A 144,179-nucleotide genomic window follows, 5' to 3' on the forward strand; every position below is an offset into this window, starting at 1 on the left:
AAATTGATGCTACCAATTTGGATCTCAGGTTCAAAACACTTTTCAAAACTCTTGGATGAATCGGGCTTATTGGATTGGTAGATGAGCCAAAGTTGGAAGCAAATAGCTAATATTCTGGTTGACAGAATTGGCATCCAAAATATTCTGATAGGTTAAATGAATAGATCAAAACTAAGAAAACCAAATTTAAAACAGATAAATATCAAGCTCTACATTTAGGCTCCAAAATTCACTGCACGATGTGGAGTCAATTAATAAACATTTCTTTATAACCTCCTATGTGCAGCTAGATGGAGTCTGAAGGCAGGAAGACATAAATTCAGTCTGGTTTCAAACACTTATTAGCTGTGTGATCCTGGGCTATGTGATTCTGGGCAAGTCATTTCACCCTATTTTCTTCAGTTTCCTCTTCTGCAGAATGAATATCTCTAGTATATCTACCAAGAAAACCCCAAATGGGGTCATAAGACTCAGTTACAAATGAAACAACTCAACAACAACAACAAAAATAGTCCAGGCACTGTCCTAGGAACTGAATATACAAAAACAAGAATTGAACAATTTCTTCCCTGAAGGACAGAGTGGATTAGAGAAAGGCAGAATCATTTGGCACTTGACTTGTCATCTGGGCTTTTTGCCCTTGACTGCCCTCTATGGGTTAAGAAGGGGAAATCCCAACATAATCCATAGAGAAAGGAACTGATTAATATGGCAAGTTCAAAACTAAAGGGAAATCCATTTTATTAAAAGATGTCATACTGATTTATTTTGCTAGAAGGTTAAAATGCTTTTTCAGTGATTTTCTATGAGTGACTTTGCCCTAGGAGAGTTTCTGGAAATGATTTTATGCAGGAATAGAGCAATGAGGACCAGAAGGAGAACAGCTAGCAGAGAAGCAGTTTGGCCCATATGATGTTCTCCAAAGAGATTAAGCTCATCAAGGCCTGCAATGCAAGGTCATGGATTGGCCTAGGAACATGAGTTTTTCTACTTATTTTTGTGTCTCAGGGATAGATTTCTTTAAGTGTATACCCCTCTCTCCAACACTGTATATGCATTGGTGGGAAAGTTTGATTCAGATATATGGCTGGATGGTGATGTACTAATTATTAATTATTACTGTTCTTGCTTTCTGTTGAAAAAATGATTGCATTTGGCTTCTCATTTAGTAAGTGTTTCAAAATCGAAGATAATCAATGATGACATTATGACTGTGAATAAATGAGAAGTATAAGGGGGCAGCTAGGTGGCACAGTGGATAGAGCACTGGCCTTGGAGTCAGGAGTACCTGTCAAATCCAGTCTCAGACACTTAATAATTACCTAGCCATGTGGCCTTGGGCAAGCCACTTAACCCCATTTCCTTGAAAAATCTAAAATAAATAAAATAAAATAAAATAAATGAGAAGTATATTGGAGATAGCTCAGGAACTACAGGGGTGGGTTGTAGAAGTGTATGCCCATATCAGGATTCCCTCTAGGACTCTTGAGACTTTGAATCACATCAGTTTGGCTGCCCTTAGCCATGGTAAGGGAAGATTAGCGAGCAAGTCCAGAGAGAAAGATGAGTAGTATTTGAAGAATTATCTAGGCTTGTTGCCACAGTGGACACTACTCTGGAGTTACATATATATATTTTTTGATTGGGAGGGAATCTAGAACTGTGTTTTCATCAGTACGAAGAACTCTGAATATGACCACTCCCTTCACCAAATCTGAGAGCTATAACCATATTGAGCACCAATTAGATTTGTATAGATCCACATGTGTCATGTTATGTCATTATGTCATGCCATCTTCCTGTCTCCAAAGTCAACTCTCTATCTATATGCTGCTCCTTAAGAATATCCATCAGCTGCTCCTTAAGAATATCCATCAGCTGAGCATCTGGCAAGGGCTCCCATGAAGATATCAAGTGAAATTAAACTGAATTAAACTCAACAAACATTTCTTAGGGACCTTCACTCCATCTTCTACCTCCACATCTTTGTACTGACTGTCCTAATGCCTGGAATGTTCTCTCTCCTCACCTCTGTTGCTTAGAATCACAAGCTTCCTCTAAGACTTAGTTCAAATGCCAGTGTATATACAAGGGGTCTTTTCAACCTTCTCAGGTTGCTTTGTGTCGGGTCATCTTTATCTTACAGTGATCTTTTCATGGAGATGCTCTCTCCTCATTGCCACCAGATAACATTTCAGTTTCTTCTTTGTACATTCAGTGATTCGCAGTGGTCAGAACAGAATAATTTAATAAATGTTGATTGATTGATTGATGAAATCCACTAGGAGAATTAATAAAAAAAATAATAATAGCTAGTATTTATATAATGTTGTATGGTTTACAAAGGCCTTCACAGATATCTTGTCACAAAAAGAAATCATAGGATGGTGTCTATTATTGCTCCATTTTACTGAGGAGGAAACTGAGGCAGACAGGTGAAGTGTCTGAGCAGATTTGATGCAAACTTTCAGACCAAAGCTTTATCCACAGCACCACCTAGCTGCATCTATGTGTAAAAAGATAAGAGAATGAAGGGAATGAAGGAGAGATTCAAAATGCTCTAAGAAAATTTGAGAATGGAAGAAACACTTTCAGTCAGGTAATGGTGGGAAGCATAAGTATGGTCAAGACAGAGCTAAACTAAATTCAGTGCAACTGATATGTTCACTCCAACTTTCCTCCTCTGGCTTCTTCTGCCATCCCTAGGGCAATGGGTGTTTAAACCTGCAGCCCTAATTGCCCAGGATCTACAATTTCAAGGCTTTTACTGCAAGGGAAGTCCTTTCTCATCCCATACTTCAGGCAGGTGGATGCTGAGAAAGTCATCCCCTTGCCTAGTCTGTTGAGTGAAATGTGTGGTTCTCTGAGAGTAAGTCAACTGAATTTGGCAGGAGGAAATGATTAACTAACAATTTCCATTTCTATAACATTAGAAAATGTGGGATTTATAGAGAATTCTGCAGATCATCCTTGGGAGAAAAGCAATGACTATACTATTATTCCTATTTTACAAATGAGGAAACTAAGGTAGGGATGGTGTTGGAGCTTAGAATCTGGAAAATCTAATTTTGAATCTTTCCTCATATTCTTACTGATCTGGTGATACTGATCAAGCCACTTAATTTCTCTCAGTCTTAGTTTCTTCACAAGTAAAATGAGGAAAATATTGCCTGTAGTGCTTACTCAGCAGGGTTGTTGTGAGGACCATAAGATAACACATGTAAAGTACTTTTCTAAGCATAAAGTGATATATAAGTGTCAATCGTTATTCAGAGTGGGTGATTTAACCAAGGTAACCAAAGTAATCAGCAGAAAAGTCAGGGGTTGAAGGATGGAGCTCCTGCCTCTTAGGTGTTATGCTTACTGTATATTGTACTGCCCTTTGGTGAACATCATATCTAGTCTTTGAATTAGCTCCATTCAATAACCTATAAGCATTTCCTCAGGTTAGTCTAGCTAGCCCTGTCCTGACACCCTCAGAGAAAACAGAAGGAATTTTCTACCCTTAAGAAGCCTCCTCTCTAAATAGGGATTTGAGACTCACACAGAGCAGAGTAGCAGCCTTTTCTCCTTGCTCTGGAACCTCATGAAGCACTTTGCACCACTCTGATGGGTTATTTCACATTTTAATTTTCCCTTTGCATTTCTTCCCACTATTAAGCTGTAAGTTCAAGACTATGTCTAACCTAAACTTTTTCATCTGTTTCAGAGCCTGAACATTGCATGTTGTCAATAAGTATATGCTGAATTTGGATTCTCCATTGGGTTGAACATAGGGTTCTGTTTTCAGCTGGAAGGAGGGAGAGAGGAAGGGAGGAAGGGAGGGAGGGAGAGCAGGAGGGAAGACAAGAGGAGGAAAGAAGATAGGGAAGAAGGAAGGAAAGAAAGGAGGGAGAAGGGAGGAAGAGAGAGGAAGGGAGGGAAAGTGGGGAGGGAGGGAAGGAAAGAAAAAGAAAGAAGAGAGGAAAGGAGGGAAGGAAGAAGACAGGAAGAGAGCAAAGGGGGAGAGAAAGAAGAAGGGAGGAAGAGAGAAAGGAAGAAAGGAAAAAAGGGAGGGAAAGTGAAGAAGGGAAGGAGTGAAGGAGAAAGGAAGGAATGAACAAACAAATGAAGGAAGAAAGGGAGGGAGGAGGGGAGAGAGAAAAGGGGGAAAGGAAGAAGAGAAAGAGGTATTGAGAAAGTAAAGAAAGAAGGAAGGAAGGAAAGAGGAAGAAGGAAGGAAGGTGGGAAGGAAAGGACAGGAGGGAGAGAAGGAGGAATGAAGGGAGAGAGGAAGGGAGGAAAGGAGTAAGGGATGAAGGAAGGAAAGGGAGGGAGAGGAGGAAGGAGTAAAGAAAGGGACAGGAGGGAGAGAAGGAAGAATGAAGGGAGAGAGGGAGGAAAGAAAGTAGGGAGAGAAAAGTGAAGAAGGGAAGGAGTGAAGGAGAAAGGAAGGAATGAACAAACAAATGAAGGAAGAAAGAGAGGGAGGAGGAGAGGGAGGGAAAAGGGAGAGAAAAGGAAGAAGAGAAAGCAGTATGAAGAAAAGAAAGAAAGAAGGAAGGAAGGAAGAGGGAATGAAAGGACGGGAGGGAGAGAAGGAGGAATAAAGGGAGGGAGGAAAGGAGTAAGGGATGAAGGAAGGAAGGAAGGAAGGAACAAACAAAGAAAGAAAGGGAGGGAGGAGGGGAGGGAGAAAAAGGAAGGGAAAAGGAAGAAGAGAAAGAGGTATGGAGAAAGGAAATAAAGAAGGAAGGAAGGAGAGAAGGAAAGGGAGGGAGAGAAGGAAGGAGGAAGGAAAGGACAGGAGGGAGAGAAGGAGGAATGAAGGGAGAGAGGGAGGAAAGAAAGGAGGGAGGGAAAAGTAAAGAAGGGAAGGAGTGAGGGAGAAAGCAAGGAATGAACAAACAAAAGAAGAAAGGGAGGAAGGAGGGGAGGGAGGAAAAAGGGAGGGAAAAGGAAGAAGAGAAAGAGGTATGGAGAAAGGAAAGAAGGAAGAAGGAAGAAGGAAAGGGAGGGAGAAGGAAGGAGAAAGGAAAGGACAGGAGGAGAGAAGGAGGAATGAAGGGAGAGAAGGAGGGAGGAAAGGAGTAAGGAATGAAGGAAAGAAGGGAAGAAGGAGGGAGGGAGAAAGGAAAGAAATAGAAAGATAGGGAAGAAGATTTAAGGACTTTGAAGGATGATATGTTAGAGACTAAGGATATAATGATAGCTAACAACACAGAATCTCCTCTCAAGTAAATCCTCAGTATAGGACACTGGTCAGACGCAGCCAAATTCTAGGGACCAGAACTTCATTATTGTGGGTTTTCTTTCTACTCATAGATCACTGTCCCCTATAAACCTTAATAGGTAAATCTGAAGGTTTTTATGACCACTCCAATCATGCTCTACTGGGCCACCCTCTGGTGATAAGTTTCTCTGCTTTTAGTCCATTACAAGTAATACGCTTAAGATCTTTTCAGTTTTTATCACCTATGTATCTTAGACATCCTGGTTCCCTTCAAGGCTCAGCTCAAGCACCATCTGAAATCTTTCTTGATCCTTCCTTTGCTACTACTTCCTTCCCATCACAATCAAAATCTATTTTATTTGGACCTGGATGTGCCCATGTCTCCTTGGTGGAAGGAACTAGTCTGCTTTTGTCATTGTATGACCAGAATTTAGCATAACTAATTGCTTGTTAATTGTTAGTTGACTGGATCTGCTAGACCTTGAGCTCCACTAACATAACCTGTAAGAGCACAAGAAGAAATTAAAGGAGAATAGTAGAAAATTAGACATGCCCAGAGAAAATAGGAAGTCATAAATTGGTAAGACTACAATGTTGAAGGAGATAAGAAAGCTAATTCCCATTTTTCTATCTCTTAAAGATTTCTAATGCATTTCCTTCACAACCTTGGGAAGTAAAACCACAGTTGTCCCCATTTTCCAGATAAGGAATGGAGATTTGAAAAATACCAAAGAAGACCCAGGAAATGCCAAAGGTAGTAGATGAACCCTGATCTTCCAACTTTCCATCTTGTACTCATTCCACTATGCCAGGAACAATTTCTTAATGCAGTAATCAGGAAAAGCATCACAAAGGAGGTGGCCCATGGTTGAACTGGTTTGATCTAGAGAATCGACTCTATTATAGGAATAGTCAAAGATCTCTCAAGCCATACTCAGAGACAGAGTATAAATGAAGTTCTGAAGGACCTTCTGATGAGACTCCCCCCACCCACCCAAAACTGAGCTCTACCCACCTACATGAGCAGAAAATCCTTCTCTCCTCCCCAAATATGTAGGGCCACTCTAGCAAATGTGATTCCCTTTCCTCACTTGCTTTTGGCAGACCCTTTTGGTCATTCCTCCTAGGTAAGGTATTTACCTATGCTAGGCCTTCCAGACTTAGAGCTAGCAAGAAGGAATTGAGACAGAAAGATTTATTTGGAGATGAATAGGAGCCACGGAAGGATTTAGAGCTTAGAACCTTAGAACTTAGAAACCAACTCCATTGTTGAACACGTGTGGAAAGTAGGTCTTCAAGAGAGAATAAGACACAGATAGCAGAGACAGGATTTGAACTCAGGTCCCCTGACTCAATCAATCCAGAGTTCTGTATTTTCATTATAACGCACCACTCTAAAGCCCAAACATCCAGGTCTCCCCATGCTAAGCTCCAAGTTTCAGGATTCTGGCACTGAACAGGGGAAAGTGGATAGCTAAACACTTCTTTCTCTTATCTCTCCCTTAAGCCTTCCTTGGCTCAGATCCCATTGGAGACCCTAACTCGGATCCTTCCCCATAAAGAATGGGACTTCTAGGCTGAAACAGATCATTTCAGCTGCAAAACGAACTCCTCCAGTTTCCATTCTCCACCCTCTCCCTCCCCTCCCCACAAAGCCTGGGGTTCCTTCCAGTAATGCTATAATTGGGTGGGATTTTCAGAGAGACAGAGGGAAAGTCCACAGGATGAGCATTCTGGCTCCTCCTCCCCCTCCTCTCCATGGGGTGGGGGCAGAGGTGACTCAAATGCAAAATAATAGCTTAATGAAGGAGGTTGTTTGCGGCAATGGAAAACATTAGACTAAAAAGTAGAAGACCTGGGTTTGGACCCTGACTCTGAGCCTACAAAGTATGTAAGTTAGGCATCAATAACTCCCAATTCTGCAACATTCCAAGATCGTCATACCACTTTTCTCATGACTAAAGTGCAAAAGGGAAGTTTCCTTGTTCAAGGTCATATACACTGGCCATAGTGGAGTCAAAATCCATACCCAGCCTCCCAATTCCAAGACTATGCTTTCTCTGAGCCTCAGTTCCCCCCTTTGTAAAATAAAAGCCAAACTAGATGATCTCCTATGACTCTGCCAGTTATGTTCTGTGTTCTAAATTCCTATGTTCTATGTTCCCTTCTTGTGACTCAGTTAATTCTATTGTCTCTATAGTATTAGGAAGGAGACACTACTGATTTAAATAGGAGAGGACAGGATACCCTTATTAGCCAAGTTCAGGACAGGATGTGAGGGAGAGTCATAAACACTTCCTGAATGATCAGTTCACTGACAGGCATACAGAATGTAGGAAGGAAGGAAGATCTGAAAGATCTTGGATATGAAGTCTAATCCAAACTCTCTCATTTTATAAAGGAGAAAATGGAAGATGAAACAGGGCAAGTGACTTACTCAAGGTCATATCATGTAAAGGAATAAGGACTGTTTAGGTATCCATCCCATGGCTGTATCAGAAGAAATTGGCTAAAGTTAAACTCCACTTTCCTCCTCATTTCCTGTTACTCTCCCCCCCAAAAAAAGAAATCAACAAAACCACTCACTATTGTCCTCTCTCCCTTCCCCAACAGGGCTTTAGTGTCCTTGCAGAGGGAAAGTGGAGGGGAGGAAAGAGTTAGCAACGAACATGTGATCAAGTCCCTATCTGGGAAGTGGAATTTAATGGCTTATTTTGCTGGGGGCCTTAAGGACCTCAGGGACAATACTTTCCAAATTGCAATGTTATCTTCTCTCTTTCTCTCTCTCTCTCTCTCTCTCTCTCTCTCTCTCTCTCTCTCTCTCTCTCTCTCTCTCTCTCTTTCTCCCTCTCCTCTCTCTCCTTTCTCCCCTCTACCCCCTATAACTCTGGAAGTAAAAGGCACTTAGTAACAGTGAAAAAAAAATCCTGTATTGGAAGTCAGGAGGCCTAGTTCTTACTCCTTTTCTCTGCTACATGACTTTGGACAAGTCCTTTTCCTTCTCTGACCCTATGGGGGGGGGGGGAGGGAAGAAGAAGGTTGGAGTTAGATGTTCTCTAGCATGTTTTCCAGCTGCAATATAAAAACAAACACAGTGACTGACGGGCAAGGAGCTGAACTGGAGATGTGATCCAGAGTGAATCCTTGGGGCTGTTGTCTCAGGAGGAAGGATGGGGAGAGGGAGGGAGGAACCAGTTGAATCCAGTACTAGACTTCTCCAAGGTCAACACTCAGGTAGGGAGGGCTAGGCTTGAGTTGACCTGACAATTCCGGAAGAACTTCAATGAGTTTCATCAGTTAGAACCAGGCAGAACCCAATTTACAGGTGATGAAACTAAGGCCAGAGAGGAGATGCAACTTTCCAAGGATACCAGTATTCTAGCCCAACTGCAAAGCTAGCACTCTGGATTCTGACTTTTCCCCATTCTTAGCCACACATACCCACTCAGTCTCTAAACCCATTTGGGGAGTGTCTTTTTTCTCTTCAACATTGTAAGTTTCTTTCTGCATTGGAAAAAAGCAGTGGAGTTGAGGAAAGATAGACATAGAGCAAGTCTTTCCACACCCACAGACCATGAAGAGATAACAGTTGTAAAATAACTCAAATAAGAAAGACCAAAAGAAATGACCATCCCCAATTACTCCCCAACTCATCAGTTCCCTCCACAAACCCTACAGACTGCATCCCCAACCAACCCATGTTTACAGGGTTTTCTCCGTCTTTCTGTCTATCTCTTTGTGTCTGTCTCTTTTTGTCTCTGTGTCTCTCTCTTGGTTTGTCTAGGTCTGTCTCTGTCTTTATCTCTCCGTCTTTGTCTATCTGTCTCTGCTCTGTGTGTGTGTGTGTGTGTGTGTGTCTCTCTCTCTCTCTGTCTGTCTCTGTCTCTTTCTGTCTCTCTCTGTCTCTCTCTGTCTCTGTCTCTCTCTGTCTGTCTCTGTCTGTCTCTCTGTCTGTCTGTCTGTCTCTGTCTCTGTCTCTCTCTGTCTCTCTGTCTCTCTCTGTCTCTCTCTGTCTCTCTCTCTCTGTCTCTCTGTCTCTCTGTCTCTCTCTCTCTCTCTCTCTCTCTCTCTCTCTCTCTCTCTCTCTCTCTCTCTCTCCTCTCTCTCCCCCTCTTTTTTGCATTTTAGCAGCTTCGACCCCGGGAGTGAAATCCGGGGAGGTTGTTATAGCTACCCAGATCCGCAGGGGTTCCGTCTGTCTATTTAAAGCCCCTTAAATCTTCCTCCCCCTTTAAACACCATCTTCCCCGGGACTCGCGGGCCAACTTGTCTTTAATGAGTATTAAAACCCTATCTCCGCGCAATTAGCTCATTCCAGCCCGGGCGGCTCTGACTGACAGAGACGAGGGAAGCATCCGCGTTTTCCCTGTGGCGATCAGTGCTGATTGGAGCCTTCAAAGGGAGCTTCTGCTACCTTTTTTGTTTTTGTTTTTTTTTTCTCCTTCTTCTTAAATATTTGCCTCTCCGGCTCTTCCCTGTCTTGGCTGGGGCGCAAAGAGTCCCCCCCCCTCCCTCTCTCCCTCTCTCTCTCCCACTTGCTCTCTCCTTCTCCACCCCCCCTCCCCGCCCGCTCCCGAAGGCGCCCGAGGAAAGCGAGTTGGCTCCCTCTTACCTGCTCCAGCCTCTCTCCTCCGAGAGTTTAGCTTGGGGAGGGAGGGGGGGAGAGGCGGGGAGAGGAGCCGATCGCACACCTCGCAGCCAGGAGGGGGCCGCACCGGAGCCAGGAGGGGGCTCCAGGGGAGGGGGGAGGGGGGCGCCTCTCCTCTTTTCCCCCCTTTCTCTTCTTTTCAACTTTTCCCCGTGTCTGGGGTGAGAGGTCCCGGAGAGCCTCGAATTTTTCTCCTAACAAAAATCTGGTTGGGGGGGAGGGGGGCTTGGTGCTGTTTTTCCTGCTCCCGTGGCGATGGCCCCGTTTGGATATTTCTTTTTTCTCTGCGGGCTGAAGCAGGCGATGGGCAGCTACCCGATCTGGTGGTGAGTGTGGCTTCCCCAACTTCCCCTCTCCCCTTCTGCCCCCCCTTCCCACTCCCCCTCCCTCTCCCCTCCCCGAACACATGCCCCAGCCGTCGCTCCCGAGTTTCGATCCCGTGTTGGCATTCACCGGGCCGGACCCCTTGAGGGCCGGAGGAGGGGGGAAATAGCTATATGTACCTTTATTCTGCCCCCCTTCACCGGCTCTCCCCACTTTGGGGTGGCAGCGGAGTGGCGTTGGACGCAGTGGTTGTTTCTTTTGATTGCTTCCCTTTGACCCGTGTGCGTCGGTCCCACGGCCCCCCCCCCACCCCGGCCCAATCCACACCACTGTCCCGGGTGGGACGGGTCGTGAAGGCAGCTTCCGGGGGCTTGGGGCCAGCCGAGCCTGAGACCGCCGCCGAATTAAAGAGCTAACGATCCCAGGTGACACGGGCGCTTCCAGGTGATCGGGCTCGCTGAGACCGGGAGGAAGAGCTGGGAGGAGAGAGGAGGGAGAAGATGGACGGGACGGACAGTCGAGGCTGGAGAGGGGAGAAGGGAAGGGGGGAGAAAAGGAGACACAGCGGGGGCCAGAAGACAGAAGAAGAAGAAGGGAGAGGAGGGGGGCTAGGGACAGAAAGATGACACGATGGAGAAGAGCAGCCAAAGGCACGGGAGAAGGTACTAGACTGCTTGCGGGAGAGCCTTCTCTTCTCGTCTCGTGCACAGCCACAGCCATCCATTACACACAGAAACTTAGAAAAAAGTCGGTGAGACAAGACCGAACACTTCCGAGGAGAAAAGTTACGTAAAAAGAGAAAGAAAAAAAACCAGGAAAGGGGACCAGAGTGGGTGAGCTGGGGCAGGACCCAGGCTTGTGCAATCCTCTCTGGGCCCATCTCTTAGGGCCCGAGATGGGAGCGTTAAGCCTCCCTCGCCTGGGAACTAGAGGCTCAGAGCCGGCCCTGCGGGCGCGGCTCCTGCCTCCCCCCACCCTGGGGGCCTGGTCCGCGGTGCCGATGAGGAGGGTCTTTTGGCAGGCCGAGATTGCGTCCCTGGGCCGTGAGAGGAGGTAGTGGGAAAGCGATCGGGAAAGAAGAGGATTCTCAACCTTGGGAGGGGAAGAGGTGGAGGGGGAGAGCCCTGCTCTCCAGCAACTGCCCTAGCTCCCCAAGAATTAAAGGTTGTTTGTTTTGGTGGTTTCTGTGAGGCGACGGAGTGAAGTGACTCGCTCCAAGATCACACAGCTAGGGAATATGAAGTGTCTGAGGTCGGACTTGAACTCAGGTCCTCCTGACTCCAGGGTCGGTGATCTCCCCACTGTGCCATTACCTGTCCCCAAAAGAATTGGGAAATTAGAGCGAAACCCTCTAAGCGTTCAAGCCGAAACAGAAGACTGTGTCTTAGAAGGAACGCCTCTTTAGGACCCCCCCCCCCGAGGCCACTTGAGGCAGGGAAAGGGGGTGACGATTTCTTAAAGAGGGAAGGGGCTCGAAGTTCCTGAAGTTGGCCTGGATGGGCCCTGGGCGCCGATCCGGCGCTGTAGACTTACAACTGCGCCCAAGGGCGGGCCAGACTCGGGAGGGGAAACTCTGGGGTCTTCCCTTGCAAGAGGTCCGGGCTGGGTGGTGGGAATTAGGGGAATGTCGAGATCCAGGGTAGAGAAAGGCTACAGATTCCCCACCCCCCCCGCACCTCCGACCTGCTTGTGCCTAAGACTTAGAATAATGATGGGGGGGGGGGGGGCGGAGGGAGGAGGCATAGAGAAGAGAGACAGCCCAAGTACATTTAATCCGATAATAATTTTTCTTTCTTTCTGGCTTTTTTTCCCCCCTAAGATGGTCCGCGGGAGGGGGCGGGGCGGAGCGGGGGGGGGTGATATAGTTGTTGTGGGTGACTCGGATTCCGTCTGCTCCCTCCGACCTGTCAGGCGGTAGCGAGGTCCCGAAATCGGCCGGAGGGCCGGGGGGTGCGAGTGACGAATGGGACCAGGTCCTGGGCGGGGAGGGGTGGGGGTGGGAGAGTCCGGAGCGGAGGGAGGGGCTGAATATGACGAATGGGACCAGATCCTGGGAGGGGAGGGAGGGAGGAAGGGGGCGACTGGGACCAGACAGAGGGCCGCGGGTCCTCTCGGGGGTCGCGTCGGGGGGATCTGGGAGAAGCTCTCCCGGACGTAGACGAAAGTTAAAGGGAAGGTGGGGGGGCGGCTTCCCCGCTCTGGGAGGCTGGGCTGGCTCAGGTGAAGTCTGGAGCTTCGCTCCGGGAGCCCTGAGGAGTGGAGGGAGAAGAGGGGGGGCAACGCTCCCTGAGAGCTCCGCGTCGGGGTGCGGAGGGCGGTGGGCGCTACCGGGGCGCCCTCTCAGGGAGGCTGCGGAGCCGCCCCGGGAGCAGCCCCTGCTCAGAAGCCGCCGGCCTCGGGAAGAAGGGGACCTAGACGGGGAGGAAGGGGCCGGCCTCCGCCCCCCAGACCTGACCGGGTCGCCGGGGGCCCCTGGGGACGCCCAGGGGCGCTGCCGCGGAGATTCGGGAGCACCGGGATGCCCCGCAGAGCCGACGCGCAGGACACCCCCCAACACACACCTTGGGGCACAGCCAGACACACACCGGGAACACACACACATCCATACCCCCTCCACCTTGGGGCACAAACAGACAACTATCGGGAGCTTACACACAGCTCCCTCCATCTTGGGGCGCACACACACTTCGGGAGCACACTCAGACACTCACACACATGCACATGCACAACACACACTCACACTCACACACACATGCACAACACACACTCACACGCACATGCACAACACACACACACACACGCACGCGCGCGCGCACTCTCCCCCGTCCAACGCGCGGCCCGGGTCGGGGCTCCCACTGTCACAGCCGCCCAGACGCCCAGTGACCCGAACATCCACACGGCGCCCCCCCGCCCCGTGCAGAGCCCTACGTGCAGAGACACGCAGGCCCGGGGCTCTGCAGCACCTGTGGCTTCAGCCGGCCCGGGCTCCTGTTCTCCCCCCCCAGGAATGTGAGTGGCGGGGCGCAGGGTGTGGAAGCGTGTGTGGCTCCCGGAGCGGCCAGGCTCTCAGGCCCAGGGCCAAGCGGACAGACCTCCGGACCCGAGCAGGTGTCTCCCCGCTCGGTCTCCCTCCCTCCCTCGGGCTGGAGCGGGGAGCAGAGGCAGAACTGAGAGCTGGGGAGCAGGGGGGGGGGGCGAGGTGTCTGTGGAGGAATCTAGGTGAGATGAGGAATCTGGCCGGTGTGCGCAGAGGAGAGCAAAGGCGGTGGAGTCGGGGTCATTGTCGGGGTGGGGGCGGAGGCGGGACGGGGAGCAGAGGACACCTGCAAGTGGCTGGCCGGGGGGGCGAGGGGGAGAAGGGGAGGGCCGCCGATGTTTGTGACTCGGAGCCAGATCCCTGCTCCATAGCCCTAATTAGAAACCCCGGGGCAGCCGCATTCCTGGGGCGAGAAGGAAGCACGTTCCGCCCCCGAACTACTGATATAAATATCCCTCCTGTCACTGGGGAGCTTGGTCCCCACCCCCCACCCCGCTCTCTGGCCCGGCCTCCCCAAGGACACCTCCTCCTCTTCCTTCCTCCTCTTGGCCAGCCTGGTTGATGGGAGCAGGCGTCTTCTGCCTAGGACTCCTGGGCCTCCTTTCACCATCACAAGCTCCCTTCTCTTCTCGCGATGTCATTTAGAGATAACCTTAGGATCCCTGGGGCGCGTGGGGTCTCCCTGCCTAGTCACTCCAACCTGAGAAGTCTGGCAAGTCGAAGAGCCAATGTCAATCCCCTCTTCTGAGGAATCTTGGAGCTCAGCTTGGGATTTCCTAGAGATCATGGTGGCCAAGCCCCACATTTGACAGATAAGGAAACTGAGGCCCAGTTCTTCCAGAGATCACACAGAACCACGGGTAGATAAGCTCTCAGAACCTCTAATGCCAAACAGGATGGCATTACCTCCACCTCACTAGCCGATGAGCCGCTACCTCTTTCTGCTCTCCCATAACCAGCCATACTTCTGTTTTCTTTCCTTCCCCGCTTCTTCCTCTCCACCCCTCCTCTATCTCCTGCAGCTCAGTAGAGTGAAAAAAACAAATAGGTATTAAATGCCTACTGGGTACCAGGCACTGAGATAGGAACTGGATTTGTGATTTTATTACTGTGAGGAATTTCCTCTAGTAATGTGGGTCAGCATAATCTCTGCAACTGTGTGTTGGAGGGGTGCATACAGCATTGAAAGGATAAGTGACTTACCCAGGGTCTTATAGCCAGAATGAATGGGACGTGGATACCAAGTATTCCTGATTATCCATTAAACCTCTCTGGAGATACAAAGATGTTTCCTGATCTCATATAATTTATGTTCTGCTGGGAAGAGACAGCAAACATAGAGAAGTAAATATAATAGAGAAGAACATAGAGCAGTAAGTATAAAACATAAAAGACAATTTTAAAACTCTGAATTGGGAGAGGAAAGGCCAGGGTTCAAGGCTACCTCAGATAAAAGATCAATCATATTTCTGATCCTCAGTTTCTTAATCTGTGAAAATTGTAAATAATAGTTACATTTAAGTTTTTCCTTCCCATTCTTCTTCAGACTTGCAATATACTCTTCTAAACATTTACCATGTATGTGATGTATTATATATGACTGTAAAGCCCCCTCATCACAGACTTTTCTCTAGATCTTTCCCAGCATCTATCTATACAACAGACACTTAACAAATGCTTGCTATTTATTGAAAGGAAAAGGGGGAAAGGGAAGGAGTTTGATCAATCTTGAAATGATTTAGGAAATATCACTATTTTCTAAATACTCTAATACAATATTGTAAGAGGGGAAGATTCTTTTAAAAAAACTAAATCAAATGATTTTTGATTTCTCATCCAGTCTAGAATTTTCCTTTTGTCTTTATTTACAAGACTCACATGACTTAGAGTATCCCAGTCCTAGGATCTAAAACTGAGTCAGGAGATATCTTTGAATTGATGAATCTAATCTATGTCCTTCCTTACCTTTCCTGAGAGAAGATACTGTAGTCCTCTAAGAAAGAAATGAAGGACAGGCAGGGAACCTGAGTGGGTAGGGGAGAAGATGGAAGATGTCTTCCTTCCCTCAGTTACTCTTTTTTTCCCTCCCTCTCTTTAAGCGTAGACTCCCAAACATATTTATATGATCAAAAACTCAGAATTGGCCAATCCCAGAGAAGGTCCAGGCAGTTACACAAAACAACTAAAATCAACCCCAAGTCCCAGGATTGGATTTGGACTCAGAGGAACTGGATTCAAAATTCCAACTTTGTGGCTTGTTATCTGGTTGACCTTGGACAAATCGTTTTACCTTTAGGGGCCTCAGTTTTCTCATCTGTGAGAAAGAAATATTTGAGGAGAATTGAACTAGATTTCCTCCAAAATTTCCTCCAGTTCTAAATTCCTTGATTTGGAAAGGACAATAGAACTCATCTAGTCTAGTCACCCCCATTTTACAGAAGAGGATACTGAAAGCCTAGGGCTATGAAGTGACATACCTAAGGTCACACAAAGAGTAAGAGCATCCTCTCCTTAGTGTGAAATCCACACCTAGCTTTTCTGACTTCTCTGGAAAGGGTATTGTTTCTAGCCTTTTAAATTCTCAACCCTCCTTTAACCCTGATTTTTACTCTCTGGCTTCCTAATTATTCTTTTGTTTCATGCCTTCTGCAAATCCCCCCACTACCAAAAAAAAATTATGACACCTCTGGGCCATCACTTCCTCTCAAAATGCTCTCCCAAACTGGGAAGAGGACTGATAACTGGGACATTGTGGTAACAGCCATTGCATATAAAAGTGAAACTGACCGGGGAACCTCCTTACCTGAGAAACAAAACAAGGAAACAACCCAAATCAGGGGCAATTAGTCTTTTGATGTTGGTTAGTCCTGGGAGGGGGGGGGGGTGCCGAGAGGGAGGTGTTGGCAACACACTGAGGGACTTTGAAAGACTGCCCCATCCCCCAGAACCTGATCTGGACTTTCTGGCAACAAAGCTGGGAAAAACTGAGTGTTCCCTCCATCAGACTCCTGGATACAAGTCAGTCTTGGGATCCTGAGAAGAGCTCTCTGCATTTTGAATCATAAGACCTCTTCAGATTCTTAATCCAACACTCATAGACAAGTTAAGTCAGCTATCAGGCTCTCCTCAATCTTCATCAGTAAAATAAGGATAATAATACTTCCACCTGGAAGGAATTCTGGGAGGGAACATATAAAAATGGGAGATAGGTTGTCTGGCTCCGGAGTCTGGGCAGGACAAGGAAAGAGAGGCAACTAAAATTAGAAAGGCCCAGGAATATGAAGTTAGCAAACCAAATTGTCAGATCACAAAATCAAAAATCACTGGGGTAATCATGAAAAGTGAGAGGAGTTCAAGTAGAGAATCCTAGAATCCACAGGCTGCAAGCAGCATCCCAAAGTCTTTCAATCCAGCCTCCTGAATCAGAGACAATTAAGGATAGGAGAACTGAAAGGGTCTGAACACGTAGAATGGCAGACATGACCTTAGAACAAAAAAAGATCAGAGCCTGAAGGAGACTTACAACCTAAAATGTTACATCTAAAAGATACAAATAAAAAAATTTCGAATTAGAAGAGACCTTAGACTATGGAGTTCAACTCCCACATTATTTATTACATGTGAGCAAATTAAGACTCAGGGAGGGTGGTTTAGCAAAGTCAAACAGCTGCTGTTAGCCATAGACTTGGGACTCAAACCCAGGTTTTCTGACTTGGAATCCAGGATTTTCCATTATCCCAAGAAGCCTTCTAGAATAGTGCAAGCGTGTCTGGGCTTTCTCTTAATTTTCTCTGGCCACCCTCCAGTTCCTCCTTGCTACTGTAAACTGCAGTGACCCAAAGTAGTCATAGCCCTCTAATGAAGGTATGAGTAACAAGGTATACTGGCCTTTACATGTCACACACCTTCAAAGTCCTGATTGCTAATGTCCTGATTGCTCTTTGTATAGCTGTAGTTTCATAGCTAGTATTAGAATCATAGATTTTTTAGTGGAAAGGGAACATGGAAGTCATTGAGTCCAATCCCCTTGTTTTACAGATAAAGAAACTTAAGTTTCTTCAGAGAAGGTTAAGTGGCGTCCCAGGCCATATAGGTAGTAATTAAGTAAGTCTGGATATACATCCAGATGCTCTGATTCCAGATCTGTATGAAGATGGGATAAATGGACAGAATTCAGATTAGAGTTAGAACTGCCTCTCCTCCTTACTGGTTCAAATTATAGAACCTCTCTAAATCTCAGTTCCATTTTCTAGAAAATAAGACTTGACCCAACTACCTATAGGCTAAAACCATAAAAAAGAATAATTTAATTCATGGCATCTGTATCTCCATTGGCCTAGTGTCATGGGATATTCAAACTGAAAGACAGTTTAAGAGACCAGTTCATTCATCTCCATCGTATTCTAGATTACCAAACCATTAAATAAATCCTTTGAATTACTCTGAAATAACCCCCTTTAATGGAAGGACTTTGAACATTGTTTCTGTCATAGACCCCTTTGGCAATCTACTGAAGCCCAATAGCACTGTGGTCTGTTGCCTAACATACAACTGAAGAAAATATTAAATATTTATTAAAAGCTAATTAGAATCGACATGTAATTTTCCCCCATCCAAATTAATAGAATCCTTGAAATCTGTTCATGGACAGTTCCTTCCAAGCCCAGAACTTTTCCAATTTCTCTCTTTCTGTTGGGATACCACCATCCTTCCAAGTACCATTTCTTTAACCACATCTAATCAGTTATGTTGATTCTACCTCCAAGTCATTTGTCTCATCCTTTCCTTAGTCTCTACTTAAATAACAAATAAGTTCACTTGTGGTTTAAATGTGCTGTCTCCTCTCATTTTCTACTGGTACAAACTTTCATTATGACCCCATTAACTATTGCAATAGAATCTTACCAGACCTTCCTATAGATACTTTGTTCTTATTCAATGCAACGTGTTCATATTGCCAGAATAATCTTTCTTTCATACTGACATGGCTATATCACTGTTCCAAAAAAAAAGTTAATTCAACCAAACTCAACCCAAGAATTATTGAATAAATGCTTGTTGTATACTTTGCATACTCTGGGAATCAAAAGACAGGAATGAAAGGTCCTACCTTCAAGGAACTTCCATTCAGCTGGGAGAGAGGGAGAATGAGCTATATACAAAAGTAAGCAAATACTAAGTGTATTGAAAGTAATACATGGGGGTGGCTAGGTGGAGCAGTGGATAGAGAAACTACCCTGGAGTCAGGAGGACCTGAGCTAAAATCTGACCTCAGATACTTAATAATTACCTAGCTGTGTGGCCTTGGGCAAGCCACTTAGCCCCATTGCCTTGCAAAAACCAGAAAGAAAGAAAGAAAGAAAGAAAGAAAGAAAGAAAGAAAGAAAGAAAGAAAGAAAGAAAGAAAGAAAGAAAGAAAGGAAGGAAGGAAGGAAGGAAGGAAGGAAGGAAGGAAGGAAGGAAGAAAGAAAGGAAGAAAGAAAGAAAGAAAGAAAGAAAGAAAGAAAGAAAGAAAGAAAGAAAGAAAGAAAGACATGTTCAAGAGGGAAAGAGTTCTAAAAACTAAGGGATACAGGAAAGGCTTCACATGGGGAAGCAACGGGGAGTCATTTAAGGTTTTTGAGCGGGAGAGTAATGCCATCAGAGTTGTGTATTAGGAATATCATTTTGCCAGCAGTGTGGAGGTTGGAATGGAAGAGATACTGGAAGCAGGGAGAAAATAGGAGGTTATTGAAATAGTCTTGGCCAAAGGCAATGAGGTTCTGAACTAAGAGAGGTTATGTAAGTAGAGACTAAGGAAAGGATGAGACAAATGACTTGGAGGTAGGAGCAACATAACTGATTAGATGTGGTTGAAGAAATGGTACTTGGAAGGATGGTGGTATCCCAATAGAAAGAGAGAAATTTAGAAAAGTTTTGGGCTTGAAAGGAAATGTGAGTTCCATTTTGGACTAAAGTCTTCAATGGTTCCCTTTTATCTATCAAGTGCAAGGTCCAGCACAATCTAGCCCCACCACCCTACCTTTCTAGTCTTATCTTTGCTCCTACCCAGACACTGTGGGCTCCAACCAAGTTGGATCATTGTAGGATGAAGTGGTCAGGAAAGGATTCCAGGAGAAGATGGAACTCAAGCTGGAATTTAAAGGATGGATGGGCTTTTGTTAGGTAGAAAGAATGGGGAAGGCCATCCCAGGTTGGAAACAAGAGCAATTAACAACTAAGTTCAACAAGCATCTAGAAAGTTCCTACTATGTGTTGAGCATATGCTAAGCAGTACTGTTACAAAGATGAAAACAAAACAGTCCTTGACCTCAAAGAACTTACATCCTATGATGAAAAATGAAATATGCATATAACTAAATATACATATAAACATATATTTATATGATAAATATAAAATGATTGTTGGAGCATTGGCAGTGAGTGCTCTCTTAGACAGTGGCGGGTGAACTGTGCCCTGAAGGGAGGTAAGATTTCCAAGAGACAGTAGTGAGGAAGAAGATCATTCTGTGCGTGAAGAGGAGGTAGCCTGTACAAAGGCATGGAGATGGGAGATGGAATGTTGTATATAGGAAACAGCTAGTAGGCCAGTTTGGCTGGAATGTAGAGTGCCTGAGGGGGAGCAGTGTTTAATCTGCCTGAAAGGAGAGACTGGAGCCAGACTGTGAAAGTCTTGAAATGCCAAACAGAGAAGTTGGGGGTTGATCTTAAAGGCAATAGGGAAGCAATGAAGCTTCATGAGCATGAGGGGAACATGGCCAGACCTGTGCCTTAGCAATATCAGTTTGGCAGCTCTGTGGAGGATGGATTGGAGAGGGAAGATCAGAGTCATTGCCAGCAATTTTTATATCTGGGACAAGTTGGGAGGTGAAAAGAGAGGGAATGTCAGCTGGAGATCCACCACCTGAAGGAGGCAATACATGCCAGAGTGGCTTGAGCTTTCTAAGTTGCTTAAGGGAGAGGAAATATCCTGGTTCCAGGTTACCACTAGAGTGTTGTTGGGCAGGGGAGGAAGGGACCATAGGTTAAAGCTACACTATAGGGGAAGAGCTTGGTGCTTTCACTATCAGTACTCGCTTAACTTCTCGCTTTGGGGCAAAACCCCATGACCCTACCCTTGTTTAAACCCTAGAGGAGCTTCTTAATGAAGAGGCATCAATTAGGAAGATATTGCAATAGTCCTTGCAAGTGATAAGGAGGGCTTGAATTAGGCTGACTGTAGTATGAATGAAATGAAGCGAATGAATGTGTAAAAAGACCAAAAATCATGTCATCTGAAGATCAGTTGAGTATCTAGACTTGGGGGGAGGGGTGTTAAATGCATGCTGTGTACAAATATCTGAAGGGATAGCATCCAGAATTGTTGTTGAGTCATGTCTGAATCTTCATGGCCCCATTTCAGGTTTGCTTGGCAAAGATACTGGGTATTGGTTTGCCATTTCCTTCTCTGGCTCATTTTACAGATGTGAGAACAGAGGCAAACAAGGTTAAGTGACTTATCCAGGGTCATACATAGTTAATAAGTATCTGAGGTCATATCTGAATTCAGGAAGAGGAGGAATCTTCCTGAATCCAGGTCCAGCAAGAGGAATCAGATTTTTTCGATATGGTTTCAGAGAGAACTAAAACTACTGACTGGACAGTAGAAGGGAAGGGAGAGGGGAAATAAATACAAGTTACACAAATTCAATTTTATCATATAAGAAAAAAGTTTCTCAACAATTAGATGGGCAAAAGTATAATGGGCTACTCATTGAGTAGTGAACTATTTATTACTAAAGTTTTTCAAACAGAATGGGTAACTACAATGATAGTATGATTAAATAAAATAAAATAAATAACATTTATATTTATAAGTTTTATTTAAATAAAATACATTAAAATGATAAATTAAATAAAAGACAGAACTGGTTGACTTAAGGTTCCTTTTTATTTCTCATTATGCAACAGATTTTATTCTAGATCACCTAGTACAAGTTATTTCTTTTTTTCCCCCCCAGGACCACTGCCTCCAACCCAAATTCTTAATACATTACCTTGATTAATTAATTCAATAGTTTTCTGACATCTTTTCCTTCATCCATTTTTCATATTCATTCTCCCCTATACACCTTGTTCACAGATTAATGTCCCTAAAATACTACTTTCCTCCTGTCATCCACCTGTTCAAGAATTTATTATGACTCCCATTACCTCAATGATATAATCCAAACTCTTTTGCTTGGCACCCTCTTCCATTACTCACCTACACAAATACAGGTGAGTCTCCTCTTTGTTTCTTCCACGCATCATACAAATGATAGTGGACACTTAAAAAAATGTTTTGAATGAAGTAATTATCAACTCATCTTTGTTCCTCTGCCCAATTGTAATGCACTCCTTCATCTCCACTTCAAATCATCAACTTAGATCTCCATTTGAAACAAGAGAGTTAGGGCCATATGAGACCCCAAAGAATCAACTTATCCATTACCTTCATTTTAAAGATAAAGAAACTGAGACTCATAGAGGGAACCTGACTCATTCAAAGCCCCACAGAGAATTAGTAGCAGAACTTGGAATAAAATTTGAATCATCTTCCTTCTAGTCCCATATTCTTTCCCTTACACCATGATTCCCTGCTTCCTGATCACCTCAAGACACACAAATTCTTTCCTCTTTGGAACATCATTCCAACTTGTCTCTAACTTGGCACTTATTGATGATTGGTATTATTAATAATCTTTTCCTATTGAGAATCTTGCCTCCTCCACTAGATTCCAAACTCCTTCCATGCTTTATTTACCTTGGTATCTCTCATGAGGCCTTGTAATTTGATTCAATTACATTCATCAGATATTTTTGAAGCTTCTTATGGCAAAAACACCCTGGGGCTACAGAGATGAAACACCCTCAGGGAGTATACAGCCTAGAAGAGGTAGACAAATGGCATATACACACACACAAAAACAATTACAAAAACAAGTGGCAATATACTACATACTTGAGAACTGTCCAAAGGGATAAGAAAAAAGAAGTCACTTTTGTCAGTGAATGCAAGGTCACAAAGATAGGAATAAGACCAAAGACTAGTTGATAGTCTGAGATAGCTAGAGGTATAGCAGGTGTCATAAGGAATGTAACTAGAGTGGTGGTGCTGAGAATATTGTTTGTTCTTTGTTCTCAAAGAAAACCATGACATCAGAAAGGTGGTGCCATGACATGCAAGTGAATTGAATTTAAGTGAGGGAGGGCTGTGCTAAGGCTCCAACATCCATCTGGGTCCAGTGGACAGACATAAATTGAGATGAGTGGAGATAGTTCTGGATGCAGTAGGAGACCTTGGGTGCAGAGAATAGCAAAGAGGAGATAGATGAAAAGATAAGGAGAAATCCCTGGTTCTTCTAAAACAGGAATTATAACCAGGGGTGCACAGACCAAGATTTCAGGAGATCCATGAACTTGGATAACTATTTCAATGAAATTCATTTCCTTTGTAATCCTACATATTTATTTTTTCCTTTTAAAAACATTCTGAGAAAAGGTTCATGGGCCTCACCAGACTATCAAAAGGGTATATGTATAACATGAGAAAGTTAAGAATCCCTGCTTTGTGACCATTTTCAGAAGCTTTAAGGAAGGTACTCTTCTTAATGGACTGGAAGTTCATGCTATGGGCATTCACTTTCTTGATACTAGTGGGAGAGAAGCTGTAGCCTCCAATTCACATACAGAAAGAAACATAGAGTTGCAAGGCTTGGTTCTCTTGAACCTAAATCAAACAGAAGCAGAAAACTATCAGCATCAGATCTTTTCCAACTTCCCTCTCATGCCTTATCTTTCCTTCTTTTCTATGGTAAGATAGCAAGAAACAAGCATGGTCTCATACTTGCTCCCACCACAAATCATGACATTCCTTCCCTGCTCTTTGATTCATGCTATTTACATGCCCCATCCTTTTCAAAGAATGCTTTCTCTTCAAAGTATAATTGATTTAGGTAAGACAATTTAATACAATCCCTCATTTTATAGATGAAGAAACTGAGATCCAAAGTTGGGAAATGATTTGCTCAAAGTCACACAGGTTGTAAATGAAGAGTATGGATTTGAAGCCAGGACTTAAGACAAGTTATTTGACATTTTATCCAGTCTCTCTCTTTAATTTCATTTAATTTGTTTCATTTAATTTAATAGTCTGTTCAGAGCTTGGAAAGGACCCTAAATGTCATACAATTTGAATTGTTTTCCATCCTGCTTTCCCATAATACAAGAATTCCTTCTAGGATATACTTGGATCATACAACAAGCCTCTGCTGAAAATACTTTGAGTGATAGAAAACTCATATCTTGCCAAGATAGTCTATTTCATTGCTGGACAGCTCTCGTTCTTAGAAAATCTTTGTTCTACCCCCCTGCAATTTTCCTGGGGTTAATTTTACCCTCCATTGCACCCAGTTCTACCATCAGGGCTAAGGAGAACAAGTATAATCTCTGTTTCCCAGGACAGGCCCTCAAATACTTGAAAACAGTAATAATGCCCTTTGTCCCCTAAGTCTTCTCTTCTTCAGACTGAATATCTCCAGTTTCTTCAGCTGATGCCCCTATAGCCTGGTTGTCAGTCCCTTCCTCATCCTCATCTTCTTCTTCTGAATGTGTTAACAGGTTGTTGATATTCTTCCTAAAATGATGTGTTCAGAAATGAATAAACTTTGAGATTTTGATTTTCCTTATTCCGACACTATTCTGCTGATTCCATCTAGAATCATATTTGCTTCTAGTTTCATTTTCTTCTAAACAAAAATGGATTACAGTTGGTTTGATCATAACTTCAGATCAACTAAGACCCCTGTGTCTTCTTCACATAAACTACTATTGTCAGATTCCTGCTTGACCTAAAATGGATTTTTAAAATTTACATTTATCTCTGCCTAAGCTTAATTATGAGACAACTGGAAATCATGAAGAATACTGGAGGGAAATGTGATGTTTAGCCCTATGGTAAAATAGACAAGGGGAAATGGCAGCTGTTTTCAGGTATCAGAAGGGTTGTCATGTAGGAAGATTAATCAAACAAAATTTTTGTGATTTGAGGTTCAAACTGGAAGCAAAGAGTGGAAGTCAGTGAGTCAATCAATAAATATTTTAGAAGTACCCAATAAGTACCAAACCCTACTATTCAAAGCACAAGGAATACAGAGGCCAAAGTCAGTCCCTGCCCTCAAGAAATTCCCAATCTAATTGGGGTGGCAACACACAAAAACAAACTACATACAAGATAAATAGGAGGGGCGGCTAGGTGGTGAAGTGGATAGAGCAACTACCCTGGAGTCAGGAGTACCTGAGATCAAATCCAGCCTCAGACACTTAATTGCCTAACTGTGTGACCTTGGGCAAGTCACTTAACCCCCATTGCCTTAAATAAACAAAAAAAAATTTCATTACAAAAAGATAAATAGGAAATAATTAAGAGAGGGAATGCATTAAAATTGAGAAGTTGGCAATGCCTTCTAGAAAATGGGGTTTTAGTTGGGATTTAAAGGATGTCAGAGAAACCAATAGTTGGAGATGAAGAGAAAGAGAATTTAAGAGAAAATGCTCAGAAGCCAGAGATGGAATATCTTTTTTCAGGAAGGCAGATTTGGCTCGGTAAGCACAAGGGCTTTCTAATGATGAAGCCTACAGTGAAATGGGAAGCCTAAGTAGTGGATAGTAAGTTTCCTGTTTCTGAAAGTAATCCAGCAGAGACTTTGAATATCTCAGAGTTATTATAGAAGGGATTCATGTGTTTCTAAGGAGTTTGAACTAGATCTCTACTCTATGGTTTCTGTGGTTTGGAAAAGGAAATTTCAGCAGCCATCCCCATCTACTATTACCCATTGCACATTTTATAGTCAGTCTTGCTTTAAATTTAACTTACAGAAACTAAAGGGACCAGTAGTTGGAGCAGAAATTGTGGAAGCAGGAGGATATTTCTGAATTTTAATCCTGCTCAAATATTTACTCTCCTACTTGCTATTTGTAAATCACTAAACCACTTGGTTTCTTCATCTGTAAAAGGGGCTCATAAAAAGCATCTACCTCCCAGGGGTATTTTAAGAATAAAATGAATTAACATATGCTAACTGATTTGCAAATCTTGAAGCCCTATAAAAATGTTGACTGTTCTTATTACTTTTATTCATTTTCTCAGATTGCATTTCAAGCGACTTTCATTCAACATTTCTATAAGGAGTCCCCTGTGATAGGTGAGGTGAGGAATACAAAAAACTTTTAAGACATGGTTCCTGTCTTCCAGGACTCTATGGTCTAGTTGTGGAAAAACACACACACACACACACACACACACACACACACACACACACAAATAATAGTATAAGAGGTTCATGGACTTAATGATATCATGGAATTTACATTCAGAAGGTTCCTCTGACCTTGCTCACAGTGAATGTAAGGAAGAAGTGGGCAATATTATTGATTTTGTAACTAAACAATCCACACATTTTCTAAATGATACAATGGAAAGAGCAGCATATTTGAACTCTTATTTAAATCCTGTTCCTGTCATTTGGACAAGGGGCAACACTTGATCTCTTTGGGCCTCAATTTCCTCATCTGTAAAAAGAGAAAGTTGCCCTGGATGGATGAATTCTAAGGATTCTTCCAGGTCTAAATCTATGAGCTTGTTCATCTTTTCCCACTAATCATCATTAAACTGATGAAAGTTGACGTCCCTATCCTCATTTGCAGTATGATGGGAGGAGAAGTCAGGAAATAGGACCCCACCCTTGAGAAGCCTCTTCAGTTTAGAGGAAGGGAAGAGGTTGGTCTTGCTCTGAAATTTATGAAGTGAGTTGCCTAAGATCATACAGTAAAGAGGCAGAGCTGGTGCCAGAATCAGAATTTCCTCATGTCTAAATCCAGTGGCTCCTTGTATTATACTCCAAGACAACAGGACATGGAGAGAAACTCCCAAACTTTGAACATTTTCCAAATAACAAACCAAAGACAGAAGTGCTAAGAAGAGAGGAAAGAGAGGAGAGATTTTAGCCAGATGAGTTAGATGAATACATTTACTGTTGTTGTCGTTGTTGTTGTTGTTGTTGTGTCATTTCAGTCCTATTCAACTCTCCATAATCCCATTTGGCATTTTCTTGGCAAAGATAAAAGTGGTTTGCCATTTCCTGCCCTTCCTATTATCACATACTATTACATAAAAAACAACACATAGTATGTGATGAAAGGAGAAACAGTATTGGATAGTGGGTAGAGACTGAGTCTCAGAGCAAGGATGACGAGTTCAAAATCTGTCCCTCACACAAACTAGCTGTGTGACCCTAGTTAAGTCATTTAACCTTTCTACAATTTCAGAGAATTGGTAAAAAGAGTTCTTTGAACCAATGAAATCATAGGAGATCCTATATGATCATAATAATAAGAATTATAGCATATTTCTCTAGTGTTTTAATGTTAACAAATACTTTCCTAGCAGTAACACTGTGAAATAGTTAGTATAAATATCATTATCCTTATTTTGCAGATGAGAAAACTGAACCTCAGAGAGATATATTGACTTATAGTAAATGGCAGCTAGGTGGTGCAGTGGATAGAGTCCTGGGCTTAGAATCAAGAAGACATCTTCATGAGTTCAAATCTAGCCTCAGATACTTCGTTGTATGACCCTGGGCAAGTCAACCCTGTTTGCTTCAATTCCTAATGAATATCATAGGGAAAGGAAATGGCAAGTCCCTTCCCTATCTTTGACAAGAAAGCCCAAATGGGCTTACAAAGAACTGGATATGACTGAAGTCCATGAAGACATGAACAGCAATAAAAATGATGGTGCCAAAATTTCACCCCAACTCAGCCATGGTTAACAACCCCAATACAGAATAAATACATTCCCATAAGGGTGCAAGAAGTTTATCAGAAAAGGTGAAGGGAATATTTAGTAAATAACTATATTATCCTATAAAAATACTCCAACTTGAGAAAAATCTTTATTTTACTTCTTAGGTACACATGCTTGATAAATTCTAGAATTCACTTTCTTTCATATTAAGGTTTATGAGGTTTCTTTTGGGGGGGCTCTGTTTTCTTTGATAACACAACTATTATGGAAGTGTTTTATATTGAATGGTTGGGGAAGAAGATTTACTAAAAAGCCAAAGGAATACAGGGTTAAAATGTCTGTACTAAACTGTTTTGTCCAGAAGAAGGAATGGTCCCTGACCCTAGGACCTGGGTTGATGAGGAAGGCTTTGTGGAAGATGGATATCATTTGAATAAGAACATAAGGAATGAGTCATCCTGGATAAAGAAATGTGGAAAGAAGTTCTTTTTTTAATTTATTAGTGTGTGGTCATAAAAATCACTTCCATAATAGTCATGTTGTAAATAGACTCCTCCTTTCCCCCCCCAAAAAAGAAACTTCATATAGAGTCATTGATGGGTCTTGAACACAGCACATTACAAAGCTCAAAGGAACTGGATATCTCTATTTTTGCCTCAAGAGGGTGTTGGGTGGCTTGGGAAGTTCTGAGTTCAAGTTCTCATTACCACTAGGGCCTGATCATTAATTAGTAAAAGTAAAGAGGGAGTTGAAATTAGAGCAAGAAGAAATTGAGGCAGGGGCATGGGGCAGATCCAAGGTAATTCTAGACTTTCCTCTAGGCTCCATTTAAAAACATGTGAGCATTTTTTTCTGAGCCTAAGAGAGTTGAAGTCATCTTGAGATCCTCCTCATGGGGACAGTAACCCTGTGGAACACAGTATTGTTATCCTTCTATCACAAATGAGGAAACTAACCCCCTTGGAGTCACTTTTTTTCAGAATGGAGGGAGGTAAGGAAGAAGAGAGGAAAAGAAAGCTAGCCTAATTTATGTTTAGGTATGGGGGTGGACTCCATAACTTCCAAGGTTCCTTGCAAATCTTTGGGAGGATCTATCTGTTTGCATCCTAGGAAGACACCTTCCATGTGACAGATTGGGAGGAGAGGATAAGATGCCACACGGTGTGCAAGAGACTTGGGGTCAGAGTAGGCTTCTCCCTATTTATTTGTCTGACCTTGGGCAAGTCATTTCCTCTCTGTAAAATGAGATAATTAGACTCTAAGCTAAACTCTAAGGTCCCTTCCAACTCTAACTAGATGGTGCTAGGATTCTCCAGAGAAGAAAATTCTTTCCTTGAATGGTTTGAGGATTGGAGAAGAGGAATGGGTGATTCAATTTAGCATTTCCAAGTAAGGATAGACACCCTGCATCTTTCTTAATCCTAATCCCTCTGCTTCCTTTTCTTCCTCCTGATCTGCCCCTGGGCCCAGAGGTCAGCATCTGGTTGGCCACCCACAGTGGGTTGGGGTAGGGGCAAGGGGTTGCCACAGTCAAAAGCCATTGCTCTCCTTTTCCCTGACTCGTCTTTCTCCTTCCCTCTCCTCCCCATCTCCTCCCTCCTCCCCTCCCTCCCTTCTTCCTCAGCGTCCTGGGTGAAATCGCTGGAGGTGTAGTGCCTTCACATTCTTTACCAAGCGAAACGTGCCACCGATGGAAGCGGGTGAATGTGTGGCCCCGGGCTGAGTGGAGCGTCTCGGCCTGCCTGCTGGGACTTGCTAGAAGTATGTGTCAGTAATCCCAGCAGCAGGCCCTGGCTCGGGATGAAGAGGCAAGGACTCTGGCTGAGAGGAGAGAGAAGCTGAGGAAGGAAGGGGGACCCTGGCAGCTGCCCACCAGTCCCTTTGGCCCAGGTTCCAAGGGGGCTCCAGGGCAATCCCCACCAGTGCTACTGGAATAGCAGTGGATTTGGAGTCAGACAACCTGGGCTTCAATCCCACCTTTGCCACTGACTTCCTGTGGAATCTTCAGAAAGTCTCTTAACCCCTCTGGGTCTCTGTTTCATAGGGTTATGGACTTAAGGCTGGAGGACACCTTACAGATCATTTAGTTCAATTCTCTAATCTTGAAGAAAGGGCAGCTGAGGCTCAGAGAGGGAAAGCTGTCTTGCCCAGGGTCACAAAGGAAGTAAACAGCAGAGCTGTCATCTGGAAAATCAATTTGCTCAATTATCTGCTCTCTAAGGTCCCTAAAAAATTTTAAATCCTAGGATCCCATCATCCTCTGGAGTCCTAGGACCTAGGCTCTGATCCCATCCCTGTTGTTCACAATCCTCTCTGACTTTGACAAGTGACTTTCTTTCTGGATCTCAGTTGCCAGATTTGTAAAATGGGGAAGGAGAAAGGAGAGTTGGATTAGACCATCCCTAAAGTCCCTGTCAGCTCTGGTGCTGACATTCCCCAAGAATGGAGAAAAAGAGGGATTACATAACACAAGTGAGCTGGTGGAAGAGTGGCTGAGAGATTAAGGAAGACGGTAGAAACTCCAGGTGCTGCTATGATTATTTCAGGTCTAACACTCTTCTCAGAGCCCAAAATAGAGGAGCAGACAGTGAACAAGTCAGAAGGCAGGGCAGGGAAGTGCAGGAATGTTAGATCTGGAATCTGATTTGGGTTGAAATCCAAGCTGGGGTATACAATCCTTGTGTGACCTTAAATAGGTCACACACAAACACACACATGCACATACTCACACACATATACATACACTTATATACACAAGATACACACACACACACACACACACACAGAGGTATACACTTTCTGCTTCCTTTCCCCCAGAACAATTCCCTTCCCTTTTTATACCTCAGTTTCCTTCCCTGTAAAACAAAGGGATTGGATTTGATATCCCTAAAGTTCTTTCCAGTTCTGATTCCTAGAATACCTAGAGCAAAATAACTCAGAATTTTCTATATGTGACCCAACCACCTCTATTGACCAGATCACCCAAGTCAGTAGGTTAGAAACACTCCACCTACAGTCTCTCTCTCTCTCTCTCTCTCTCTCTCTTACCTCAGAACTCACCCAGCACTTTGTCCCCTCTCTGATGTACTTGCCATATAATATATGTGTTTGTGCCACATTTCTCTATTCAACTGTGAACTTCCTTCAGAACCAGGCCAGGCAATGGATTTTATAATTATATCTCTCTCTCACTATCCTGAGGGAGGACTTTGCATACAGTAAGCACCTAATAGATGATTATTGAGTTGAACCTTACAAAGCAGGTGTCTTCCCTACAAAAGAATTCACAGGGCAGAATTTCCCTTAAGGAGTAGTCAAGGCAGTGTGAGAGCCTTAGATATGGGCTTGTATCCTGTTTCTCTTCATTATTAGTTATGTGATCCTAGCTGTAATTTTAATTCTATGAGCCTTCCTCTCTTCCTCTTTAAAAGAAGCTAGTTGCATCCCATAATCCCTGAGATTCCTTCCAGATCTGACATTCAGTGATTCTGTCTTTGATTTAGTTTCTCTGTTCTTCTTATCACTTATCTAGCCAAATTTCAAAGAACAGCCTTTAAAAACAAAGTATCGCTCCCTCTCTAAAAAACAAATCCTTGAATCATCAATTGGGAAGTTCAAATGCTGGGCAAGGGATTTTCAATTTTCCAATTTGTGCAATTAGACCTAAAATTTTTGCAGAAGTTGGGGAGAAGGGGCAGGGAAAGTGAGAGGGAAAAAAGGGGTGATACCATTTGTACTCCTAGTTGATGTAGAGTTATAAACGCCGGGGATGGAAAGGTTCAACAGTCGCTTTTAGGAATTTGGTTATGCCCATGTTCCCTTCTGGCTGTTATTTTTGACACTTCTCCTTGGCACCAGTGTAAATAACCAGCCCCCATTCCTGTTGTAGCCCAAGGTAAGGGAAATGCAGCTGTCACTCAGACAGGTCCAGGCCAACTGTTGACTACTTAAGATAACTGTGGTAGATGTAACTAACTTGGCTGGGCAACTCCATCCCATGCCTGAAAAAACCTAACTCGCCCCCTCATCCCTTTTGGGTGATATCCAGGACCCTATTTTAAATCACATTTATATAGGGCTCCTCAGTTTTATCTTATTTGATTTCTACAATAAGCCTTTAAGTAGGGAGCCCAAGTGTCTATATTCCAGAAAAGGAAAATGAGATTTAAAGAAAGGAAGAGATTTGCCCAATGTCAAACAAGACAAATGTCAGAATCAAGGGGCTAATTTGAGTTTCCTGACATCATGCCCAATACAATTCTTATCACATCACAGGCTCTCTTAGCTGTAGTCCAAGAGATTCCATCAAGGGAAGGGGGGAAGAAAAGAAATGCCTATTAGAGGATCCTTTTTTTTCTGATGATGCCTAGGGGACAAGATGAAAAGGTGAGGGTTTGGGAGCAGAATGAGTAGACTAGCACTAGGGGCTAGGGCCATTGTGGGCATGAGTGGTCTTTCTCCCAAACTCTTTTATAACTAACTATGCTTTTTTTATTTTGAATTAATTCTATCTGTATCTATATAAGGTGTCCCTATATAGGAGCATAAGTTCCTAGGGGTTGTTTCATTCATTGTTTTTTGTAATCCTAATGACCCATAGTAGGCACTTAATAACTATTTATTGATTAAAGGAAGGAGGTGGGATAAATGGAGGGCACCATAAATTGATGGGTAGGAAATGGTACTGAGAGTTTCTGAGAGATTGATTTTTGTCATTTGACATCTAGGCAAAAGGCATGTTTCTCTGGTTATGAATGATATTCTGAAACTTTTCTTTTTCCTTTTTAGATTTACCATCATAGGTATCTGAATGGTGATAAAAGGAAAATAACATCCTAATGGTGGATGAGGGTGGAAGAACTGGTCCTATCTCAGAGTCATTGACTTAGACCTCAGAGGTCATCTGATACAACCTTCCTCCCAGTTTACATATTATGAAACTGAGGCCCAGGAAGGTAAAGTCTACTTGCTCAAGATCTTGCAGGTGATGAATTTCAGAGGTGAGATTTAAACCTTCCATCTCTGAGATCAGAGCCTCTTTCTATTACTTTACCACTCTAAGAGTTGGAAAACCCATCAAAGGGCATCTACCTAATCAGAGCAAGGGCCCCTCAGTGCCTCTTAGAAGTGGCAGTGGTCTCTGAGTTTCACTTTGAAAACTTGTCATCAGGGAGGGATGGTATTAGTCTTCACTCATATTTCTGGAGTGCTTTCAGGTTTACAAAACGCTTGCTTCACTAAATGTACTGTAAGGTCAGTGATGTAAGAATTTCCACCCTATTGGACAAATGATGCAACTGAGTCTCCAGAGTTGAGGAATGACTAATCTAAGGTGACTCTGCCAATAGAGCTGGGATCTGAATGATTTTCTGACTTCAAGTCCCAAGCTCTTGACATTGCACCAGACTGACTCTGAGTATGGAGTAACTTAGTGACTTTCCATCTTCCCTAGACAGCCCATTCCAATTTTTACCTAGAGAATGTATGACTTCTTTATCACACCATATGTAAAAGAAGGTGAATGTACAACTAGGGAAGGCTCCACCCAAGGTTATGGAACAGGCATGGAGATGAGGTTGTTAAGACTGGTTTGGTCACTTGCTGACTTATCTATGAGACCTTGAGCAAGTCACTTCTGTTCTCTACCTCAACATCTTCCCAGGTGAAATGAAGGGGTTGGATGAGGCCACAGGATCATTGATTTCAATTTGGACTGACCCAATTAGTCCAACAGTATTTTTTTAAGGTTTCTTCCAGTTCTGAAAGACCATCTGATTCTATGATGTTACTTGTTCGCCATTCCTGTTTGGTTGAGTTAGAGCATTGGTTGTTTTTTTTTAATCAAACTCTGCTTGAAACAATCAGACATAGGAATCTTTTCATTAGGCAATAGTTCATTTGTAGCATACATATTTATTTTGTATGGGTGTGTCATATATGGGATTTGTTGAAACTACATCATTATCATCTAGAAACTGAGTTTGCTGTCACAGGGCATAAGGTTGGGGGGTCCCAACTCTGCTGCTGCAAATCCCTAACCCTCTTTAAGCTTCAGTTCCCTCATCTATCAAATGAAAGAGTTGGACTAGATAATCTCAGTAGTTTTCATGCCTAAGTAGCTGGTCTGATAGCACCTATTTCTGTCATCATGGAGGGTGAGCATTATAGTTAGTCCACCTGAGTTCAGATCCCAAGTAGACCACTCAATACCTTTGGCTAACTCAATTAATCCATTTGGGCTTCAATTCTGTCATCTGTAAAATGAATCAATTGGGCTAGCTTCAGAGCTAAATTTTGTGTACCATTCCTTTACACAGGATAGTAGATTTAGACCATGGAGGTCATCAAACCCCCTTCATTTTACTGAGACTCAAAAGAAGACTCAAGACTTGTCTAACACTACATAGATTATCCTTTCATTGTTCTTACTACCTAACTGGGAAAGGGATGGATCCATATCTGTGCTGATTGGAGACACCGTAAATAATGTGCCCCCCTTCACACACACACACACACACACACACACACACACACACACAGATATAGGGGCAGTACCCAAACAGGTCCCCTTCCCCATGATACTCTTTATGAAACGCATCCTCCTTCCAATCTTCCTCTCTCCTGATGGAGTTGCCATAAACCTGAGAGACTCAAGAACAAAAAAGTCATTAGTCTAGTGGCTCCATCTGAGCCATGTTGGCATCCATTTCCATAATTCTCCAAGTCACTGGAATCCTTGGATCTTAATCTTTTCAAAGAATCCCGAGTCTTCAACTCCCAATCCTTCTGGCTCGCAGTCTTTCCCCATGATCTCAGGCATTGATTTTCTATCAGGACCTTTTACCCCACTTCTTTCCAGGCCTTCTCCCAGCATCCTCTGGGGCCCTCTGACTAGAATCCTCTATGATAATCTTCTCAAACTATTCAGGGCCACAGGTAATACATCCCTCTTCTGAGCACAGATCCTCTCCTCTACTCCCAGCATCCACCAAGGTTCTTTAATCTCTACTTTACTTTTCTATTACTTTCTTTGTGTTGTATCTTCTTTAACAAATCTCTATTTTCTTTTACAACTACAAAAAAAGAATCTTTAGACCTGAGCTCCCATGTGTACTTATAGTCTAATCACCCACATCAATAAAAAGACCCTTCATGCCTCTCATGAGCCTGGTAGTCAAGAGACCAGAGTTCAAGTCCCAGCCCTGCTGGCTGTATGACCTTAGACAAGCATCCCCTTTCTGGGCTTCTACTTCTTCCTCTAAAAAATTAGGGGATTGAGATAGAGGGTCTCTAAGATCCCTTTATGCTCTGCTGTGATGAATCAATAATACAGAGGGTCTCAAAGAGATCCAGATACAAACAGTTTCATTCTTTAGGAGGCAGAAGGAGACCTAAAGGAAAAGTTGTTTAGGATCATAGGACTTATGGCTAGAAGAATCCTTAGAATTTATTTGCATGATTTTGGGGATGTTAATTCATATCTTGAGGACTCCATTTCTTCAGCTGTGGGAAAGGGTGAGGAGGGTGGGATATGGGATCATCTCTGTGGTCTATTCCAGCTCTGATGCTCCATGGAGCCTTCTCTTCATACTTTGCTGCTTTTCATGTTTAATGCTCTTTGTGATGACTGTGGCTAAAGAACCATAGAACTCCCCCTCCTGTGGAATGAAACTTCAGGTCAGGGACAGGAGGAAAAGAGAAGTGTTTCTTAGACCTAAGTACAACCAGGATGGATCCTCATTCTCTCCTCATCAAGGCAGGTTTCAAATCTCCTACTTCTTGTCTATATGACCTTTGATGAGTCACTTGTTCTTTTTGAGCCTCAGTATCTTCATCTAGAGAAATAAGGATTAGACTATCTGTGTTGCCTCTCTCATGGGGTTATCACCCCATCTCTCCTGGTTTTCCTAAGGGAGTGGTCTTTACCCAAAGTGAGAATCCAGCACCTTCCTCCACCCACCTAACCCCCAGTAGAAGATAGTTCACAACAGCATCACTCCTCTCCATATACATACACATACATGTAACATACATGTGTACTGTTGCTGGAGCAGGTATTATAGGTAGGTCTTAGCATTTCCCACAACCTTATTTTTTTAAAGTCAGACATTTGCTGTTTATCTTCCTTCAGGCTATGACCAAGAGGTGAGAGGACAGACTTTCTTGTAAACCTATCACTTTGTTGTTGTTCAGCCATTTCAGTCATGTCCAACTCTTTATGGATCTCATCTGGGGTTTCCTTGGCAAAGATATTAGAATGGTATCCCATTTCCATCTCATCATTTTATAGATGATGAAACTGAGGCAGACATGGATAAGTGACTTGCCCAGGCTCATACAGCTAGTAAATTATCTGAGGTCAGATCTGAACTCAGGTCTTTCCAACTCCAGGTCTGGGACTCTATCCTTTTTGCCATGGAACCTATCACTAACTAGGTATATTTCCTTAAGCAAGTTGCTTTTCATTCATTTTGGGGCTCTTGGGTTACTCCATAAAGCCATAAAGCAAGATAGTTGGATTAGAAAATCACTAAGATCCCTATCAAGGCTCACATGCATAGGATTATAGATTTCCAATTGAAAGAGAAGCTTGTAGACCATCTAACCCTCATTTTACATATGAAGAACTAAGGGCAAGAAAAATTAAGTCCCTTGCCCAGGGTCACATACTTAGTAAGTGTCTAAAGTAGAATTCAAACTCATGTCTTCCTCACTCCGAATCTATCTATTGGGTTATAGTGTCTCTGAGATCCCTTCTATCTCTGATGGAAGCTAGGGTATAGGGGAAAGAACACAGAACTTAGTATCAAGGGACCCGGGTTCAAATTCCAGATCTTATGTTACTGTATGACTGTGTTCATGTTATTCTAACCCTCAGTTTCTTCATCTAAAAAAATGTGGATTACAATGCATGCAGTTCAAAGGGCTTATGTAGTGAAAGTTCTTGTAAATCATGATTCTATAAAAATATGAATGATTTTTTTAAAAAATTGAAGTCCATTCTAGCTGACAGTTTATGTACCATGTTCTATGTTCTAGAGACTCTCCCAGCAGTAATCTTTTATAATGGTGAACCCTTAGCAAGATGAAACAACCATCTCCCATGTGTTATCCAGACCCCATGAGATATCACTGGGCAGGGGCAATAGAGATTAACAGCTGTTATACATCACCCTCCCTTCCTATAGCTCCCTCTTCATTCTTCAACTACCACATTTTTTTTAAACCATCATTCTTAAAAGTGTATCCTGTTCTAAGTCCAGTGGAAAAATATGTCAATATGTACTGAAGTATTCTATGCAGAGCTCTGAGGGAGCAGCTAAGGGAGAATAAAGGACTACTTATAGGTTATGGAAGATCATCAGATAGAAATGACTAGGGGTGGCTAGGTGGTGCAGTGGATAGAGCACTGGCCTTGGAGTCAGGAGTACCTGGGTTCAAATCCGACCTCAGACACTTAATAATTACCTAGCCCTGTGGCCTTGGGCAAGCCACTTAACCCCATTGCCTTGAAAAAAAATCTTAAAAAAAAAGATAGAAATGCCTAGGGTTTGTTGATGTTTGCCTAGTTACCTATAAATTGAGATTATCCCCATGATCTGGTGGGTTCTCTAAGGTTACCTGTGTCTCTCTGTATTCACTAAAACTCACAAAATGTAGCCTTACATACCCTTTAGTAGCAGAGGTGCCATCCATCTCTACCCCCCTCCAAGAAGATAGCCTCAAGGCTCACCCATTCCCAGCATGGGCCAAGCCAGGAGGCCCAGAGGGAGGATGGCTCATATCCCTGGACACAAGAAAGAGAGGGAGCGTGGCAGCTGTTGGCGGGGTTTGAAACATCTGGAGTGGCGTCTGGAGCTGGGGCGGCTCACTCTTCTGCACCCTGGCAGGCTCTCCAAGGAGGCAGACATGCTGGGGCCTGCCAGGAGCATGCCCAGGGAGGAGTGGGGCAGGGTGGAGTGGGGGCAAGAGGAGAGGGAGCTACACAAGGATGAAGACTGCTGACTCAGCACACCCTACTGAAGCTGAAGGGGGAGGATCCTGGTTTCAGAGGAGCACCCCATCTCTCCTGGTTTTCCTAGGGGAGTGGTCTTTACCCAAAGAAAAGCACAAAACCTGGAATAATAAAATCTTAAGAGTTGGAAGGTCATCCCGATTAACCCCTTCCTGAGCAGGAATGTCCCTGATAAGGGCTTAATCATTTTCCTCCCATTGGAAGATGTGTAATGATGACAAATTCACTACCTAAGACAGCCTATGCTACCCTTGGTCAGATCTAACTGATAAATGTCTAAATCTGCCTTCTGAAAATTAGTCCATCCATTTGTTCTTGATTTTGCCCTTGGAGGCAAAATGAAACAAACTCAATTTCTTCCCCCACAAAACAGCCCTTCAAATACCTGAAAAACAGTGATAATATTGCCTCTAAGTCTTCTTCCAATTAAATATATCCATTTCCTTCAGTAAATCTTAGTTAGAATTGACTCCACCCCTCTCTATTATCCTCCCCATCCTGGATAGTCATCAGCTCATTTATGTTTTTCCCAAAATGTGATGCCCCCAAATGGACATAATGACCCAGATACTATCTGACCATCTGAAGAGAACCCCAACACTCCCCTCATGTTCCACCCTAAATTCTAAGCCCAGAGGGTTTATGACATTGTGAGATTGATGAATTCAGGTGGGTGAGTGGAGGGAAAGGAGTTCATTTCTTCTGTTATCCCTTATACAATGGACCAATGTGGCAGAGTGCATAAAAGCCCTAACCCAGGGTAGAGATCACACCTCAGACTCTACTAGCTAGGTGACCTTGGGCAAATCTTTCAACTCTTCTGGGATTCAGTTACATCATCTGCTGGACCTCTGAGTTCTCACTTAACTTTAAGTCTATGATCCGATGACCCAAAGAATGGGAAGGAGAGGTCCTGGCAGGTTACAGACTTTGGCAAAGAGGACAAAATGTTGAGCTTGAAGTCAGAAAGACCTGAATTCAAAATCTTCCTTAGATACTTATTAGTTATAAGAGCCTCTTGTCCCTTGACCCAAAGAACTACAAAGAGACCAGGCCCTACTAGCACCCACCCTACCTAAGAGCCTCCTCCTAAGCTCCCTGCCCCCCTCCATCCATCTTCAATACTGTTACACACACACACACAAACACATATGTACACATATACATACATACACATATGCTGTCACATTCTTCTGACAGAGTGACACTTTCACAGGTGTCCTCCTGTTCAACAATTCCAGGGACTCCATGGCACACCTAGAAGACAGAGTTGGCCTTCCCTTAAACAACAATTAGCCCATTTCCATTGGTAATTCTAGTGTCTTCCCTCTGTTCATTATTTCCCATTTATCTTGTTTCTAGCTTGTTTGTATATAGTTGCTTGCTTCTTGTCTCCCCAATTAGATTGTAAGATCCTTAAGGGTAGGGACTGACTTTGAGTTTACTTTGTATATACTCAGTGTTTAGTAGAGTGTCTGGCAAATAATAGATACTTAATAAATGACTTTTGACTGATTGATTCCAAACTCAGTGTTCTTCCTTGGCTCTGAGATTCTCAAAGCTGACATTCCTTGTCTTACCACTGTCCCACAAAGTACACTCTCACCCTTACCGAACCTCATTGTCTACCGTATGCCAGAGAGTTGGAGCGAAAGAAAGAGACAGAGACAGAGAGGCAGAGACAGAAACAAAGAAAAATACAGAGACAGAAACAAAGAGACAGAGAGTGAAAGACTGACAGATGGAGACAGACAGAAAGACAGACAGACAGAGAATTTATACAGTTCTTTAAGAACTTCATAAATAGCTTATTTTATCCTTACAACAGCCCTAGGATATAGGTGCTATTATCCCAGATCCCTATGAGAAAAGTGAGACAAACAGAGGTTAAGTGACTTGCCCAGAGTCGCACAGCTAATACTAGGCTGAATTTTAACTTGCTATCACAGTCTCTTATCTTCTGTTCCAGTTACTGCCTCTACAAATCATCATCTCATCCTTGCAGTTGGATCTCTATTCCTCTCATATTTTTTTTTTCCTTTCTCTCTTCTGTTCCCACTTCCTTTATTCCCCTTACTTTTTTCCACTCCCATGAATGGTTGGTTTTTGACAGACCAGAATTTTAATGATATTGAAATCCCAAAGAAGAAAATTCCTCCATGGGCACCTGTTGTTTAATTTATTAACTTAAAGAACTGAGTTCTCTGGGAACCCAAGGGGTTAAATGACTTGTCCAGAATCACATAGCCAGCAATGTGTCAAAAGCAAGACTTGAACCTCCCCCACTCTGAGGCTGGTTCTCTAGCCACTACCTCTCACGGCCTCTCCACCTTTGTCTTAGACTTCAATAATGAGCTGTCCTTCCCTTTCTCTGTCCTATCCTAATTGTACATTCAGGATCCAGAATAGAGTTTAAAACTAAAATGTGCCTATCTAGTCCTACTCCATCATTTTATAGAAAAGGAAACTACGGCATTGAGGTCAGATAAATGATTAGTCATTAGAACTCAGATTCAGCTCCAAATCTTCTGTTTCCAACCATTAGAAAGGGTCTGAGTTGGGAGTAAATCAAAGAAGGTTTCCTAGGGAAAAATGTTTATAAGCAGAGTCAGGAAAATGGATTCATCTGGCAGGTACGTGAGAAGTTCCTTCCTGATTTAAGAGAGTGAACCAAGCAAAGACTGGAAATGGAAAGGATCAAGGCAAGAATGAGACTACAAACTAGGCAAAGGACTTAAAAAATAATTCATTCCTTTACCATTGGGATAACCATAGTCTAAACCAAGTGTGAAAATTTCTTATCCCTTCCCCTTTCATGATCATATTTGGTATTCATGAATGAGCCCCTGGGAGGGGTGTTTGTTTTTAGTAGATACCAGGCACCACCAACTTGACATTTCCTACTTTTCAGAAATGAAGTAAGAGAGCTTATCTGGCAATATGGTGTTACTTTACTTTTACAGATTTATTTTATCCTGTTCTTCTCAACCCATTCTTTGGTCCAGTTAAACCAATCTACTCATACTGACCAGCGGGGAGGTTAGGCAATCATTTTCCCTTGGAACTAGCATTTTCCTTCACAGGCTCAGTTGTGCCTGAGAATGAGGATTCAGAGGAGATTACCTTCATAGGGCCTCTCAGATGACCTGTGAATGAGTACTAGAATTGTAAAATCTGGGATCTGGGCAGGAAAGGCCCTCCAAGGACAGCTAGGACAGCCATTACCCAGAACAGCAATTTCCGCTACAATAGCCCTGATAATTGATCATCCAGCCTCTTCCTGAAAACCTCTAGTGACAGGGATTCACCAAAGCCAAGGAAGTCTCCCTCTATTTTTGAGAAGTCTGAACTGCAATTTTTGTGTGTATGTGTGTTTGTGTTTGTGTGTTTGTGTGTGTGTATGTGTGTTCCCTTTAAGCTGAATACAAATCTGTCTTCCTCTAACTTAATAGTCCTAGGGTTTATATCTGTAAAAAAAAAAAACAACCTTAGAAATCATCTAATCCAATTCACCACCACCATCACCACCACCACCACCATTTTACAGATGGGGAAACCAAGGCCCAAAGGAGTAATGTGATTCACCCATTAGTCAAAGAGGTAGTATATCATAGAAGTACATGTACACAGGTTCTCCAGTTCCCAACTCTTCCTCCTCCTCCTCCTCCTCCTCCTCCTCTTCTTCTTCCTCTTCTTCTTCATCATCTTCTTCTCTTCTTTCTTCTTTTCTTCATCTTATGGCTCCTAGCTTTGTCCTGAGTCCAAACAATACAAGTCTGACTCTTCTACCATGTAAGAGTACTTGAGATACTGAAAGACCACTAGCATACTCCCCCTAACTCTGCTCTTTTCCATGCTAAATATCCCCAGTTCCTTCAACCAATTTTGTTTGTCAGCAGTTGTGGAACTGAATGGTTATGTTCACCTGGTAGATGGTTAAATTTATAGCATTTAGCCATCTATCAGATGAACATAACCATCCTTTCTCCACCTCCAAGATCTTGAACAATTTCCCTTCCTAACCCCAATCTTCCATTCTTTCCATCCCCCTCACTACTGTCTTTATTTCTCAGTCCTCCTTGTGACTTTTGGTTTCTCATTCTCCCTTGTTCTCTTAAACTAGCAGCCGTCTGAATTCGCTTCACTTTTTGTCCACTTTTAATGCTATGACCAATCTTTGTAGATATTCTCTCTGTTACTCTTAAATCTCTTGACCCCTTTGCCTGTTGATTCCATCTGTCTAAAACTTCAGTCTTCTATACCTCCAACCATCCTCAAGGTTACAGATATTAAACTAGAAATAATTCCTGGAGTTTATAATCCAAGGGGAAGGTGAGGTTAAGATAACTATGAAGATATAGCAAAGAATTGCCCCTATCGACACCCCCACTGTACAGATAACTTATACAACCTGTAATATGCTAAATGTGTAGGAAATGTTCAAAAAGTGAAATGAGACATAAATAAGATAATGGAGAGGATGGAGAGAATCAAGGAAAGTTTCAAGAAGAAGTTGGCATCTGAATTGGGCCTTGAAGTAAGGGAAGAATGTCATCAATTAAAGACATGGAACTTGATTCCAAGGCTAGGAAAACAATCTGCTTGAGTATACTCAGACAGGCAGGACAAAAATCAATGAATGCCAAATTTTGTAGTTTATCAATAATATTGAATTGAGGAAAGGAAGCAAATAATATGAGATTGTTGGGAGAGATTGATGTGTCAGATCTATGAAGAACCTAGATTAAACATCTGAGGAATTTGTACCTTATCTTATAATTCCCCCTCCAATTTCAGCATTTCTCCTAGATCATGTGTCCTTTCTTGTGTTTCTCTACATTGCCCTTTCTCATACATGTTTTAGTTCTGTGTCCTCAAGACTGCTTGGTGAGAGTTCAAATCCAATTGTTCAATTTTCAATCTGAACATTTAACCCTCAAAAACTGACAAACTTCAAATTGGGGCTTGCTTTGTATGTTTTGTTAGTTATCTGATTTAATAAAGTAATGAGGAAAAGTTAATGCAGGTGAAACTTAAAGTGTGTTGAATACACACACACACACACACACACACACACACTGAACTCCATTTAACCAATGGCTCCCGACAGAGAATGCTCCTCCTTCATCAAACTCCCTCTTACATGAGCAACTATTCATTATTTCTATCTGTTGCGCCAACATTCACTCATCTCCTATGTTTGAAACTTTAATGTTACCTTGGACTCTTCCTATTTCTTCTCTACTTCTATTCAATCAATCATTAAGACCTATTGATTCCATCTCTGAAATATTTCCCACATTTCTCTTCTCTCTTCACACTGTTACCACCCTGGTACAGGCTTTCCTCACTACCCATCTAGATGATTCAAACCATCCCAACAGGTCTTTATACTTTTATTCTCCCTTTATATGCATCTTTCATATGCTACTGGAGAAGCTTTCTTGTGTCAAATCTAGTCATGTGATTTCTCTGATCTCCAGGGGATCCCCAATTACCTCCTGAGTAAAAGTGATGCTCATTTATTCAGCAATCTAGTGTTACTTTACTTTTACAGATTTATTTTGTCCTGTTCCTCTCAGTCCATTCTTTGGTCCAATCAAACCAATCTATTCCTAAGTGTTTGAATATATCACAATCTTGCATTCTCTCTCTGTGTCTCTATCCATCTCTGTAATTCTTCTGCCTCTGTCTGTCTCTGTCACTATCTGTCTCTCTCTCTCTCTCTCTCTCTCTCTCTCTCTCTCTCTCTCTCTCTCCTCTAGCCCCTCCCAATTCTGTACCTTTGTTTACATTCATATTATTTCCAGTGGCATTGGTTTCCAGGATGTTCTGTGAATGAGATGCTCAATCGCTCCTCTCTGGACATTCTTTCTGACTGCCCCCCATGCTTGGAACATTCTCCCTCCTCTTCAACAACTGACCCTGACTTCCTTTAAGTTCTATCTGAAATCCCACCTTCCCCAACCCTGTTTGACTGCAATGCCTTCTTCTGTTAATTATTTTCTATTTATCTTGCACTTGCATCCTTGCTTTATACATTTTTGTCTGCATGTTGTCTCAGGCCCCTACTAGATTGTAAGCTCCTTGAGGACAGGGACGGTCTTTTGATTCTTTTTTGTATTCTTTGCCTGACACATAGAAGGTAGTTAATAAATGTTTATTGAATTGAATCCCATCTCCCTGAAATGTCTTTCTTCCCCTTTGTTTCCATATAAATTCCTATGTCACTAGCTCATATTTTATCTCCTTTCAGAAAGCCTCCTTTTCTCTGTTGATAACAGCCTTTTCTTTCAGGATCTCACATTGTATTTTGTTTACTTTTCTCTAAGGCAAACTTTTGTATTCTTTTGTATTATTTGGCATTATGGTTATCTGTATGTGGGTGATATCATCCTACTGGCTCAAAGCTCCCCAAGGGCAAGAATTGTGGCTTATCTCTTCTTATTATGTCCCACAACTTCAGATAGGGCTTTCCACACAGTAAGCATTCAGTAAATGTTTATTGAGTTGAACTCCACCACCAGAGTAGAAACCAAGTCTTATTTATATTAGTATCTCCCCCAATGCCAAATGCAATGTTGTATGGTATACAGTAGGCACCTAATAATTATGTATTGAAATACCTTGACTTAGATTTGAAATGAAATGAAATGAATTGAATTGAATTGCATTCCTAACCAAGGGTCTTCTTGTCTCTCCCCACTCCTACCTCCTAGGTCCTTGGCTGTGGGGCATCAGTACTCTTCCTTGGGCACTCAGCCCATCCTGTGTGGGAGCATCCCCGGCCTGGTGCCCAAACAGCTGCGCTTCTGTCGGAATTACGTGGATATCATGCCCAGTGTGGCTGAAGGGGTGAAGATTGGCATCCAGGAGTGCCAGCACCAGTTCCGAGGTCGACGATGGAACTGTACCACTGTCAACAATAGTCTCGCTATCTTCGGCCCGGTACTGTACAAAGGTACTGGCTCGGGGTGTGGGTTTTGTGAAAGGCAGGTACCCCCCAGAAGAGTTGTGGGGTTTGGGACATATCCTGAGTCATTAGAGGCTTTCACACTAAGTCCCTATGTGACTTTGGAAAGTCCTTTGCCCTCTCTTGGTCTTGATTTCTTTATCTTTAAAATGGGAAGGTTGTACTGGATAATTTTCATTTCACTATGGAGAACTCTAGAATAGGAAAGCAGACAACTTTTCCTCCCCCTGTCTTGGGGTGGATAATGGGATAATGGAAGGGGAGACCTTCCAAGTGCCTTCCAGGAGGAGGCATCCCAGATAATTAATCCCTCAGCTAATCACTAAATGATCCACTATTTGTGTGCTTGTTAAACCCTCCTATTAGAGTATAAGCATGTTGGGAGCAAATCGCTGTATCTTTAGAGACCCAGTGCCAACCTCAGAGCCTGACAACATATGTTTGTTGAATTGAGATGACTACTAGGCACTCTAGGGTAAACAGAAGTATAGAATGATCCCTATTCTCAAGGGGTTCACAATCAATTTGATGAAAACTGGACTCAAACACATTAAAAGAAAATAAAATCAATTTATTCACTTCCATCTCCATCTATATGCACATATTATCCTCCAGTTTTCCTCTTTACCTTCGAATCCCAAGGAAGTCTTCCTCCTCCAGGAAGTCTTTCCTGACTTGTTCAATCAAAAGAGATCTTCTCTTCCTCAGTCCTTGTTTGACCTTGCCTATATCCTTTTTTCATCCAAACTGCATTTTTTTGTGTGTTTATGTGGAATCCCCCTAGAAAATTCTGAGCAACTTTAAAGTAGAGTCTGAATTCCAGTTGTACTCTAACTGTGGCCATGAGCGAGTCTCTTGACCACTCTAAGTCTCTGTCTCCTCATCTTTAAAGTGTAACAGGTCTCTGAACTTAATGCTCCTAACCTACTCCACTGGGTCTGAACCCAAAAACTCAGCTATCCCTCTCTTCGAGGTCCTAGAGATAATCTTAAGAGACTATGGTGTGGGGGCAGCTGAGTTTCTCAATGAATAGTGCACTGGTCCTGGAGTCAAGAGAATCTGAGTTCAAATATGACTTCAGACACTTAATAATTACCTAATTGTGTGACCTTAGGCAAGTCACTTAACCCTATTGCCTTTTAAACCCCAAAACAAAACAGGGCAAAGAGGTTATAATGTCTCCTCTACTGGCTCAAACTCCCATTCTGTTTCATTCCTCCCAATATCATTCAGTGGTGATTGTTGCCCCAATATCATTAAACTCTTGCTTTATTATCAACAAGCAATTAATATCAACTACTTTTTAAAAGGAATATTTACTAGAAATATATATAGTAAGAACCAAAATTCAAAACTATCTCCATTGAACTAGGGCACACTTTCCCCTTTAGTCCTTAAAGAGAGTGGATTCAGACTTAAGTATCTTACCAAGAACCTTACCAAGTTCACTTCCCAGTTATGACAGAGCCATTGGACAAGTTACTCCCTTCCTATAAGACATGTCATCTTGACTTCCACTTTGATCTACCCCACCCTACAGATCACTCCCTAAGATTTACCTCCTCACCAAAGCTTAGATGTAAGTAGACTTTTATATGGACTACAATTCCAGAAATTTTGATGGCTCTTTTGACCTTTCAAAGCTCCCAAGGTTATCTCCAATTTTCATTTGTCCAAGGGAAAAAAACAACCAACACAAAGAGGCAAAGAGTCAGACATTGGGTATTCACAAGCCACATAGTACAGGTGCAAAGAGAAGAATCCAATGTCTGCTTCCAAACCCAAGGACCAATTACATGTCTTCCCTTAATATTGTTCTTCCATAGTGTCCAAATCTTGTGATTCCATTTGGGATTTTCTTAGCAAAAGATAAATTTCCTTCTCCAGATCATTTTACAGGTAAATAAACTAAGGCAAAAGGTTTAAGTAATTTGCTCAGGATCACATAGCTAGTAAGTATCTTATGACTAGATTTGAACTCAGGTTTTATCTGACTCCAGGCCAAGTACTCTATCCATTGTGCCATCTTAATAACTACATGGAAAAAGAATAAATTTCTCCCTAGGAACCTCTTGAATGTTCACTGTTCCAATTCTGCAGCCAACAAGACTGTTTATCATTCAGTAAGCAAACAGGAAATAGTTACAGAATAACCCACTCATGCGCTGATATGAAGGGCAAGACCTCTATTATGCATACCCCCCAGAAACAGGTTCACCAAACATCAACATGGATTGGTATCAAGTGTAGAAGATTATAAACACTTAAAGGATCAAACTTCTACTGGGAAGTCATCCATTCCATTACAGTCCTGCTAGGAAAAAAAGAAGCAGGTCTGATTAGGTCATTTCTGAGGCCTTTTTTCAACTTTGACATTTTATGTTCTATATGTGGATATTCTTGACACAAGTGCCAATCCAGATCATGTATTACTTTTCATTTGGGTAGTTATTAATCATGTCATTCCATCAATCTTCCATATGGGGCAAAATGCTCCATATGTTGAGCTGTTCATCTTTTATCTTTTGCTCCCATTCCTTGACTAGCCTACTTCCTTTTTGAATCATACATGTCTTGGGTGCCATGTTTTATGATGCATTACTTGTAAGTCTTCATCAATAATATTTTGCAACTGTCACGTACCTATCATGTATCTTTCCATTGCAATTTAAGCCATTTTCATTTTAATTCTTCTGAGAGGGCGACTTGCAACTATATGTTACTAGGGGACTATTGATACTAAAAATATGGAATGGATACTAAAAGATATGGAATTGGGAAGGCAAAGAGTAACAAATGAGAAAAAGTACTGCATAATTTTCCAAGTAATAGTCTAGTTCTCTCTTTTTTCCCTTTTTTATTTCTAAGGCCATCTCAGTATCTATCTACAGTTCTTGTCTAAAGATACATGTGTTGATGAAAGCCCTTCAGGGTCTGGTTCCAAATGACCTTTCCAGAATCACTGCACAGAATTTTTTTCTTTTTTCTGAATTTAATAAACATGAAATAAAATAAGCATTTCCATATAGATTGTAGTACAAAGAAAAGGAATTATACATGAAACATCTCTTTTAAAGTTTGTAGTAAATTTAACATAAAACTAAAAGATGTCCTGCTCCTCAGCAGTTTTTCTTATCTCTTCTATTCTCTTCCTGTTAAGGGGGAGATCCTAATCCTTATACACATACACATATTATGGTGGGGAAGAAAGAAAAAAAAATTGTATTAACTTTGTATAGACAAGCAAACTAAACTCACACATGACCATGTCCAAAAATGAGTCTTCATTTTGAGCCCATTTGCTCTCAGCTTCATCACTGGTACTTTGGAATACTGATTGGTCATTGCATTGATCAGAGTTCTTAAATCTTTTCTAGCTTGTTTTTTTTTTTCCATTGTTGTTATTCTTGTATGAAGTGCCTTTCTGGTTCTGTTCACTTGCTCTGCATCAGCTGCTGAAACCATTCTTTTCATCATTTCTTATGGTACAATAATACTCTATTGCCTTCCTTGATTTATTTGTTCAGTTATTTCCCCAAATGATGGGCACCCTTTAGTTTCCAAATGTTTTCCATTATAAGAGAGTTGCCATAAATATTTTTGTACACATGGGTTCTTTTCCTATTTCTTGGAGTTTTTTGAAGTATTGCATCACTTTTTTCCAAGTAATCTACATTCCAGCTAAAATTACCTACCCACTATTCCCACACACACACACACACATAATACTTCATTTCCTGTTCCCATACCTTTACACAATCATATCTGGAATTCCCTTCCTTTTTTCCTCCACCTTATAGATATCTGGCTTCCTTCAAGGCTCAACTGAAGTGTCATCTTATACAGACAAGACATAATTCCTTTGCAAGTATCCCCCCGCCCCCACCAAATTACTTTCTATTTACTTTTCAGGGTACATATTTTTCTCTCCTCCTCTCAGGAGAATTTAAGCTTCTTGAGGGTAGGACCCTTTAATTTTTGTCTTTGCATTCCTGATTCTCTAATATAGTAGGAAGTTATTTAAGGCATTCTGATTGAATGAATAGACTAACCTGATGAGCTTCCCATGCCCTTATTTATCATAATCTGAGCAATATGACTTCATTATTCATTTTGTTTTAGATATTGCATGTTATACTGATCTTTTGGGGGGCATGGAGGGCAGCTGGGTGGCTAAGTAGACAGAGCACTGACCTTAGAGTCAGGAGGACAGGAGTTCGAATGTGACCTCAGACACTCACTAACTGTGTGACCCTGGGCAAGTCACTTAACCCTGATTGTCTTGCATCCAAAGCCATCTTCTGTCGTTCTGATTTATATCTGGTCACTGGATCCAAATGGCCCTGGAGGGGAAAGTGAGGCTGGTGACTTAGCACAGCACACCCTCAATCAAATCCAATTCACATGCTTGTCATGGTATCACCTCACCCATGATTATCATGACCTTCTTTGAGAATGAAAGACAAACATTACTTTTATTGTTGAGGGCATGGAGGTCATAGAAAGGAACCTCCTGTTTTACTCCAGGGCTAAATGCAATCAGCACACTTTTTTAACTGTAAGTAGTGTATCTGAAGAGCCTCAACATCAACAGCAATCCAGATGATGTAATGGATAATGTTGGACTTTGGATTCAGGAAACCCACAGTTCAAATTCTCCCTCACACATTTAGTATCTCTGTGATCTTGACCAGGCCACTTAACTTTTCTCAGACTCAGTTCCTTTATCTGTAAAATGGGAATAATGGCACCTAATTTACTAAATTGTTTTGAGGAGCAAATGAAATATGTGGGAAGTGTTTTGCAATCCTTAAGTTCTATATAAATGTTAGCTACTATTATATTGCCATCATTGTTGTCATAATTACTATTATTACTATTATTATTATTATTATTATTATTATTATTATTATTATTCCATTTAGACAGCTTCCATGATGTATCCTTGTTTTATGATTCACTTGACTATTGATAATCAGAGGATCATTAATCAAATTACCTATGTGTTTTCATCTATCTAGGAATTTTCCATAATTCTAGCAAATGCATAAAGGAAAGAAACTTTGTGGAAAGAGTTTTGATGGTTGCATTTTGATTTACTGAGTCAAATGTTGTGGGGGAGGGAGAGGACATAAGAAACCCCTCTCAGTCAGTCTTGTGACTATGAAGAAATAGTCTTCTGTAGAGAACTATCAGTAAAAATTTGCCTGTTCTCTTGTCATACTTTCATCTAGATGTCCTTGATACATGCATAGATCATTCTCATAATGATTTTATTGAGATGAGGAAGTAGGCATAGGAGACAGGCCTTACTGCTCTTTTTTTTTTTGGTAGAAATACCATCCACAATCCTTTCCATGCTCAGTTGAAATAATGTGCTTTGTAAGCAATCAAGCACTCTATAAATGTCAGTTATTATTATTCAGAATCAACAACCTAAGCAGGGCAGGCTGGAGATACTTTAATTGTATATAGCATCTTCTCATCTTTATCCTTTCCTTTAATTTGTTGTTACTTTAATTAGTTAGTTTATATTTTAATTAGTTAATTTGTTATTTGTTTTTGCCCTTTGCTCCAACCAGTCCATCTGGCTACACACAGCTGAGTTTGAAATGATTCCCATGTTAGTACTGGTTGTTTCCTGTTTGTTAAGAAATAGTCAGTTTCATTTTTGGGGGTGTTGTTTGGAATTCACCATATCCACAGCCTCCCAACTTTTTGAAGAAAATATCCATAATACAGAGACATGAGACTTCTGAGGAATCCACAACCCATTCAATTCTTAGTGAAGCATAATTTTCAATATAGTTTTCCCTGTCCTCCCTTGTTTACCCTTTCATCCAAGTCACTAAGCATTAATGAACATGTTGACTTGGTTGGGAGTGGAAGCCAGGGGTTGGAATGTTGGTATACATAGGATTTCTTTATTCTCATCAGTGAAGTTGGCCCATAAGCTATAAAAGCCATGGTAGTTCCCTTGCCTACATTCATCTTAAGGACTGCAAGTCAAGATGGACAAATGTTCCATGGGGAAAAAAATATTTCTTCTAGTCTCTGGACATAGGATGAAAGCAATTATGCCAAGTCTTTTATTTATTTCTCCTGGGTGAATCTGAGAGATAGTTATTTTTTCCATTTGACTCCCACTTCTTTGTCTTTGGAGAGTTCATTTATAGTGAGAATGCCAGTGTGGAGGTGACTTAAATCTTCTACTATGTAGCAACTTGGAGATCATTGGACAAAGATCTGAAACCTTGAGTGCCAACAGTTTAATAAATATTTGTAGATGGTCAGAAAACTGTGACTTGTAAATTTCCATGGCCTCTTTTCCATCATCACAGTAGGTAAAGAATGAGGCCACAAAGAATCTAGGGTCACTGAATATTTTCATTGTTTTATTCTTCATGATAGCCAAAGAACTCATCAGCTAATGGCCAACCAGTCAATGATGTGTTTCTCTGTTCTTAACCAAGCCAGTCTTCAGACAGGAAGTACAGACTATCTCTGAGATTGTACTTGAAGCAGATCCAGTTTGGTTGGGCCTGACAGAGTCTGCATTCTGTTAAATCAGCCTTAGAAAACCCTGGGTCACCTCTTTACTGGGATGTCCCAGCAGAGCAGGACTTTTGTGGAATGAAGTTGTGTATTACAGTCAATAAAGACTATTGGGGGCCAAAGAAGAGAAACATCAAAGGGGATTAGAATAATAAAAGGAGGCTTATGGGAGGAGATGGAACTTGAGCTGGCCCTTGAAGGATGGGCGGGATTTAGATAGACAAGGAAAAGGGAAGGTATTTCTAAGGAAAGACTAGAGATGTAAAATTGATAGAAATGTGGGGGGAAGAGGAGCAGAGAAATGGAAATATGGAAATATACATGTTACACTTCTTTTAAATAAAACTTTAAAGTTTTTTGTTAATTTAGGAGAAGCCAAATTAGCCTGTGGACTAACATTTTTGGAAAGTGTCCTCCTTTGGTTTTGAACTGAGAAAGGGAGAATATATTCCAAAATTTTCTCCTCTGTCTCAGTGTTTCCCAAAGTGTTTCACTTTCCTAAAGTAACAACAGAGAAATATCCATAAATTTATTGTATAGTGCTTAGGTTCTTGCAAAATTATCATTTTGGGCATATTTCTATATGTTCAAAGACATAGAATTCCTGTCCCTTTTTTTTTAATTTGGGAGAAAAACATTAAAAAGTTTTTTTATTTTCTTTCTTTTAATTAAAGATATTATTTGAGTTTTACAATTTTCCCCCCAATCTTACTTCCCTCCCCACCCCCACGGAAAGCAATCTGTCAGTCTTTCCATTTTGTACATTGATCCAAATTGAGTCTGATGAGAGAGAAATCATATTCTTAAGGAAGAAACAGAAAGTATAAGAGATAACAAGAACAGACAATAAGATATCTGAGTTTTTTCCTAAATTAAAGAGAATAGTCCTTGAACTTTGTTCAACTCCACAGCTCTTTATCTGGATACAGACAGCACTCTCCTTTGCAGACAGCCTAAAATTGTTCCCGATCGTTGCACTGATGGAATGAGCGAGTCCTTCAAGGTTGAACATCACCCCCATGTTGCTGTTAGGGTATACAGTGTTTTTCTGGTTCTGCTCATCTCACTCAGCATCAGTTCATGCAAATCCCTCCAGGCTTCCCTGAAATCCTGTCCCTCCTGGTTTCTAATAGAATAATAGTGTTCTATGACATACATATACCACAGTTTGCTAAGCCATTCCCCAATTGAAGCACATTTACTTGATTTCCAATAAAAAAAGAAGTCTTTTTAAAAAGATTTTCTTATCCTTGACTCTCTCTCTCCCTCTCCCTCTCCCTCTCCCTCTCCCTCTCCCTCTCCCTCTCTCATTTTTTTTGTTCAGAATTCTTACAATTCCACCTAAGATAGAGATGGCTGGTGACTTTCATTAGTCTATGAGGAAGACAGTAAGAAGGAAAGGTCAGACTTGTTTCCTTTAAAGAGTTTTCAGTTGGACAGAGAGATAAGGAGAGACTAGACTGTCACACATTCAATTTAATTTATCACACATTCATTATGCACCTGTTCCATACAAAATCCTGGGCTTTGGAACTGAGGAAAATACAGAGATGAAAATGGTTCTGTCCCTGTCTTTCTGGAGCTTAGTCTAATAAGAAAGCTATAGCATTAGCACAAATAAGTACACTACTGCATATGAAGGGGAAAAGCAGGGATCCAGAAAAGTGCTCTGAGAACATCTTGGCAAGAGATTACTTTTAGCATAAGGGTCCAGGGCCACTTCATATCCAAGATGTCCCTTGAGCTGTTGTTTGAAGGAAAGGGATTTACAGGCTTTGAGGGGACAGCAGCCACAGATGAAGAGGGAGGTGATAGCAGCTGGAAATCAGGGAGCAGTGCCTAGTTCAGTTTGTCTGAAAGAGAGATGTGGGAGATTTAGGATTGAGAAGATTAGGAAAAGAGAGTTAGGATGAAAAGAAAGGATGAATAAATAGATTGTGGGAGGTCTTACATAAACCAAAGAGTATAAGAATGACTGTTTAAATTTTAAATTTAAATTTAAATTTAAACTTTAAATTCAGAAGTCTAGGGAAGGAAGAGAGAATTCAGTGTGAGTAGTTATAGGTGAAAGACATAGGAGAAACTATGTGGGGAGGAATGTAGTTCCTGGAAACAAGTCTGACTAGGATGGGGGAACATTTTTGGAAATGGTGGAAAATAAGGAAAACAATAATTGACTTATTTCTACAAAGTTTTAAATCTTATAAAGTCCTTTCCTTATAACCATACTATGAGAGAGGTAATACAAATACTCAAATTCCCACTTTAAATGTTTTTTTAATTTTTATTTAAGGAAATGGGATTAAGTGACTTCCCAAGGTCACATCATTAGGCAATTATTAAATGTCTGAGTCTGGATTTGAACTCAGATCCTCCTGACTCCAGAGATGGTGCTCTATCCATTGTGCCACCTAGCTACTCTAATCCTCATTCTAAAGAGAAGGAAGACTGAGACATAACAAAAAAAAAAAAAAAGAGAGAATTATTCAAGGACAAGACCCAAAGTAGGGTTAAGATGCAGATCTAGGTCCTCAGTCCCCAAGTCCAATGCTCTTTTCCCTACTTCCACAAACTCTCTTTAGGTGAGTAGGTTTGGACCAGATTAGAGACCTAGGCGAAAATGGCCTTAATATGGTAGCCAGTAGGGAGCTATTGAATATTATTGAACTAGAAAGGTTGTTTTGCCAGCAACATAGAGGATGGATTTGGGGAAAGGGACTAAAGACTGGGCAAGGGACTTTAGAAAGCATCTAGTCTGATTCTCTTTTTTTTTTCATACATAGGACTCTCAGATCCAGAGAGAGGAAGTGATTTATCCAAGGTCACACAAGTAGTAAACAGCATACCTGAATTTTAATTCATCCTCTGTTTTTTTTTCCCTTCTTGTTGATATTTATCAGTTTTTAACATGTTGGAATCCTAGACAACACTGATTCATCTTTCTTCTTTATTTGAAGTATTGTTGGTCTTTTAGAAAGTGCATTTTTAACTACTTTTATAGTCATGGAGTGGTTAAAAATTCATGAATCTTTAACTGTGTTTTCTCAAGCCTTTTATAAGCCAAAATTACTTGTTAGCTTATATTAGAACTTCTGCAAGGATTGGACTCCTTAGATAATGAGAGTGACTGCAAGAAGCCAGCTCTATCCCTTAGTATAGTCTCACTGAATTTTTTAGGAGTGATGGATTCTGGGAGATTTCCCCTACTATCCTTAATGGACAGAGAGAAAAAACTACTTTCTTACATGTCTCTCCCCATTCCTTCAAATGTGTGCATTTCTGCTAATGTATTTTAATCTGTTCAACTGAGAGTCCTTTCCTAAATTATCTGGGGATACAAAAAGAAGCAAAAGACAGTTCCTGCCCTCAAAGAGCTTACAATTTGGGGGTGGGCAGCTAGGTGGTGCAGTGTATAGAGCACTTAGCTGGGGAGTCAGAAGGACTTGAGTTCAAATCCAATCTCAGACACTTATTAATTTCCTAGTTGTGTGAACCCCATTGCTTTAAATTTAAAAAAAAAAAAAGAGCTTACAATTTAATGGGGAAGATTACACAGCAATAAATATGCACATCCTATATACAAGATAAATAGGAAAAACTTAATAGAAGGGAGGTGCCAGAATTAAGAGGTATTAGGAACAGTTTCCTGTAAAAGATGGGATTTTAATAGGTAATTAAGGAAGCCAATGGGCAGAGACAAAGCTGGAGAGCATTCTGGGCTTGGGGATGAACCAGAGAAAATGCCCAAGCTGTGGGAGGAAAAAATCTGAGGGTTTTAGGGGACCTCGAGGTCAATGTGAATCAATTAATATGGTATGGGAGACAGGAAGGCTAGTGCAAACTTGGGCTGACTAAAGAGAGGCAAGGGATCCAAGACCAAGAATAGGGATTTGATATAATATTCTTAGCTAGATCATTTTGTTTCATTTGAGATATTGTATCTTAAGGCATATTAAGAAGACAGAGACTATCTAAAGAAGAATGAAAGGCCTTGAGTCTACATGGCTTATATAGGAAATTCTGATAGAACAAATGATAATTGCCCTCAAGTATTTAAGATGATTTGTTTTTTCTTGACCCCAAGGGTCTCTTAGAGTAGTGGATAAAAGTTGTTAAGAGTCTTATTTAGGCTTGAAATAAAGAAAAACTTCTAAAGGGAATAGATTGCTTCAGGAGGTAGAGCCCCCCCCCACCTTTGAGGTCTTCAGAGAATGGCTCCCCCTTGTCAGGTTTAGATGTGGCTTAGATTGGATTGTCTGTGACATCTCTTCCAGATCTGAGAATCAGAAATTCTGTGCCATTTTAAAGCTGGGAGGATCTTTAGAATGTAGAGTACAGAATTTCAGGACTGGAAAGAACCTTAGAACATAGAATGCCAGATCTAGGGGTAAATTCAGCACATAGGATGTTTGAACATACAACAGAGTGTCAGAACTAGAAATTAAGTGCTGTAAATACTAATACAAACAAAAAGAAAGACCATCTCTCCCCTCAAGGAACTATAATCTATTTCAGATAGACAACCCATTAAAAAGAAGTTGAAGGTGGGGAATGGATGGGGGTGGAGGGAAGGAAGAGATGAATATACCATGAAGAGTGATGGTAGGGCAAGTCAGGAAGGGAATGAAGATAGGAATGGGCCAAGCATCCTCCTGAAAATGGAGATGCTGGGAAAAACCAACCAATCAAAGTTAGAGGCCACAGGTCAGGGAGGTACTTTTAGTGTGAGAAATCCAATGTTGTGAGTTTTCAGAGTGCAGGAGTTTTATGACACCATTGAGAAATTCTGCAGAGTCAGAGGTGGAAGCTGGAGAGGAATGTAGACCAGAAAGGATTTTCAAGACCACCTCTCCCAAACCTTCACTTTTTACAGAGTAGACTGAGGCACAGAAAGAGAAAATGATCAATGAAAGGTTACACATAGTTAGCTGGTGGCACTATCAGGATTAGAACTAGGACTCCTAACTCAAAGGCCTGTTCTCCTTTATTCCATCAGACTGCTTAAGAGAGATTGAGTTTTCTTTGAGAACTCTCAAAAAAAGTGAATTCCAGAATTCTACTAAACTACTTGTTTTCCCTTTATTTATCAAGTTAACTTTTCAACTCTTAGCCTCATTTCCCTTATCTGGAAAATAGGGAAATTGGAAGGAGGTGATCTCTAAGGTCTCTAGAAGCAAAAACCTCTCCAATCCTGTGCTCTCTTCTGCTGAAGTAAAAGCCTTGTCTGCCCTACACAATGATAAATAACCTCTGGGGGGGGGGGAGAATTAGTCCCCCAGGTGTCAAATTTAGCAGTATGATTTTGTCAGGCCACAGAGAAACCAGTCTGCCTGGAGCAGGAAGTGTGTGATAGAAAAGAGGAAGACAACCAGACACAAGGAATATTTATTTGATTAAACAGAGGACCTGAGGTCTTATAGGGAGAGGTCCTGAAGGTGAAAGAGTCAGAGGGAACACCAGCATTTTCTGACACAATCCTAGTTTCAGGAAAGAAATTACACTTTTTGTTGGAGATTTATAAGCCAATTATCCCTTGCCATACCATGAGCCCCAATTTAGGGTTCAAAACATATGATCACCCTCTTCACTGATGTTTGGATTTGTGACCACAAGAAGCCAGCTCTGCTCCCTATTTAGGCTGGAGAACTTCAATCCACTTTTCTCCCTAGTATAGTCTCACTCAGTTTTATGAGAGAGATAGATTCTGGGAGATGTCCCCTACTTTCTTGAATAGATAGAGAGGAAAAAGTTGCACTTTCTTACATGTCCCTTCCCTTCCCTTCAAGGAGCACCAGATTAGAAGTCAAGAGACCCTGGATTCTAGAGCTTTTGTAATGGGACATTGGATAAGTCATTCCTTGAGGCTCCAAGCCTGTTTCTCATCTCTGTAAAAGAAAAATAATAATTCTTACTTCACAGTTCACAGGATGGTATTAAGACTTTCTGCTAGATGACAGAGAATAGTCTCATAAAGGGTTGTAGGTGAGGGATGGAAAACTTTCTCCTGATTTATCCCCAAGACCAAGACCTACAAAAGATAGTATACTTTTTGAAATTTAAAGCTGTGGAGAAATATGTTATTATTGTTATTATTAGTTTCATTTGGGTAATAATGTAAGAATTTGAAAGGTCCCTGAGACCAGTTCCTTCCTCCCTCACCTCCAATGACCTGGAGTTCTTCTACCCCCAAGTCCCAGTCCCCTAGGGAAAAAGAAATCAAAGCTGGGTAGATCATCCCATTGAGAGGCAGTAGCAGGATCCTGAAGTGGAGTTGAGACTTTCTGGGTAAAAGTCTGGTGGGGGGTGGGGGAATCAGGACTCATAATTTTCCTTATCATAATAGTTTTTATGAGGGGAGAGGATGGAGATGCTTGTATTCAAGTAGGTGACTATTCTACAATATGTGGTTTTGGGGGTTTGGTTTTTTTTTTTAGTTTTTGCAAGGCAATGGGGTTAAGTCTACAATATGTGTTTAAGTGTTTTCACACTGTGTGTTATGTAAACACTTGATGTGGGGTTTGGAGGGGAGAGGAGAGAAGTGGAGAAGATCAATGGACCATGAGAGAGTCCCCTTTCCTCAAACCTCATCCCTGCATGTACCACCTTGGATCAGGACCCCTACCTCTGGAAGATCAAAGCTATTTTCTCTCTATTGAGCCAGGACATAAAAGACCAGAAAAAGATTCCAGGCCTGCATTACACAAGTCTGCCCCAGACCAGAAAGACACTCTTGCTGCTACTGACCCTTCCTCCTACCCCCTCCCAAGGACAGAAGCTACAATTGTAGTAATGGGCTCTATGGTAGAGGCTCTGGATTAGAGGTTCTAGGTTCCATGTCCTAAAGTATCTCCCATCTCTGACATTCCCTGTTTCAAGGTCTCTTCTAGCTCTGGCATTCTATGTTCTAAGATGTTCTTGAGGTGGGTGGAACAGGAGGGAGGGAGGGAGGGAGGGAAGAAGGAAGGAAGGAAGGAAGGAAGGAAGGAAGGAAGGAAGGAAGGAAGGAAGGAAGGAAGGAAAGATGGAAGGAAAGACAGAAGGAAAGGAAAGGAAGACTAGAAAAAATGATGGAAGGAAGGAACAAAAGAAAGAAAAAGAAAAGTTTTTCTTTCAGATACAATCATTACTACATAATTGCTGGGGACTCTTCAACTCATCTCCCTTTCAGCATATCAGTTGATATTCAAGAGAGGAAATGGAAAAAGAACAGCAGGAGGGCTCAAGGAGAGACGGTTGACTCCCACTGTTCCCAGAACCTTCTGCACATAATAACATCATCACCCCAAAGTGTTAGTGAGAACTCTTCAGCTTTAGTCTGTCCGCATCTGATTTGAAAAGAGGGTCTAGGAAAGAGAACCCATAATTCATGTTTCTGTTTTTAAACAGTCATTGGGAACTCAACAATCTGATTTATCTAGGTAACCTGACATAAGGAATGGACTAGGTTGGGAAGAAGCAATAGCTTGAGAAACCTAAGAATCAGAAAGTCTAGGGTGTAATCTTGGCCCTGCCACTAATTGTTTGTGAGATTAGAAGTCCCACCCCTCCCTAATCAATTAATCAGTTTCTTGTGTGGCATCACATGGCTTTCATCCAACTGCCAAAAGTTCTGATTATATTTCAAAAAATTCATCCATATATTATAATAAGTTTTAGGAAAATTCTTTAATGCCTCATTTATTCTGTAGATTCATTGATTGGGGATGAAGATTTTAGAGCTCAATCCTTCTATTATTAAACTACTTACAACCCTAATGATTAAGAAAACCCAATAGTTTACATTACTGATCTCCAGGCATCAGTTTCTTCATCAGTCTAATGATAACCACAGGATCTGAATATTAAGTACAGATCATCAAGATAAGATCCAAGCAAAGACCAAAGTCCATAAGAAAAAGTCTCATGCTTCTAAGACTCCTTGGTTCAAACCTCTGGGAGCTGTCTGACTCTAGCTTGATGTTCTTAGAGAGATGTGTCCTGGGGAAAATGGTGACGAAATGGGATTTTTGTCTCTGAATGCTTGTGTTTGTATTTCTGTGGAAGTTGTTTGTGCATAGATCCATCCATGTTTTTGTCTAATATAAATTCATGCAGAGAAAGGGACTGGACCGGTGATTTCTTTGGGAGAGAGAGAATTTCCAGGAGAGAGGCACTTGTTGATAATACAGGTAGCCATCCTTCTTTACAAGTCCTGTTCTTAGAAAATTTCCTAGAGCACTGTTATATTATTATGTCTTTTATATTATTATGTCCTTCCTTCTCTTTTTAAAAATATTTCATTTATTTTAGGCAATGGGGTTAAGTGACTTGCCCAAGGTCACACAGCTAGGCAATTATTAAGTGTCTGAGGTCAGATTTGAACTCAGTTCCTCCTGACTCCAGAATCGGTGCTCTGTCCACTATGCCACTAAGCTACCCCTTGTCTTCCTTCTCAAAGAAGACCATGACCTCAAGGATGCCATGACAAGCCCTTGAATTGGTTTTGAGTGAGGATGTTTTGAGGGGGTACTGTTCTAAGTCACCAGTCCCATCTGGGCAATGAATCAGGGTGACTGAAGATAGCCCTGGACGTGAGGCAATACGGGTTAAGTGACTTGCCCAAGATCAAACAACTAGTAAGATTCAAGTGTCTGAGGCTGGATTCGAACTCCTGTCCTGACTCTAAGGTCAGTACTCTATCCATCTAGTCACCTAGCTTCTCTATGGAAGGGAAGGGAATTGCCCAGGGTCACAAAGTCAGTATGTATTAGAAGTAAGGCTCATGCTAGCTCTTCAATGTCTGCAAGATATGCATATGCTTTTGTCTACCCCTCCTTGGACAAGACATGTGTGTTTGTGTATGTGTATGGTTTTTGTCCATGTGGGTTGCCTGAGTGTATTTGTATGTTTATGTGTCTGTATATGTAGGTGATCATCTCCCTTTGGTCTCTCTACCAGTGACTGGCTGTATCTTTTCTGCTCTAGATCATAGCCACTCCCTGGAGCTCCAATCTCTGCCTGTGCTTAGATACCTTCTGGCCACAGTACTGGGGCCACAGCCACCCCGAAGGAAAGGAGGAAAGAAGAGGGAGGGAGCAAGCTCAGAAAGATTTCATGCCTGAAGAATGTAGCTCCTCAGGGAGAAGGGAGAGGACCCTTCAGTCACTGGTGGGAAGTAGGAGGGGGTTGTTAGATATTTCAGCCACATTCCTGTAGGAGTTCCCTAAGGGGGGACATACTTGGGTTATCAGACGGGTGCAGGCGCACAGTCACACAATCACAAAATCACACTCACACAATCACAACCATACACACACACACACACACACACACACACACACACACACACAAACACACCAGTACCCAAATTCTCTGGGTGCTAAACACAAAACTTCCCCAACCCTTGCTGAATTCCTCTGGCTGGTTATTCCAGAGAAGGGAGAGAGCTGAGAATGTGCCTGGGGCTGGAAGTTGCCAGTACAGAGCTCTTGGTTTCCTCAAATGGAGAAGGAAATGGGAGTTAATTGTAGTGTAACAGATTTAAGGTCCTGCTTGGACCCCCTGTAGAGAATTCATGAGCAGACCTGGAGAAGGGTGCCACAGGCTGGGCAGCCAGGTCAAAAGTCTGATAATCTGCCTAGCTCAAGGAACTATCTAAACTGGTGAGGCCACAGATGGATCCATTTTGTGTAATGGAGGGAAAGATTTAGACTAGACAGGAGACCCTTCCTACCAGGGGAGGGTGAGATGAGCTCTCAAAGCCCCTCCTGCCCTTGAGTGTTTGTGGTTGCCTGGAGCAACAAGCTGTCTAGAAACAGAGGGTACAAGTTAGTGAGTGTTAGCAGCAACTGGGGAGAAGGGAACTTCTCCATATCTTCCCAAGTCCTTGGAGCCTTGGACTGATCCAAGTCTTGCAACTCTCAGACACCTTCCCTACTAGAGGGAGGACTTACATTATCTTCCTAATGATTAATCCCCTTAGTGACCAGATTTCTCATTCCAGGCTGACACCTGAGCCAATAACAGCATTGTAGCTATCAATTGGCTCTAGGACTACAAGTCAGGAGACCTGAATTTAGATCTAGCAGTGCTTCTAGACTCTTTGGACAAGCCAATTCCCCTGATGGTACCTGGGTTTCCCTTTCCATTAATCAGGGATAGAGAACCTTTTTTCCTGCCAAGGGATATTTGGATATTTTTAACATCATTTGAGGGTTATGCTTCATCAAACATTTGATTAATTCACTCCTAAAGAGTTACTAGATTTATTGAATTTCAAGTTCCACCTGCAGTTGCCTTGGCAACTGGACCAATATGGCCCTTGGGGCAGAGGTTCCCTGCCCCTGCCTTTGATGAAGAAAGTGATCTGGATAAATTCTAGGTTCCTTCTAGTGCTGCCATTCTATGAATTCTATGAAGCTGTAAACATTTTAGGAGCAAGAACAATAACTTGAACTTCTTCCTATGGGTCCCAAGGTCCGGCACAAAGCCTTTGATTATATAGCCACTTGATAAATGTTGGTTGATTGATGGAAAGAATGAAAGATGGTGTCCTGGAAAGAACAAAGGATTTGATGTGATAAGATCTAGATTAAAAATTCGACTCTGCTCCTGATAGCTGTGGGCCAGAGAGAAAGTCACTGCATCTTCTCTGAATCTCCATTTCTGCCTCGATTAGACTAGATAATCTCAGTAGTCCCTTATAACTCAGACATTCTGAGATTCCGTGAAGACAGGATGCCAGACTGAGATATCAAGGGTTAGAGATCTCTCTGTTGTCTGAGACAAGGCAGGTAGCCATCCTTCCAACATGATATGCCAAGTCTATATTTTCCCTTCTTGAGTCAAAAAAAGAACAAAAGAATGTGTGTGTGTGTGTGTCTGTGTGTCTGTGTCTGTGTGTGTGTATGTGTGTGTGTGTGTGTATGTGTGTGTGTGTGTGTGTGTGTGTATGCGTGTTAGGAGGGGAAAGTTAGGGAGTAAGAGGCCTTGCATGTGGAGATCCTCCCCAGTAGCCAGCCACTCCCATTGAAAGAGGCAGGGAATGACAATCCACACCCCAGAGTAGAAGAAGAATGTCAAGAGGAGGGGGCGGGGGGATGAGGTGGGCTCTCCACACCACTCCTCCATGTACAGGCATATTTCACTACCTACATAACTCTGACCAGGCCTCTAAAAATCACAATTATTTCACCACTTGAGGCCAGGTTTCTTATCTCACAATTTAATAGCCATAGAACAATTAAAAAAAAAACTAGAAAATGGAATTCTCAGAAAATAATTGTTAGATTTAGAAAGATGCTTTGGATACCACCTATTTCAACCCATTTTACAGAAGAGAAAGGTGAGGCCCTAAAAGGAGAAAGTGACTTGATTGAGATGACATAATACAATAAGTAGCAGAACTAGGATTTGTTCTACAATATCCAGAAATGTTTAAGTTTACAATGGGCTTTTACCTAGCCTTATGTTTCCAAGGTTAGTATCTTGCCTTGCTTCAGACAAAAAGAGATCTCTAATCCTAGATACTTCTACCTGGCATCCTGTCTTCACAGAATCTTAGAATGTCTGAGTCAGAAGGGACTTTTGATATTGTCCAGTCTAATCGACATTAACCTTGAGCTAGTCCCTTCATTTCTCTAGGCCTCAGGTTTTTTTCTCTGTAAAATGATGGGGATGGATTAAGAGGATTCAGGTCCCTCTCAGTTCTATGTTCTATCAATGGTCCTGTGATGACTGACTGGGAAGATGTGCAAAGTGTCAGACATGGAAACAGCAAGAAGAACTTTATTTTGTCACTCTGAATTCACTCCTCCTTTTTTTAAAATTTGATGAGGGCCTCTGGACTTATTTAACACTAACAATAATGAAATGAAAAGGCTTCCAAAACATACTCTCCTGGAGGAGGGATCAAAATGATAATATGGTGCCTATCATCTCTGTTACTGGGTCTGCTGATATATATATACTAAGAGGAACATCAGTGAGCCTATAGAGAATGAATTTATATTGTTTTTATTTAGTCACAAAAGTAAGTATTTTATCTACCTATCCTTAGAACATTAAATAGTCATGAATAATAGAATGGTGATTTGTCTCTGAACAATTTCTGAACCCTATTATCAAAAGAATGAGATAATAATCATCAATCTATATAATGCTTTAAGATTTAAGTATTATTTCCAGTTTAAAGATAAAGATAAACTGAGGCTCATAGAGGCTAAGTAATTTGTCCATGATCATCCAGAAATTTCTACTCACTGTGGAAACATAAAGAGAAAGAGGAAAGATAGTCCTAAGGTTGAAGGAGAAGCTGTGAATCCCTTCGTATGTGAGGGGAGCCTGGGGAGCTGTGGGAACAGTCTGATGGAAGAGAGGATCTCTGGCTGGTGAAGGGGTGGGGAGTATTAGGGAAATGGTTCCTTTGTCCAGACAAAAATATGTGTTTTCTCATGGGAAATTTAAAATCAAAGAGGCCAAACATTTGCTTATGAAACAACCTAAGAACACTTACAACCCACTACCACCAAGTGTGAAAGAGCTGTGCCCCACTTTGCTAAGGCCAGAAGAGGGAGGAGTTGGGTGGGGTTAGTTGGGGAAAAGACTTCCTGGAAATAAATATTATGGCCCCAGTTTGATAGGAAGCAAGGGGAAGTGAAAGATGAATGGGCAAGGAGCATTGGCATTTTCGTGAGTCCTGGGACACAGAAGGCCACAGAGGGCTCCTGCCCAGCCTCTCCCCTCTCTCTTTGATAGTGATGTCATCAGCACAGCCGGGTGCCTTCAGGCCCAGCTTAGTCAGGGCTAGGAGGGCTGGGGAAAATGCCAGGTGCTGCAGGAAAAGGGTTGAGCAGGAGGGGCCCTGTGCCCTGTGACTCATGGCTGAAGCATTGGCCCCACAGGGCATCCCAGGGGTGCTGGGTTTGGGGATTTGCTATCGAAGCAGGCAAAAAAGCCTTGTCATGTGATGTTGGAATTTAGATCAGACCTCTAAGTACTCCTTGCAATCCAGGGTAGTACACCCTTTGGTACACATTCTGGACCCCAAAAGTAATAGAGTTCGGACAGCAGTGGAGCTATGGCTATGATGGGATGGAGTGGAGTGGTGTTGGATGGAAAGGGAACTCAAATCTGATGCTAGAAAACCTTAGTTTCAAGTCTTGGCTTAGACATTATTAGATGGTCTTGAGCCAATTACTTCCTTTCTTTGAGCCTCAGTTTCCTTCTCTGCAAAATGGAGCCAATGATCCTTATACCTCCCTCAGCGAACCTGAGAAAGGGTTAAAGACATTTACCCTCAAATTCAGGACCTTTACAACCTATAGATTTTACATAAAAATTGAGTCCAAACTTTGGCTACAAATCTCACTGAACACCGCCTTTGCTAGGTACTTCAAGGGAGAAAGGATAAAGAAGCCATTGGGCTACTCCTTAGGAGTGCATAGTCTGATTGGGGATTGGGGAGATAAGATTCCTACAACATCAAACAGAAAGCATATTAGTGGACAACTCATGATTAATTATGGCACTCAGTGGTTTCAGGACTGAAAGTAGAAGTGCAAGGGATCTTGAAGGAACATCTAAGTCAATTCCCTCATTTTACAAATGAGAAAATTGAGGTCCAGAAAAGTCAAGTGACTTGCCCAAGGTCATGCAAGTAGGACAATTAGGATTCATACACACTGCACACATATGAATGTTTTCAACAGGACTCTGTGCTGTAAGAGTGAGAAAATGAAGAAAAAGAAGAGGGAAAAAAAAACTTAGAAGTCTATCTAGAACATCTCACAACTCTGATTTGTGCTAGATTATTTTGTCAACTCATTCCTTGACCTTCAGAGGCTCAGAGTCAAGGTAAAAATTCAGTAATCAAGTTTTGAGGTGACAAAATACTTAATCAGGGGTAGTTGGGGGTACAATGGATAGAGCACAGATCCTGGAGTCAGAAGGATCTGAGTTCAAATCTGGCCTCAGACACTTAATCATTATCTGTGTGACCTTGAGCAAGTCACTTAACCCCACTGCCTTGTAAAAAAAAATACTTTATCAACAGGTGCTAGATTGTACATAAGCAAGTGTGGAGATGCCTCAGGAAAAAGACAGATCACCTAGGGTTGGGGTAGTCAGGGAAGGTTGCCTGGATTTGTTGCAACTTGAATCATTGGTAGAATTTGGAGTAAGAAGAGGAGAGAGATTCTGGGACCTTTAAGAGATAGGACCTGGACTAAAGACTGCTATTTCTTAGATGATCCCCTGAATTTATCTTAAATCATCTCCTTACACCTCAAGACCTCCTTCTATGATGGGAGTAGGGCCTTAGAATTTCTTTTTTTGTTGGGTTTTTTTTTTTTTGCAAAACAATAAGGTTAAGTGACTTGCCCAAGGTCACGTGACTAGGTATTACGTGTCTGAGGCTACATTTGAACTCAGGTCTTTCTGACTCCAGGGCCCATGCCATCTAGGTGCCCCAGGGTCTAGGATTTCAGTAAAGGAACTTTAGTCAGACTCAAAGAAGATCCTAAGAAGATAGGCAGGACTGCAGGAACAGACAATCAACAAGTTTAAGTGTATCACCTTTTAAAAACAATTTAAGGAAAGTGATGGGTAAAGTCAAAGAATATGAGGGGGTGGGAAGCTTGCTTTCTGGTTCTGTTACATAGTGATTCCAGAAATAGGGGGGAGCCCCAGATGACTTTTTACATAACTCTTTCTCTACCACTACATTACTTAGGTCTCTCCTTTCAGACCTAAAAAATACTATCTCAATGGGATTTTGCAGTTCTCTCTCTCACTTTACCCTTCCTCCCCCCCCCCCCCCCAATCTTCTTTGGTCTCAGGGGAATAGTGATTCCCTAGGACTTCAGCTGAGGTGGCTCTGAGCCATAGGGTGGAGAAGCTAAGATCTGCAACAGGGCCAACCCCAGCCCCACGGTCACACCCTTCACCTGAATTTTTCCCCAGGCACACTGCCAGCTGGTGAATGTTGTATCCCCTGGAGGATGGAGAACAACCCAAAATTTCACCCCAGACTACAGTCTGGAGCTTCCCAGAGTAGCACTTTAGGTTCACGAGAAGCACTGAGTCTAATCCTCTGTTCTGTGGGGTCATCCTGGACTTCCTGCAGCTGGAAGGCTTGTGGCTAGATATGGGGAGCGTCCACAGGGATGGTTTCCCCGGAAGGGAGGGGTGACCGTGGAGCCCCCTACCCAATGTATAAGGAATCTGGGGGAATTTTATTATGGTAGAGGGAGATGGGAGAATGTAACTGACTCTCAAAGAGAAGCGGAGGCTGAGACTGGGCTCAGGATTTGCTCCACTTTTGTTTCAATTCAGTTCAATAAGCTTTCATTCATTTTCAGGTCTTTCATTAAGCTCATGACTGCCCTATGGGACATTTTCCAAAGACACACTAAAAGTCTCTGCTCTTGGGGTAGGGGTAATCATAGGTATACAGATAAATAAACACAAAATAAATGGAAAACTGAGTCCTGAGTTTCCAGGGTGATCAGGTGTAGGACTGTCTGAAGCGGGAATCAGTGGCGCCCCCTCCTAAGCAAGCAGCTTCAGCGGGAATTGTACCTGTTTCTGGTTCCAGCTCTTGGCAAGCTCCCTAAAATCCCTACGACGTTAGGAATAGCCCCTACCCTGCTGAAACTCCCCTGAGATCATAACCAGGACACCCTCCTCGCTCTGTCTCACGTGGCCATAGAGAAAGCAGGGATAACTTGATCGAGCCTTTCTGATTTCCCTTCCTTGACTTCTTGGTTCCCCCTTTTCTCTCTCCCTCTTCTGACCTCCCTCTCAGTTTCTTCTCTCCCCTTCCCCTTTTTCTCCATCCTCTATCTCTTCCTCAGTTATCCCTTTCCTTCCCTACCCCCTTCCCTTTTTAATCTGTTCTTTTGGTCTCTCCTTTCTTCCCTTCTCATCTTCTCCCGCCTTTCTTTTCCTTCCTTTGCCTTCTCCTCTCTCTCCATCCTTGTTATCTTTTCCGCCATCACTTCCTTTCCCTCTCCCTTACCCATTTTCTTTTATTTCTCTCTCTTTCCCTTCTCTCCCCGTCCTCTAACTCTCCCTCTCTCTTTCTCCCTTTCCCTTATTATCTCTCTTCCTTTCCCATCCTCTGTGGCTCCCCCTTTCCTTCTCCGGCCCTTGCTCCCCTTGTCTTCTCCTCCTTTCCTCCATCCCCCCCCCCCCGCCCCCCGCCCAAGGAAACGCTCTTCCTCCTTTTCATTGGCTTTAAATGAGAAAAGTAAATCTGCGCCCTACCCCCCGCCAGGGGCTTATGGCCGGGACCTGCCACCAGGGCTGAGAAATGGCTTCTGGCTATTGTGGGCCGGGCTCTGAAGGAGCTGGGCCGGCCCGGGAGGAAGGCGCGGGGGCGGCGGCGGAGGCGGCGGCGGCTGCCCGCCGGGGGAGATGCAGGCGCCGGGGCGCAGCAGCCTCTCCGCGCCGCGGCCGCCACTGCGCTCCCCGGCCGCTCCCCTCCCGCTCTCCGCTGTCAGCGGGCGGCCCGGCCGCCGGGGCCCACTCCGCTTGCCCTATTCAGCCTGATTGGATTAGGGTCAGCGAGACCCCTAATAGTGTCAGGGGTCACCCCGGGCTTTGTGTCGGGGGCGCGGGGGCCTGGGCCCCCCCACCGAGGCGGGCCATGTTGATCAGAGTTTAACACTTCTGGGCCACCTTTGAAGAGAGGGCCCCATCAGCCTGGTTGCTGCCTCTGGCTGTGTGTGTGTGTGTGTGTGTGTGTGTGTGTGTGTGTGTGTGTGTCTGTGACTGTCTCTCTGTGTTTGTGGCGTCTGTGTGTGTCCCACAATCCAACACAGACAGAGCCAACCTGGGAGAAAGACTGAGGGCATCTGCCCTGTGGTCCTGACCATAACCTCCCGGGACCTTCAAAACATTAAGACCGGTTTCAACCATTTCTCAGAAAATCCCCTTAACCTTAGAGGTCCAAATGGTAAAGGAAATGTGTTTTAACCAACTTAAGAAAACAAAGTAGTTTTTGTTTGGGGAGTTTTTTTGTTGTTTCTTTGTTTTTTAGAACTTAGTATGTAAATTTAGCCCAGGCTAAATTCATGTTATCTTTTCATGAAAGCAGGTCCCTTCAATTCCTCTTTTCGGTCACATTTAGTATGGTAGAAGCCTTTAAAGTGAAGAAACTGAGGACATAAAATCATGGGATTTAGAGCTGGGAGGGATCTTTGAGGTAATCTTTTCCAATAAACTAATTAGCTAGGCATAGGAGAGTCCCCACAGGATTACTTGAGCTCCTTAAGTTTAGGAACCTCACAGCTGACCCTGACGCAAATCATCTAGTCCCTCCAGATCAAACAGGAATAAAAGTAAGAACAATTCATTCATACTTAAGGATCCCTTCCAGCTACATGATGATGATTTTTGTCCTTCATTTTCTAAGAAGCTCTTAATATAAAGGAGGTGATGACATGACATGTACATGAATTAGTTCTGAATGAGGGGTATGCTAGTGTTAAGTCACTTTCTCCTCCAGCCACCTGGGTCCAGGACTGGAGATGGCCCTGGATGCAAGGCAATCAGGGTTAAGTGACTTGCTCAAGGTCACAAAGTAAGTGTCTGAGGCTGAATTTGAACTCAAGTCCTCCTTACTTCACTAATGTTGTACCCACACATTGAACATTATCTGTATTCTATTGTATTTTCATATATTTGATTAAATATTTCCCAATTACATTTTAATCTCTTTCAGGCAGCAGTAGGGAGTGTTGAAAGACCCTACTTTTTACACCTCTGGGCTAATTCAATCCTTTCTTTTTATGAGAAAGAAATTGAGCCCCCCAAAAAGTGAAGGGACTTAATTGAATTGGAATAGGCTCTTGAGATTCCTTTCAACTCTGGAATCTTAAATCAAAATTCAGACATTCCTAATACACATTGCCTCATCTGTATGAATCTCTTTTCCCTTCTCCTTTTAATTCCAGTGAATGCTCTTTTTCAATTTAACCATTGAAAATCATTTCATTGGAAGTGCTAGCTCTGACCCACCCATCCACCCCCCAACACTTGCAAAAACTGGTATTTTGCCCCTGTGACTTATGAGAACTTGTGTTCAACAGAAACAGAGAGGTTCCAAGGTAACAAAGAACCCAAGAATAAGACTATTTCATTCAGTCTCTAGAGGAATAGGATTTCTATAACACTTCTAGGTTCTAGGCATCTTACAAATATTATCATTTTAGAGTCTTTCTATAACACTTCCATTTCAGGAAGCAGAGCGTAAATGACTTGCTCAGTCACAAAAATTAAGTGAGTGAGGATGAATTTGAACCCATGCACTATCCACTGCGCCACCTAGCTGCCTTTAGCTAGGATAATTATTCAATTGAGCTCAGGACCCCTTGATTAATTTATTATTCATTCATTATTATGTATATATTTATATATTATTCATTAATAATTTAATAAAATTATTAAGGACCTTCCAAAATGCTTTTATTTTATGTCTTAATAATTAGCATACTGGAAAAATTTTTAAATATTTAATAACTTATCTAAATGTAATAATAAACCCATTACATGTTAATAGAAATAACATTTGTGTGAAAAAATTTAGAAATGAAATTTTAAATAAAAGTATATTAAAAATTATAGAAACAACATTTTATGAAGAATATGTTTTCCAAAACAAAAACAATTAGTAGGAAGAATGGCATTGTTTTGCATATTGCAAATATTACCTATTACTAGTCTCTTTAATATCTTAATAGAAAGCAGCTGGATTCTCATAGCTGCATCTGTACTCAATCTGTTGTGATCTATTATTTTGTTTGAAGTATATGAAGAAAATCTGGTCTTACACATTCATGTGGTGGGAAAAGGGTGGAGAATTTTAATTGGCAAATAATGTCTCAGTATTATTATGAAAATATTTTTGACCTCAAGGGTCCTCTTAAAGGGTCTCAGGGACTCCCAGGGTTTCTTGGATCACTTTGAGAATCACTGGACTAGATCATCTATAAAATTTGTTCTAGTTCTACATTCTAGGATTCCATGAGATTCTGTGACTCCCAGAGGGTCTCTGTTTCAGGGCTTGAGTGTCAGAAAGTTCTACTTAACATTCCTCTAAAGCCCTCTTTGTTGTCATCTCCCTCTATATATTCCCTTAGGTTCCAAGCTTTAGTGAAAATATGGAACAGTAGGTCATTATCTTCCTAACCACTCTTCAAAGACTCAGGAACCCTATTGTTATTTAAACTGGTCCTCAGCCTTTCCTTCTCAGAGTAGAACAGTTCCCAGGACCTAACTCTCCCTCAGAGGATTTGTTTATTCTCAAGGTCTCTAGCCAAACTATAGCCTGCAAAGGAATTCCTTAGGGTCAAAGAGATGAATGATCATAGCTCTTAGAGTTTCTTGCTCCTCAGATCCCAAATCTCCAGATGAAATTTCATCCCAACCCCTCTTTATTTCACTACTTTTAGAAGACACAAATTGAGGTAGATTTGAGGTAGATCAGGAGACATGTTTGAACCAACTCTCTGAGCACTAGCCTACCCATCTGTAAAATGGGGGGAGGGTATAGACTAGATAGTAGCTAAAGACCCTTTAGCTCTGGTGCTCTATGGATCTCTGAGGGTCTTTTCTTGGGGAATACTCAACACCCCCAGCTTCTAAATTTTGAGTTCAGAAAATGATGAGCAAGTTCTGGTTCAACTATTTCCTAACTAACTGGCCTTGGGTTGGGTAACCCCACTTTTCCTTCCTGAACCTCAGTTCCTTGATCTCCAAAATGGAGTTAATAATTGTGCTGCCATCTAATTCACAGATTTTTATGAGGATCAAATTATAACTATGTCTACATATACATATACATATATATATAATATATATAAAATATATAAAATCTTTAACTGTAAAGAACTATAGGAATGTCCAGATATCATTATTGGTGGCATCTCATTCTCATCTTTTTTGATAATTCACTGTTATTATTGTCATACTTAATATTAATATTAATACTGATTAATTCACCCAAATTGCTGGTGAGGATTGCCAGGATCTCAAAAAAGTTAGATTCAAATCTAACCCAATTTCCACACTGAATTCCTATCTCATCTCAAATGATCTCCTCATTTCCCAGGCTTCTTCAGTCTTTATTCATCAGGGGCCTCCCAGTTAAGTGTCTCGACTCCCAAGCCCCTTCTTTGTCACAAACCCTTAAATGCACAAAGGAGCTTGCTGTTTTTCAAGGAATCCTGCAGTGAAGGAGTGTGATAGAGTGGAAAGAGGAATCAGTCTCTTCTCTGCTACTAAATTTTAGGCAAGTCACTTCCCCTTCATCTCTATCTGGAAAATGTCAGGATTCAATCAGATGGACTTTTACACATACTGTGGATAGACTTCTGGAGCTGGAGTCAAGATCTTGATTCTAACTAATCCTGTCTCAGACACTAGCTATGTGGACCTGGGCAAATAGCTTCATCTCTGTCAACCTCAATTTCCTCACCTGTAAATGGGGATAAAAATATCAGGTTTGATTTCTTCACTAGGCTTTTTTTAAAGAGAAATTCATAGGGCGGCTAGGTGGTGCAATGGATAGAGCACTGGCCCTGGAGTCAGGAGTACCTGAGTTCCAATCTGACCTCAGACACTTAATAATTACCTAGCTGTATGGCCTTGGGCAAGCCACTTAACCCCATTTGCCTTGCAAAAACCTTTAAAAAAAGAGTTAAGACAAATTCATTCTCTCTCTCTCTCTCTCTCTCTTTCTCTGTTTTTGCAAGGCAATTAGGTTAAGTGACTTGCTAGTAAGTACCAAGCTAGTAAGGCTGAATTTGAACTCAGGTCCTTTCAGGACTAGTACTCTATCCACTACACCATCTAGTTGCCTCTGGGAGAGTTGTTTACCTTTGTCTGTCTCAGTTTCCTCCATTGTAAAATGGGGTTAATAATAGTTGTAGTGAGAATCAAATGAGCTATTTAAAATGCCCGGAATATAGGAATAATAATAATTGTCTATCATGTTTGAAAAGGACCATGTCATCACTTATCCGGTGACGTGACTTGCAGATTATGTTTACTGTAGTAAGGGGAATGTCATGTGAAGACATCCTTCTCACTGCCTTTTCAAGAACCATTTCACCCCTTGGCCTAATGGAAGAAAATAGGACTTGTGGTGATTCCTGGACATTGTAGGAATCCTTGGCTTTATGGATGTGGTTGCCTTGGCACTACCAGGTGATTAATAAAAGCTATTTCTTTTTCTTTCTTCCATATTTAGTAGGCAGAACAGGGATCAGCTTGGGTCTAAAGTTAGGATTCAGTAGCCAGGGTCAAGATTCAGTCGGAGACCTGGGTCATGGCTCATTTATGGCCAGAATTTAGACTCATTCGGTAGTTAATAGCTTTGTACTAATGAAATTAGAATGGTCTGCTGACAGAGGCAGCCAGTGGCCAGGCTTAAGGCTTCACCAATACCCAGGTTTAGGGATTCTATGTGACCAGAGTAAGGGGGTTGGCTGGGCCACGCTTACAAGTTTGTAAAATAGACAAACAGAAATATAGTTCTTTCCTGTTTGTGATGCTAACTGACCTGAACAGAGATCAAGCTCATAAACTTGTCCTTCTTAATTCAGCCCTTTAACTAAGGGAGGCAAATGGCAAATTGGTCTCATCTTGGCCCAGCTTCACAAAGACTCTGGAATGATTCCCCCCCCCCCCCCCCCCCCCCCCCCCGTCTGTCAAGATGATGGGGCCCAAGCACTTGGTTTTATGGAACAAGAAAGACTAGTTCTCTGCTTGCAAAGAATGATCAGGTGTTGAGCCCTCCAATGTGAAGAACCAATCAATCAATCACTAAGCATTTTATGAACAGTGCTACTATGTACCAGTCACAGTTAGAGACCCTATGGATAGAGAAGCAAAATAAGTAACAGTCCCTCCATTTGTATCACACAATTCATAAGGAGATAGATACATGTGCATATATCAGTGGTTACAAAGCATACACAAAGTAAATGCAAAAGAATTTCATTTGGAGGGATCGGGTGGGGAGGCGGCAGGAAGACCTAGTAGAATCACACATCTGGTGAGTTGTGCTTGAAAAGGGAGGTAGGTGGGACAGCTAGGTGGCACAGTGAATAGAGCACCAGGCTGGGAGTCAGGAGGACTCCAATACTTGATGCTTACTAGCTGTATGACCTTGGACAAGTCATTTAACCCCATTGCATTAAAAAAAAAGAAGAGGTAGGGATTCTAAAGGCAGAGGTGAGGAGGCAGTACATGACAGACTTGAGGAACTGCCTGTGCCAAGGCATGGAGATTAGGAATGGACTGCCATATACGAGCAAGAAGTCTAGTTTGGATGGAAGAGTAGGATGAAGAGATGAAACATGTAATAAGTCAGGTGACCAAATGACTAGAGCACTGGCTCTGGAATAAGGAGGAACTGAGTTCAAATCCAGACTCAGACACTTCCTAGCTGTGGGACTCTGGGCAAGTCACTCAAACTTGTTTGCCTCAGTTTCCTTCTCTGTAAAATGAGATGGAGAAGGAAATGACAAACCAAGAAATCTCAGAGGGAGGGAGTTGGACATGACTGAAGCAACTTAAATGTTGAATAGTTTGTATGAGAAATAACAGGATATTGTCAGAACTTTTTCAGTAAAAGAGTAACATGGGCTGATCTATGGCAGCTGAGTGGAGGATAGATTGGAGAAGGGACACACACATGAGGCAAAGAAATTAAGTAAAGAGGTGCAAGCCCAAGTGAAAGCTAATGAGAGTCTAAACTAGAGAAGTGGGTTTCCTGGTGGAGAAAAAGTAATGGACATGATTTCTCTGGGAGGCACAGGCTAAATGACTCATTCACAAATCAGTGATCTCCAAAGAAAGGGATTGTATGCAAGCACACAAGACATACCCTTAGAAGTCCAATATGCCAAGCCCAAGGCTGAAACCCAAGGGATTAAGGTATTCCAAGGAGGGCAGGTATGAAATGTCAGGCCTCTAGACCTATGTATGTTGGCATCAAAGTGGTGGTTGAGGTTCAGCAGGATCCTCAGACACAGCCACCACCTTGGTATCCTTAAAAATACACATTCAAACTCAGGACTTTAGAAAGGATCATTTTTTTTTTGCAAGGCAGTGGGGTCAAGTGGCTTGCCCAAGGTCACACAGCTAATTATTAAGTGTCTGAGGTCAGATTGGAACTCAGGTACTCCTGACTTCAGGGCCAATGCTCTATCCACTGTGCCACCTAGCCCCCCCCCCCCCCAGGATCATTCTTTTTTGATATGACTAGAGGCAGCAAGGCCTAGGAGTACTGTATTTGATCATGGAACTCTCTAGATTTGGATCCCAGTTCCAGAATATGCTAGACCTATGACCTTGAGCAAATCATTTTAAAATTTCTCTAAATCTTTAATTCCCTTTCGGTAAACCAGAAACAATAGTCTTGGAACGATCTACTCTATAGTAAGATAAATGCTTTGTCATTTGCAAAGGGCTATAGAAGGAGGACCTGTTAAATCAATGGTTGTGATGGTTTTTGAATAGAAAGATCTTAGTTTGAGTCCCAACTTTACAATCCGAGTAACTACAGGCAATTCACGTCTTCTTCCTGAATCTGTTATCTCCTCTCTCCCAGCATATATACTTCATATTTTTACTGTCGTTTATATGCTAAGGTCCCCTCCAGCTCTGACATTTCATGTTCTAAGTTTCCCTCTACCTCTGACATTTCATGTTCTAAGCTTGCCTTCAGTGCTGACATTTCATATCCTAAACTCCCTTCCAGCACTAACATTTGTGTTCCAAGATCCTTTCAGACTCTAAATCCTACAATCCTATGAAATTCTGTGGTATTTGTTAAATAACCAGTTTCCTTGCCTAATAGTTACATCCCATTCCTATCAGATAGGCTACCACACTAGTGACAATTCAGGAAAGGGACTTAGGAATCAGTAGGCTTGGCTTCACCAAACCATTGGCTCTTTGTGTGGCATAAACAGAAGAAGGGGCCTAGAAACCAAGTAGATTGGCTCCTCCCTTGCACCATATCCCCAGGTAGCTGCCTTCAGAGCACTTCAGAGCACACCTCAGAAGAGAGACATCTTGGAGCTGTACCAGGAACCCAGGATGGGAAACTCAAGTAATTGAAGGGAGAGAGGAGGAGAAAGTGGTGCCATGGAAAGCCAGTTGGAGATGATTAGGTCTTCTGCACCTAGAGAACCACAGACTCCCAAGTGGCAGAAGGAGGAAGCCCAGAATGACATTTATATACTGCCTAAGGAAACTTGGGACATTTTATTCAAACCCAGACATGGGCAAGAGCCCCCTTGGGGCCAGATTAAGTTATTATTGTCAACTCCTCCCATTTCTAGACTGCTCAGAGATTTACAAGCACTTTGTTCTCTGTCCTAGGAAGAGTAGAACCTCTCATCAATCCTCATTTCTGTGGCCTAAGATAAGTTACTTGCCTCAGCCAATCTCTAAAAGAGGAGGGAATCATAGGATAAGAACTAAGATACCTTAAAGGCCATCTCCCTACCCCCATCTTTTACAGAGGAGGAAACTGAGGCTTAGGGAGGTCAGGTGATTTGCCTAAAGTCACATAGGTAGTAAAGGTTACAGGTAAAGTCTGAATCTGAATTCTCTGCCTCTAAATTCATTTCTCTTTCTAATTCTGTCATGGTGGGCATGATTTCTGTGATTACACACGGCTCAAAATCCTCTGCTTCCAGGATTATCATCCCCATACATAGTGGTCCAAACAACCTTTAGCATATTTCCAACAAAGACCAGTTCTGAGAAGGGTCTTTGAGGAAATTTGAACAAAAATTAAACAAGAAGAGAAAGCATAGGTAGGTTTCAGTCTAAACTGATGGAAAAAATACTATAATTCTTAGATCACAGTTCCGCTGAAGTCTACCCCCATCATATAGAGGAAACTGAGACACACAAAAAGATGCTGAGTCCAGGACTCTTGAGGACAAGAGTTATTCTAAGGATAAACATGACAAACAGTGAAATTATATAAGCTTTCATTTGGGGGACCTATTATTGGATGACGTGGGTGATGAGAATTATGGTTAGTTACTGTCTTAAATGAAAGAGGAAGCCTGGTATAGGGCAGTGTTGTCAAAGTCAAATAGAAATAGGGCCACTAAATGTACATAATATCTATTGACTTAGAAAACTACAAATTAATATTATCTAAGTTATATTGTATTTTTATTTAGTAAAATATTTCGCAATTACATTTTAATCTGGTTTAGCTGTACTCAAGAGTATTGCTCTTGCTGACTCCAAACTTAGGGTTCAACCAATCCTAGACTGCCCTCTCTTCCAAGACCTTGGAGAAAGGGTCCTGATTTTAGTCCCCAAACTGGGGACAGCTCTTTGATAGGTCATAGAGGGAAACTGGGGGATGAGGTGAGGAGAATAGGGTGTAATTAGGTTCACTCCTACCCTGTGAGAGCTATATCAGAAAGAGTAACGCAAGCTCTCCCCAGAATAGCTTCCAAGGCCTCAGGTAGAGCTTATGCCTGGGGCTGGAAGGGGAGGCCAAGGTGTGGCCCCATAAGGTCAGGTCTCCTTCTCCTGTTTCCTAGTCTAGCAGTGTAGATACTACCTGAAGGGTCTGCTTTTCCTGTTTCCTCTGAAGCCCTCAGCTGCCAGTTTTCTGAACACATGGGTGGGGCTGTCTACCCAAGCCCCATTTGGGTTAATAGGGTGCAGGGTGGGCTCCTAATAGGTTATTAACTGGTTGTTGTCAGCTGGCTAATTACAGAACATCTCTAAGGGCAGGGTCCCATGACAGAGGCTGATATCATCATTTTTATTGTGGCTCAATCAAACCCAGAGAGCCACTTTCAGAATCACAGAAGGCTAGGCTTTCCAGGGAACCTACACTTCCTTTGATTCAATCTCCTCATATTATTTTATTTTACTGTGGTTTTTGTTTGTTTGTTTTATTGATACTTTTATACCACAGTCATTTCCTGATAGTGCCCCAGAACCACCCTACCTATCCCAACATAAACCATTGGATCCTACCCCATAATAGAAATAAACAAGCAAAGTTAGCACAGTCACTTTATCTGACACACCTGCACCATTCCACACACTGAAGTCCCTCACTTCTCTACAGAGAGATGGAGAACAATTTAAATGACAAAGATCCTGGTACGCAGTAGGCACTTAATAAATGCTTGGTGATTTGGCCATCTATCTGCCAGCCCAGAACCCCTTCTCTAGATCAGAATCCTGATGCAATGTCCTCTGCTCCTTCTCAAACTTATGGAGGTCTATTTCAGGCCTTATTTCAACTTTTCAACCTTCTCTTTTAGAGGAAAGTGATACAAATTTCGAGATTCTATTTGTTTTCTTCCCATATATTGAAAGGCTTGTGTTAGATAATCTCCTAGCACAGAGTTTGCCATACAGGTTTAAAAAATGTTTGCTAATGACTTGATTTAGGTCCTTCCATTTGCTGAAGTCTCCTTCCCACCTTATCTTCCCTACCTCCCAATCCCGCTTCCCCTAACAGCAAGACATGGACTTTGAAGTTTGTCTCCTGCAGTACTGCTAATGAACCAGTCTCGAGAACTAGAAAAGCAGCATGACATAATGAAAAGAATGATGGTCTTCAAGTCAAAGGATCCAAATTCAAATCTTGGTTCTGAGTTTAGTTTTATGACCCTAGATAAGTTCTTTCCCTCCTTCAATCACAGTTTCCTCCTTCTATAAAAGACAAATGATAATTCTTGAAGTACTAGCTACTCAAATTACTTTGATGCAATACAGATCCAGGGGCAGCCTTCAGTCAAGGTTGGTGGGTAAGTCTTCAGCCTATCTATGGACTCAATTTGATCTTGAATAGAGACTTTTCCCTGGAGGGAAGGCAGTGCTCATCAGTGCTGTGGTCTATCTATATACATCTTGACTAAGAATTGCTGTTTTTCCATTGGCAAACCTCTCAGGTTCCTTAAACCTCAGTCTCCTCATCTATAAAATGGGGGCAACCATACTACTATGATCCATTTCACAATGCTGTGTCTGAGAATAGCATTTCATAAACATTAGTGTACTACAGACATGCAAGTTATTATTATAAACTGTCCCTTTTCAGCGTCATCCTCCTTCATCTACCTATTCTCTGGTGGTAATTGCTAGGTGTCAGGGAAGCAGAGAGAAAGCTAATCTAGTGAGTAACAGGTCTGAGAGTGCAGACACCTTGGTCTTCAACCTCACCTGGGGCTCAGGGAGTGTTTCTAGTTAATCATAGCCTTTAAGGATCTCTGGCCTTGAAGTCAGAAGAGACCTAGGTTCCAATCTTCTTTCAGATACTTACTAGCTGAGTGGCAATGAACTAGTCACTTAAAGCTCTTTGAGACTTAATCGTCTCATCAATAAAATGAAAATTTTGATAACAGAAGCAATACTTCATAAAGATCAAGTACACAAATACATATGTATATAAATATATCTATAGGTTCATATAATGTCCCAAAATTCTTAATGTGTCTCTCTCCCTCCCCCTTCCTCCCTTCTTCTCTCTTACTCCTCTCTCTATATCACATATATAGTTTAAAATGCATATATTTTAAAATATACTTTTTTACTTTTATTTTAAAATACAAATATTTAAACTTTTAATATACATAATGTCCTAAAAATTCTTAGTGCAGTTTTAATTTTAGCAGCTTTAAAAGTATAAATGTTACAAATTTACAAAAAAAAATCCTTTGAAGGTTAATTATTTTTGAAAATATATATCATATGACAATGGCCATCAATATCACTGTTATCTTGTTCTGGGTGCAAATAGTTCAAGGATAAATGATGATTATTATTATCTTGTTCTCAAATTTTCACATGAATCTCAGATAGAAATGATTCTAGGAAAAGTCACCATCTTATTACTCTGTGCTACTTAATATTCTAAGGACTGTTCCCCAGGTAGAAAAAACAACTGCTTTTCATAATTGAGTCAAAGTCTGAAGATGTCAGTTTATCCTCTTGAGAATGATTGAAAGCATCTTTGGTGTGAGTCAATGAATCAGTATTTATTATTGTGTCAGACACTCTGCTAAGCACCAGAGTACCACTCCAGAAACAGACAGGATGACAAGGATGGAGTGGCCTTCATCTTATTTCCATAGAATTTTGATCTCCTCTGAAAGGTCTTTTTATTTTGAAAACTTTCATTGCTTGGAGATTGGGAGTATTGAGAATGACAACTTCTAAGAAAAACGTTGTCCTTAAGATTTTATGGAACAACATTATATCCAGGTGACAGAGGGCAAGCAACTCAGATTGTGATCATGTGATCATAAGCAAAAACTCTTTAACTGTATTTCAATATTTTTTAATAGTGTAAATGTATCCTAAGGCTGAACCACTGGTTTAAAATTTACCCCCAAATGCTTGTACAGTAGTACCCTACCCTCAATAGATTTTTTTTTAGGTTTTTGCAAGGCAATGGGGTAAGTGGCTTGCCCAAGGCCACACAGCTAGGCAATTACTAAATGTCTGAGACTGGATTTGAACTGGGGTACTCCTGACTCCAGGGCCAGTGCTCTAACCACTGTGCCACCTAGCTTCCCCTCCTCAATAGATTCTTAATAAATGTTTATTGAATTAATTCTATGAAGGAGAGAAGCAATAATTGCTCCTATTTCTGTAACATTTTAAGATTTATCCTAAGCACCTGCACATAGTAGGTTTGTTGAACTGATTATATATAGGAAGAATCATAAAATTGCATCCATTTCTGTAAGATTCACAAAGGGAGCCTACAATGTAAAACTCTAGCCACCAAGTTATATCTTGCTAGGTATTCAATAGGTGCTAAATTCTTACAGCTAGTCATCTAAGCAGTGCAGTAAAAGCACTGAGTCTGGAGTCAAGAAGAACTCTCCCTGAGTTTAAATTCAGCTTCAGACACTTACTAGTGTTAATGTGACCTTGGGCAAGTCACTTCACCCTGTTTGCCTTAGTTTCCTCAACTATGAAATGAGCTAGAGTAGGAAATGGTAAACTACTCTGGTATCTTTGCCAAGAAAATCCCAAATAGGGTCACAAAGAATTGGACATGACAGAAAAACAACCAAACAACAAAAATTCCTTATAACTTACAGTGATTTGTTACACACACATTTGTTCTACCATTTCTTTGCTTTATTGACAGAGAATTTTTAGTCAACCCAAAGGATGACTTCTCCAGAAACCTTGCCCTAGTCTGTTCTGCTTGTAAGACCTTCCTTACAGACCTGACCCTTAGGCCCTCAATGTGAATATTCCAAGGCTCTTCACTTTGGGGAAATAGATGGGGTGTTGGTCTCTTTCCAGGCAGCCTCGGAATGTTGCAGGGACTGGGGAATAGTTCATCTTCTGATTGGTTTGTGTCAAGCCTTTCTAAATTAGATAAGCTGTCACCAGGCCTCTACTCAGGAGACTTGCACTTAGGTTCTAATCATGTAATTCACTTATTCTGTGATATTGTGGGTCACAATTATCACTCTTTGGGGTCTATGTACCTTCTTGACAAGGAGGACAGGAATCTTGTCTTAAATAGGTTTTGAATCCCTTGTTATCATTGTTGTTCATTCTTTATTCTCCAAGAGGACCAATGATATCAAGGGTAATATCTCGATTTGCATTGTGAATTGGATTTCAGTGAGGCAGAGCTGCAAAAAAGTCATCAGCCTCATTCTTTCCTCCAGGCTAGTTAAAATTCAATGCTAAGACAAAAGTCAAGATGCCTGGTGGTGGCCCAGGATGCAGTGAGTGATCTTGGCCATTCTAAAATTAAGGTGTTTCTAAAGTTACCTTTATCTGAGTCTATGCCCATTCAATGACTAAAGGATGGATTAAGGATTGAGACAGGAAATTGATCCAATTTACCATCACAAAAAATATCAATCTGAGAGAGGAAAACTCTCAGAGTATTGAGCCAGGAGAGAAAACCTGGATCTACACCAGCACTTAATACACAGCAGGTATTTAATAAATGTTTTCCAATAATAGTGATATACAGGGTCAGTCCTATATTCTGATTGAGTAATCACCTATCTCTCTCCCCAGAAATCTATGAGCCACTATCCTGGGCCTTTCTACTATCTATAATAACAGCTAATATGTCCCAGACATTGTGGAAAGTACCAACCCTGTGAGGTAGATGTTAATTTTATCCCCATTTTAGTGATGGAGAAACAGAGACAAACAGAGGTAAAATTACTTGGCCAGGATCACATAATTTATAATTGTTATAAGTTAGATTTTAACTCAGATACTGGCACTCTATCCACTCTTTTTTGGGTTGTTGGTGGTGGTGGTGATTGGTTGGGTTTTTTGCAGGGCAATGGAGTCAAGTGACTTGCCCAAGTTTCATTGCTAGTAAGTGTTATGTGTTTGAGGCTGGATTTAAACTCAGGTTCTCCTGCTCCAGGGCTGATGCTCCATTCACAGTGTCACCTAGCTGCCCCCATTCTATCCACTGTTCTACCTAGCTGCCATCTCACCTACTCCCATAGGTTCAATGACCAAGTCTATCCAAATGATTCCCAGTCCTATATAACCAGCCCTCATCTTTCCCTTGGTTCCTGTATCATATCACTAGCTACCTGGACCTGAATGTCTCGCTGGCATCCCAGTCTTTTCACATCCAAAAGCAATACCAGTCTCTCTCTGCCAGTCATCCCAAACTCACCCCTTCTCCAAATCCCCCCATTTCTACTTTGAAGATGACCATCCATTCAGCCCTCCAGTCTCCCTTGGGGCAAGGCACAATCCCTTGCCTAAAGTAGGTATTTAATGTTTGTTAAATGGAATATATAAAGGAAGCATAATGTCTGTTCCTATTTCCCCAACAGGTTTAAGAGCAACAAGGCATTTTCCCTCCAAACAACATTGTACAAATAATCAATGGCCATCTGTCAGGGGATTCTTGAATTGCTTGGATCAGTGACTTAAGATTCCATGCCAGGTTATTATCCCTATTTTATAGATGAAGTCTTGAAAGGTGAAAAGATGATCTAGCTTATAGACTCCAGGAAAGCTTGGGGGTCTCCAGCATGCTTTTCACCACATGTCACCGGGTGATGAGGGGCTTCCCAAACCATAGCTTTGTCTTTTACTCAGGGACCATCCTCCTCTTAATTGTGATCTGAAATGCTGTTCATCCTTTTCCTTGCCTAGCTTAATCCAAACAAAAGGGTCATAGATCTGAACCTTAGAGGTCATTTAGCCCAGCCTCCTCATTTTACAGAGGAGGAGACTAAAAAAGGGGAAGGAGGAAGGAGGGGAGGGGAAGGAGAGATAGTTAAATATACCTATGGAAATTACCTGAGAAGGAAGGTATCTTGCTTGGGGTGGGGAGGAAAAGAGCATCCCAGAGTAAGGGTGGTGCCAACCAAGGGGCAGGGAGTATGCCCATTACAAGCCTCCCACATCACTATTTAGCCTGGGGCAGGTGGGAATGGGGGTTGGTGATTGGGTAGCTCCCACCCCTCCTGAACTGTGTGAACAGTACGGGGACTCAGAGACTCACACCACCCAGGGGTGTTCCCCCTTCAGGATGGATGGGTGGAACCTCCTCCCATCCAAGGGATTTAGATGGAATGATTAACCTGCTTTCCCCTCCCTGGAGATGTTGTGAGTTCATGGGGGATGGTGTGTGGGGGTGCCTTGAACCACAGCACTGTAGCTGATCTAACCCTGGAAGGGCAAGGGTATGGCAAGAGCTGGGGCTGGGACTAGGTAGGACAAGAGAGAGTTATTCTCCTCACTTCCCTGGACTCTAAGACACCTGAGATTCTTTCCAGCTTCAGGCCTTGTGATCCCTCCCCACACTCTAACTCAGGAGAGTAAAATGAGTAACATTTTCCTCCTCTAGAGCTGGGGAAGAGGATAGTAATGGGGCAGGTTTTGGGGAAGGAACATCTCATCTACCAGTGGCTTATGGTGAAAAGAGACCCACTGAGTCCAGAGGCAGGAGACCGCATCACTTGCTAGCAGTTGCCCAGTCAGAGATATAGATGCATTGGCCCCAAGGAAGCCTGATCCGGGGGAGGATTCTGTCATCTTGGCTTCCCATTACATATCAGAGATTCTTTTACTATTCAAGCCAAATCTTCAGTGGATTCCTCCAGCCTAAGAAAGAGCAGACTCCTTTGCTTTGCCCTCTAAGAGCCACCTTTCTAGCCTTATTTCTCCCCTCCTTTCTCTCCTCCAGTCCTCTGCCCCTTCCCCACACACTTTGTGCTTTAACTAATCTGGATACTTTGAATAGACCCTACTTCCACAATCTAACTCCTAGCACCATTGCCTTGGCTTAGCCTATTTCTTATTAAAATGTTATCACTTTCCCTCTTTGTCTAATGAATTTCTCCCTAGACTAACTAAAATGCCACTACCTCCATAGAGCCTTTTCCTGCCTCCATTTTCACATAGTCCTAGATTTTTATCTGTCTGGAGGTACTTATCAGGTGACATAGTGTATTGTATCACTGTGTCTATATCTTATCCCATATTAGACTTTAAGTTCCCCAAAGGAAAGAACACTAGATTTGGAAGGTAAGAGTACTGGGTTCAGATCTAGATCCTGTTACCTACTTACCTGTGTGACCTTGGAGAAGTTACTTATCCTTGATCTCAGTTTCCTCATTAGTTAAAGGAAAGGATTGAGGGGTGGCTAGGTGGCACAGTGGATAGAGCACCAGCCCTGGAGTCAGAAGTACCTGAGCTCAAATCCAGCCTTAGACATTTAATATTTGCCTAGCTGTATGACCTTAGGCAAGTCATTTAACCCCATAGACTTGCAAAATAAATAAATAAAAATAAATAAAGGAAAGGATTAGATCAGATGAGCCCTCAAGTCACTTCTAGCTCTCAGTTCTATCATCCTATTGAATAGATCATTTAAGCTTGATATTTCCCCCAGAACTTAACCACCTATATAGTACTCTGTATTATTTAAGAATAAACTATGAAGAAGTCTGTATAAATAGGCACTTAATCAATGTTTACTGGGGAGGGGAAGGGGGAAACAGCTCTGCCAATTCAATTAAATTAACCATCTAAGCTTTAATTTTCTCATCTGCAAATGAGGAAATAGGATAGGGATGATCACTAAGGGCCCTTCTAACTTGAGATCTATGATCCTATAAATGGTGGAAATACCACTCATATTACTACCTGCTCCCCTCATCCCCCAGCTATTTTATATCCTAGGGATCCATATTCAAGAATCAAAAATTTCTGGAACATGTCACTATCATTCATTTGGCCATCAGTCAGTGAGTCATTCAAACTAACTTTTTGGCCCAGTTCTCTTTAGGATGAGAAAGATACTTTGGAGGTATCTAGAGTCAGTTTCAAGGCTTCAGGACTAAACATATAGAGTCTCTCCTGGAACTCTCTTTTTCCCAATTACCATAATCTCACTCACTGTAGCCTCAAGGCCCCAAGAACACTCCCTTATCTCAAAATCTCATTTCTCTTCCAGACCCTTTACTCAATGATCTTCAGATCTTTAGAAATCCTGATGAAGTCAGAGCCTGGCTCTAAAAATGAGGCATATTTCAGGGGTACCTAGGTCCTTCTAGAGATGTATGAAGAAAGATCAACAATTCCTTTTAGCATCAAATTAAAGTGTCATTTTATATGCAAGCTTCTGTGTGTGTTTACCGGAAATACATTCTCTCACCTCTTGATCTGAAAGGTCTCTTTACCTCTCCAGGTTTCACTCTCCTCTTCTGTAAAATGGTGGCATTGGACCACTAAGGTCTCTAGGGTTCCAGTGAAGAGTTCTTCACTCTCTCTTCTAGATTCTTGTGTTTTTTCTTAACACACCCTGGTATCAAATTAGTTGTTTTGGGTATCATATCACAGTGTTGAATCTTATGGAGTTTTATAGTTCATTAAAACATAGAATTCCATTTTTTTTTAGTTAAACCCTCTATTTAGCCACAACTCCCCTCTCTTTACTCAAGAAGGTGAGTTTCTCAACCCAGTTGTAAAACCTTACATTTATCCCCATTAAATTTCACCTTATAGGATTCAGTACAGTATTCTAAGCTGTCAAGATCTTTTTGGATCCCAACTTAGGTATCCAGTTCTTCCTAGCTCTGTCACCTACACATTCAATATGCATATTGTCTGTATCTTTATAACAAGGTATCAATAAAAATTAAAATCAGTACAGAGCCAACAATAAATTCCCTGAAGAATGCCACTGGGGACCTTGATGGTTGACTTTCAATCACTAATAATTTTGGTGGGGTGGCATGGCTTAGTGGATAACATACTCAATTTAGAGTCAGAAGGAACCAGTAACTTCAATAGCAATGGAAAGACATATGATGGGTGTAGGTAGCCCCCATCAGATTACCAACACTGAATGTTGCATGAAAAATGGAAAGAAGGGTTATATGTAAAAATATGTATGATGAAAAAGGAGGCAAGTCAGTCAAGAAAGTATCTGATAACCCAGTACTGTATTAGTGGTCATGAAATAGTAAATTGTCTAGAGTAGAGTTCTCCTTGGTTATAGTAGGAAGTGCCATCTGCTATCTCTATGACTTTGGGCCTCAGTTTTGTTATCTATAAAAATGAAAGGCATTAACTAGATAGCCTTCTAAGATCTCCTCTAAATTTGTGATTCTCTTTCCAACATATTAGTTAGATTTCCTATGGAAGATTTTTATGGAAAATATAGACAAGAATAGCATGGGTTAAGAAGTCCACAATGGGCTATAGTTTCTAATAGTGGAGCAAAAAGTCACATGTTTGAGGTCACAGATCCTTTAAAGTATCAAAGTATAGAATCTTAGAGTGAGAAGGGATCTTGGAATCCAATCTCCTCCCCTTCTCAACGTGGGATTCAATTCAAAAGTACCTCTGACATCTGCCCATTTGCCCAGCTATTTCCAGGGATGGAAATTATTGAAAAGCTCTCACTCTTAGAAAGTTCTTCCTTCTTTTGAGCCAAAGTATTAACTGACTTTGACCTCCTGGTCCTACCCTCTTCCAAGCAATAGCCATCATCTTCCCCTGGGGTTCCTTCTCATCTCCTGGCTACATGTACCCCAGTTCATTCAACCAATCCTCTTATGAGCTGGTTTCCCTCTCTCCTTAATGTCCTGCCTCCTTTGGATGCTACCAACATCAGCTCTTTGGGTTCTAAACTGCCCTGGGTTTCAACTTGGGTGGGTTATGTCTGAATGCATGTATGTGTGCGGTTCGAGTGGGGGTGGGATTGGGAGATCAAGAAATTTGAAGGTCATCCAAGGAAAGACCAGATTCTCATCTCTCTCCTCCCTCTTTTTATTTTAGAAAAGAAAACCCCAGCTCCTTTCCTTCCATTGCCACCCTTTGCCCCTGCACCCTCCAAAAGGATGGCTGGGCGGGCCTGTCTGCCTTTCCACCTGTCCATCTGCCCTGGCCATCACTGTGGCCTGGAGCCTGCCCCAAAATGAGGAGGAGGAGCTGGCCGGGCGGGAGGAGGAGGAGGAGGAGGGGAGAAGGGTCTGGCCTTAGTGTCCCCAAATCCAGGTTGTGACCCTCGACCCCCGACCCCCAGGGACGAGAAATTGTTGCCACTCGGGCCCCTGTTTGGGGGCTGGCCGCCTGCCTCCCTCCCTCCCCGGTATATCATTAACCGGCCGCCGAGGGGGGGGCGCTGTAAAAGGGGCTGAGGGGAGACCTCGGCCCGCACCCCGCTGGGCCCGGCTCGGAGCACAATATCCCAGTGACGACGAGATTAAGCGAAAGAGAAAAGTGAAAACGCTGTTCGCGATTCACACGCCCTTTAGATTGTTTTATTAAACCATTTCAATAGGGATTTCCCCTCGCGCCCGACCGCCGAGCGGGGCCAATGCATACTTGCAGGTTGCTATGACTTACTTGCTCCAGCCTAATCACCGGAGAGGGGAAAATTCATATAAAATATCTGGGCCCATTGTGGCTCTAACGCGGCGTGACAGTGCCCTCACAAAGGCAAGATTCATCAGCCCCAGCAGGTAATAAGGACGATTTGCCATACCAACTGGGCGGTGGGGGGGGGAGCGGGCAGCAACAATCCGCCCACTGAAGCCCACATTCCTCTCTCAGGTGGCTTTCCACAATCCCTTTGTCCCCCGAGTTGCTCCTGATTACAAAATACAATCTTGCCTCTTCCCTCCCTCCTTCCCGATGCCCCCCCACCCCAGCTCAGCCCGTTCCAGTGGCCTCCGATGCCTCCCTCCTCCACCCCGCCATGCCCTAAAGAGGATGGGTATTACTTAAGAGGAGGATTTAAAGACAGAAGAAACAGAGCTGATGCTGACCCTTAGAGGAATAATCACCTGGCCATCAAGAGGCCCCCTCCCCCCTCCCCTCCCCTCCCCTCAGTAAAAGCACATAGGCTTCTAAAAGGGTGAGAGTGCTGAACCAGGTACCCGGCAATGGGCTTCCAGGTCCTAATTTGTCCTGTGGCCCTGAAGGAGTCATGGCCCTTTTCATTTTCCTAGCATCCCAGAGTTGGAAAGGACCCCTGAGGTCATCAGCTTTGACCCTTACCAAAATATATGTTTCCCCCATAGCAATCCTCCATTCAATTCAGTTCAACAAATATTTAAGTCCCTACTAAGCATCAGGTACCATGCTATCCACTAGAGTTACAATGACAATGGCCAAAAAAAGCCCCCAACAATCCATCCTTTTAAAAATGGAATCAGACCAAATGATCTCCAAGATCCCCTCAGATTCTTATATCTGAGATTTCCCATTGGAAAAACCATCCTGAGACAGATAGTTTCTGAGTTCTGGTCCGGGTCTGATAGATCACAGAGCCTGGGACTCTTTTATTTTCCACATCTATCAAGTAAGAAGAATAACTTCCCTCGTGGGCCTGTGGTGAAGTTCCCACAAGATTTAGAATGGGAAAAGATACTGGAAACTGAGAAGCTTAAGATAGATAATGGAGCTTTAGTCCCACTTAGGGAACAAATATGAACTATTTCTTATCAATATTTTATTTAGCTGATTTTTCACTGGATAAGGGAGAGTTTCTTGTATTTTCTTTTTTAGAACTCTTAATATATGTGATTGTAATTTATAACTTGCATAATTAATCTGGCACAAACTCCTGGCTATGGTATAAACTCCTATAGACCACAGATCTGACAGCAACCTGTTGTAGTAGAGAAAGCTCCTGGTGATAGGAGAGACATTTAGAAAGAATGCCTTCAGAATTATCATATTTGTTATGTTCCTTCAGGCTTTAAGGAAATGATGGTACAATGACTCTCATTCCTGTTTTATAGATGAGAAAACTGAGACCGGTTGAGGAGTGACCTGGTCAAGAAGACAGCTTTTTGGCTAATACATTTTCACTAGTACTAGCTCTGCTTGTTCCACTACTTAGAATTTAGGGTGATTCTAATTTACTTCTACTTTTGGACAACTCCAGTGATTTGAAAACTTTTCCTATCATTGAGTTATTATAACCTGCCTCCTTCTAACTTCCCTTCCTCTCACACTTCAAGACCAGCTCACCTCCCTGTCCATTCAGTCATCATTCTTGGGGAGTCCTTTTCATGGTTCTGCCATGCCATGGCAAGAGGCTGCAGCCCATCCATTCACCACAAGCCTCTCCATTGCCTCTGAAGGAGTGATTTACTACTGTGGCAAACTGTGATACTAAAGCAAAATATCAACATTTGATTGATGAACCTTTGAGGGAGAGGAGGAAGAACAGGGAGCAATTATCAATAAAAACTGACCACCACACTCTGATTATATGATTAGGTTGCAGCAGAAAATAGTTACATACTAGTCTGCAAAGTTTGCAAAGAATTTTCCTCCCAACAACACTAAGAGGCAGATATACCACCTGTAAAATGAGGCTCCTGGCAACTCTCTCTAATTCCATTTTATAGACAACAAAACTGAGTCCCAAAGAGGGGAACTTGTTATAGCTGTCTGAGTGTCTCAGGCAGAATTCAAACCTGAATGTTCAGACACAGATCCAACAGTGGGGGAGACAGAAAGCAATTCAATATAAGGACAATCCCCTTAACATTTAGAGCTATACAACTGTAATGAACTACATCAAGGGTAATAATGGCTCCCAGTTGAAGCATCCTCAGTCATCTCACAGCCTTTCCAGCTTTATATTTCCAAACTCATCCTCAACATCCAAGTTAATCACTTTAAAGCTGGACCCTAGATTTTATTGTCCTCTATCCTGACCTTCAATTGTTCCTGGCCTGCATATTCCCATTCCCCAGGTCATTCCCATCTTTAAATGTCTCTACTACCTTCTACAGGAATATCTCTCCATTCCAGTGCCTTCCTTCTGTTGATTATTTTCAGTTTATCCTATGAGTGTCTTGCTTGTATATTGTTACTTGCATTTTGTCTTTCCATTAGGCCACAAGTTCCTTAACCACAAGAACTATTATACTAATAATATATAATAATAAAACTAAACATTATTAAATGTTTATTGACTGGACAATTGACTGCTTCTACTCCAGGGCTATTGAGTGCTGTTGAAAAAAGGTCATAGAATCATAGATTTTGAGATGATCTTAGAGATTCCCTGACTCAAGTTCTTCATTTTGCAGAGGAGGAAACTGAGGCCCAGAAAGGGAAGTGCCATGGCTAAAGTAATAGGGGCAAGTGGTAGTACTAGGATCCACTCTATGTCTATGGTACATAATCTTATTTGAGGCTTATGGGCTACTGGAAAATCCTTCCATAAACCCTAATTAACTCTTGACTTTATTCCCCAAATTGACTATTCCAAACCTTTCGCTCCTCTTTCTAGCTGTTTTCCAGACTGGCAATCTCTAATGTTTCAAAATTGAAGTTCGTCATCTTCCCTCCTGTCTCCCAAATCTGCTTCTCCCAACTTCATCATTCCTGCCTATGGCAGCTTAATGCCTCCTTTCTCCCATTTCATGTCTTTGGAATGATCTTTCCCTCTTCTTTATCTCTCACTTCTCACATTCCAGGTGATGTCATCTCCATTTATACAACTTCTATTCATTCTCACAGGGCATTTAGGTGACAAAGTGAATAGAGTGCCAACCTTGGAATCAGAAAGGCTCAAATTCATGAATTCAAATCTGGACACAGTTACTCAGTAGCTATGTGACCCTGGGCAAGTCATTTAACCCTGTTTGCTTCAGTTTCCTTGACTGTAAACTGGCTGGAGAAGGAAATGGCCAACCACTCTATTATCTTTGCCAAGAAAACCCCAAATGAGGTCACAAAGCATCAGATACAACTGAACAACAACAATTCATTCTCACAGTGGTACTCCTATTTCTATTAGATTACACTATTGCAACGGCATCCTAATGAGTCTCCTGGTCTCCAGTCTCCATCCTCCAAACCAATCTGTGTAATACTTGCAGAATAATTTTTCACATATATGTATCTAATCATCACTCTTCTATTCAAAAATCTTCAATGCTCTCTATTGCCTAAAGGCCTAACTCTCTTCCTTGGCATCCAAGGCCTTTTATGATTTGGTGCCATCTACCTTATCATTCTTTATTATATTACTTCTCATCACTCACCTCAGCTAAACTGAACTACTCCTTGAGGGCTTCCCCATCCTCCTTTGCTTCATCTATTGAATTCCTATCTATTCTTTAAAGGTTATATTCTCCATGAATTCCCCAATCTTATCACATAACTGCTCCCCCCCCCAGTAATAATCTTCATCCCCTCATAAGACATTTTGTTTATATTTCAATAATTTATTTATCACATATTTCTTATTTTTCTGTTCTTATTCTTCTAACTGCAAGCTCCCTTCTGAAGACAGAGACTATGCCTTAACCAAACCTTGTAGGTACCTCAGACATTTTGTTCTTCTAACAAACCTTTGAAGGAGATATTATTATTCCTATTTTACAGATAAGGAAGCTAGAGGTCAGGGAAGTAAAAAGACTTGCCCCAGGTTACACATCTTTTGTGTCAGAACCAGGATTTTAGTCAGGGTTTCCTACTCAGGGTCCAAAGACTTTAGGTGACCAGTACATCATCACTAGAAGTCTGGTCCAAGCAATAGTTTTTCCATGGCAGATTCCCTAGACACTAGCCAGACCACATGAGAACCCAAGATTCTATATTGGCCAAGGCTTATATTCTACCCTTTCACTAAGGATAGGGTAGATAGACATTCAAAGGCACATAGGATATTGGGGGGGCTGCATCTAGCCCCCCCAACCATTGGCTGATTGGTTGGTTGTCTTTCTTTTCTTTTAAGCATTAGAGGGAATTGACCATGAAACAAAAGGGAGCTAACACACTCTTGACCCTCCAGGAATTTTTATTCTGATTGGGGAAAATAAAAACATATCCAAAAGGAGTCAATAAGCAAATCCCAATACCAACAAAATTGAACATCAATAAAAGAATAGCCATACCCAAGTGAAATGAATTAGCTAATCCTTACAGAAGGAAATGGCTGTTTTCAGTCAACTTGGAAAGAAAGCGAGATCACTCGTTTCAGTTATTTCATAAATTCACAGGTTTAAATTTTGAAGGGACTTCAGAGGTCATTCAGAGCAGGGGTATCAAACTCAAGCAGGATCTCTCAACTAAACATAAGGATATCTGTGGGCATATATTGATCTAGGAAACCACTTAATAACATTTACTGCATTTTGTTTATTTTATTTATTTTCTTAAATACTTTCCAATTACCTTTTCATTTGGTTCAGGCTTCTCTTGGCCACCAGGCTAGTGTTTGATAACTCTAATATCAACAACCTCCTCATTTTACAGAAGAGAAAATTGAGACTCAGAAAGCTTCAATGAGCAGTAAAGAAGTAGTTGAAACTCTGGAACCAGTGTTTGTCCATTGTGCCACTAAGTTTCCTGTGTATACTAAAATGTAAGCTTACAGATAGTGTCTAGGAATCCTTGAACCTCAGAGAAGGGAATTCAGAGTTCATTTGATGTAGCCATGAGCAGTCAATGTCCTCTGTGGCATCCCCAAATAGTTCTCAATTACAGGGCCATACCTGTTAAGGATGACTGAATAAAAGCTCATTTATTAAATACTAAGGTAGGGATGGCAGATAAGAACACAAAAATGAGACAGTTCCTGCCCTCAAGAAGCTTACATTCTAATAGGGGAGATAACATATACTGGAGTGTCACAGAGATGGCAAATGGAATCATAGGGCGGTCAATTACATGCCCTTTCTAGTAGCAATAATACCAATGATTTGATTACTGTTTCCAGAGTAGAACATAAAAGTAAGAAGATGAGAAGAAGCAGTAAGGCATATGACCAAGCTGCCTTGGGAGACCCATTTCCTGGAAGGTGGCTGAATGGGTTATAAAGCAAGGCTCAAGAGGCAGGTAGGTGGTGCAATGGAGAGAGTACTGGTCCTGGAGTCAGGAGGATCCAAGTTCAAATTTGACCGCAGTCTCTTGCCATTTACTAATCGTGTGACTTTGCAATTCATTTATTCCCATTATCTTGCTCAGAAAAAAAGAAAAGATAAAGCAAGGTCTGAGCCTGCCTAAATAGTCACTGAGGTTCCATAATCTAAGCATCTTCCTTGAATCCTCATTCTTCCTCATTCCAAAACTTGCCCTTTCTAAAACCCCTACAACATCTCTTATATTTGACTCATTCTTTTCTACTATATATACCTCCTAAATTCAAGCCCATTTGACTTCCCGACTAGATTCTTGCAAAGGACTCTTCACTTGTCTTTCTACTTCCATTCTCTCCACATTGATGCCAAAGCAATTTTGCTTAAGCACAATTATAACCATGTTACTTCCCTATTCCATGAACTCTAGGAGATTCCTATTATCTCTAAGAAAATCAAATAGAAACTCCACTGTTTTGCTTTTAAAACCCTTCAAAATCCTGACTCTAACTTAGACTTTCAAACTCATTGGACTTCCCCTTCTCAAATGTGACCTCCAAGCAAATTTTCTCCCTCTCTATTCCTCATATATGGGACTCTTCTCTTCCATCTCCAGGCTATTGAACAGGCTACCCACCCACCCTGACTCCCACCCATGCCTTCCTCACTTCCAACTAATAGAATGTGTCTCTTCCTTCAAAAGCTCAAATTAAGTACTGTCTTATACCCGAAACCATTGCCCTTATATCTGCCAGTATCCTTTATTAATTGATATTTCCCTTATCTTTATTTTCATTCTACATAATCTCATATATGTATTTGTCTACCCAGACAATGCAAGCTCCTTGAGAGTAGAAATTATTTTTTTTTTGTATTTGTGTCCTCAGCACCTAAAGCAATACCCAGCACAACATAGGCACTTAGTCAATACCGGTCAGTTTATTGGCTAACTTATTAGATATGGTGGGTTATATCAATTCATACTCACTCAGTGATTCTGCACAAATCAAATCAGGTGGATCCCAAGGTCTTGCATAAAAGGCTCTTTAACAGGGGTGGGAATTTCTGCTGCTGTATAAGACTGGAGAAATCATTTGGTCTGGTGATACCATGACAATTGCAGGTAGGATTGGAAATTCAATAAAACTAGGAGCTTTTTAGGGGTAAGATAATTAAATGATTGACTAAATATAGCAGGCTAATTTTTAAGTTGATAATTTTCTATGACCTGTGAATGATGTTACAAATATCCAAATGGCCCTTGGCAGGAAAAAAAGGTTTCCTGCCCCTGCTCTACAATCACTGCATCTTACTTAAATTAAGCCTGTCTAAACAGATCATTTCAGTTGTTTTCAGTCATTTTTTTTAATTTTTCTGCTCTTTATGAACCTGTTTGGGATTTTCTTGGAAAAGATACTAGAGTGGTTTGCTCTTTTATCCTCTAGCCCATTTTTAAAGATGAGGAAAGTGAGGCAAACAGTGTTAAGAGAGTTGCCCAGAGTCACTTAGCTAGTAATGTCTAAGGCAGGATTTGAATTTAGGAAGAATCTTCCTGATTTCAGGTTTAGCGCTTTATCCACTGGGCTACCTAGTAATTTGATCATTTCAAGACTCAATCTCTGCTTGAATAACAGTAGTAACTGGAAACATATTATTTCTCCATCTTATGATAGCTCAAAGTGTTAGGAAGTTCAGTGGACAACATCTTAATCAGAAAACTTTACCAAAGGCTAGATTATTCTTCTGAAGAAACCGTTGCTATTTTTCTCCCCTTAAATCCTGTGAAGGGGAAAACATATAAATCTTTGTCTAGTTTAGACTAGGCTAATTTAGACTCATGCAATACCTAGGAATGATACCAAACTCTTCATCCAGGACAGCAAAATTAGGGAAGAAGTGAAGTTTACCTTTGTCATCTCTTACCCCACCCTCCTCTTCTTCCCCCATCTCCCCACCCCTTCCCATCCTTGAATCAGCTAATTTCTGCCAAGGGATGCAGAAATCCAGAATGATATCAAATGAGGACCTTATTTCTGTTTTTAGGGTTTAGAAAAGAGTCCCAGAATTCATCTAATACAACCCCTCATTTTGTGGATGTGGAAATATAGACCCAAAGAGGTTCCTTTGACTTGTCTGAAGTGACAAAGGAAATAATTAAGTGGATCAGTCAGGAGCATTAAGTACCTACTATGTATAAGACTCTGTGCTAAAGTATTAAGGATAAAAAAAAAGATGAAAGACAGTTTCTGTTCTCAAGAAGCTTACAGTCTAAAGGGGAAGACAACATGCAAATAAGTATGGATAAATGGAATAAATTGGAGATAATAGAAGGAAGACATCAGAATTAAAGAAGATGAAAAAAGGCTTCTCACAGAAGATGGATTTTAACTGATACTTCAGGGACGTTAGGAGCAAGAGGTGAGGAGAGAAACATTTCCTGGCATGGGAAACAGACAGTAAAAATGCCCAGAGATGGGAAATGGAGTATTTCAAATGAGGAACATCAAAAACTTATGGAGGGGTAAAAGATGTAAGAAGACTGGAAAGGTGAGGTAAACTGTAGGTTCACAGTTGGAAATGATCTCAAAGGCTATCTTGTCCTATCTCCTCTTTTTATGGAAGCTGAGGTTCTACAAGGGATAGTCATTAATTGCCCAAAGTCATGCAAGAAGTAAAATGGCAAAGCTAGGATTGAGATTCAGATTCTTTAGTCCAAATCCAATATTTTTTTTCCTTTGAACCATGCGAAGAGTATACTACAGACCACCTGGATTGAAGGGAGAAATAGATTACATCTGACACAGAGGCAGGAATACTCTAAAAGATGCTCAGATAACTGAAATTCCCTATCAATAGACATCTTCTGGAGTACCCTCTCTAACAAAAGCTAAGCAGTTAATAATTTCTTGGTCTCCGTTGATGAGATATTTATCCATAAAAGGTTAAAAGCAAATAGTAAGAGATATTGCTGTTCTAGGCCTGATTCTATGGTTAGCACTTATAGAAAAACTGATTACTGATGTAATCTTGAGGGATGGGAGGAAAAGGGGGGAAGATATTATTGTTCCATTCCAGAATTTGTGATAAAGAAGAAAAAAAGCCTATCAAAGTTTGATATTACAATCTATATCAGTTTGGGAAAAGCAGAATAGAATGATCAGAAAAAGGATAAGTAGGATTCTGTAGTCTTAAAATTTTTCAAGATTAAGTAAGATCAGAAGGGATTGTAAATTTTCAAGAATGGCATTCTGAGGGAACAAAGTGAAACAATTATGATGAAGAGGAAGAGGGGTGGGATTCAAGAAATTAATGTGGATGCACAGGATGACAACTTAAATATTAAAAGGCATGTATAAAAAATGGAGACAAGGCAAATAATAGATGAATGCCCAAGTATGACATGGACAGAATAGTACTAAAGTTCAGATTGAGTTGATTCTGATGAAGAACTATATGGACAACAAAAAAAGAGGTGTGTGTGTGTTTTTAAAGGCAATAATGGAGGAAAAGAGGATTAAAGGAGGAATGGAATCATCGTTAGGGAGGCAGAGACGTGCGTTTATGAAAAATATGCCTACTCAATACTACATATCCACTCATGCCTACTAGGCACTGTGCTAAGCACTTTACAAATATCTCATTTGATGGGTCTGGATGGAATAACAGTAATAAGCAGCAAAGAGAGATACTTAACTTTTTTCAACAGTTTATTTTTCAATTTCAAGGAAAATCATCTTTGGACTGGGGAGGACACAACAGTGTTGCTAGTAGGAAGCTAAAGATAGAAGAGAAATGATCAGAGAATACTTATTGTCCTTGATGAGTTCAAGCTGTCAGACTGAAAGAATTGACAGATACGATAACCAATCCTCTGTCAAAGATCTCATAAAACAGATGAGAGAGAGACAGAGACAGAGACAGAGAGAGAGAGAGAGAGAGAACTAGAGATGTTTAGTCTGGGGTAAAATGACTTGGAAAAGGAACTTGACTTAGAAGGGACAAAATTCCTTGCCCTCCTATAATGGAGGGGGCTGCTTTGAGAGTTAATAGTTTTCCCTCCCCAGGGGTCCTTAAGAAAAGATTAGATGAAAAAAAGATTAGATGATTACTCATCATCAGTATTTCAAAGGGGATATGCTTGCTCAAGTATGATTTAGAGAAACAGCTTCTGAGGTGCCTTCCAACTCTGAATTCTGTGATTCTTTCATAGCTTAGCCCAGCTCAATAAAGTTCAATGTAAAAAACAGGCACTTCCTCCCACTGCAGAGCCCAATGAAGATTCAAAATCATCCTGCAAAGTATAGTCTTTTTTATTTATTTAAATTTTTTTAATTTATTTAAGGCAATGGGGTTAATTGACTTGCCCAAGGTCACACAGCTAGGCAATTATGTGTCTGAGGTCGAATTTGAACTTAGATCTTCTTGACTCCAGGGCCGGTGCTCTGTCCACTCCACCACCTAGCTGCCTCCAAAGTCTAGTCTTAAACTTTGAGCAGAAGTTCTTGCAAACTCAAACTCCCTTCCCAGCTCTGGCCAAGGGTCACCTTTCCTAATTCCCATGGATGTTAATGCTCTTCCTCCCAATCACTATCTATCTTGTATGTAACTTTCATTTTACATCTACTGTGAATGTGGCCTGAATGTAATGTGAATGTAGTTCTGAAAATGTAAGTTCATTGTAGTCAGGGATTGGGTTTTCTTTTTTTTTTTTTAAGTCTTCAAATCCAGTACAGTGATTGGCACACACTTGGTAAATATTGTTCAGAAAATTAGTTGGGACATTGAAAGTTGAAGTGACTTACTTACAGAATCAGTATGTACCAGACAGAACTTGAAGCAGATATTCTTAGATTTCAGGACCAGCTCACTTAGACATGCTACATGTCACTATCTCTCAAGATGTACATAAATGTTATAGGCATAAGGAGAGGAACTAGACTTAAGATGCCATTGAGGAGCAGCTAGGTGGTGCAGTGGATAAAGCACCGGCCCTGGAGTCAGGAATACCTGGGTTCAAATCTGGTCTCAGATACTTGATAATCACCTAGCTGTGTGGCCTTGGGCAAGCCACTTAAGCCCATTTGCCTTGCAAAAAAAAAAAGATGCCATTGGCTAGGGAACTTCCAGAATAGGATACTCTACTAATGTAGGTTGGCATCTTCTCTGCCACTTATATGTGTTTGAGGATTGACTCAGACATTGAGAGATTGTGATTTACCCAAGGTCAAAAGACCAGAATTATGGCCAGAAATTCAACTTGAGCTCTGATGTTCCTGATTTTGATTAGTTATCTACTATACCTTCCTTTCCTGCTTCTTGAGACATACATCAATATTTTTATGAAGCAGGATGTATTCAGTTCAAAGAGGTGATCCCCACAAAATGCCAGGCAAAATTTGAAGAAAGAAAGATGATTGACAGTCAGAGTTTCTAGGATCACTGATCTAGTACTCAGAATTTTAAAAGTCATCAAGTCCAGGTGAAAAGTGGCAGAGCTGGAATTCAAATTAGGGTCCAATGATTTTAGAAGTCAGTGTTCAGGACGGCTAGGTGGCACAGTGGATAGAGCACCGGCTCTGGAGTCAGGAGTACCTGAGTTCAAATCCAGCCTCAGACACTTAATAATTACCTAGCTGTGTGGCCTTGGGCAAGTCACTTAACCCCATTTGCCTTGCAAAAATCCTAAAAAAAAAAAGTCAGTGCTCAAATTAGAAGGTTCCTAGAGATTGTGATATCTGAACAGTGTGGAAAGAAAAGAAATTTTGAAAGATGGAACTGGAGGTTCCAGTGGAGGTGGGAGTGAGAGGAACAGGCCATTCTAGATAGGGGTCCCACCATAAGTCTACAAATATAGAGAGGACTGAATGAGAACAGAAGACAGGGAAGAAGCCAATTTGACTGAAACTCACAATCCAGGAAAAGGGAGTAATTAATCTGGAAAGGTCAGTTCAAATTTTCAGGGGCCAGAATAGAACTTTTTTTTTTTATTTAAGCCCATAAGCAATAGGGATTCATTGAAAGATATTTTGGTTTTTGTTTTTCATATTTTTAGCAGAAGCATGGCAGGATCAAGCCCATGCTTTAAAAAATCAATCTATGAAAGTTGAGTTAGAGAAGGGAGAGAATAAAGAGAAACCAAGTTAAAAGACTCTTACAGCAATCCTGAGGTTCTCTGTCCTAGAGTCCTGGTAGCAAGAATGGAAAGGAGGAAAGCAAATGTGGAAGTAGAGTCAACAGAGACTAATGAGCCAGAATGATGGAGGGGATATAAGACACTGGACTTGGAAGTCCTGCACTCAAATCCCACCTAGTAGTACAACCCTGATCATTCCATGTCATTGACTCTCAATTTCTCATCTATAAAATGGGAGGATTAAACTAGATGGTTTCTAAAGACCATTCCAGCTCTAAATCTATCATCTTTAGATCCTAAGACTGGTTGGATGTGGCATGGAAGGAGACTGAAGAGTTACAGATGACTGAATTTTTGAATCAATGGGGAGTGGAAATATGATGGAGTCATGAACAAAAATAGAGACATCAGAATTAGAGAGGAGGTATTTGTTTCAAGTTAGAATGTGTTCAGTTTGAAGTGGAGTCTAGGGGTGGAGAATCTGGATGATGACTTGGTATGATCTCTGAGAAGTCAATAGTTACTTGTTTCAATCAGAGGGGATGCCAACTAATCATTATTCATGAAGAACAAAATAGTTTCAAGTTCAGTATGAGAGATTAAGAAATCAGAAAGTGTAGATGGGTGAGGAAGTAAGGCTAGAATCTGCCATAGTCATGTCCTAATTCATTAAAAATTAACCTGAATCTAAATCTTTTTTTTTAGGTTTTTTTTTGCAAGGCAAATGGGGTTAAGTGGCTTGCTCAAGGCCACACAGCTAGGTAATTATTAAGTGTCTGAGACCAGATTTGAACCCAGGTACTCCTGACTCCAGGGCCAGTTCTTTATCTACCGCACCACCTAGCTGCCCCATAACCTGAATATAAATCTAAATGAAATCACATCCTTTCTTTCATCTTTTTGGCTTGGATTGTGTCTTTGTGATTTAGGAAGACTGAACAAACATAGTTTTAACTTAAAAATCTCTTTTCTGTGGTTAGGATCATTGAACCCACCAAGTTTAAGAAACCCAAGTATCTGATATTGGGGAAAGGAGCTCTCCTCCAAGCTGGACCTAGGCTATCTGACCTAAATGAGAGGACTGGATAAGAATCTCAGTGTTGATGGAGACTTCAGAAGCATCTAGTCCAAATTACACCCAAATCAGGGGTTTCTTAAATCATGGCCCTGACAAGTGGTCATCCATCCACCCTTCATTTGAAGACCTCCAGCAGAAGGGGAATGCATGACCATCATTCTACTCTAGGACAACTCTGATTGTTAAGAAATTCTTCCTTACATTAGTCAAAGTCTGCATTTCTGCAACTTCCCCTCCATTCCTTCTAATTCTGCCCTCTGGGCCATGTGGAATAATCTAATTTTTCTTCCACATGACAGCCCTTCAGATAACTGAAAACAACAATCCTGTCCCTGCCTAAGGGGCTGCCCTCACCCAGGTGAAAACTGTGAAGAGCTGTGATCTGTCTGGGTTCCCAGAAATCTAGACATTATGGGGGGGGGGCTGAAGATCTCTCATAGGACTTAGGATGGGCTTTGCTCAGGTTTGGGGAGAGGAACCAGTTGGGGACTTGTGTGGGGAGAACTCACTATTAAGCCCTCCTGTTCCTCTTTTTTTGTCCCCTTGTGGAACTGTATTCAAGTTCCCCTTCAAACCTGCTTGGAAAGATGGAAAGCAAGGTGGCCTGGGTATGACTTCTAAAAATCTGTGTTGCCTGATACTGGGAGCTCCTGATCTCACTCTTCTCACAAATATACCCATATCCACCCTTACCTCATCAGCCCTGGATCAGGCCCCAACCTCCCTGTCTCTCTCTGCCCCTCCACAGCCACCAGGGAGTCAGCCTTTGTCCACGCCATTGCCTCAGCTGGTGTGGCCTTCGCCGTGACCCGCTCCTGTGCTGAGGGTTCTGCTGCCCTCTGTGGCTGTGACACCCGCCACAAGGGTTCCCCAGGTGAAGGCTGGAAGTGGGGGGGCTGCAGCGAGGACGTGGAATTCGGCGGCATGGTGTCCCGAGAGTTCGCTGATGCCCGAGAGAACCGGCCTGATGCCCGCTCAGCCATGAACCGCCACAACAACGAGGCAGGGCGGCTGGTAGGTGGAGGCCTTGGGGTAGCTCTTGGGCCAGTCTCCTCCTCTCCCAACTTAACCATTTCCCCGGTTTCCTTCTGTCGTCCCAAATCTCCTCCACCTGGCTCCCCATTTGTCCACCCTGATTCCCCCTGCCCCCTCCCCTGCCATTAGTTCCCACTTCCAACACTGTCCTCTCCTTTTCCCTAGTCCTACTTCCCTCAATCCCCTCAACACTCTCCTATGCACTCACTCTTCTCTCAGTTCCCCACCACACATTTGTGCTCACCTTCCATATTTGCTTCTCTCCAAGTATTTCACCCTTCTCTGCTCCTTCCCTGTCCCTTCCTAATCTGACCCCTTCAATCTTACAGGGCCAGAGGCCTATCCCAAGGGACCTTCCTTTAGGACCCCTCAAAACAGTGAATTCTTTTTTTCTCCTGTCTTCTCCGTGTCCTTTCAACTCCCTGAGTTTCCATTGCTCGGGAGGCAGAAAGTGGAAGGGTGTTCTCTTCAGGCATGTTATTAGTTGGCATTTCCTCTGTCTAGACTTGGGACTGTCAACCTCTCAGAGGTGCCAAGTCTCTACCTAGATATCAACCTCCTCCCACAAACTGAACATGTTCTAAATCCCTCTTTCTCCCACTCACTATCCTGTGGATAGTGGAGTGAATGGAAGAAAGAAGGAATGAAGGAGGACCTGGGTCAGCTATAGCTAAAGGTGACTTGAGGGACAGGAAGATTTTGGAGTGTAGTCCCACCCTCCACCACCCAGGGCTCTCTCCAGGAAGTTTCCTCTCTTGAATTTAATTAGCTTTGGAATTCCCATCCAAACTAAGGGAGGGACCGGCCTCCTGGTTCTTCCTGCATGGGTCACCACTCCATGGATCTCAGAGAGGTTACTTGACTTGCCCAGGATTATACAGCTAAATAAATCTCTGAGAAGGCTTTTAAAGGATTAAAAAAATCACATCAGTGCCTTCATTGAGCACCTGCCCTCAATAGTGGGGGGATGGGGGTGGGGAATAGAGGAAGCAGACGGATAACCCCCAGTCTAGTTGGAAAACCATGACCATCCACCCATAAAACAAAAAAGTAGTATGACAATGTATCAGAGAGGGTAGAATTACCTAGACTTCATGTCTTGGAGTTCACATGAGGAAGAAAGTCCTACAGGCTAAAGTGGTCAGTAAAGGTTTCTCAGAGGAGGCTCCCCCATACCCTCTGTCCTACCAGAGCAGAACAAGTGCCCAACTCAACAAACAGTTATTAAGAGATTGTTTGTGTATAAAATAATTCAATGGGGTCCTGGGGAGCCTAGAAAGGTGAAATAAGGCACCATCTCACTATCCAGAAGCTATCATCCAGTAAGGAGTATCATGGTGTATCCTTGGAAGGGAAACAATCCTAAATCTAAGTGTAAGTTCATAAGGTCATTGAGCTGAAAGGGACCATAGGGTCTATTCATCCCCACTCTACTTTATAAATGAGTCACTGAGATAGATAAATAGAGAAAGATAAAATTACTAGCCCAAGGGAATGAGAGAGCTGAGGTTTGACATCCTATCACAATCTCTCTAGACCTCTGATTTCAAATCATGAGCCCTTTCTCCTGAGCCTAATTTCATAAAAGAGCAAAAGAAGGTCCATGTAGGTAAGGAAACTGGGGATTATCAGATTTATAACTAATGGGGACCTTAGGAATGATTGAGTTCAGTTCTCCTTCCCTCTACTTCACATTTTATAGAGCTTAAGGGTTTTTTCCTACAATAACTCAAACCAGCAAGTGGTTGAGGCAGGATTTGAACTCAGGTCCTTCTGACATCAAATACAACCCTCATTATATTCTACCATGCAGCTATAGTCATGTCTCAGCAAGTGCTGAACCTGAAGTTGAAGGGTATGCAGAGCAATGTAGATATTCCAAACTGCAGGGGCAAAGTTACAGAAAAGGAAAGTTTGAGATGTACTTATGTATGAACTGTTGCATCAGCTTGAACTCACTGAAAGAGGTAGAGGAATAGAAGGGACAAGAGTAGGGTGAGAAGAACCTGGGTTCAAATCTTACCTCTTCCATTTATTGTCTATATAACTTCTTACAAATCTCTGTGTCTCAGTTTGCTCATCTATAAAATAATAATTTTGTCTTTCATTTTCAAAAAGATTAAGTGATTGTTTGTGAGGAGGTGATACCATGACAAGCACTTGAATTGGATTTGCTGTACTAAGTCACCAGCCTCACTTTCTCCTCCAGGGCCATCTGGGTCCAGTGACAGATATGAATCCATGACTGGAAATGGCCCTGGATGAGGGGCATTTGGTTAAGTGACTTGCTCAAGGTCACATAGCTAGTAAGAGGCAAGTGTCTGAGGCCAGATCCAAACTCCTGTCCTCCTGAATCCAAGTCCAGTGCTCTATCCACTGTATCACCTAGTTGCCCTATCTATAAAACAGGGGTAGGTATCAGAGGAGAGAGGATTAGATTAAACAGACTTTGAGGTACTTTCTCTTAAGTCTGTGATCCCTAGGAGTTACACAGCTGAACTAGACAATAGGGCATATGAAGGAAGAGATTGGAAAAATTAGTCAAGACCAGATTGGGGCCCTGAATGCCAAGTTGAGGAGTTTAGACTTTATTCTTTACACAGCTGAGAGCATCAAAAGGTCTATAATCAACTTTGGAGAAGAAAATAAGTAGCCGGTGACATTTGCACAGCACCGCCCTCACTCAAATCCAATTCACATACATGTCACGTCATCACTTCCCTGATGTCATGGTTTCCTTTAAGAATGGAGGACAAACAAAACAACAATGTTGACAAAGATTCATCTGGCAACTGTGTGCAGGATTGACCAAATGGGGAGAGGCTAAAGGCAGGGAGACCTGTTGGAAGGCTGTTACCATAGTCCAGGGGCCAGAAAGAGTGAGAGTAGGATGGTGATCTAAAAGATGCTGCAGGGCTGGAAGCAACAGGACGTGGTGACAGCTTGGCTGTTGGGTGGTAAGAGAAGAAAGAGTCAAAGGTGATCCTGAGGTGTCTCCAGGAGGGAAACAGGGGAACAAATTGCAAGGGGCTGAAAGGTGAGTGGGTGTCAAAGATGGAGAGGCAGCAAGTATAAACAGCACTTTCTAAGAGTTTAGTGAGGAATGGGAGGAGGATACAGCAGTAGCTGCAGGGAATATCAGGGTCAAGGGAAAGAAAGGGAAAACCTGAGTATGTCTGTAGGCAGCAGTGAAAGAGCAATCAGAATGGGTTAGATGGAAGATCCAAGTCCCTGCAGGCCCAGAGAAGAAGAAAGGGGCTTAAAATAAAACAGCAAGGATTGTGGTCAGACAGGAGAAAAAATGTTGACATTGTTAGGAAGCTCTACCCCTGGAACAGGGTGCCAGGCAGAGTGGGGAGATCATGAACAAAGTCAAGGGAGTTGGGGGGAAAAGTACTGCAAGGGAAAGGTGGAAAATAGGATAACAGTTGGATGGGCCCCAAGAGCTCATCTGGCAAAGGAGAAAACTGAGGCCCAGGGAGGGGGAAGTGTTTTGTCCAAGTGAACATAGGGCAGGTCTTCAAGCCCTATCCAGCCCTCTTTCCGTTGCTTTACCAAAGGTAAGAAAAGGAAGGTCTTTGGAGCCCTCTGTCCTGCCCCCTTTGCATTGGTTTAGAGGTCTCAGACAGCCCATGCACCTTCCAAACTCTGCTATGGTCAGGCTGCCATTCTGCTCTGCCACCATCCCACTAAGGCAGAGACAGAAAGAGGTCTGACCAGAGTCAGACACCCCGGCTTCCAATCCTCACCCATCTGTTTACTGCAAGCAGGACCTTCTTCACCCTGCACCACAGTTTCCTCATCTGGAAGACGAGGGGGTTAGATTCATTGGTCTCTTGGGCCCCGTTCAGCTCGCTGACCTCCAGTATAGATGTCCTATGACTCTTCTGCACCCCCTCCCCACGACCCCGCGTGGCCACACTCCCCATCCTGACCACACTCCTCCCCCAGGCTCCCTCCTGGCCAGACCCCACACTTTCCCCCTCACTGACCGGTGACCGCACTCCCCTCTCCCCCCCACGACCCGGGGGGCCCCCAGCCCCTGAGGCCTCGCCTTCCTCCTCTTCCAGGCCATCATCGACCACATGCACCTGAAGTGTAAGTGCCACGGCCTGTCGGGCAGCTGCGAGGTGAAGACCTGCTGGTGGTCCCAGCCCGACTTCCGCGCGGTGGGCGACTACCTGAAGGACAAGTACGACAGCGCCTCGGAGATGGTGGTGGAGAAGCACCGCGAGTCGCGGGGCTGGGTGGAGACCCTGCGGCCCCGCTACAACTACTTCAAGGCCCCCACGGACCGGGACCTGGTCTACTACGAGAGCTCGCCCAACTTCTGCGAGCCCAACCCGGAGACCGGCTCCTTCGGCACGCGGGACCGCGCCTGCAACGTGTCCTCGCACGGCATCGACGGCTGCGACCTGCTCTGCTGCGGCCGCGGCCACAACACGCGGACCGAGAAGCGCCGCGAAAAGTGCCACTGCGTCTTCCACTGGTGCTGCTACGTCAGCTGCCAGGAGTGCACCCGGGTCTACGACGTCCACACGTGCAAATAGGCCCGCGTGGGCAGCGGGGGAGGGCCCTGGAGAAGACCCCCCCCCGGGAGCGTGGACCCCCGGACCCCCCGCCCGCCCCTCCCCACCCCAGGGCCCCCCGAGGCTCTCCAGCTAGACCGGACCTCCGTCTGGCATTGGACAGGAGGGGGAAACTGAGGCCCAGAGAGGGGAGGGTCCTGCAGGTAGTAAGGGATTCAAACCCGGGTCTTCAGACTCCCGCTTTGTGCGGCCACACTCTGTATTTTCAAATCGGGCATGAGGGCGCTCCGGAAAGTATTTTTGTTGTGGTTCTTGTTGGGGATGGGGGTGGGGGTGTCATCCGGACTGTGTCCTGGTGTGGAAACTCCCCTCCACTGGTGTGACTTAGAGTCTCAGAGAGCTCGCTGCCTGGGAGCACTGAGAGGTGGCTTCTTGGTGAAAAGCATCAAGTTACGTAAACCTGAGATCCTGATATAATAGGATCCTTCATAGGGAAAAAGTAGGATCATAGGATTTAGAGCTGGAAGGGACCATCCAGAACCACCACCACCCCTTTTTGCAGAGGAGGAAACTGAGGCCAGAGAAAGGAAGTGACTTGTTCATAAACAGTAGTCAGGACTTGAATCGAGGCCCTCTAACTCAAAATCCAGCATCCTTCCATTTTATCACAATTGCCTCACTTTCTTTGGGAGCTGGGGGAAAGAAAGAAAGAAAAGAAGGCAGAGATCTTAGTGGATTGGTCTACATTAACAGGTAAGGGGCAGGATCCTGTAGGACTTCTCCAGAGGAGAAACTTGCCCTGATCTCTTATTGCTATAGTTTCCACCCCTCTATCTCTGATAAGATCAAAGGTCCCCTTCCCCCAGAAAAGATCAAAGTTCCCAAGGGTTGGTGAATAGGCTCTCTATTGTGTAAGTTATGGGGTGAGGATGGTAGAGAGTGATACTCAGAAGGTTGGTACTGCCCAAGGTCCATGTCCACAAAGTCATATCCTTTTCCAATTTGTTTTGCTTATCCCCAGAAGTCAGGATTAGGAGCGGGGGGGGGGGGGGGGGGGGTGAGAAATAAAAGAGGGAGTGTGGAGAGGAGAGTTGCAAGAAAGGCAGATTTCACCTCAAAACAAGGGAAAACTTCCTAATCATTAGAACTCTCCATAAGGGGAATGGCCTACCTCAGTGGAAGTCTCCAAATGGTGACTACTTGTCAGATGTCATAGAGGACAGTCCTTTTCAGCTATGAACCAGATGGCTTGGAACCAGCTCTGGTACTCTCTGAGCAGGCAAGAGGGTTGGACTAGGGTGAAGATGTCAATTTATATGCATTTTGGGGAAGAATTGGGAGAAAGAGTTCAGAAACACTGCTGGTGAATCATTTGTTGTTATAAAGAAAATGTCTGTTCGATTCACTGCTGACCCAGATGCCCTCTGAGGCACGTCCCAGCTAGCTCTAAGATCCCAACTCTGAGATGCTGTAATTCCAAAGCAAGACTGGACAGAAGTGTGGACCAGCTGGGATTGCAACCCCAGTTCCCCACCAGGATTACCAGAAGAAACCACCAACTTTCACCCACATTCAGACTACTCGTAGCATTGGTCATCTTCAGCTGGGCAAGGAGTCATGCCAGTTGGCTTGTAGAACTACATCTCCATTCATTCTCACAGAACACACTCTGTGCAAACTCATGCTCACACATGTGCCCTTCCGATGCCTTTCATGGTCTGCCATTTGGGAAGGTAGAGGAAGGCTTCCTCTGTAGTCACTGGGGCAGGAATGGGTTCCAAGGTTGAAGCATGCCCATCACAGAAAGATTTCTGTTTGGTCTTTTTGGGATGTGGAATTCTGATTTTTTTGAAGAGCCAAGATGTGGCTCTATGTACCTCTCCTAAAAACAAATGGAAATTGGATTCTAGGGTTGGCACAGGTCTCCTTAGTCATTCCTAGTTTTCCCAAAAAAGAAATATGACTCACAATGGCTACCACAGTTGATAGGGTTGTAGGGATTGTTTCCCCTATTCTAGCATTCTCTGAACCCCAACTGTAAAGATCATACCCACTCATTACATGGCTACCTAGAAAATTTCCCTTGTCCTTCCTTCAAAGTCTTTCTACTTTCCCTGCCCCAGATACTTTTCAATTTCTATAGAACCACTTCCAAAGAGAGGAGAAAGAGAACTTGCCAACTGATTATCTGCCCAAAGTCATCAACTCAGGACCATGCAATCCCTTTCCAATTCAGTTATTCCTCATTAAAGGCAGATTTGGTGTGAGGCAGGGTCTCCCTTCCTCTTCCAATCCCCTAAAACAACTTGGTGGATTGCACTCAGCATGGGGAGCCACCAAGCTAAGACTTCTGAAATGGAATTATTCTGATTTTCCATCCCTGCAGTATTTCCTCCATGCCTCCACTGATCCCTCACCACCTCCAATTCTGTTCTTGGAGAGGTCATCAGGTTCAGTGGGATAGTCTAAAAGTCAAGCCCATCATGGATCCCAGGGGAAAGAGAGGAAGCCTTTATGTGTACATGTTTGTACATGCCTATATATTCCAGCTCTGTCATTTCTTCTCTTCCTTTTCTACTTTGATCCTGGCCTTGAAACAAATTCCCTGAAACCTCAACCTGACCAGGCAGAGACTGGGGGCAAAGCCATCTGGTGGGTGTGGGTGATTTGTGAGGTTGATCCTTTGAGTGACAATTCCCTCCCTTGTTCTTCATCTGGAAAATGGAGCTAATGCCAAATTAGGTCTTTTCTTCAAGGCCTCAGTTTCCCCTAGTTTTCCCTTCTGCCCTTGCCCTCCCACCACTGATAAATGTGAAACTGGTCCTTCTGATTCCCAGTTCTCTAACTGGGACCCTGGCCCTCCATGGTCAGGCATGTGGGCCAGGGTGGGACATGTAGTAGACATGCAGTTTGCAAAGAAAAAAAATTTGCAGGCAATTGAGGGAGGGACACAGAAATTCCTCTTCCTTTTTTATTTTAAACTTTTATTTTAAATGCTGCTATATCCACCATACACTGGAGTTAGACAAACAGACAAATTTTATTTTTTTTCTTTTCTTTCTATGAAAGAAATTGTTTTAGACTTAGCTTTAGGACATTTTTAAAAGAAAAAAAAATGTGAAGTTGTGTGTTCATTTCCAGGTTCCAGGAGCCTGGATCCAGGATCTCCCTGAAATGTGACAACCAGTGTTCAGGGAGTTCCTGGATGTCACCTGATAGAACTGGGAGAGGGTAGGGCCTTGTAGATTTTGTTGATGCTAGTGATCATTGGCACATTATTGGGTGTGATAGGGCACATCAACAGCCAAGAAGAGGATATACACAGGGTTCTAAGCCCCCAACCTCTGTGGTCCTTAGCTGTTTGCCCTCCCCCAATGGGGGAAAGGAAGATTAAGGCCATTCATTCTCTGCCCCCTTGCCTGAACCTTTGGAATCTAACATAATAGCAGAGGAGAGAGCCCCTGCCACTGAGAAGACTATGGCCCTGGGAACCAAGGTAGAAAGAGGGTGGGGCAAGGTGGACTGAGTTCTCACATCTGATATCCAGATTCCAGAAAAGTCTTCCTTAAACTCTTCTCCAAGTCCAAGATGCTGGATGTTGTGCATTTTTCCTATCCAGTTCAACTCCTGGCCTTGATTATCTCTGGGTGTCTAAGACCATGGGAAGCCAGCAGAGCCCTGTGAATTAACCCACTGTGTGACCTGGCCTTCTGTGATATAAGGAGCTTCCTTCTTGCTCCTCTGGGCTTCTTGAGGTTGAGGTTGGATGCAAGATGAGACTTGGAGATGAAAATATCTTTAGTAATTCAAGTTGTGTTTTTCTTCTGCTGGCTCCTGCCAAATCAATGTTGGGATGTCCCCAAGTACAATGGGATACATAAGGGAAGTAGTGAACATCCTGCTCCTGGAAATCTGCAAGCAGGATTAGGATGATTACTAGTTGGGAATGTTATAGAGGGGAGACCAGATAGACAATATTAGCTCTGAGGTCCTTTTCAACTCTGAGATTCAATAAGACAATGTATTTAAATTCCAAATGGTGTGGCTAAAATGGCAGAGCTGGCCAAGATTCCTGACAAGAAATGAGAGATCTGCCAAAATTTCTCTTCCTGGGGAGTGCCCTTCACAAAAAGGGACCCTCTTCTGGAGGAAGAACTTTTAAGTGCCCTCTGTATCCCCAGTCTCTCATCTGGTTTATCCATGTGTCTCCCTTCCCTGGGAGTTTTAGGTCCCAGGATCTTCTATTTCACTGACCTAGATTTTCAGAGGTGACCTCTAGGCTTGAAAAGAGAGAAGTCTGATGCTTTGTCTCACCTACACTCCTCATTGTACCTTCCCTAAAACTCATAAGGGGACTCAAAGTTGGTCTGATGTTTCCCTTGACTCCCACCAAAACCTTGTAAGCTTCTTCTGGATAATAGGAAGTCATAGGCATAGCCAATACAGGAGAGTCACTGTTATTTCTCCCCAGGATCTCCTTCCAGCCATTCCAATCTTAATTGTCCAAGTCCCAAACTCCCAGAGAATCTTCTTTTTCCTTCCTTCTGCTACCTTACAGGTTATAATAATTCCTATTTCTATAGCACTTTAAGGTTTGCCAAGGACTTTTCTCACAATAACTGACCCCATAAAGTGGGTAGAGCAAAGATTATCATCCCCAATTTATAGATGAGGAAAATGAAGATCAGAGAAGCAATTGATTTGCTCATACTATTATTACTAAGTGGCCAAACTGGGATTCAAACCCAGTGTCTCCTGATTCCAAGTCTAATATTCTTTTCGTGACACCGCACTTAACAAATGTCAGAGCTGAGAAGGAACCTCAGAGGTCATCTGATCCAACCTCCTCATTTTACAGAAGAAATTGAATCCCAGAGAAGAGAAGAGTATTGCCTGGATCACATAGCCAGTCAGTGGTAGAGCTGGGTCTTGGACCCATATCCCCTGACTCCTAGCCCAGGGCTCTATACTCCAAAGTCTCTCCCATAGCAGGCCCTTTCTTGTGAAATGGGCTCCATCCACTGCTCTTTCCCTATGTCTAAAAGTACTACACTCTCTCATTTTCCCCTAAACTCTCTGCCTCATCCAGCCTGGTATCCCCTGGTTTCTGTACCCATTGGTCATTTCTTCTGTTTTGTGGCTTTTTGTTTTTACAATTATTTATTTGACAGACAAGTGTTTTCTGTATTAGGGAGAGTTTATATTTGCAGAAGGTGGTGGGGAACCAAAAGGAAGGGGAAAGGCTTTCCCATCCTCCAAGTATTTTCCTACCACTACCACTCACCTACCAGGACATCGGTGACAGATTGGGTCTCTTGAGGCCACAGCAAGTTGTTAGATGTGTTAACTTTATAATGATAATAAAAAATGCGTTAATGTTCAATACATCTAACTTTGTCCTTGCTCCTTTTTCCAGGTTTGAAGGTCAAATCTAGGAATCCATTCTCCATGCAACTGAATTCCAAATCATTGGAGATTCAGAGATGGAGAGGTCTTTGGGGATCATCTAGTCAAATTCTTTTTTCCCCTTATTAGAAAAAAAGACTGAGGCTAAGAGGAAGAAACCATTTCCTTAAGATCCTAAAGCTATTAAGTGGCAATAGTAGAGTTTGGATCATAGGAATCAGACCCAGAGCTAGGCAGGCAACAAGCATTTATTAAGGGTTTACTATAAGCCAACTATTGTGACAAGCTCTGGAGATTTAATTATAAGAAAAAGGATAAGGCAAGTATGAAGGTGCAGAGGTCAAGAGAAGGCATGGGATTGGAGGAACTCACTAAAAGGAGGAGACCTGTATGGCAAAGGGATGCTCAGGGTGAGAGGACCCCAGGTCCTGAAGGGTTATAGGAGGAGATTGGCAGGAGAGGCATGGTACTGAAGTCCAGTAAGTGAGAAGGATAGAAGATGGAAGATTCTTAGAGATTATCTGGTTCAGTAGTATCTTAACTCAAACAGAAACATCCCCAGGCTGTATATTGACTTAAAAAAAAAACACAAATTAACATTATTCATGTTGTATTTAACATTTTTTAATGTATTTTCAATTTTTAGTTATTAAAACATATTTTACATTTTTAAATGTATTTTGTTAAACATTTCCCAATTACATTTTAATCTGATTCAAGCTGCACTGGAACTAGGTTTGACACTTCTGATGTAGACTAATGCTCCCAGTTTGCCAAGGAAGAACGAGCCCCAGAGAGATTATACAATTTGTTCGAGGTCAGAGAGTAAGAATAAGAGTAGGGATTGAAATCTCAGTCGTCTGATTCCAAATCCAGTGAGTGTCTATGAGTCCTCTTGGATCATAAGATTTAGAGATGGAAAGGATCTTAAAGAGAATTTCATTCGGCAATCTTTCTCCCATCCCTCACCCCCACCATCAATTCATAGAAAAAAAGAATTGACTTGTTCAAAGGTCCCACAGCTAGAGAAGATGCAATGTTTGATTCTGGAGAGCTCCCAGTTTCTATTCAAGTCAAATATTTATTGAATTCCAGATACTTATACTAAGAACTGGTGATACAAAGACAAAAATGAAAGTAGTCTCTGCCCTCAGAAAGCCTACTCTCCGGAGAGAAAGCTTCAAACAAACAAATAAATAAATGAATGAATGAATAAATAAATAAATAGATACAAAATAATATACAAAAATAAAGCATACAAATTAATTGGCAATGGGGAAGGACAAGGATTGAGAAATAATTTGAGTAGGAGAGGGCATCTGAGCTGAACCTTGGAAAAAATTAGGAATACAAAGAAGTTGAGGTGAGGAGGGAGAGAATTCTAGGTATAAGGGAGAACTTAAATGGGCCAGGGCTGGAGGGTGACAAAAAAGAGAAAGACAGATTCAGAGAGACAGAGACAGAGACAGAGACGACAGAGAGAGAGAGAGAGAGAGAGAGAGAGAGAGAGAGAGAGAGAGAGAGAGAAGAAGAAGGAGGAGAGAGAAAGAAACTAGATTCATGGCACAGAAAGCAGGAAGGTGGGGAGGAAAGACAGGTTGTGAATAAATTTCTAAATGAATAAGTATGACTTGGAAAGTCACTGAAACTGAAAGGAAAAAGTCCATATGAAGTCATTCTCCCTCAAAGTCACTCCCAAACATTTGGTGGTAGAAGGAACCTATGGAACCAGTGAAGTGTTTGTTCCTGTTCATTTTTTATTCCTGTTCCTGGAATAAAATGGAACCACGTCAGTCAATCAACCACTAAGCCTTCATTAATTACCTCCTGTCTCTGACCTAATGGAGCAAAGGAGCCAGATCCAGACTCTGCCTGCAGTGGCAGTGTTTTAATACAGGTTCCTTGTAGTAAATTAGGAAATCTGATGAAGGAAAAATCATTTCTAGCTAGGAGACTCAGAGAAAGCCTCCCAGAGGAGAGAGCATCCAGTTGGATCTTGAGAAATAGGTAGGATTTCAACAGGAGGAAAAGTGTCAGAATAGGGAGATACTAGATATGTAGGTTCAAGCAGTAGTTGAATTAAGTTCAAGTGTACATTTGAGGAGGAAGAGGAGGAGGAGGAGGAGGAGGAGGAGGAGGAGGAGGAAGTATGGGAACTAATCTTGGAGACAGATGGTTGAGGGCCTTGAATGCCTTGTTAACAAGTACTTTGAAGGACTTCAAATGATCTTGGACAAGCACATTAGATGACTCAATTGGTTCAGGATGATGGATTAGTAGGGTGGTTCACGGTGCCAGTACTCTAGGGGTTCAGAGAAGGTCTGACTGAATGGATGATAGGGATTAAAGCGGTTTAGAAGCAGAGCTAAGGACCAAGTCATGGCTAAGAGAGAATCAAGTTCTCCTACACAGGAGACCCAGAATATAACCTTGATTTCTTCTTGGAAAGAAGATAATTGGAGATACTTTTTTCTGTTCTATCTGGCTACCCACCCTTTATATAATTAGATCCTCAACAGATTTAGGAGGGACTTCTAAAACAGAATTTGGGAACTAGAAGTACATTACATCATAGAACAAAATATTTGTTGAATGAATAAGTGAATGAATAAATCAATGGTCTCTTGACACCTAGTCCAATGCTCTTTTCACTGAAAAAAATATAAAGAGAGAAATAAGCTGTATGCATACAGAGAGACCCTGGTAACTGCCTCTGCTCCTCCCTTCAGCCACCTCTTTCCTTCTCTCTCTGGTTGTTCTTCAGGTTCTTCCCCCACCCCCAGTCTGAATTTCCAGCCTACTGTCCTGAAGCCAGCTGGCAAGGCCTTGGAAGAGGGCCTGGAAGTGTGGAGAGGGTGGAGGGAGAAAGGAGGTGGAACAGATGAATGAAATAGCTATGCCCCCTCCCCCCGTAGTCCCTGCACTGCCCAGGGTAGGATAAAGGAGACAGAAGAGCTTGTGGGGGACCTCTCCCAATCTTCTTAGGCTTCCCATGTCTATAAGAAGAAAATCTAGTCTATTCACAAACTTGACCTCATTCTAGATCTCTCCTTAGGACCCAAGAGGGACAAAATGAAAAGAGATGGTTGGAGCCAACTGCATTCTCTAACTCTGCCCCTATTTCCCTCAACCTTGAGAGCTGGAGGTGGGGGTGGGAGGAAAGAGGTTACTACTGGCATGGATTCTGCTGCCCTTTCCAGATCTTCAGTGCTCCCTCTAGTACTCAAGGTGGGAGAAGAGCCTTCTTCCTTGGGTGATCCAGAGATCAGGCCCCTCTAGACTGTCTCCTTCCTACATTGACTCCCAGCCCTGATCTAGACCCCTTTTTCTTCTGCCCTTATGAACAAGAGTCAGGAGAAGCGTCACAGATGAGATCACTGAGGCCAAGAAAGAAAAGTGACTTGCCCAGGGTCTCACAGGTAGGAAATAGGCAAGTCAGGGTTCAGATCCAGAGCCTATGCCAAGCAGTGTCCTTTCTGGGCCTCCACAGCCTCTCCCAGACAGAAAGCATCTGGCCAAGAGGGGAGGGTCAAGCCAGACCAATTGAAGGCACCAGAGCATGAGCCCCACCTGGGCCTAGAGTAAGTAGCAAGCAGGAGTCAGGGCAGACTCCAGTTGTCCATTTGCAAGTCAGTTGGCCTCATGGGGGCCAGGCCTAGGGGGAGGGGAAGCCGAGGAAAGAAAAAAAAAAGAAATAATCTCTCCCCCTCCTTGGTGGCGGGGCCTGATTTAATAGTGTGTTTTCTCTAATGATTAACAAGGAGTCCTTTAATTTGAGAGCTCCCCACGGCAGGGGGACAGGAGTAGGGGGGGAGATAAATCGCCTGCAGAAGGGCAGAGCTGGAGAGGCCTGGGAGGGAGCGAGCCAGCCAGCCAGTCAGCCAGCCAGGCCCAGAGAAGGGCCCTGGCGGGGATTAGGGACGAGAAAGGGAGGGAGCTAAATATGGTTTGGGGCTCTATTGAAAGGGTTAAGGGGACAAAGCCCCAGGGAAGGCCGGCCAGGCTGGCCCCCGGCCCCTGGCGGGTGCGGGCACAATGCCATCATTATTGCCTACGCCCATTCTCTGGGCGGATTGGCCACCGGCGCGGGGATCATCAGATTCCTTTAAGGCCTCAGCGGGCAGCCCCGGCGCTTAAGAAAAGGGGAACAAAACCCCCGAGGCCCTGGAGAGCTGGGAGAAGGGCCCGGCCGGTCCCCCCAGGGCCAGGCCACTGGCCCCCTCTGGCCCCATTCACTGACAGCACAATGTGCCCTCCTCCCCCCAAGCTGAGCGGGCCCCCAACACTCTCAATCTCAATCACACTATTATCCCGGCTGGGGGCTCTGCCCCACTGGGCAAGAGGAGCCGGCCTGGGAGGGGGCACCGGGGAAGGGGGCAGACAATGGGCCCAGGGGCAACCTCCCCTACTCTTTCTGGTTGTAAGCATCCAATGGAGGCCCGGAGGCTGCCCCCTCCTAATCTCAGCTCCCAGACAGGAGTGCATCCCCCACACACATAGGCACACACAGCCAAAAACCAAGTCTATGGGAGCTCGTTGTCCACTGGAGATAAACACATGTACAGGTAGATGCAAATCCACCAAAACATGTATGCCTGCCATATATTGGACACATACAAATATATAACATGCAGTCACCTGTGTGAAATGATGTATGATATGTACATGGATACACAAATGCACACATAGACACATACATAAAATGACATGAGATATGCACATGGATGTGTATATGCAAACAGTAACCTATATGAAATGACTCAAGGCATGCACAAGGACATATGCACAGAAACATATGTCCATATATGGGTGTGTCGCATGTACCATATACTTAGAAACATACATGACACTTTCATACATGTGCATGCACAGGGGCTGGGCTATTTGCCTTTCTTTGTATCGCCAACACTTAGCTGAAATACATAGTGGTTGTTGACTGACTCACAGACTGACTGACCCAAACATAGGCCCAGTCCTCCAAATTCACAAACAAGGCTCCACTCTCACAAGAACAGTCTCTGGTTAGAGAAGGAGCCCAGCTGACAACTAAGATGGGGTGGATGGGGTGGATGGTGGCAGGTTGGAGGGTGGAGATGTGGAATGCCAAGGGTATAATTGGAGAGTGTTTTTTTTTCCCCAAGGTCTCTGGGTGAATGCCCAGAAGACTCAGTGGGTAGGTGATCCTTGGAGAAATTTGAACAGCCTTTTCCACCTCCTTCCAAAACCCTCTGGTGCTCCAGATTTCTGGGAGATGAGGGATTGCCAGAGGAGACAGAGATGGACTGTGTGAATATTTTATCTTCCCCTAGTACTGCCCATGTAGAAATGCAGGCAAAGGTATGAATAAATATACCTAACATATGAATACAGACATGTGTGTGTGTGTGTCTGAACATCAAAATCAGAAGCTGAGAGCTAAGAGCAGCCTTAGTCCAATGGGTTTCTCAGAAAGGCCTTCCATAGCATCCCTGAAGAGTACTTAGTCAACTTCTATTTGAATAATCCAATAATGGATGATTTAATAGCACTCCATTTTTTAACAGATCTAATTTTTTATAATGTTTTCTTATTTTAATTTTTAAAAATATGCTTCTCAGCTTTTCCTACTCAATACAATTCATTAGCAGAATCTCCAGATTTCAAAATTGGAAAACACTCTCTAGTCCAGGAGTTTTTAATCTGGGTTAGTGAGCATCCTTCCTCCACAAAGGGTTCAGAGTGATTTTAGGGGGTATGTGAACTTTTTTTTAAAAGATTTTATTTGAGTTTAACAATTTTTCTCCCAATCTTACTTCCCTCCCCCATCCCCATGGAAAGCAATCTGTCATTCTTTACTTTGTTTCCATGTTGTACATTGATCCAAATTGAGTGTGATGAGAGAAATCATATCCTTAAGGAAGAAACAAAAAGTATAAGAGGTAACAAGATCAGACAATAAGATATCTGGCTTTTTTTTCTAAATTAAAGGGGATAGTTCTGGGTATGTGAACTTTGATGGGAAAACATTACATCTTTATTTCAAAATAATTTGCTTCCTTGTAATCAGTCCTATGCATTTTAAAATATTATTCTGGAAGAGATTAAAAGAGTTTCATCAGACTGCCAAGGAAGGGACCTGTAACACACACAAAAAGTTAAGAGAACAAGGTCCTGCATTTCCTCTCCCACCCTTCCATTCCCCCCATTCCACCTCTAACCAGGCAACATGCCAACAAATGGTTCTCCAGCCTTGACTTTCATGGGAAGGAGCTCACATTCAGCCCATTCCACTTCTGGCCAGCTCTCCACTATTAGTAGGTCCTTCCTTCCTTCTCTCCTTTCTTTGTACCCTCCATCATTCCATCCTTCCTTCCTTCCCTCCTTCCTTCTTTCCTTCCTCTTTTCTACCTCCTTTCCTCCCTCCCTACTTCCTTCCTTTCTTCCTTCTTCTTTCCCTCTACCTTCCTTCCCTCTCTCCCTATTTCTTCCTTCCTTCCTTCTTTTCTTCCTCTCTCCCTCCCTCCCTTCCTTCCCTCAAGTCTAAAAATGCCTCTTTGCAACTTCCACTCATTATTTTCCATTGTCTTCTGGGATAAAGAAAGACAAGTCCACCCCTTTGCTATGGGACAGCCCTTCAGGTACTTGAAGAGAACCATCATGTCACCCATGAGTCTTTTATTTTCCAGGCTAAGTTGAGCCCATACAAATATGGCCCAAAGTCTACAGTGTAGATCTTACTCTATCCTTCCTCTAGATATTCTTTAATGCACACTCCAAATAGAATTATAATCCTAAAAATTATGATATGGTACAAAATGAAATAATATGATATAGCATAACATATATATATGATGTAACAGTATAATATAATAAAGATAAAACATGACATAACATAACAATATAATCATGTAATGACAATGATATGGCTTGTTTCTGCCCCTCCTCCTATGTGTACACACAGACACAACACACTCTTATCCCTCCTTTTAATTTTAAGTAAGTCACCCCCCTACAAAGTCATATTCCAGTTAGCCAATTTTCAGGCCTGTGATCTCAAATTTGCCTTCTTGCCTTCAGTTTATCTTACTAATTGCTCGTACTTGGTATGTTAGAGTCCATTTGCTTCATTACCAGTTCCTTTCTTCTGCTTTGTCTCTTGTGCATTTCTGATTGTTTTTCCTACATCATAACTATCCCTCTATGGTAATCTAGATTTATAGATCTATGGAGGTAGTTTTTTTCTCTGTCCCCCTTTCTTATTATTTTAAAGCCCTTTTGATTAGACTTGTAAAACTCCAAGCAAATAACATTGCAAATAGTCTTTATTAGGTGCACCTCTCTCTCTCAGCAAAAGTCCATCATTCCTACATTTTAAGCCATGGTCCAGAAATCAAAATCTCATCTTCATACACCATTTTCTTAAATAGACCCAGTTCTCAGTTTGTCTCCTTCCCCCTCTTAGGGCCTCACTTATCCCATCTGTAAAATGAGAGGATAAGACTAGATCTCTGTTTCCTTCTACCTTCAAATCATTTGATTCAAAGAGCCTTACTTAATCACGAGGGAAGCTGCAACTCCTCCTAGGCTGGACCTCTACAATGGTAATTCTTCCTTCCAAATGTAATGTGTGTGACAGTAAGTATGGGGTCTAGACCTAGAATATAGTACTGATTGTCCCTAACTCCTTGGCCTAGCCATCCCCAAACCTTTCTCTAAGTCTCACCTTACCTGACCCTGAACACTGGCCATATTGTTACCAGTGGAGATAAGCAGAACAAGTCAAATAAAAACCTTTTCCACATGAGATCCCTTCAAACATTTAAAGACAGTTCTCATGCCCCTGCCCCAGATGTCTTTTCTTCAGATTGAACATCCCCAGTTCATTCACCTAATCCTCATCTTTTTTACTGCCCTCCCTAGACTGGAACTCTATTTTGGCAGTGGCCTTCTTAGAATATGGCACTCGTATATTCTGAACCCTACATGTGGTCTGGTCAAACTAGAGGACAGAGGGAGTGTCTGTCACCTCCTGTGTACAAACACTGAATCCCTTGATGAAGCCTATAATGACATCAACTCTTTTGACCACCCCATTAATGTTAAGTGTTGGCTTATGCATGTAGAAAAAGGGCTGACAACCAGGGGAAGCATGTACACACACCTATGTGGGTATACCTATACAGATGAACATGTGTATTCTTTTTTTTAGGCTATTTTTGCAAGGCAATGGGGTTAAGTGACTTGCCCAAGGTCACACAGCTAGGTTATTATTAAGTGTCTGGGGTCATATTTGAACTCATGTCCTCCTGACTCCAGGACCAGTGCTCTATTCAAACCTGTGTATTCTTATATACATATAGATGCACACTTAGATCTGCATGACAATAATAAGCATGTGCTATGTTCAAAAGCATTTCACATACATGTGACCTCTGACAAGCTGGACCAGAAGAGCCCTGATGTTGGCTGAGTGGAAACAACAAAGGATATAATGTTATCCACAGGGAAGGCATCAACTCCACATAGCTCAACTCTCCTCTAGGGCTTCCCCTCAAAAGTTCTGGACTACATCTCACCAACTCTATGACTCCCTCATTTGTCCCATATAGCTTTCAAACTCAGTGTGTCCAAAATCAATGTAGAATCATAAAGGGCTCATTAGAATATAGGTCATTAGAGCTGGCAGAGACCTCAATTAGATTCATGATACCATAACTCTACTTTCATGCCATTTGCTTTCTCCTTAACTAATAATAATAATAAACCTAATAGCTAATAAGTAAGAACTAATTATTACTAACTAATAATAGTTAATAATGGTTAAGAACTAGGATTCATATAGCAGAGTTATATTTAACATTTGCAGAGTTTACAAATATTATTTCATTTATCCTCAAAACAACCCTTGGAGGTAAATTCTACTATTATCTCTATTATTTGTTGTTGTTCAATTCATTTCAGTTTGTTCAATTTCTTATGCCCTGCCTGGGGTTTTCTTGGAAAAGAACTGGAGTGTCCTGCCATTTCCTTCTCCAGCTCATTTTACAGATGAGGAAGCTGAGTCAAATAGGTTTAAGTGACTTGCCCAGGATCACACAGCTAGTAAGTGTCAGATTGGATCTGAACTCGGGTCTTCCTGATTCCAGGTCCAGGATAAAGTCCAAATTCTTTAACCTTGGCCTTCAATGTTTTCACATTCTGGTTCACTTCCCCCCAAGTTAGGCAGAGGTTTTTGTATTCTACCTCTACATATAATGGTAACAGATTCTATTTCTCTAGCATTTTAAAGATTACAAAGTATTTTTCTCCCAAGAATCCTGTGAAGTAAATAGACCACTGATTATTTTCCAGATAAGGAAACAGATTCAAACCAGGGAAATGGTTTGTCCAGAGTCACACTGCTAGAAAATATCAAGGCTGAAATTCAAATTCAGATTTCTGGACTCCAAATCCAAATTGGCTTTTCTTTTTTTTCTAATAAATGTTTAATTTATTTTTTACTCTCTTTTTCAATATCTTCCCAATGACTCCCCTACCTCTTTCCTTGTAACTGTCCCTTGTAACAAAGAAGTTCAGTTAGACAAGTTTCCATAAATGTAGATAATGGTATCTGATACATGTAGACCTCCTTTTGTTTTCATAATCCACCAAATCCCAGCAAAGTAGCTGAATTGACAGCATTAGCCTTGGAACAGGGGGACCCTAAGTTCAAATCCTACCTAAGATACTTCCTTGACTTCAGTTTCCTCATTTATAAAATAATAGCACCTCATAATAGGGCTGTTGTGAGAATAGAATGAAATCATATATTTAAAATTGCCTTGCAAACATAGATGTGCTATCTTTATCAAGAGAAAGGCAAGTTGCACCATCAATCCCGTGAAGCCAGGACAGGTTACATTGCTGATGTCATTACATAAATAGTTCTCCTGGTTTTGCTTATTTGGACCACCATTCAATTATATAAGGCCTCCTAGGTCTCCCAGAATTCTTCATATTTGCCCTTTTTTTAATGGCTTAAGATTCCATCATTTTCATATGCTATGGTTGGTTCAACCCATCCTCAATCAATGGGCACTCACTTTGTTTCCAGTTTCTTCCTTCTACAAAGGAGTTCTACTTTATTATTTTCTGATATGCTTCTTTGACTACCTCCAGACTGTCTCCCACCTACACAAAGCAGAGAACCAAAGAAGAAAAACTTGAATTCTAGATTTATGAATTTCCTTGGCTGTGTTGCTGAGTGGAGGACTGTTCCAGAGGAAGAGTTTAGTGTTGAAGCAAGAGACAGAAAAAAGAATAGTTTAAAGGTTTAGGAAAGGGAGCCTCCCAACTCTCTCTACCTATCAATCAAGAAAAATGAATTTGGAATTCTCCCTCTGGGTCTCATTATGCTCTTCTGTTCTTAGCCTGAGATCTATGGGCTTACAGTACGGAAAGATTTCAGAAAGTCTGTGATTTTTGTAAAAGAAAAAATAATTACATCTTTATTTTCACAAATTTCTAGGTGGTACAATGAATGAGTAGCATTGGACTTGCTGTTAGTTAGACCTGAGTTCAAATCCAGTCTCACAAACCCTGATAAGTTATGTGATTTTAGGCAAGTCACTTAACCTCTTTCTGCCTCAGTTTCATCAATTGTAAAATGAAGATAGTATTTACACCCATCTCCGGGAACTGTCATGAAGATAAAATGAAATATTTCTAATATTTTATTTCTATAAATGAATTCCCAGCATGAGGGACAGAAGCTTCAAAAATATGACAAATTAAGTGAAGGAAATGGCTAACAATCTGGATGATGGAACACAATTGAGAAGACATAATAAGGTGAGATAAGGCTGGAAGATGTAGAGTGGGCCTGAAATATAAGGGATAAAGAAATTGTATCTTGTTCTAGAGGCAAAGGGAAAGTCTCAAAACTGTTGCCATCATTATTTTTTATGGGAGAGTGACATGGACAACTTCGTGCTTTAGAGAGATCCTTATGTGATAGGGACTGGATTATTGCAGTAGTCCAAGGGAAAAGTGAAGACCAAGATTCTTCATTTTTTTGTGAATGCCAAGAGCCCCTCTGGCAGTCTGCTGAAACCCAGGGACTCCTCAAAATTGTTCTTTACTTAAATTTTATTTTAAAATTTTCAAAGATTTATATATTTTTTCTCTTTTCTTCTTTCCCTTTCCCCAAATGTGGGAAGAGAGACAGGGAAGGTGGGCAGAAATCCCACATAACAAATAACCACAGTTAAGCACAACAGTATTCCATGTTTGAATCACGCACAAAAATGTGTGTCTTATACTTTTTATTTAAGACAATGGGATTAAGTGATTTGCCTAAGGTCACACAGCTAGGTAATTATTAAGTGTCTGAGGTCATATTTGAACTCAGGTCCTCCTGACTCCAGGGCTGGTGCTCTATCCACTCCACCACCTAGCTGTCCCCTTAATGTGTATCTTATTCTGCACATTAGTCCATTACTTCCCTAGGGAGGGAAAAAGCAAGCAAGCTGTTTTTAAGCACCTACTATAGACCTTCACACAATGCTAAGTACTTTAAAAATGTCACCACTATAGAATTATGTGCTTTTTAAAAAAAATCCATATCTGAAAGAAATACTAAATTTTAGATAGACATTAGTGAAAATAAAAATTCCTTTTTTTTCCTCCATCCATCTATCCATCCAAGGCTACAGATGATCTGTAATCTATTCATGGACTTCAGGTTAACATACCTTGGGTAAGGAGAGCCTGAATCCCAATTCTGACTATTAGAAAGAATAAATCAGATTCCAGAGGTCTTGTGGAACAAGAATCCACAGAACTTGATACCTTATAGGCTGTGGAGGGTGAAGGAAAAGGAAGAGTCAAAAGAAATTCTGAGGCTGCTAGCCTGAATGACTAAGGAAGATGGTTGTTTGATCAACAGAAATGGGAAACAAGAGAAGAGAGTTTGTTTTAGGCGGATGAGACTTATGAGCTTAGTTTTGAACAGGTTGAGTTTGAAGTACCAGTGGGTCATCTAGGAGGAAATATCCCCGGGCAGTTGGCAATGGAAACCTGGAATTCAGGGAAGAGATTAAAGATGAAAATGATTATAGATCTGAGTGTCATCAGTTTCCTCAATCTATAAAATAAGTGGGTAGGATTTGATGATTTCCGAGTTTCTTCCAGCTCTAACAATCTAGGAATCTACATGGTGAGCAAGAATGTGGTCTGTCTGTCTGTCTGTGGAGCACAGGAAAAACCAGCAAGAGAACTCCCAAATTGGCTCAGCCTCCACTTCATTCTGTATATTGCTTATATATACATAGTTGTTTGTATGTTGTTTCCTCCATTAGATTGTGAACTCCTAGGAGGCAGGAACTGTTTTTGTATTCACATTGTAAGTATTTAAGAGAAACTTGTTGACTTTATTTCTTGACCTGAATATGTTATCCCTTACAGCACAGAATGGGGCAGCGAGCTGCCTCAATGGATAGAATGCTGAATTTGGAATCAGGAAGGCTCATCTTGAATGTGATGGAATATTATTGTTCTGTAAGAAATCATGTGTAGACAGACTTCAGAAAAATCTGGAAAGACTTAATTGAATTAATGCTGAGTAAAGTGGACAGAACCAGGAGAACATTGTACACAGTAGCAACAACATTGTGGAATGATCAACTATGATACACTTAGCTTCTCTGGGCAGTTCAGTGATCAAGGACAATTTTAAAAGTCCTGGGATGGAAAATACCATCTTTATCCAGAGAAAAAACTATGACGTCTGAATCCAACCCAACGTATACTATGTTCACTTTTTAAAACTTATATTATAGTTTTTTCTTCCTCATGGTTTTTTCCCTTTAATTCTGATTCTTCTTTTACAACATGACTAATATGGAAATATGTAAAACATGCTTATACATGTGTAACCTATATCAGATTACTCACTGTCATGGTTAGGGAGAAGGAAAGGAGGGAAGTAGAAAAATGTGGAACTCAAAAGCTTACCAAAAGATGAATGTTGAAAACTATCTTTGCATGTAATTGAAAAAATAATATAAAACAACATGGGGGGGGATACATCTTCCTGAGTTCAAATCTGTCTTCAAACATTTATTAATTGTGTGTCCCTGGGCAAGTCCTGTTTGCTTCAGTTCCTCATCTGTAAAATAAGTTGGAGAAGGAAATGGCAAACCATTCCAAGGATTTTATCCAGAAAACATCAAATGGGGTCATGAAGAGTCAGATGTGACTGAAACAACTCAACAACAGCAAGACTATAGAACCTATGATGTCAGAACTAGAAGAGTCTTTAAAAAATAGATGACAGATTTTGTAAGGAACTTTCAAATAGAGAACATTCTTGATAGAAAAGACTTGAGGAATATAACATGTTAAAGCTTAAAGGGGTCTTAATGTATAAAATATAGAATGTCTGGACTTGATTGTTATCTACTCAACTGTCATTTTCCATGGATACTCAAGACTTTGTAGAGTGAGAAGAAAAGTCTCCTTCCTGTCTCTGAATGTACCCATTGACTTTGGGCTATTCAGTCAGTTGCAAGTCTTTATCTTTGCACAGCTTTGCACAAATGGCAGCTTGGATATTGATCTCTGATTCAGGGCACCTTGAAGGAGCCAGCCTAATTAATACCTTCCAGATCGAGCACTAAGAGATCCTCAGATGAAGATCTTTCTAAGAGATCCCCACTGGCTTAGGCACCAACTAGTGGAGGGGGAGTGGAGAGCAGGGATAATGGTATATAAGGTATTGATATTAGCTCCAAATCATATACCAAAGCAATCAATAATGATTTGCTTCCACTAGGGAAATGCAAAACAAGACAAAACGGGCAAATATTTCCAACAGGAAAGGCTTGGGAAGGAAGAGAGTCAGGAGAGAAAAACAAGATAAATGACAGAAAATGGAGAGAGATGGTTTGGGCCATATTCCCAAAAGGAAAATAGTGGAAGAATTGTACAATAATCAGAGCTGATCATGGGAATGAAACTCATATTGGCCTCTACTTCTACTCTTGATCATTGCTGTACATGAACAAGGTACTCTACTGGGCAATTTGAAAAAGTTAAAGGAAAGAAGATACATGATCTTTCTTGAACCTCTCTCATCATTTAAGTAACCAAGGCTATATGGGCTTGTAAATTGAGGGATGCTACTGTTGGTTAAGGACTAGGGTGCTGTGACCTTTATTAGAAAGAAAAGAAAATACCACAGAGGCTATAATTACCTGTTCCCAGACATGAAGGGAGCCGATGGAAGAGCTGCACTGGCAAGAACCATTGTCTATCTACTCCATAGAGGACCCAGAGGGGAAATGTCTCATATTGTGATAAGAGGAATTTCATGGATGCTGAGAATAACAGGGCTAGAAAAACATAGAATATCAGAACTAGGAAACATCTAAGAACTTAAAATGATGTCAGAACTGGGAAAGACAGAAAGAACTAGAATATTAGCTCTAGAAGAACCTAAGAAATTCTACATTGACCCCCTCATTTATTTTACAAAGAAGAAAACCCCAGACCTCAAAGGAGATATTGCCATCCATGATTCAAGGCAAATCTGAAGCTAAAATGGTCTCTCTACTACCAATTGAGCATCCAAGCATTTTTTTCATTGCCTTAACCAGACAAAGGCAATTGGTCTCTATTGGTGATAAAGTCAAGGATGAGTTTTGGGCATCCTTTTCAATATGCTATGAAGAAAAAAGAAATCAGGGGTTGGTTCTTTTCCAGAGCCAAGTCCCTTTTGATGATAGTTGAGGCTCTGTTCATGCAGTAGGGGGGTAGGTGTGGGTGTTTTTCTGGAGATAGAGAAAAGGTAGAAGATGGTCCAATGTCCTAGAGTTCTCTGAGTTCTCATCTAGTTTTTAGTCTAAAAGTCATTCTATGTTCAATTAAAGGAACAGAGGATATCTAGCCTGCAGTAGGAATATTGAAGAAGGGATGTTGGGAAAAGGCAGTCATTCAATAAACATTTATTAAACAGGCATTGTAAAGAATGACATAGATAAAAAGAAAAGTGTTTAAAACAATCCCTACCTTCAAGGATTTTGTGGTCTAATGGGAGAGACAACATACAAACAAGCAATACACTGGATAGATTGGAAATAATTAAGAGAGGGAAAGCCTTAAGAGGAATAAGGAAAGGCTTCCTGTAAGACAAAAACAGAATTAAAAGAAGCCAGGAGGTGGAGATGAGGAGAATGTTCCAGATATGGAGGAAGTGTGGGGACCTAAGTGGGGAGTAGCCAATATAGGGAACTACTATGGTAACTGTTTCCATGTATTTGAAAGACTGATATAGAGAAGAGAAGGTAAGGGGCAACTTGGTGGCACAGTGAATAGAGTCAGGAGGACCTGAGTTTAAATCCAGCCTCACTTAATAATTATTTAACTGTGTGACCTTGGGCAAGTCACTTAACCCCTTCGCAAAAACCAAAAGCCAAAAGCCAAAAAAAAAAAAAAAAAAGGAAAAAAGAAGAGAAGAGAAGGTAGCTTGTGCTGCTTGGCTCCAGTGATTAGAACTAACGGGAATCAATGGAACTAGAAGAAAGTCAGGTCTTAGAAGCACATAAAAGCTAGAGTCTGAGCAAAAATAGAATGGGGGAAATCTCATCTAGGAGTGAGTTTCCAGTCCCTGGAGATGTTCAACCTGTCAGGTAAGAAATATCTGTGAATTTGAGATGCTAGGCCTGCATTGTTCCCCCCTCCTTTCCCTATTTGGGTATCCTCTGATTGTGTTGTAGTGCAAGAGAGCTGGAATTGAAGTCAGAGGACCTGGGTTTCAGAGACTTAAAGGTTTTGAGCTGGAAGAATCCTCAGAGGTCATCTTGTTCAGTCTCCTAATATTTTACAAATGAGAAAACTGAGGACCAGAAAGTTGCCCAGAGAGCAGCTTGCCAGATGTCACACAAGGAGTCAGAGGTAGAGGCAGGGTTCAAAACCAGTTGCCCTAATTCCAAATCCAACATTTTTCCTCTGTGCCCTATTTCTGCAAAAGTGACGTTGGTCAACTCACAACCACAGAGCAACTGCCTCCCTAGGAAACCAAAAGAGCAGGGTCCCCTACCCTTCCTCCTTGATTTCCTTTGATGGAGTGAGGCAGGGTTGAGAAGAGAGGTACTCCCCAGACCCATGGCTAGAGTCCTGGACTTCCTCCCTATTTTGGGAATGGGGGGTGGGGAAAAGGGAGACAATGTGGGGAATGAGGAGGAAGAAACCCATTTCACAACCCCCTTTCCAAAAGTCTGAAAAATCAAATGTTTCCCTCCTCACCTCCAACCCCCACCCCCAATCGAAGACTGGAGCCCCAGAACAGGTCTCCAGAAAAGTGATCTTGTGTGATAAGAGGGAGCACTGGATTTGGGGGTCCCAGTTATAGCTCATATCTATATGACCTTGGGTAAGTCACTCACCTACTCTTTTGTGGCCTCCATTTCCCTATTTGTAAAATGAGGAGATTAGATTAGAGGATTTCTAAGGTCCTTCCTAACTCTAAATCCTAAAATCCCCCCTGAGGAAACAGGTCTCCAGAAAAGTGATCTTGTGTGATAAGAGGGAGCACTGGATTTGGGGGTCCCAGTTATAGCTCATATCTATATGACCTTGGGTAAGTCACTCACCTACTCTTTTGTGGCCTCTGTTTCCCTATTTGTAAAATGAGGAGATTAGATTAGATGATTTCTAAGGTCCTTCCTAACTCTAAATCCTAAAATCCCCCCTGAGGAAAGTTTACAGCCAATGACCCCCCAAAGGGAGGAAATGGGGCGGGATTGGAGCCAGTTCACAGGTAGTTGAGACAGGAGGGGAATAACCATATAAAAGAGGCAACAATGGGCCATGGTGGGGAGGGGGGCCTGGGCTGGGGGTCTGCAGTCCCTTCCTGGACTCCCTGCTCCTCCTCTACAAACCCCACCCCTGAAAAACCTCACACCCACAGTGCCCAGGAGGTGGGGGAGATGTGGGACTGGAATCAGCTTTGATGTGGCCGCTTGGGGCAAGCACCCAGGGTCTGGGGTCTGGGACCTGGGGCCTAGGAGGAAGGAGGCAGGTCTCCATGACAAGCTTGCTAAATAACCCTGAGATAATTCTACCTCAACATACCCCATGCTCTTCCTCTCCTACACTTCTAGCTTCTCTGTCTCCTCTTTTCCCTTCTTTCTTCTCTCTTTCCCAATATTCCCTCTTTCTCTCCACTCCTTTCTCCTCTGTTTCCTTCCTTTTTCTAGACCCCTTCATAAAGCCTTGGTCCTTTCAAGGATAGGGAGCAGACTCCTAGCTATTATTATTATATTATTATTATTATTTGGCAAAGCAATTGGGGTTAAGCCACACAGTAAGTATTAAATGTCTGAAACTGGATTTGAACTCCTAACTTCAGGGTTGGTGATCTAAATACTGCACCACCTAGCTGCCCCACTTTCATGTGTTCCCCTATTTATTATAAGGATTTGAAGTACAAGGGTTCTCCCCAGAATTCCTCAAATGGTAGCCCTGGATTAGCTCAATTATATCAAAGTTGACTCTCAAATATCCTCTCATTATCACCACCATTATCACATCTCTCCTCTGAATTTGGGCAGTATGTATGAGATTTTTCTGGCCAGATTGGAGAGACAGGTTCCCCCACCTCTTTCAAGCAGTTTTACCACCACCCTGAATGGTGAAGGCTTCCATTGGTCCTCATCACTACCTCCTCCTTTGATGACAAAGGATTCTCTTTCAGGTATAGGTTGAAATATATAACTATTTAGGTCCCTCTAACCCTGAAATTGTGAGAAAGTCATGACCCCAATCCTAGAAAGCCCTTGGAAGATAGGATCTACCACAAAAATAAATGTTTTCATAAATAACTATTAAGGCAAAAAACAGTCCAAAATAGGGGCAAACGAATCCATAATTAGCCTATGGGCCATGACATAGTAGGATAATCAGAGTATAGAGTTCATTAGGGAAGACTCCAGAAAGAAGCTTTGAATGTTGTAAAAGCTAGAAGAGCTGTTAAATTATAAAAGTCAGATTTGGAAAAAACCTTAACAACCACCTAGTCCAAATGCCTTCTGTTATAGATAGAAAAACTAAAATGGGAAATGTCAGTGGCAAAATTGTAAATTATACCCAGGAATCTAAGTTCAAATCCAGCCTCAAGACCCCTAATACCTATACCCATAACCCTCAGAATTATAAACTATACAGATATATATGTATATATATTATCAATATAGATATAGACACACACACACATACACACACATATATACTAAAGATATTCAAAAAAGCAAATCCAGAAGTTCCTTCCTTACCATAGAGGAAGCTAGGCTGCCCTGTACCTCAGTTTCTCTCTTCCTACAAGGAAATGTGGGGATGGTCAACAGAACAGTTCCAAAAATGAAAGGAGTTTAGATTAGGTAAAGTGAGAGGTGGGAAAAATGGAACGTTTTGAACTCAATTAAATCTAATGTTTTGGGCCTAGCTAAGGACGTGGGTTCAAATCCAAGCTACACTACCTATGGATGTCCTCAGTTTCCTCTTCTGCAAAGTGAGAGTATTAGACTAGATGGTTTCTAAAGGCTCCAGTTATCAATCTCTGATGCTAAAATGTGCTTTTCTCACCTCCAAATCCTAGGCTCACTGTCTTGACTGGTAACTCAATCCCCTAGCCCACTATATCACTCTCTCATTCTTCTTTTCACTCACTACTCCCCTCCATATGTCACCCTGACTATCTCACCCCATCTCCAGGTCTGGAACCATGGTCAAATAAACTTTGCCATTACTCTTGAAAGGAGTGAGACAATCTGCTCCCCTATGACCTCCATATAACATTCTGGACAAATGTCACCTACCCTGGCCTCTAATTTCCAATGTATAATGATTCCCCAATAGAATTTTTGTTCCATGAGAGCAGGCACTTTCCTGGTTTGTTCTGAATCCCCAACACTTAGTATAGTATTTAGCATCAATGGCACTTAATAAATGAGTTCTCATTCATGCATTCATTTTCAGTCATATGATTCTTAACTTACCAACCAGAGTAAGAATTTTCTAGGGACAGGGACTGTATCATATGAGGCTTTACATGATCTCCAGGGACTAGCTCAGAGCACAATAGGAGATCAATAAATGTTGATTGGTTAACTCTTGTCCTGTACCACTCACAGCAGCTATTTATTGGTGTTGCTAGTGAGGGCAAAGCTTGCTAACTCTTTATGGATCCATACTTTGGACTTGATCATCTTTATGAAATAGGAATGTATTACCCCAAGAGAAATCACAAATCTCATTAAATCAAAATAAAATCTCTTCTCTTCCACCAGCCCTTTTTTAAGGGCTGCCCTTGATAAGATATACCACCATCACTGTCATCATCACTACTATAATATCAACACCAACATTTATAGATCTATCAGCAACATCTTCAACATCATCATTAACATCACAATCACCTTAACTGTTATCATTTCTACTATCATTATACCACTAAACACCATCTTCATCACTTTCAGCAACACCACTATCGCCTACTGTGTAAGGGAAAGAATGCTAGATTTAAGAGTCTGAAGATATCTGGAGTCTAATCCTTCCTCTGTCACTAACTAGCTGTATGACCAAGGGCAAGACATTAATATCTCTGAGATTCAGTTTCTTCATCAGTTCAATGGGGATGAGGATGAGGTAAGATCATCAATGTGAAGTGCTTTATAAACCTAAAAAGTAGAGGGAGGCTCATATTCCCCAAGGCCTTCATGTTGACTCGGTTTTGTGATATTCCCTTGGAATTTTTTCCCAGAGAGAAGTTAAGACATGAGCTCTTAGTGATGGAAATGGAAAAGTTACTGTTTCAGTCGTGTTCAGGGTCATCTTTTCTTAAAAATCAAAGCATGAGGGGGGCAGCTAGGTGGCACAGTGGATAGAGCACTGGCCCTGGAGTCAGGAGTACCTGAGTTCAAATCCAGTCTCAGACACTTAATAATTGCCTAGTTGTGTGACTATGGGCAAGTCACTTAACCCCATTGTCTTAAATTTAAAAAAAATCAAAGCATGAATCTTGGCAGATTTTTCTTTCCTTTAGCCTCTATCCATGATCTAAATGATGTGGAGCAATAAGAAATCACCTCATCATCAAGGTCAGCCATTCTGAATATTCAGCATATTTTCATAGAAACATATCACAACTCCCATTTTTATAGCTCTCCAAGCCTTCCCAAGCACTTCCATCAATCATACAGATAATACAAAGATTATTATTGCCATTTTATAGAGGAGAAATAACTCTTAAGATACTTATTAAAGAAGGTACCATGTCTTATTTGAGCTAGATATCTCACCTACACCCTAATACTGAACTATGCACACAGTGTACACAATTTTAAAAGATTTTTTTACTTGAATTGGCTTGAATTGAATCCAGTAAATCAACTGAATTCCTTATCTACTGTCAGGATACTTTTGAGAAGTAATGAATCCCTTTGACAATCCGTTACCACCTCTAGGTCCCTTCTAAGAATAATGATGGGTTTTTAAAGAATATTTTAATTGCATAAAATAAAATATATATAAAATTACAAGGGAAACTGAAATACTATCATTGAAGTATGTTTTTAAAGGAAAAAATAGCAGACTCAAGGTCCTATTTTTTCTGTGGTTGCATTTATCTAGGATTTTAATAATAATAATTAATAGTAGCTAGCAATTGCATAATACCTACCATGTATCAGTAAATATCTCATTTGATTCTGAAACTGAGGTTAAATGATTTGTCCAAGATCATGTAGTTAGTAAATGTCTGAAGCTGATTTGAACTCAGGTCTTCTTGACTCCCATCAGGCCCAGAATTCTTTCACTATAATACCTAACCACCTCCGTATAATCTCAACACATAGCTGAGACACTCCTAATTGAAGGAGAGCCTTTAAGGCTGCCTTTTTTAACCCTACTAAATTAAATGCTTTTTTGTAATCAACAAATTCAGTGGCACTTTATTTTCTACATACCTTTTCAGTCAATGGTTAAAATATATATTCTGTTGTAGAAAGCAATTGGTAAAAGATTTCCTGTTCCTTTCTCATATGCACACCAAGGATAATCCCTTCCCAAATATATGAACATTTTTATTCTCATAAAGATTTGATAAAAACAAGTAGGCTATTGTTTTCTCTGTTACCTTTTAGGGTAGTACTATTGCCTGAGATTTTTTTCATTCTATTCATATCTCCTTTATATGATATAAGCTACAAAGGAATTTGTCTTAAAATTATTAATTTTATTAAATTAAATTGTATATTTTAAATCAATGTCACTTTAAAATTTTATTAAATTTAAAATTACACAATTTCCAGCACAGTTTCCTATATGTTCTAGACCTTTTCCACGTGATCTTCTCAAATTCATCTTGTCTGTTTATCATGTTATCTTCTTCACATAGTACTCTAGGGACCAGAACACGAAAATCTCAATGTCATGATTCCACTGACATTGATAATGAAAATAGAGGATTGTTGTTGAATTGTTCTAGACTCTTCATGATCCCCTTTGGGGTTTTCTTGGCAAAGATACTGGAGTAGTTTGCCATTTCCTTCTTTTTTTGGTGAGGCAATTAGGATTAAGTGACTTGCATAGGATCACATAGTAAGGGTCTGAATCATATTTGAACTCAGGTCCTCCTGACTCCAGGGCTAATGCTCTATCCATTATGTCACCTATCTGTCCCACAATTTCCTTTCCAGGCTCATTTTTACAGATGAGGAAACTGAGACCAAAAAAAGGTGAGTGACTGGCCCAAGATGACATAGCTAGTAAGTGTCTGAAACCAGATTTGAACTCAGGAAAAGGAATTTTTCTGACTTCAGGTCCAGTGCTCCATCTCCTGTATCATCTCATGGATCTGGGTTCTAAAGAACAGGGGTAATTCCTCTGAACTTTGCTGACATGGAACAGCTGTCACTCTTCCCTCAGGTTCCAGAGCAATCCCTCCGTGAACCAACTATTAGAGAACTGGTCCCTAGAAAGGAGTCAGTGAGTATCATCTTCAGGAGAAAAATTGAACATTGAAGGAAAGATGCCTCAGAAGGACCCAATCTAATGGACAATAAATAACATACTTCTCCCTTAGTGTAAGGGAAACAATCATTTACTTCGAGTCCACTATGTGCTCTGCAAATATTCTCTCTTTCTATCCTCACAACAATCCTGAGTGAAAGGCACCTTTATTATCTCCACTTTACAGTTGAGAAGTGAAGCAAATAGAAGTCAAATTGCCCAGGGTCACACAACTAGCAAATGTCTGAGGTCAAATTGGAACTCAAGTCTTCCTGACTCTGCACAGCCCTCTATCCACTGAACCATCTAGCTTCCTCATGTTGTGGGGTGGGGAGGAAGAGCATCTACAGCAGCTACTGTAAGTCCTAAGAACAATATTGGTTCCTAGGGATTAGATGAGAGAGGGAGAGTATCATGTCACTCTACTAACTCAGATGTCCTCATCCTTTATTGTTTAAATAAGAGTGTTTTGTGTTTTAAAGTCCTTTGAACCTGAGTATTCCATAAGGGAGCTGGGGGATACCTTCAGAGGAATACCAAATACTGAAATTCCCCCATTCTAGAGGGGTGAGAACGAGTCACAGAAGGAGACCTTACAGTGTTCCTTTACCCCTTCATTCCTCAAGGGCAGGGAATGTTTCATTTCTGTCATCACATTCCTGGCACCCACTAGAGTACTTTGTACAAAATAGGCTTTTAATAAATGTTTATTGATTGAAGGAGGGAGAGGGTAAAGACAGATCATTCAGTTAAGAGGTTATGGGAATATTCAGGAGGAAGTGAAGGGGGTCTGAGGCTGGAGGGATTAGTGGTAATAATGAGAATAGGAATGGAGAGGAGACAAGAGCAATTTGGTTTGTGATTGGATAGGGATAGGAGTCAGGGGAGAGGGAAGAGTCAAAAATAACACTAAGGTGATGAACCTAGGAGGGGAATGCTACTGGCTACCTCACATAATATAGAGAGGGAGATGCTTTGTAATCAATATATAGAATTATCATTAGCAGAAAGAGCCATTGGTTTTAGAGAAGATCAAATCTAAGCTCCCCAGAACCTGCAGAAGAGAAAATTTAAGGATTGGGAAGGAGGTGGGGCAGGAGTGATCTGTCCAAGATCTGCTATTACTTAGCAGAATCAAGAATAAAATGCAAGTCACCTGACTGGGAGCTTGATGCTGGTTCCATTATAATACTCTATCTCCCTGTAGTAGCCTTGCTCCCTAAATGTGTTTTTTCTGACCAATTTGTGACTATTCCTCCTGAGCCGTCGACCCTGATATTCCCTTTAGTTTGACTCCTGCATCCATACTTCAATTCCCCATGACATCTTCCCTCCCCTCTCTCCATCTAGCACCCTGATAGGGTCTTTGCCCAATTCACCTTCCTGGGGGCAAAGTGAAGGCAAAAAATCTGGAAGTAGGAGTGGGAAAGTATAACTAGACATCACAGCTTTGAGGCTAGAGACGCCTTCACTGGCAAGAAAGATGGGTCGAGATACGAGCCCTGGAGGAAAAGTGGTCTGGTCTGTCAGGGGGCTGGGCGCCAGGCATTCCTGGCTCCTCTGGATGACTCAGTGGGTGGCCAGCAAGATGCTGAGTGGATTAGCTAATTAACCATTGTAAAGGGCTTTGTAAACACCACATGTGCTGTGAGCTAGAAGTGGTATTATCTGCCAGTAATAATAAGACCTGACATTTCCCTTTCATCTAGAGGTGGTAGGAGCACCAGATGGGTGCTTCCTATCCCTAGTTCCATATACACTGCCTTCCCAGCTGCCAGGTCATTGAAGATAGATTACTGAGCCTGGACCCATTCTCCAGATGTAACAAACTGAGGTTTGCTCATTTATTGGAAACCAGGTGCCTCCAATTAGGTCTTTGAGGGGCAAAAGTGAAGTAGACTCAATTCTCAATTGGGGAGGAGGAAAGAGTTGCTCCAGCTCTCATTTCATAATACAGCTTTGAGAACTTTTTTGGGTGGGTCAAACTTCAGATCTCTCAGAGAAACAAAGAGAGAAAAACATGAACAGAGAGGATATTTATCAAAAGTCTCCCTCAAGGGAACTGAGCTGAACTATCGACCATCTCAGGTCATTTGGACTAAAATCCAGGGTAGGCAATACTAGCTCATCTCTAATGACCCTTCCAAGCTCTCACATTTTTGTCCTAACTGCAGAACTGGGTTTCTTCCATTATCTGAAGATACTTGGGACCCAAATGGTCCATGATACTTTCCCTTTTGTAGTGTTGGATAAAGAGGCACCCTTAATGGTGATGGAATGGGGATTGTGGCAAGGAAGTCAGGGGATTGGCCTCTCTTAAGGAGAGCTGAGGTCCTAAAGCACTGGCATTTAATATAGCACAAAATTTTTGTGGACTCTGAATGCCTTGGGCAAGATCCCATCCCATACCAGGCTGTTTGTCATCATTGCTATCATTCTCAACACCATGAGCCTCCCAGTGATCATAATCATCATCCCCAGTGTCACCATCCATAGGTTTGCATTGAGGGTGTGTTCAATGTACTAGTACCCCCTTCATCATTCACTGGCAGCATCCTTTCCTTCCCCTCAGGAGAAGTTAATAGGAGACATAGCAGGATACTCAACCCATCCCAGAAACTGCAATAAGTCTGTCTCAGTCAGTTATATCTGTTCTGGGCTCACAAATCTTCTGCCCTGCTTTCAAAAGACTATTGAACTGTTTCTGGACTGACCCACAAAAAGAGATACTTTTCAGGACTCATGGGGTCATAGGTTTAGTGGCAAACAGGACCTTCAGCATCAACCAGACTAATCCCCCTCATTTTAAAGATGAGGAAGCCAAGACTACAGTTTGGAAGTGACTAGCCTAATTGACAGTCAGAACTTGAATCCCAATCCCCTAACATCTGCCCCATGAGCACTTACTAGTTTTGTGTTCCTGGACAAGTCACTTTTAACCCTGTCTACCTCAGTTTTGTCATGTATAAAATGAACTGGAGGAGGAAATGACAAATCACTTCATTATCTTTGCCAAGAGAATTCAAATGGATGGGGCACAGCTAGGTGATGTGGTGGATAGAGTACCAGCCCTGTCAAGAGAACCTGAGTTCAAATCTGACCTCAGATAGTTGATTGATTATTCGTGTGACTCTGGGCAAATCACTTAATCTCATTACAGAGAGAGAGAGAGAGAGAGAGAGAGAGAGAGAGAGAGAGAGAGAGAGAGAGAGAGAGAGAGAGAATCCAAATGGGGTCATGGAGAGTCAGACATTGAAACAAGGGAACAATAACAACTCCCTAGCATCAAACTCAGTGTTCTTTCCTACTGTACTATAGTGACTCTCAGGAAATGATAAGTTTATCAGTTCTCTAAGAAGTCTAGATGGCATCTTAGATGAGGATAGATTTTTGAAATTGTTCGATTTGATGGAGGATACCAGATTTTTTCTTATAGAATTAAGAGAGTTCCCTTTCTTTGTCAGGAGAAATCCTGAGCTTACTCAGATTTCACAAAATTTGGGGTTTTGATTATTCCTAATGGGATATGTTTTTTATTTGTGAGTTTGTGCCTTGTACTGGAAGGTCCATTGAAGACAGGAATCATGTCTGATCTCTTAATTTTTCTTCCCACAGTCTTTTGCACAACATTCTACAAATAGTACTTCTTTAAAAAAAAAATGTATACAATAAATAAATGCCTAGGTGCATAACAGGTCTTAACCTCAAAAGATTCTGCCAACTTCCATGTATGGATAATTTAACTTAAGAAGTGTCTATGAAGCACCTACTATGTGCAAAGCACAACGCAGCCACTATCCTCTGCCTTCAAGTTTCTAGTTTGGTATATCCCACTGCATCTGGGACCATCTCCAGGTGACCTGATCCATATCCAGCCACTGGACCCAGATGACTCACTCTAAAGGAGAAAGTGAAACTGGTGACTTTGTACAGCTCCCCCCCTGCAACTTGAATCCAATTCACTTACTTGTCATGGAATCACCTCCCTGATGTCACGATCTTCTTTAAGAATGAAGAATTAATGACAACAGCCCTTTATTACAAGAACCATCTATTCTCTTCTAGGAAATGCACATGAGAATGATACAATAATAATTTATGGAAGCAGTGACCTTTCTTGGGTTCAGGTCCCAGAAGATTTCTCTGACTAAAAATCTCCCCTGGGCATTCTACAGTTTCCCCTGGGCAGGTGTTTTTTCTTTCTTTTTTTTTTCTTGCCCATTAGATTGTAGACATTCTTCTGCAAGCTTAACCTAAATACTTCCTACAGTCATTCAGATCCCATTCCCTTGTCCTCATCCCTTTCCTCCCAAGGGTCTTAAATGCCTTTATAGATATTATCATCCCCTAGAATAACAGTCATTAATAACACTGACTATATTTTACCCTGGCTTGGGAAAGCTCAAAGCACAGATATTATTATCCCTGGGGACAGAGTCCCTGAGATGATGACTGATTTGCCTGAGGTCATTCCATGTGTCAGGGCTGGGCAGGGTTGAAGTCTCAGTCCCCTGGGTCAGTTGAGCTCAGGTTTCCCTGGTCCACACTGTCTCATCAGATTTGAAGACCATGTAAATATCTGACCCAGGACTATAGAGTATTAAAGTATTGAGAAAATATAATATTAGGGTAGAGAAGGGGTAGGAGAATCTTAGAACATAACACACAGAATTTATGTATCAGGGTCAGACAGACCCTTGGAGCCCTCTTTTTACATGAAGACCCACAAAGGAAAGTGACTTGCCCAAGGTCACATGGCAAGTTACAGGCACATTAATTAACTCATTAAAACGGTGTTTACAGAGCACCTACTATAAATCTTAACTCTCTATATTTATATAGTTCAGTTTGCACAAGTGTTCCTTATAATACCCTATGGGGAAAGTAATACAAGTGTTATTATCTCCATTTTACAAAGGAGGAAATTGAGGCTCAAAGAGAGGGAAATGGTTTGGCCAGATTCATACAGTTAGTAAATGTCTGAGCTGAGAAGACAGCCCAAGTCTTCCTGATTCTTGGGACTTAACTCCATTTTCTATCAAGTAGGGTAGGAGACTTGGGTCTACAAGGACTGAGAGAAGCAGAAAAGACTCTATCCTGATTGGGGGGGGGGGGGAGTTTGGCTGTCAAAGTTGAGATTTACACCCATTTGCATGGAGGCCACAAGTAGTTGTTCTATTGTTGGGGCTCTTATCCTTTCTTCTCTCTTCTTTCTTCTCTTCCCTTCTTTCTCTTCTCTTTCACTTCTCTTTCTTTTACTCTTCCTTTTCTCTTCTTCTCTCCTCTTCTCTTTTGCTTCCCTTCTCTACTTTTCTCTTCTCTTCCCTTTTCCTTCCTTCCCCTCCCCATTCCTCCCCTTTTCCCCTTTCCTTTCCCCCCCTTCCCCTTCCTCCCCCTTTTAGACTTACCTCTCACTGTCCCACTTCAGTATTCTGAATTCAGTTGAACAGAGCTACCTCTCCTCTTTCCTTCCTTTTCTTCCCCCCTTTCCTTCCCTTCTTTTCCTTCCTCCCCTCCCCTCCCCTCCCAGCTACAATCTGTCTTAGATTTACCTCTCACTGTCCCACTTCAGTATTCTGAATTCAACTGAACACGATTTCCTCCTTTACCCCATGCTCATTCCAACTTCTCCAATTTCTGCAATACTGAGCTTCCACCCTCCATCTATTGAAACTTCTACCTTCTTTCAGTGTTCCACTGGACCAGGTTCTACTTCCTCCAAGACATTCTCTATCCCAGGTATTCTATCTAGCAGCAATTCCTCCCTTCTTGATCTCCTTCAATATATTTGCATATTCTCTCACTTATTTAGGTGAACATGGTTTGTGGACATGGTTCATCCTCTGTCTTAGTCTGTAAGGTAGAGTCACGTTTCATTGTATTTCATTGCATTGTACCTGGTTGGGGCTAATAAATATTTGTCAAAATCATTTGAGTCCATAAGATCAAACCAAATGGAATTTTGGAGAAGCATTGTGAGAGTAAGCAGATGGGAGAATGGCACATAGCCATATTAGGAAGGCCCTTAAATGGCACACTAGATTGCATCAAGGTAGAAGCCCAGTTTACTATCAGCTCCAGAAGAATGGAAAGATGTTGCTGTTAGATAAGAGAAAACTGCTGCTCACTATCTGAGCAAGCTTTTCACACAATTAATCCCTCTTCCACAGGAACCAGGGACTTCATCACTGACTGCTCTGCCCAACATCCTGGTCAGAACCAGCCCTCTCTGGCAGAGATCCTAGGAGCATAGGTTTAGAGCTATAAGGGACCTTAGAGATGGTTGCTCATTCAGTTGCTCATTTTACAGATCAAAAAACTGAGACCCAGAGAGAGGAAGGGACTCACTGAAGACCATACAGGATATAAGTGGAAGAGTTCTACTGAAATCCAGGTCTCTTGACAAAAGATCCATCTTTCTTTTTACTACACCAAGAGCACAGGAACTGAGTCTCCCCCTGAAGCAAGGGGCTGTCAGAGCTCCCCTCCCAGCTTATCTCCCTTTTACCATGTTAGCCCTGATTTCGATAGAGTGATTAGAGTACCCATCCAAGAGCCAAGTAGTTATGTGTAGGAAATAATCCATTAAAGTGCTGCCTGGCCCCATGCCCACAGCCCTGCTCCAGGCAAAGGGACCTAGCCCCACCTTTCCCTCCTCCACCTCCTACCCCCCCCCAAGAGTGAATGTGGGCTGCTTTCTATGGGGAGAGGGGAAAGATAGCTATGAGAAAGAAGAAAAAGAAGAGAAAGAAAGGAGGAGGAGGAGATGGAGGAGGAAAGAGACAGAGAGACAAAGACAGAAAGAGAAGAGAGGGGAAAGAAGAGAGGGAAACAAGGAAGAAGAATTGAGGGGAAAAAAGAGAGAGGTGAAGAAATGACAGTTTCCTCCATGACCTCTGTCTCCTGCCCCAGTCTCTCAGCCTCATCCTAAACCCATAACTACCACCACTGCCTGGCAGTCAGCTCGGAATTAGAATGGATCACTCCTATTTCTTTGTACATTTCCCTTCCTTCATCCAGATTTCTCCTCATTCAGCAATATGAATCTCTTTTTCTCTGTCTGTTTATCTTATGATCCTCAATATCCTACCATGTCCTCACTAATTTCTTCTGTCTTCCCATCTCTCCTTTTGGAAGGGCAGCAAACATAGGAAAAAAACACTTAATTTGGAGTTTGAGAATCATTTATGGATCCTGATTCTACTATCTGTAGGAGTCAATTCAATTTGACATTTATCTGGAACTTCCTACACCTAAGTCCAGAGCAAAAAAAAAGGATGCTAGGTTAAGTACTGGAATGCATACACAGAGAAGCCAGTGAGAAAGGGAAAGGCAGACAGACATTCAAAAGGGGAGAGACAGAGAGAGGGAGAGAGGGACAGAGACAGAGTTATAAACAGGGAGGAGGGGAGAGGGAGGGAGAAATGGGAGAGGAGAAGGAAGAAGGAGAGAGAGAAAATGAAAGAGAAGGAAATAGGAGGAGAGGGTGAGAAGGAGGAGGGAGGAGAAGAGAGAGAGAGAAGGAGAGGGAAGGAAAGCAAAAAGGAGGAAGACAGAGAAGAGACAGACAGAAAAATAGAGAAGGAAAGGGAAGAAGAGAGAGAAAAAGGAAGAAAGACAGAAAGGAGGGGAGAGAGAGAGAGAAGGGGAGGGAAGAAAAAGGAGAAAGGGAGGAAGACAAAGGGGGAGGGAGAAAAAGGGAGATAGAAAGAAAAAAGACAGGAGGTAAGAAAAGAAGAGAAGAAAAGGGGAGGAAGAGAAGAGAGAAAAAGGGAGGAGAGAAACAAAGATTAAGAGACAGAGTCAAAGAAAGGAGAACAAAGTAGGTGATAGGAAGAGAGGGGGAGGAGATGGGGGAAGAGCGAATGTAGTCAGAGAAAAAGACGGGAAAGAGGTAGGAGAAAGAGACAAAGAGTTACACTAATGCTAAGAAGATGAGAAAAGACTTCTGGTTAAAGGTGGCACCTGAACTAAGCCCTAAAGGAAGCTAAGATTCCTCAGGGATGGGCGGAGGTGAGGAGGGAGCACATTCCGAAGATAGGAGATAGAATGCCAAGTTCAGGGAAAAGCCAGTGGGCCAGTTTGGCTGGAATATAAAGTACAGGGAGTGGAGTGCTGGGAAGTCTGGGGTTCTCCCTTCTGGTAGGCTGTGAAGGACCTTTAATACCAGGCTGAGGAGTCTGACTTTTCTCCTCCAGACTTGAGGAAGCTGCTGAAGGTCCTTCAGCAAGGCAGTGATGTGGTCAGGTGTGTGTTTTTAAGAAGTTATTTTGTCAGCCTAAGTGAAGGAAGGACGGATTACAGAGTTAAAAGGACAATTAGAAGATTTTCGAAATAACCCCCCCAAAAAAGAGAGACAGACAGACAGACAAAGGTCCAACTATAGTAGCATTAACATGATTGGAGAGAGGAGATGGAGGCCAGAAATGTGGTGGTAAATCAAATAGATAAGACTTGGCCACCATTTTGCTTTGTGGGGAAAAGACAGGATGGGCATCAAGGAGAAGCAAAAGTCTCGGGTGACTCTTGGGTTGAGAATCTAAGTAACTGGAAGATGATGCCCATATCATCAGAAGCTTAGAAAAGAGAACTAAGAAAAAAGCATTGGTTTAACAGTTAAGAAATAATTGGGTTTGACACTGAGGGGAGGGGGCAGGAAGAGAAGGTAGAAGAAAATTGTGAAACATAAATATGAAAATGAATGAATACTGGAAAACTTTCATAACATGTAATTGGAAAAATAAAATATATTTTTAAAAAGAAAGAAATAGTAACATTAGGGTCAATTGGAAGTCAGAATATAAGAGGTGATGGAAAGGACATGAAAGCAATAACTATAAATGATTTTTTCTATAGGTTTGACTGTGAAAGGAGTAGAGTTCTAGGATTATATATTAAGGGTAATGTGAAGGTTTTTTTTTAAATATTGAGGAGATCTGGACAAGTATGTAAGCAACACTTAAGGAGTCTCTAGATAAGGAAAGATTAAAGATGAAAAAGTAGAGGATGATCCAACCTCCCTATCCATCCAACTCTCTCATTTTACAAAGAGAATGAGGCCAAGTAGCTTGTCCAATCTTACATGCCTAATAACTGGCAGAACCAGGGCTCAAACCCAGTTCTTTCTACTATGAAGTGTTACCTCAGAGTTGATGATATGGGAAAGGATGAAGGGCATAAATAGAGTGGTTGGCTTTGCTATGGAGAAAGATCACCTCTTTGCCAGAGACTAGAGCAAAATATGAGAGAATGAAATATGCTAGGTAGATAGATTCTAAATGGGGAAGAAGAGAGAATTCACAATAGATTGACTCAATTGATTTGAAGAGAAGAAGAAAATGAAGAAGTATGAGGAGGAGACAAAAGCTTCTGCTTAGAAAAGAGGTGATGGAAATATGAAGAGATGAGAAAGCTTAGAACATTCACTGTGGGGAAACTGGCAAAAAGCCAAGAGAGGGAAAAAAAGCATCTATTCAGTAATGATGGTCCTTTTGAGATTAGATAACATAAATTCCGACTGGATACAATATGTATGCTTCTGTGGCTTCCTCCAGTGGCATTTGACAGACCAGGAGTAGAATCAGAAGCAAATGATAGAAATCATCAGGTGTGAGTGGTGATAGGATAAAGAAACAAATGCACCAAGGATCAAGAATAGTGTATCATTAAATTGGTTAACTTAGGTCAAGGCTATAAAAGGAAGAGAGACCAGAGTGAAAACCACAGATTGGTAAAACTAAGAGGGGTAGAGTAACTGTAGATTTGGGGGAAAATAGGTTTCAAATGAATAAGGCAGAGAAACATATGGGAGAATATGAAGTTATGATCAGAAAAAATTCAGAATTCTGAAACTTGGAGAAAGAACATTCATGAGTATTGTGATCACATTATGATATGAGTGATCAAGAAAGAGTATCCTCATCCCTGGGTGTATGACAGAGATAAAGTGAAGGTAAGATCATGAGATATTTAGAAAGTGGATGAACTGTCGAGGTCAGGGTTTTTTAAAGGATATTAATATGGGTATTGGGATAGAGATAAAGATTATGAGATAGGCATTGAATTCTCTGAGATAAAAGAATTAACTAGGCACCAATAGAGAAATGTCACTAGGATCTGGATTGGCTGACACAGACAGATGGAGAAGAAGGAAAAGAACTAGAAGAACCAAATACTCATGATGCAAGGCTAAAATGGATATGGTATTTTCCAGAAGTACTAGTTTTACTGAACCCCAAGATGGAAACAATATGATGGGGAAATGTCTAAAATGGACAAAAGTCTTTCGACTATAGAGGTATGGTTCCACAGGGCACAAAGGAAAGGGAGGTCAGGTCTGGAAAAAGAATCAGGAGGGATGAGGTTAAGATGGATAGCAAAGAGAGAGTAGGGAGTGGCAGCCGGAAAGGGGGTTTTCACCTTAGCAAATACAGCTGTGAATCACAGGAATTAAGGTAGAAGACAGAAGAAATTTACTAGCCATAGGATAAGAAAAAAGTATTTGACTGGAGCTCCCAAAAATGTCGTCTAAAAGTGGAAGGGACTTCTTTGAAAGATGGTAGATGCCCTCTCTTTGCAGGTCTTCATATAGAGATTGGATGACTACTTGTTGAATATGAGATAGTTGTGAATCCTTTTCTGTATAGGTTGGATTAGATGACCTCTGGATTCCTTTCAGTTCACAGATTCTGGGATTCCTACATGAAACTGATAAAGGACTAGTGTGTTTTCTCTCAAATACCAGGGAAGAAAGGAAAACAGATTGGGCTCATGAGGGACCAGATAATTAGGTCCCTCAAAACTCAACTAAACTCACATTCAATACCAGTTCCTTTTCCTTATTCCAAGTTGGTGGAGATGGGAGATGACAACTAGTCAAGAAATATGATTCTTGAAAATCATGCACTTAGCTCCTGACAAGTCTAATGTCCTCTGAAAAATGAAAGCATTGGACCCCCAAGATTGTCTTTTCTCTACAAGCATATCTCTACCTACCAATGACTATCCTAGCAAATCAGCCAAAGATCAGTGGCACATGGACCCTATTAAGTTTTATTTCATTAGATTTGATCCAACATTTTTCAAAACAACAATAAACAAAAAGAATCAAACTCTCAATTTGTTCAGATTACTGTACTTTACCCTGAAGAAAATATATGTAAATGTACTAATGCCCAATCCGTGACTTCCCCCCACTTATTCTGTATTGCTTATTTGCTTAAAGATTCCATGCTTATAAAGAATAATTGAATTCGATATTCTAGCATTTTTTGACTGCTTCTTGTTAGAGCCAACTCCTTTGGGCCAAGGTCATGTGACTAGAGCTCAATGAAATATAACAAACTGTAATAGAAGGCAGGGCTTTGGCCGGTAGATGGGAGCTCAGAACTAAGTTCTAATTAGGTAAATCCACAATTCCACACAGCTCTCAACAATGTGCCTTCATTTTTAATGAAATAAGACTGGAAGATAGGGCAAGACAATAAAATGGAGAATTTTGAATAACACATTAAGAAACTCAAAGTAGCCTTATTGAGAGTTTTATAGATCCCAATCTTGTCATGTAACAAATTAGCTCTCTTCCATTTTTTGTGTCATCTAAAAAATTTTCCATTTTAACTGATATTTTTGTTGGGTTTTTTTGTTGTTTCGTTTTTACATTATAATCACTTCAATATCCTCATTCCAGCCCCTGCCTTCCAAAGGGCTCTGCCTTGTAACATGAAAGAACAGTTAAACAAAACCAACTTTAAAAACAGTTAAATGTGACAGCTAGGTGGCACAGTGCCTAGTGTCAGGAAAACTCATCTTCATGAGTTCAAATCCAACCTCAGACACTTAATAGCCATATGATCTTGAGCAAGTCACAAGTCTATTTGCCTCATTTCCCTCATGTGTAAAATAATTGGAGAAAAAAAAATGACAAGCCACTCTAGCATCTTTGCAAAGAAAACCCCAAATGAAGTTAAGATAGCCATAAAATGACTGCACAATTCAACATTCCTCTCCCATAGTCCCTCTCTGCTCTAGTGTGA

The 144,179-nt window shown here is 41.9% G+C and overlaps 1 protein-coding gene across 1 annotated transcript; it reads left to right on the plus strand.

The window, feature by feature from the left end:
• The first annotated feature begins 10,010 nt into the window (after positions 1 to 10,010).
• Positions 10,011 to 104,733, plus strand: WNT3A (Wnt family member 3A). The gene is made up of 4 exons (XM_074196039.1): positions 10,011 to 10,186; positions 43,784 to 44,025; positions 99,897 to 100,162; positions 104,254 to 104,733. The coding sequence occupies exons 1-4, from the start codon at positions 10,116 to 10,118 to the stop codon at positions 104,731 to 104,733; spliced, it is 1,059 nt and encodes a 352-aa protein (XP_074052140.1). The 5' UTR covers positions 10,011 to 10,115.
• The last annotated feature ends 39,446 nt before the right edge of the window (positions 104,734 to 144,179 follow it).

Source organism: Macrotis lagotis, chromosome 8, assembly GCF_037893015.1.
Source record: "Macrotis lagotis isolate mMagLag1 chromosome 8, bilby.v1.9.chrom.fasta, whole genome shotgun sequence".
Taxonomy (NCBI): Eukaryota; Metazoa; Chordata; class Mammalia; order Peramelemorphia; family Peramelidae; genus Macrotis; species Macrotis lagotis.

Coding starts and splice junctions, on each gene's coding strand:
- WNT3A (XM_074196039.1), top strand. CDS start 10,116: ATGGCCCCGTTTGGATATTTCTTTTTTCTCTGCGGGCTGAAGCAGGCG. Junction 10,187..43,783: donor GGCAGCTACCCGATCTGGTG/GTGAGTGTGGCT, acceptor CCTACCTCCTAG/GTCCTTGGCTGTGGGGCATC. Junction 100,163..104,253: donor ACAACGAGGCAGGGCGGCTG/GTAGGTGGAGGC, acceptor CTCCTCTTCCAG/GCCATCATCGACCACATGCA.